Genomic DNA, 144,179 nt, shown 5'->3' on the forward strand with positions numbered 1-144,179 from the left:
CAGTACACGCATGATTGTTTGTAACTACTGCAGTCTGTTTTTGCTTCTGTGACTGCAGGTTTGCAGATTTTGAGTTTGACCCACTGCCACCATTCATGGCTGGGTTTTGATTATCAGGTAAAGAAACAAGACCTAGAATTTGAACTCTGCTTTTTTTAATGCTGTGCAGAAGTACAAAATCTCCCGGGCTTCTGTTACTGAGAAGGTTTACCTGGAAGCAGTCTGAGTCGGAGTGCAAACACAACAAGGTTCGTTTAGCTGAGTGAATATACTATAGTGTCATTAGCCTCGATTAATAAAGTGTGTTACGTTGTGTGGGTGCTGACCATGTCAGCACTACACCATCACAAAAACTGACCCTTTGTGTAAATCCAAGCTAATTATGGTTCATGCTGGAGTCTGGCCTGACACCTGCATACTGCTAAATACAAGGTAGACAGCTAAGCAAGTATTTACTACATGCTGAGCGTTTTAAGAAGAAATATAACATTATGCAAGTTGCATTTTTTTTTCTCTCTCAAAGATACTTGTAGTACTAGGGTGTACCGTGTTAGCCATTATGAATGTAATAATAATACATTTTATTTATTCATAGGTGCCTTTCTAAACACTCAAGGACACGAACAATAGATAAAATACACATTATAAATAAAACTAAAATACAAAATTTAAAATCGGACAGAGCAATTGTAGTCAGAGGAAAAAGCAGTCTTAAACAAATGAGTTTTAAGTTTAGATGTGAAAAGCGAGAATGAATCAATTTTTCTGAGCTCGGAAGGTAATGAACAACTGAATGCTTTGCTCCCCTTAGTGGTAAGATGGACGAAGGGGACACTCAAGTGGATGGAGGAAGAGAATCTAAGGGTGCGAGAGGGAATGACAACATGGAGGAGGTCGGACAGATATGGAGGGGCAAGGTTGTGGATAGCCTTAAATGTTAACAGAAGAATTTTGAACTGAATGCGGAACTTAACTGGAAGCCAGTGAAGCTGCTGCAAGACGCTTGTAGTAATGTAATGTTGATTATATCTTGCCTGAAGAAGGGGCCTGAGTTGCCTTGAAAGCTTGCATTGCATTTGTCATTCCAGCAGATGGTGCATCACAAACATTTGTAGTAAAGCATTTTATTCTGCAGATGTTTGTGATGCACTATCTGTTAAACTGGATACACACGGACTTGTATCCTTTTATTAAGGTGGATTTTGGAGTTTTGAACGATTGGATGTGCAGAACTGTAGTGGCTGCTGGTTTTTATTGTACCCGACTCCTATAATCAAAAGCAAATTCCTTGACTGGTGACATCCTTCATTAAGACAGACTGCTTTCTTTTTGAGGATCAACCTGTGGTCCTCAAGTTTGCATTCACTTGCTCGTTCAGTAGTAGTTTGTTATTTACTGCTGGAAATTCTTATTTTAACTGAAAATTTTTTATTATTTTTTTGAGGACAAAAAGAAACATAATTATGTCTTAGATGTTATAAGTCGCCCTGGCTAAAGGCATCAGGTAAATAATAAGTAAGTAAAAATACAGAGGTGCAAAGCTGAACTCCAGCTGCAAGACTGTTTCGATGTCTCAGTCTGAGCTCAGAGCTGTTTCTTTCAACCAGACTTCTAAAAAGAACACCTATTAGCCTCCAGTTAAGCGACTGGCTGTGATGGAAATTGTACATCCACATTGCTCAGTTAAAAACACATCTCTGTAGACGCACATGCGTGTGTGTAAGTACTCATAAAGCCTTAATAGGGATGTGTTTATTTAGACTAACAGCCAGACAGTGAAACAGTTGTGTTTAATACACTATTTGGTATTAAAGATTAAAATCCAGCAGGCACTGAAATCATTTAAAATAACCTCCATAGTTTAGATGGTGGCTTCTTGAATATTTCCATAGGGCACACCATTTTTGTTTTTTTTTTTGTTCATTATTGACCAGCGTGGCGAGACTGAGCACTAACACAGTATTTGATGAGAAATGATTTAGGGCTCCTTGCATGTCCCCCGTCTTGTAGGCAAGAATGGCGTTTGAAGCCTGGGAAAACACCCAAACAAAAAGGGAACGGTAGCAGTGATGTGCAAGGTTATTCATTACCCTGCTCTTATTTAAAAACAAAGAAAATACGTGTATTTTTACAAAAGCTGCCCATGTTTTGTATGTTTATTACATCATTGTCTAGTCTTTTTAATCATGTCTTACATATTTATTAAATGTCTGCACCTTTCAGTATAAACAGTAGTCATAATGTAAAATGTTGTATCCCTGCTGGTTTGTTCATGGCTGTGTTCTGGTGATTTATGGGTGCCGCCGTTGGCTTTGTGTTTTGCAGCTGTATTTTTTGTTTGTGCATGTCCTTTTTGTTGCCTTAAGGCTGTATCAGTGCTGTTGAGTCACTTTTGCACGAGTGGCAGAGAGACTGTGAAAATAAATAAAATAACTACCAACAAATCCATTTGTGTCTCTTATTTGCCTCTGACACCTACTGCCTCTTACAAAGCTCAGCTTTTGCTATGGTGGTTGATAGATATGCTACAGTAAATCCTTCATACTAAATATTAGATGATTTTAAACAACCTGATCTCTCTAGACCAGGGGTGTCAAACTCCAGTCCTGGGGCCTCATGTATAAACGGTGTGCCCGCACAGAAATGTTGGGTAAGAACTTTTCCACGTTCAAATCGCGATGTATAAAACCTACACTTGGCGTAAAGCCACGCACTTTTCCACGGTACCTCATGCCTTGTCGTACGCAAGTTCTCCGCTCGGTTTTGCAGACTGGCGGCACCCAGCGTCAAAGCAGTGCTACTGTGTGGTTACACCATATTTTCCTGATCCAGCTTTATAAATACACTGAAACTAACCGCATATTGTTTATTAGTGTAACGCATCTGATTGTAATTAACTTGTAACAATATAATGATCCAGGGAATAGCCATAGTATTCCAAATACCATAACTGCTTTAGCGTTGTTAGTCTCACTGCACCTTCTTCTTCTTCTTTCAGCTCCTCCCGTTAGGAGTTGCCACAGCGGATCATCTTTTTCCATATTACTCTCACTGCACCACTCGGAGTATTTATATCACTGTATCTGAGTGTGAATTACAGCAGCAGCTGATCGGAAAGAGAATTATCGGTTTACAGCTTTAAGGACACGCTGTCTCAGCCACGGCAAAACGTTTCAAAGCCTTTCCTGTACGGACCTCGCGGTTCAGAAACAGTTTCATCCCAAGAACTTTAAATGCACTTAATCAATTGCACCTTGTAGAACTGTTTGTACTTATAAGTACAATCACCCCACTGTAAACTTGCACTACAGTTATAATATCGCACAACATGAGCCACTTTATAAAGCGCGTATTTACATATGATGACGATATCATTTTTAAGGTAAAATGCAGCAAAATATGTTTATTATATTATACAGATAAAACTAACTTCATTTAAATAATGTATATTCTTCACTGGGAGTGTCGTGAAGGATAGAATAATTAAACATGTACTACGAAGATATTTCAATGTTCCTTAAACGTTTTGAAGAATCGGCGCTCCCCAATTCTAATTGGGTATTTGGGGAAAGAAAAGCAAGGACTGCAGTGGCGGCTATGCCAATATATATTAAATATAAAACAGAAAGAGAAAATAACACAGCTAAAAACGCAGCGAAAAAATTTCGGCAAAAGTTAAATGCTTGTGTCATGAGCACGAGGCGGCTATGCAGTGTCTGCAATGGACGTGGCCATCCACCGTGCATAAACTACATTACTTACGTTGGTGGGCGAAGGAGCCACCGATTCTTCCTCTGCCCAGTGCCAACACAAGCCTAGAGCCGCCCCCGAGTACTGCTGCAATAAATTATTTCATCGAAGGTCGAACACAATCACTACGGCGTGAAACTCATGTTTAATAACGTGCTTTAACTCCTATCATCATAAAAAAGATATCATGTATACATCTCAGTATTTTAGTTATTCAGAGAGCTGTAATATCACGAATGTAATGGATTCTGTGTCCAGTTGGAGGAAGAGAGCCGGTTTAAGAAGCAAGTAGTGATTCACACACACAGGCACATAGAAGATCAAATACAAAACAAAGCATTTAACGTGCTGCTTTAATTACGATGTCATTTGAGAAACTGGTTAATTAACCGATTTTAAGATGACTTTAGTGACAAAATAAACTACGTGATTAAAGTGGAAATGTCGAAATTGAAATTGACATTTCGTGCTTTTTCCCCACTGTGTGCCTTTTTTTTCTGTACCCTAATAATCCTTCATATGACACTCAGACAGTGGGCTACAACTCGCCTCTTCACGGCGACTTTGATATGTGACTTCTTTTTTATTTCCGGCACTGTGCGATTTTGTGAGCGTGAGCTTTCAAGTTTCTCCAACACGCTATGTCACTCGATCAACTTCCTTTTGTTGATTATACCACGGTTTATTTGAACAAATAGTATGTTTTTCCTTTGCCTCCACTTGGTATTCGCTGAAATTCTTACAATTTCCCCCGTGCTTTTCCCATTGTCTTTTCAAAGAAGGCTGAGCTTAAGGGCGATTTATATTCATTTGCATATTCAAAGAGGCGTAATTCTGGGTGGAGTTGGGGCGTTACATAAAGCGCGTGCACGAGCGTTATTTTTCACGCTGATTGGGATTTATGTAGCGGAAGAACGTGGAAGTTGGAGTACGCACAGATTCCTGCATCTGGATTTTTCTGTGCGTAAGCACATTTCGGCTTTTGTGCTTACGCCATGTTATAGTGCGAGTTCTACGCACGACGTTATACATGAGGCCCCTGGAGGGCCGCAGTGGCTGCAGGTTTTCATTCTAACCATCTTCTTAATTAGTGACCAGTTTTGATGCTAATTACCGTCTTTAGAATTAGCTTGACTCAGGCCCCTTAGTTGTTTTTACCTTAAATAGCAGCTGGACAGTAATGAGACATAAAACAAGCAGGACATGACCAGCTCACCCGTACCCATCAAACAAAATCTGAAAATAAAGATGAACATCCCAGTAAGGCCGATACCTCAGGTTACCAAAACATTTTAGGAGTTCTTTTATATATATAAAAAAAAAAACAGAATATCAACAGCTCTGTAAATGTCTGCTGTGGCAGAAAGATAGCAGCAAAAAGCCATGGAATTGAATAACGGGTTTAATTAACAGCAAGAATCAGCATCTCATTAAGGATCTGGTTGGAGTTTGAAGCCCCAATTTAGCTGGTCATCTGTTGGCTCGTTTCAAGTCTCATTTCTGTTTGGCTGTCATTTAATGAAGAAAAGATTCAATTCAGGGAACTGAATCCTTAAAAACCGAGTTATTAAAATAGAGGGAAAAGAAGTTAATTAGCAGTGAAAACTGGACACGGATTAGGAACAGGGTTAGAATGAAAACCTGCACCTACTGCGGCCCTCCAGGCCTGAAGTTTGACACCCGTGCTCTAGACCCTTTAAATCTGTTAAAGATGAGTAAACTTGGTAAGTGTAAAAGATTAGAAATTGATGGTCATACAAAGTGTTGAATATTGACTATTAAGGATCCATTTTTATATGCAGAGTGATATTCTAAATAGCACAGGCAATAATGACACTTAAGATGAAACACTTGTTTGCTACCTAATTTAGTTTTTAATATCAGTAATATTGTATACTAGATATTGTAAATTCAAGCAGTTCTGAATAAAGATAAACATTTATAAAAAAACTGCATTTACACCTTCTGTTCTAAAGCCGTTATATTTTCATTTTAGTAAACATCACAGTTATTTGATACAGTTGTGTTGCATATTACACTTGAATCTACCAGAGCCGATTGCAGAATGATTCGTGTTATATGTGTAGGTGTTTTATGTTTTAATACACAAGACTTATTACATGAAGAAAATAAATTAAATTCTTTATTTTTTTTTCTTTTGAAAAAATTGTAAATTCTCAGGATTACATGTCAGTCATTAATAGTAAAACACTGCAGTTGAGAGTTACAGACCTTCCTGAGAACGTATCAGTAATTCACAGTTGCAGCACAGTTCATGTCTACATGGCATATTGACTCCTGAAGAATGCATTGTGGCTTATGGGTTAGTAAGTATATCACATTGACAAAAACAAATTCCTTGGTTAACACTTTCTTTGTCGTTCTGGACGCAACAAGCTGCCTCTTTCTATCAGGACGGCAAATCAGTGCCACTACATGGGCTGTCCATTTATTCCAGATATGCGTTACCAAGCTTAAACTCACTGTCGCTTTTCCCACACTAGACCAGATGATTTATCCCAAGCACTGCTTTTTTTCTGTTGCTTAAGTCACACAAAGGTAGAATGGAGTGAGACAAACTGCACTTGGTTGGTTCTAATATTTGAGTTTGGAATTCTGAAAGAAATCCTCTGTCAGCCCGATGGGTGCTTTATTGGACAATTCCACTCTTTGTAACTGAAAGTGGTAGAAGTGAAGACACGGTGTTTTGTGTTAATTTGCAGTAAAACTAAATCAATACTACCACCTGCATTATGTGCCATCGGTTTTGTTATATCTAATGATGATCCTTGTGTTCCAGAGGCCACATGACTTCAGCAATTGGACTTCTATCGAGTGGGCTTCCTGGAGCAAAAGCCAATGAAAACCAAAGGTAAAATGCTACACTGCACACTGAAATAGCTGCATAAAAATTATAAATAAAATTAACAAAAATGTCCTTAAGCAGTTAAATGTACAAAATAGAAGATATTTTGCATATAAAAATAAAAGTGCAAATGTTTTTATGGAGAGAGTTATGGATCTGGACTGTTTCTTATTAAAAATATAAACCTCTGTGTGCTCACCCAAATTTCTGCGAGGCGGACGACTTAATGATACAGGGGACTCCCGGCCGCCAAAGCTGTAAGGTACAGTTTGCAAGAAATCTTTGAATTCCCATAGAATCGAAAAATGGGCACTCACACTGTGCCCAACTCTGGCATTTGAACTTCTGTCATGGAGAATTTGCAGTAAAGTTTTGTAAAAGTCATTAAGTTCTATACAGGAATCCACATATTGAAGTTGCACAGTTTGGTTTTAAAGTAGTAGCTGTAGATGTCCATTGCACAAACTTCGGGTAATAGAAGCAGATGTTCATCATGCATTACTGGCAATCTGTATGCTCCAGGGTAAGCCTAATGATTAGCTGAATTTTTTATTTATTTATTTTTTTTAACCAACCTGTATAACAAAGCAAGTTTATAATACTTACCTTTGCTATGAAAACGGGTTCATGAAACAAGATTTTAATATGCTAGAGATGCCTCTTGTGCACCTAACACAAAAGGAGGCTGCTATTGTTGAACCCAGAGACTTTAAACAGCACACCATCTTTACGATTGAATTTGAGCGCCTTGAAACTGTCCCCGGCGAATATGCTATTATGGATTGTGAATGGTTCATTCTTCTAAATGAAATGGCTATATGTATCATATATTTGTTATGCAGTCAAATAAAAAATGTAAAATCTCTGATGCCACCTTCCAGTGCAGTTACACCTCCCATTTGTGGTATTGCCATGCTTGTTTTGTTTGTTAAAGATATGCATTGGCGCACTTCCCTTTATTGAAGCCTAGTTTGTTGTTGTCAGTTGGGTAGAAAGATGATGGTAAATTTGTGGTGGTGGTCATTATGTCAGACAGTAGGTCACTTTGGTCCAGAAAGTTCCGATTGTCCCAGTGGGTTGCATAAAGGGTCATTGGGGCCCCTTGCCTGCTCAGAAAAGCCTCGACATTTGGTATTGTGGTGATAGGCGGATTTCCAAGGTCAGAGCTCCTGTCTCGCCACTCTTCTTGCTGCCTGTGAATCTTCATGTGGGCATTGCGACTCTTTATTTTGTAAAACATTCTATAAAAGAACAGTAGAAAATCACCAATAATCTCGCACCAATCATGGCTGATCTCAGTTAAATACATGTGTATGTGGAGATTCATAAATTTGACAGTACAATTCCTAACAAATTTAAACAACATTCCTGCATTCTCCTTAGAACTGAAGCTGCTCATTTACAGAACATTTATTTGAAAAGAACTCCTAATGTTTTAAAGACAAGTGTGAACAGTGCTGCACTTTTCTTGGTGGCAGTAAACACAAAGGCTGCTTTCATCTGTGGCTGTCCACTTCTGTTTACAAAGAAACAAACAAGCAGTCTCAAAAAAAGAAATGGAATACTCTCTACTGATGTTAAAAAGCAGAGAGGGAAACACATTTGTGCACATATGTCTTAAACATTACTCCTTGAGTAGGAAAGGAATTGATTCTTCACTGTGGAAGTTGTGCTGTTACACTCCATGAGACCCCTGATGCCAAATTATTGTGCTACTAAAGTGATACCATGTTGTAATACACTGGGAATATTAAGTCACTGCAGCATTTTCATGCCATTACGAAGATTTTTGCACAGTTCATCCCTTTCAGTTTTAAATTTTGCTACTTACTTTCCACACTGTTTACAGGGAAAACTGCCCGTCACAGATGGACTGGCAGGCACTCCTTCCACTGCAGGCTGAGAATCGGTTTTCTGAGAGCAGGATAAGACCTGAAAACATATTTTTAAGGATTAGTTACAAAGTGTTCAGTATTAAGAAACCTGCAATGTCACCACACATTGGTAATTATTATAACTTATTTGTGTGTGCGTGTAAAGGTGGAGTACATTAGACTGATAGAAATTGTCCAGCAACTAAAAAGCCAATAAATATTTCAAAGGAGTGTGTACTCTCAGTTGTGAACGGACTTCATGGCTGCTTGTTTTATTACTGCACACCCTGAGGGAGATCAGCTGGAGGTGAATGCGAGACGGTGGCTGTGTAATGGAGTAGAGCACTGACACAGTATTTTCCTTGAGCAGTCAGCATTTGAGCCTTAGGAGACAGGGCCTGTTCCCCAATTTGTTTCTCCTCAATTTAATTTTGGGGGAAAAAATCATACTTTATAGATCTTTTATTTGTTTCTTTTGGTATAACTGCAGTTGCTGGCATGATATTTGGCCAGCATATTACTAATTGTATTCATATGAAAGAACTCATTTTAACTTAATATTACTCCCTTGTTATTTAATAAATGTTAAGGCCACAAAAATCATGTTAAAATGTTTTGCTATGCTTACGCAGTTCATAAAAATACCAGCAGTAAGACTTGACTCAAGGCGCGAGGTACAGGCGACTTACCGGACTGTAGGGTATGTCCTGCTTTAGGCCATGTCCTGTTCTCTCCATCTCTCTCTCTAAGGCAGCACGTTGCTTTTTCTGCTGCTGTAAAATCTTCTTGGAAAGATAATAAAACTCCACACACTGAGATACACGCTTTGTCTTCACCTAAAATTAATTCAGAATGAATGTTTTTATTTTGTTTTTTTTTTCCTCACTCATTCATATACAGGTGTATATATACTAGTTCATCCAGTATATGTGAGTATATTTCATTTCTCAGTGCCTTCAAGCTCCAGAGTCCTGGGCTCGGACGACAACCTTGGTGCTGCTTGTGTGGAGTTTGCATGTTCTCCCTGTCTTTACTTGGGTTTTCCTCCCCAATCCCAAAGATGTGTGTTAGATGAACTCAAAATTCTAAGTTGACCCCATATGAGTGAGTATGGGAAACTGATGACTGGATTTCATTTCTCTGATGCTAAGTACACCTAATCACATACTGTGTTTTGCTTAACAGGCTTTACAATGGAACAAAACCAAATGTTTTAATTCCATAAACTCATGTCTGTTTAGCTTGTATCAAAGGTACAATATATACATTTGTAATTTTTAATGGAACATATATATTTTTTGCCTTTCTTTTCTCCTGTTAGTCAGTACCATTCCTACCAGTAGGGATTTTTTCCTTCATTTGCTAATTATGGGAAGACCCCCATCTATCTATGCAGTTCACATCAAGTAATTTTATTCCAACCCAGTTTCTGTGTTAAACATTATCCAGTTCTATGGCTTTCATTCTGAAATATTAAGTCATTCTTTTATTTTGTCAATTCTTTACTGATAATGTTATTCAAATGATTTCTGGACCCACAGCAGATTAATAATTTTGAGTCTTTAGTTTTTTTTTTTTTGTGTTCTTTTCCACTCTTCACAAGTTTAGCTATGGTTGAGATGCTGGTTTTTCTGTCATTTGCATCTCATTGTTCATTTGGAGCTGGCTAAGAAAACAAGAATTTTTATTTTTCAAATTTTTGTAGGTAAATAAGACTAATAATTAATAATTACTATTGTCATTGCAAAATTTGATATGTGTGGTTTTTTCACCTGTTAATCCACCTATCAACAGCTAGATGAGAGTCATTCTGTTTATTCTGAAACTCTGACAGTAACCATAAGAAGCCTTATATGAATTATTTAATAAAGTAATTTGTTTGACAATTACTGAAGTAGGCAGGTGAAAACACTTACTGTATATGGCACTAAAGGAAATTGATATTGCTGGATCTTGAAATTGTTGCCTTAGGTAAAATGCAGTGATTGTCATATATTTGAATGTTGTATTTTTTAAATAAAACATTTAGCTATAAAATCCCTTCATTCCAACACACAATGGTGATTATCCTGACATAAAGCAAGACCTATGAATGGAATGCCAGTCCCCTCTTGGGCAAACTCACCAGAATACCCATAATAGACCAATGCAGAGACATTAGTTAACTTATATCACACACAGACACTTTTCTTTGGGATGTGAGGACGACTCGGAACCTCTCAGAGAAAACCCACATGTAAGGAAAATGCTAATTCTTCACTAACAGTGGCCAGACTGGGGTGGGAACCCAGGTCCCTTTAAATATGAGGCAGCAGTCACAAAATAAAATAGTAATATACATTATCTTTATTTTATATTTTCATATTGTACTATTAGACTGGAAATCATCTATGAGAATTTACAGAGTACCACTTACAGTTTTTTGAATCATGCAAAAGTTCTTCTTATGCAATGCATAGGCTTTGTTGAAGAGCTTCCGTTCATTTGCTGTCCAAACATCACTACCTGGTAAGTACAAATTGTTCTTAGATGATTAAATCACATGGGGCACCATATAAAACATGCTTGATACATTTGTAAAAACATCTAAAGTGAGTGAATGTGCAACATTAACAATCTCTTCCAATTTTCTAGAGATTTTTATCCAAGAACCTGAAAGCAGTTCACCCAAATTGCCCACCATTACACTTAGGCTACAGCATGGTGATGCTCACCTAATCCAAAATAAGTCATCTGTACCCTGATGAACTAAGCAGTAACCTTAGATAAGACAGAATAGCATCTCAAAAGGAGTTTAGCATAAATTGAGAGTAAATGCTATACTGTGTATTAGATAGGATCCTGTTGAACTTTGTGATTGAGAGGTCACCTGGTTCATGTTCACAGCATAAAGATGTAGCAGATGTGTGGTTCACTCATTCCCATGACCTGCTGTCTCCTCTATAAAACATTAGTTTCAGCACTGGACATGGTTCTGTTGTGAAGGATAATACTGTACATCTCCCATTTTATTCTGAATAGTTTTCTTCTAAGCTCTACTGGCTGGAGTAATGAAATTTGATAAAATGCTTGGTATTTTTTAAAAATCTGAAAGTCAGCACTAGCACAACAGGGTTATAACTACTACACATACAGAGTAGATTTAAAATGAGACAGAAATAAGTTGATCACATATGATAAGACAATGGGTCATAATAAAAAAATCTAAAAAAATAGTCAAAAAATGCTTCAAGCTTGTGTAAAGTAAGGAAATTATTAGGGCTTCAAACAGTTAGGTTAGGTGCATTGGGAATCCTAAAATTGTCCCCAGTTGTGCTTGGTATGTGGGTGTGTGTTTGTGTGGGTGGGCTGGCACCCTGCCCAGGATTTGTTCCTGCCTTGCGCCCTGTGTGGGCTGGAATTGGCTCCAGCAGACCCCCGTGACCCTGTGTTAGGATATAGTGGGTTGGAGAATGACTGACTGACATTTAATGTGAGACAACCCTGTTTGTAGCCACTCATGGGAGGGATTGCGGTGAGTGTGTCAAACAGAAACACAGGACATTCATCCATTTCAATAACAGGGTTGTAGGAGAGGGCAGTCTATTCCACTGCCTCATGTGCCAGGCAGTTAGCAGTTCTGGAGGGATGGCAGTACAGAACGCCCACACTTTCACATGTGGAAACAGTTTAGATGTGCCAGTTAGTCTAATACTCTTTAAAAAAAATAAAACCAATATGAACACAAGGTGAGCAGGTGAGGAATTGAACCTAAGAAACAGGAACTGTGAAGCAGCGCCGATCACTGCACAATAATCTCACTCTAAATTGAAGGAATGATCTGGAAATATCAGAGTAGCTGGTTATTGTTGAATAATTGGAAGCATCTTACCAGTGTAGTGGTAACCAGACATTTTGTGTGTTTCATCTTTATAAGGTGAGCCAAAAAGCAACATTTCCAAAGCACCCTGGGAGGATGATAAAAAAACAAGTCTAACCAACTGATTCATCCAGTCTAAGAAAATTTCCATTTGTCCATTTAATAAAAATAATTTAACTGATTATATCTAGTGAACATAATCACATACTATGAACATTTTGTGATGCAGCAGAAAATCACTATATCGACGAACATTGCTCTTTAAGCCTGTGACATTTTCTTTCTTTGTGCTTTAGAGTGAATAGTTAACATAGCTATAAATTATAGACAATAAAATGGGTTTTGCCTCACCAGCACATTTCCATGGGCCTTAAACAGACAATGCAGAGCCAATTCTTGGTTGGTTCCACCTCCAGGAACAGCACTGCAGCTAGCTAGGTCCAGGAGGTTCTCCACTATGACAGAAAAGTAAAGTTTTTATGTTAAAAAATAAGGACCAAGTCCAAATCTCGTCCACCTACTTGACATGTCACTCGTTTATGGCAGTATATCCCATATTGTGTGGCACACCTGAATCATGAAAATGACTATGCCACAGTATTGCTCATAGGCCAATGCTTTTAATACAGTTGTACCATCAAAGCAGATCACCATTCTCCTAAAACTGGGACTTAGTACAACCCCCTGCAACTGGATTTTAGACTTCCTAATTTCTAAATTCCAACATATGTAGATTGGAAACATCAACTCCTGCTGGCATCCCAAAAGTCAGTGTGTGTTGTGCCGCCATCCATACACCTTGTTCACCTATTGCCATGTTTAAAATACAGCTCCAACTCCAACATTAAATTTGTCGATGACACCACAATCATAGGCCTGCTCACTAACATTGATGACGCGGCTTACAGAGAAGATGTCTGCCTTCTCACATAGTGGTACCAGGACAACAATCTCTCTCTTGATATCAGCAAAACCAAGGACTGGACCATAGATTTCAGGAAGCAGCAGGAAAAACACACTTTCATCTACATTGGATATCCACAAATGTTGGAATGCCTTTCACTGGTAACCTGAAGTGGGTACAATGCATCTCCCCTACCATCAAGAAGGCTCACCAATTCTTTTACTTCCTCAGGTGTCTGAAGAAAAAAAAAACAGATGTGTCCATATATGTTCATGAACTTCTAGAGCTGCATTAGATCCTTACATGGCACTTGTTTAACTCAGAACTGAGCAAGACCATGAGATCTTGCTGTTGCAGCTTGAACAGCTGGTTGGGCTTAAAGGGGCTGCTCTCAGCTTTGCAGTCATATCTTACTGTGGTCTTTCAATTCCTCTTTCTCATCTACTTCTCCTGTTAAATGTGGTGTTCCTCAGGGATCCATTTTGGGTCCTATTTTACTTCTGTATATCTTATTTTCAGGAATTTAAATATTTCTTTTCAGTGTTATTCTGATGATTCACAGGTTTATATTCCTATTTGTAACTCTGAAATTAATCGGCTGCACAATTGTCTTTTTCAACTAAGATCCTGGATGGCTGACAATTTTGTTGATTTCAATCAAAATAAAACAGAAGTGCTGATAGCTGGTCCCCCTGCCAAAGCTCAATTTGGTTTTGAACTTCTCGGCTCTTTTGCTGACTTTTGCAAACCTCAAGTCGTAATCTTGGTATCATTTTTGACAGTAACCTCTCTTTTGAGAAACAGATTAACTCTATAGTCAAGAGTTGCTATTTCTAGCTTCGTCTTTTAGTTTTAAATCGCTGAGGGATCTTGAGAAAGCTAATTGTGTGTTTCACACCAGCCGTCCAGAGAGCTTAGATCTACCGGTCAGGTGTCTCTATTGGTTCCTTGCACTAAGTGTAAAACTAAGGGGGACAGGGCTTTTGCAGCTGCAGCACCTCGTCTGTGGAACTCTCTACCTCGTTACATTAAGGGGTCACCTTCAATTGAATGAGACTGAAGACTCATTTCTGTTCTCTAGCTTTCAGTGACCTTCACTGATACTGATGGCTTCTCTACTCTTAGTCATCTTTTTTCCTCTTCTGTAACTCACTGCTGGCTGTATTTTGTTTTTATTGTACTTTACTTCTATTTATTTTATGTTTTAATGTAAAGCACTTTTGCTACAGCTTTACTGATATTGTTTTAAATGTGCTCTATAAATACATTGACAGAACTGCAAAGCACAAATGCAGAGGGTAGTAAAATTGGTGATGGGCACGATGGGCACAGAGCCTCCTCCTGTTCAGGACATATAGAGCACATGCTAACTTGCAAAGACAAACTTTATTATTAAAACCTTGGCCATGCTGTACTTCACCTTCTCTCCCTGCTCCATTCCAGCAAACATTACATGACCAACATCATTCACAGCACCATATTCAGGGGCAGTTTTTATCCATTGATGATAAGGGTTGTGATAAGACAGCCCCCAGGCACAGACAGACAGATGCTGGATGGCCAAAAACACACACTATTTATTTACAAAAATGTCCTGCACACAACACAGTGCTCCAATCCGCCCAAACTCATTCCCCTCTTTCCTTCAGTCTTCATATTCCTTCCGCCTTTACTCCTCTCCTCCCAAGCTTTGTCTTCCTCCTCCCGAGTGGAGAAAGGCGGCCTCTTTTATAAGCACCCGGATAGATTCCAGGTGCTCCTTAACGATATTCCGGCGGCACTTCCTGGTGTGGTGGAAGTGCCACATGAGCACCCGGAAGCACTCCGGGTGTCCCTGGAATTCCTTGTACCCTCGGAAGTGCTGACATCCAGAGCTCCACAATCATGCGGAGCCCCCCCTGTGGTGACCACAAGCCCCAATAGGGTTGAGCTTTTATGCTCCGTTCCCGTGGCCCATGGGAGCTGCCCTCTTGTGGCCCAGGGGAGGTATAGTCCCTCTCCGGGTCCTTCCAGCCATCCGCCAGAGGGTACTGAATAACTGTAAATACTGTACTTAATGCTGCATGAGTGCTGCTTGTAAATGTCCTCTGCTGCTGTATTTAATGTAAGTACCAGCTGCCTGTCTTTGTATTCACTGTCCATTTTTGATGTAGGCTGTGGGAGACATACATGTAAGAAGTTCATTGTACTGCACAAAGGAAATGGCAGTGGATTTAATGAAATTCTGGCTAAGGCATACCAGAACACTGACAAGGAAACTGCTGGATGACCGACAGACCAAACATAAACTGCTGCCTGGTGGCTAGGTGTACACCAGGACGGACTTAACCAGCTAATCAACACATCCCAATCACAAACAGTCTGTAGCGTTTGTGTCTGAATGCCTTAGTCCTTAGTAGGACCCGCTAAAATAGGAATTAAGGTGCATCTGTTCTGTGTCAAGGCAAAAAGCCTTATTTTCCAGATCTGCAGATTACATTTTAGTGAATCTTACACTAGATAACGTTTGCAACTCTGCCTTTAACTCAGTTCTGTTCTATGCTGTATAGGGGGAACATTTTAATAAGGTATATATTGTATTTGGAAATGAACCCAATCTATTTTCTGAGACAACTGGCCTCCAAAAGCCCCGAATGTAAGGCAGAAACCAATTCTGGGTGGGACTCTGTTGCGTTGCAGTGCACAGTCATTTACAGAACTTGCAAACATACACAGTCATCGTGCATTTCCAAGTAACCATCAGAATGCACATCTTTCTTATGCAAGAGGAAACTGGAATACTAAAAGAAAGCCAGGGAAAATGTGCAAATTCCACAGTCAGTGACTTTGCCAGATTTTGAACAGGGAACTCTGCAGTAGTGAGGCAGCATTGTGCTACTCTCACGCTCAGTTTTTGATATTTGCTCTTCTATTTAATTTTACATGCAATAAAAGACTTATTATCTCTATCACAATAATATAAATTATTCAGATTTAGTAGACTGTTGCAGAAGTGGTCATTTAGATAAAGCATTGCTGGCACTGTACAGGAAATGCAGAAAAATGGCTGTCACTTCTAAACGGCTCATACGATGTTTTTGGAAAACCCCTTAAATTAAAGCTGAATGTCTACGCTTCAATCACATAATGATTGTTTTATTTCAAATCCCTTGTTGTGCTCAGAGCCAAATTGACAAATTTTGTGTCACTGTCCAACTACTCATGGACCTAACTGTAAATATCAGTGGACAACAGTGTGGGTAAACATGATGATGGCTTTGAGGAAAATGTTCATCTGTATACAGTGCATGCCATATTATAAGGGTAAAACATAAAAGGCACATTCTACAGTACACAGTGAATCTTACCAGGACACAAAAATCAACTTTTTATTTCAAGAAAAATGAATTGGCTAATGCTTACAAATAAGACCTGTGAATGTAGTAATGAATGTTTTCAAAAGCAGTAGTAAAATGTTAAGTTTTGATTTGAATGCATTAAACACACAACCATGTTGTCCACTTTCCAGGTTTTGTTCTCGAGAATTTCTTACATTCTTATTCTATCCAAACTCAAAAATACTGTTTTGACATTTTAAAACATATGATGTCGTCTTAAAGGAGGCTTTAATCATGTTATTAACAGGTCAGGATTGCACTGCTCACCTAAGCATATGCTGAATTTTCTATATATCCTGACTATGTGTTACCTTGCTGTTGTGTGTCAGTGTTGTCCTGTAGATCTGCCCATGGCTGCCACACCAGGTCAGCACATTCAGGTTCATGCTTTGCATGGTCGTGGTCCTCCAGGTCAGGGATAAAGGCTTGGTACTCAGGGCCAATGTTTATCTGACTAAGGGATTAAAAAGTCATGTTAGGCACACAAGTAAAAGCTACCATGAAATGCTATTCTTCTTATAGATATTCTGCATTTATGATGGAAAATTAGATGCCTTAGAGGTTAATCCATTTTTACAGATCCATTACTAAGTTTAAGAAAGTAAACATTTCTTAAACTTTCCAATCGAACACCTCTGGAAAAAAATGAATATAGCTGTCCACTGACAATTTCCACTCAGCCTAACAACAGTTTGACAGGATCTGCACAGAAGAAAGGCAGAAAATCCCAAAGTCTTGGTGTGCAAAGCTTGTTGTGTTATACCTAAGAAGATTCCAGGCCTTAATCGCCGCCAAATGTACTTAAACTAAGTACTGAGAAGATTATCTGAATATTTGTGTCAATGTGTTAACACATTCAGAGAAATTTCTAAAATCCAATTTTACCTTGTCATTTTGAGTATTGATTGTTGCTTGATGAGATTAAAATTAATTTAAATAATTTTAGCAGAAGGCTGCATCACGGCAAAATGTGTAAAAAGCGAAGGGGTCCGAATACTTTTTGAAGGTACGGTGTATTCAGCATTATTCTTAGCTTCACACATTAATATATACTACATAAACATGAGCTAAACTGTTCAATAAAGTATTACCACCTGTCATACACAGGACTGCACTAAATGACCCAGAACACCATGGTAATGCTGAAGTGTGTCTTTTTTATCATATAAATATACAAGTGTTTGGATCATTGGCTATTGTGAAATGGGATCTGGCTGGCAAGTGGTTCCTCACTGTACTCTGTACTTGTGACAGACAATACTATTTCTAGGATCACAAAAGGATTATTATTATTATTATTATACAAGTAGAGGAAATGAGTGACATCAAAATTAACAGTGGTGTGCAAAGGGCCAGAGGCTAGAGAACCCCATTAGAGGCAGACTAGATAAGTAGGGTCAGTAAGCAGACATCAAGAGTTCTCTTGTGTAAAACAGTGAACACGGGGGAAAAAGTAAAAGCCCGTTGGATCTTTATCACCTAGTTCAGACAGCATTGCCACTGCGGTGCTTAAAAAACGTCGAAGGTAGGAGCACAACCACATTTAAGGGCTCTCTCTCAGGGGTGTATATGTTCCATGAACTGTTACATGGTACTCTTACCTGGTCACTGGAGTGTACAGGTGGGTCAGTGCAAGTGCACTGAATGGCAGTGAGATAGCAGTCATATGTGATAAAAGAAAAGCAGAAAGAAAGAACAAGAGAGAATGCAGGGGTCACAGGTAGATATGAATATTTTTGAGCCTTTCCACCAGATAGACATTGGGTACAATCTGTGCCCACTGAGGCAGCAGACCCTGTCATGCTCAAAGCATTGTCTCTTTTGCTATTGTCTTGTGTTGCTACTTTGTGTTCTTCTTATATTCATTCCAAATCTGTATTTCAACTAATAAACTCTCAATTTATGACATACTTTCTTTTTTGAGTTTTTGTTTCGGTCAGGCTGGTCCCTTACCCATCACAGTATTAAAGTTTATTTAGGTTTACTCACGGAGAGGATAAATAAGTTGCACTTTGTTGACAGAGTTCTGTGAGTAAGTAGTCCTGGGTTCCTGCAAACATACATAAGCAGCCTTACAGTCTTGCACATCAAATTCAGAGTAAATATCACCATGCAACACAGTGTAAAAGTAAAACATTTCAAATAAAGGGAGATTCAATGTGTGTCTGTAATTTTTTAATGTAAGTGGTTAGTGGCAAAATGATTCAATTATTACTGATTCCTTTTCTGGCATTTTTGGTAATCAGCTAAATAATGCACTTTGACAATGTCGTTTTTCAAGACAATTCTAAATCTTATTACGATACACTATATGTAAGAATACTGTTGCCGAATGTTTAGCATTTGTGAAAAAAAAACAATAATTACCAACAAAACCTTGCATTCCGACTTCACAGATGTTGATATTAACAAACAGCCCTGTTCCTTTGCGCAGAGGGTTTAGCATTGGTGGTGGAGTGTAGTGAAACATCCCTGGAGGAAAATGCTCTTCCAGAGTTTCAGGCTTTCCAGCACATTTCATGAAACGCAGAAGGCTTTTAAAAGGAATTCCATTGTAAATTGGGGCAGCTGGACCCTGAAATGAGGAATACAAGAAATATGTGGGTATTTATACAAAGCTCCTACATTGAAGTAGAGAAGTATAGGGAATTTTACAAAAATATTGGCCGATGGTAGAATGACAGTATGCAAAATTCCCCTGGGGATTAATAAAGTATCTATCTATCTATCTATCTATCTATCTATCTTAGAAAAAGTAAACTTCATCAAGCGGTCATGCTCCAAATTACATTTGTAACAGCTCAATTCATAATTGTTTTAAAAAGTTAACTCTGGATGTTCACTATAGACAAATATTTTTTTGCAAAAAAAGAAACAAAAATTTGAGGTTTAAAATAAGATCATCAGGCAAGATGTTTACTAACCCACATATCTGGCATATATAGTGAGATGAAAATTGACAAAGTGCAGAACTTTGAACAGCATGCTTGTACCCTTTCAGGCTTATTGCTAAGACAAGATATGGGAGCAGACATGCTGGACATTTCTAAATATAGACTTAACCTTCTCCATGAATAAAGAAGAAGAGGGTGACTTGTTGGTGAGGAGTGTCCAGAAGTTCTGCATATAAGGATTTTTAAAAGTTCTCTCTTCTGTTTTCTGGCAGTTGCACAACAGCATGAACAATATTGGTCAAGCCTGTATGGGCTAAAAAGATATGACACACCACAGAATGGTAACGAAGAGAAAAAGAAATCTGTAAACTGTATCCCCGATATAAGGCAATGCTGGCAAGCCATCGACCAATTCAAAAACCAACATGACATAATATGTGCATTCTTAAAGTATATTTGAAAAAGACAACAGACACGTTACCTCCAGGTCCTGCTTATAATCCAGTTCAGGAATTTCTTGGCTGAATTCAAAACTCTGGTAACTGCTCTCGCCCTCTACCCCTGGTCTGCCCGTGGGAAACACAAAAGGCTCAGTGATTGTGCTGAAGGCATTTTGACGGACATAGGAGACAATGCCACTTTTACTGCCAACTGCCTGGTCAGATAAGAAGAAAGGAAAAGTTGAAGGTGTCAAAATAAATGGGTCTAAAATATAGTGACATTCAGTTTGGCTATGTTCAGTGCATGGCATTTCAATGGAGTTTACAGCATCTAGCTTTATGGATTTCTAACTTGATGCCTGGTATAGTGAGAGAGCATAAAAAAAGATTAAACACGGAGTCATTTGGCTGTCAACCTGGGGTATAGTGAATACCAATCTGTGTTTGCTAGGCTGGTTCTGTGACAAATATCCATTATGACAAGTGCTGCCAGCTTAAGTGACATCAAATTTCATCACTGGTAGATCTTAACTGGGCGATATGTGTCCATAAAATATATTGATATGTGTCAGTCATGGAGAATCCACTGCATCCACTGAACAGGATCATCTCCAGACAGAGGAGCAGCTTCAGCGACGGACTGCTGTCACCATCCTGCTCCACTGACAGACTGAGGAGATTGTTCCTCCCCCACACTATTCGACTCTTCAATTCCACCCTGGGGGGTAAACGTTAACATTATACAAAGTTATTGTCTGTTATACCTGTATTTTTATCACTCTTTAATGTAATATTGTTTTTATCAGTATGCTACTGCTGGATTATGTGAATTTCCCCTTGGGATTAATAAAGTATCTATCTATCTATCTATCTATCTATCTATCTATCTATCTATCTATCTATCTATCTATCTATCTATATCATTCCCAAAGCAAAGTATTTCTCAGATTCATGATTGGATAAAAAGCATAAAGCAAATATCAGCTTTTTCCAAGCTCTTATTATTACAGTTCATTATGCAACATATTTTCTTTAGAAATATTGATGCCTGACAAAGGTACAAGTGAATGAATAATAATGCAGATGGTAGTACAGGCTCAATTTCTACAGCTTCCTATAATCTAACACAACTTTAGATAAGAAAACATTCTTCAGGGTGATGGGGGTCAGGACCTATCTTGGCAACACTGGACACGTTGCAGGAAACAACCCTGGATATGGCATCAATGAATCCCTAGGCCTCTCATGCTCACAAACACACCCATATTCATATAGGGGCCAAATCTGAATCATTATATGTCTACCATGTGTATCTTTTGGAATGTGGGAAAAGACACACAAACACAGGGAGAATGCGCAAACTCCACATAAATAATAACCATTCCTACATGAAATTCATTGTCCTTTGCACCTGTATCAGCTTTCTTGTTAAAGATTCCATTATTTTTAATTGCTAACATTAAACTGAATTATTAACACAATGTAACCTGAGTCATATAAAAAATGGGATGATGCTGGTTAGAATCCAATATTTTCACTGATGTCTTGTGCAGGAGTTTATATAAAAATCAATAATTCTTATAACACCTTGACAGCTGATGGCCCAGTACTCTTACCTCTTGCCAGCACAGATCCTGGCTGCACTGTTCTTCACTTGTCTTGATATTAAGTGGTAATAAAGAGTCATGGGGATCTGAGCAGGGGTCACAAAAATCAGCACAATCATTATGGAGATCACAGGGCTGGGGCTCTTCTTCACATTTGAATGAGGATTCTTGATCTCCACTAAAGGCCTCAGAATACTGGACAGAGGGACGATTGCAGTTTGTATGAAGAGCATGTTGATCTGAAAAGAGAACAAAATTGATAACATGATAAAAGATTTTTTTTACCATGCACAAACTTATTTTTAAAAATATCTGTCTTTATACATGCCAGCCTTGAAGATAGTACCAGATAGCCATACAGTTTGAAACATTTTACTGTAGGCCACAAAATGATGTGGTAATCACATTGAGCATTTTTTGTGTTTGGGTAAACATTAAACTGTTAGGTTTTCACAGTAAGAAAGGAAAGACACAATGAAATAGCCAAGAAACATGAAGTAGTTAATAAAAAGGTTAATTTTCCATAGAAAATCCATCCATCTATCTTTACTATAGGGTTGCAGGGAGTGGAGCTAGAGCCTGTCCAAATAGCATCAATTAAAAGGAAAAAAAGAAAATATCCATCCCAGCCCGTTTTCAGCAAAATACTGCGTACAAAAAGAAAGCTCTGCATTTTGTTTGACTTGCACTCAGTTTAATGAAAGTGGTTGTCCATTATATTGTAAACCTCCTGTACTTAGAGTGAAAAAGCCTCTTCCAAGTAGAGCTGCTAACCAAGAAAGCAGAATATTACTGATAATGCAACACCTCAAAAAGAAACTTCTCAATGTATAATGTTTCAATTCAATTTATTTTTAATATAGCACACATCTCTCTCATTTAAAAATCCATGTATTTATTTTTGATCACGGTTCATCCACATAAGAGCTATAGAGAGCTTGACATTACAGCATGTATGCACAGAAACACTCAGAGCAAAAATAAAGGTGATGCTCTGCACTTTACTCTATGCCAGTGAAAGGCAACCTTTTGCTACGCACTAAGTCCAAAAATTTTCTTTCACGGCGCACCTGAGGGACTGCCCATAAATAAAGTCGTGACGACACAATCTATGGACAATCACCAATAAAAACAGTTAATTTTTTCAAGTTTGAAAGATATTTTATTAACAAAGGAATCAAAGGATAAATCTTAAATTTAATTAATGTGAACGTTGAGATTGTTTTTCAGCACATATGAGATTGATGCAAGGATCAATTTTCGAAAGACAGACGCGCATTTCCTTGTCGATCATTTGAAGTCTCTCACGTTTCTTAGACTTCATTTCCGGAAGTGTTCCGTTATCTGTTTTTCCAACATAAAATATTTTTTTTAAACATTATCTTTTTAATCAACCAAAAGTTCAAAAACACTAGCCATTTTAAATTTTTTACAAAAGTTTTCGCGCCGCCCCTAGAAAATTCCACGGTGCGCACCAGTTGCCCGACAATGCCTGCATACAGTATATAGGGAAGCGTGGTGTCACACTAGCTAGCACTGCTAATTGAAAACTCAGGTTCAAAGTCCTCTCTTATGTAAGTGTGCATTTTTTATTTTTTGTATACTATTGTATGCATTATTCTTGTTTCTAGTGTTAATTTGTATGTCTTTGCATGTAACTACGTCTTTGACTTAATGTAAAGTTTTCTAAGCTACATCATTTGTATAAAAATCTGTTATAGAAATAAATGTTGTTGTTGTCTTAATTGTCCGTCATGTGAAGAATCTCCTAACTTCTGTGTTGGGCTTTTTTGGGTATTCCTGTTTCCCTTTGAACATCTTAAAGATTATTTAATTTTCGGCCCCAGGTGTGATTAAATCTCTTGGCACAAAGTCTCGTCTCTCAGGATGTGAAAGTGTCTCTCTGAAAAAGTCTTGTCCCAAGATTTTTTTATATAATAGCGAGATGTGCATGTTGAATAGTAACTTTACATTATATCCCTAGAACAATTCGATCCATCCATCCATCCATCCATCCATTGTCTAACCCGCTGAATCCGAATACAGGGTCACGGGGGCCTGCTGGAGCCAATCCCAGCCAACACAGGGCACAAGGCAGGAACCAATCCTGGGCAGGGTGCCAACCCACCACAGGACACACACAAACACACCCACACACCAAGCACACACTAGGGCCAATTTAGAATCGCCAATCCACCTAACCTGCATGTCTTTGGATTGTGGGAGGAAACCGGAGCGCCCGGAGGAAACCCACGCAGACACGGGGAGAACATGCAAACTCCACGCAGGGAGGACCCGGGAAGCGAACCCAGGTCTCCTAACTGCGAGGCAGCAGCGCTACCACTGCGCCACCGTGCCGCCCACAATTCGATCCCATTCAGCCAAACATGCTCACCTAATTTCTCCAAAATAACATTAAGTTGAGCTTCGAAGGTCGCTAAAGACCCGCTCCCTACCACAGTGCTTGGTAATTCCTTCCATGTGCTCTTGGTTCACTATGTGAAGAAAAACGTGTAAAGGGTTGTGCAAAATTTACCCTTAACAAGTCCATCTGTATCCCCATGTTTTTCTGTAAAAACTAATTTTAAAATAACAGCTTGGATCCACTTTACTAATTCCGTTTTTAATTTCAAACACTTCAGTCACATGTGTTTAAAGGTCTACATAATGAAAAGTATAAAGAATAAGGTTACCCTATGACTGTCACAACAAAACAATTAATATATACTCATTTTATAATTTACTTACATTTTTTGTCACTTTCTAATCATTTGTTTTCTTAAACTGCAAAGGTTTACCTCATTCAGTCTTTCCTCATAGCCCAGACTTTGCAGTCCTGGAATCAGCGTAGTTGTTCTTCTCTGGCCTTTCACTAGCACTGCTATGTCTTATTTTTTAAATGGAGACCAAAACGGAAAACACATTCCTCTAGGTGAGGTCTCACTAGTGCATTACAAAGCTTAACTTACAAGCTTTACTTGTACTCTACAGATTGTGCTACTTAACATAACCTCCTATTAGCCTTCTTAATCACTTCTGTATGCTGTCTGGATATAGGAAGTGAAGAGTCTACAGTGACTCCTAGCATTGTTTCATAGGAGTACTTTCAAGTTTCAGACATCTCATTGTGTGTTCAAATCTAACATGTTTCTCTCCAAGTATAATAAATTGCATTTACTTAAATTAAATATCACCTGCCACAGATCTGTCTAACTCTGAATTCTGTCCTGGTCCTTCTGTAATGATTTGGATAAATTTAGATCTGCCATTCTTCCTAGTCTGGCATCATCTGCAAACCTGGCCAGCTTGTTATTTATATTCTTATCCAGATTGTCTATATATACAGTTAATTCAGAAAATATTCAGACTTCTTCACGTTTTGTTATGCTATAGCTTTATGCTAAAATCATTTAGATTATTTTTTTTATTAAGCAACACTCAATACCCCAGAATGACAAAGCTGAATATAAAATCTGCACAGATATTCAGTCCCTTTAAACAGTACTGTGCTGAAGTACTTTTGTGGTGATTATAGCCTGGAGTCTTCTTGGGTATGATGTGATAAGTTTTGAACACTTGAATTGGGTTTTTTGTCTGCCATTCTTCTCTGCAGAGCCTTTCAAGTTCTGTCAAGGTGAATGGAGACCATCATGGATAGCTATTTTCAGTGATCTCCAGAGGTGTTTAATTGCATTCGAGTCTGGGCTCTGGGTGGACAAGTTGTCCCTAAGCCACTCCTGTCTTGTCTTTGTTTTCTTGATAGGGCCATTTTTGTGTTGGAATGTGAACTTTCAACCCATTCTGTGGTTCATTGCACTTTGGAGCAGGTTTTCATTAAAGTCATCTCTGTACTTTGCTTGGTTCAGCCTGTACTTGACTCTAACTAGTCTACCAGTTCCTGCTGCTGCAAAACAACCCTACAGCAAGCACAGCATGTTGTTGTTTGATTTCGGGCAAAGTACTTCCCTGATATTCCCTGCTATTATTGGGAGGTTATCAACTTCTTCACATGTGTAAATATCAGAAGAATGCACATCTTAAGCATTTGCTGTTTCACTTTATGTAGTTCACCCTTTACTTTTTATAATGCACTTCACCTCATCCTTGACATTTCTTTTACTACTAAAATACTCAAAGAATCTCTTTGGGTCACCTTTCACTTTTTCTGCAATATTTCTGTCTTTTAGCTTTACTAATATCCTTTTTAACCATTGCCCTCATGCTCTCACAAGCCCTGCAGACAGAGTTCGATTTATTTGCATTTTCTTATTTATCTAATTTCCCACTGCTTTTACATTTATAATGAACTTGTCCCATGTTGTATATAAAACAATTTTTAAATTTGCTCCACATCTCTTCAACAGTCTCCTTACTTAAAAACCTCTCCTTTTATCCCATTTTTGGACTTGGCCACATCTGTTTAACTATTGCTTTGATAAAACTAAACTTAACAGTTTGGGTAATCGACTATACAAGGGTGCAGGACAATCTATAAGCCATCCCCTAGGAAAGGACAAGTACATCTGTTTTATTGATCATTGGAATTGAGTTGTGGCTCTTTAAGATTGGTCATTGAATAAGGAGGGACACTGTACCATGACACACCATTGTTTTGTGACATGTGACAGGAATTGGTATAAGTTGGGTCTCTCTGCCATTTTCCATCATGAAGAGAGCAGACCAGATTATGACCTAAAAGAGAGCTGATCAGAAAGAGTCAAGTGTAACCACAAGTTTACGTGCCACATGAAACATCTAGCACTATCAGGTTTCATTAGTTTCTAACCAACACTCATTGTACTCTACTTCCTTATTATTATGGGCATATTATTTATAATACATAATTAAATGTGTAATTCTTCCTACTTACTGTTCTTTATCTCTAAAAGGAAGGTGAGAAGTTCTGAACTACAGTATCTGACAGTGTGGCAAGAGTATTGTATTTGACATTTTTTTATAGTCTACATAATAAAGAGGAGAATGAGGTCACTCAATTACTCAATCATGACAAAAGAATATATACTGATTTTACAATTTACATACATAATTGTGACTCAGCTTGGCAAGATCTCCATTAGGTGGTTTTCATATTTAAAAGGTACAGTGCATGCTAGTGCAATGCATCAGCTTGAATTATTGCTGGAGTTTAATGTAATTTCAGTTTTTGCTCATGCTGCATACTTTGTATATGGCTGTGTGCACCACTACCCTGATGTTTGTAACTGAGCATCATATCACCAGATAAAATGAACTAAAAACAACATTGGTGGTCAACTTTAGCTATCATGCAGATACAAAATTTAGCTTAAATAGTCACCTGGCTTACCCTCTAGGAGTCTGAAAGACTCCTCTGATTCTGGCTTGTGACCAAGGAGGATAAAGGGCAACTAGCTAAAATCAGGCCCTGAGAATGGATCTCTTCTGGGGAATTAGGCCATAAAGATGCATTATTTCATTAAGATAGACAGGCGAGGAAACTGTCATGAACTAGAAGCCCCAAAGCACATAAGTTCCAAAAGCACTTCCAAAACAGGCCACTAGAGGGGGAAATTCCATTAAAAACCCGAGTAGACACAAAAGGACCTCGTAGAACCTTTATAAAATAAAAGACTTATTCTGGTGAAAAAGTGTTTTGCAATTACAACAAAGTTCTGTGAAGCACAACGGCAAACTGGAATTTGCCAAATCAAACAAGTACCAATATACTTGATTTCAATAGCAAAGTCAAAACACAGAACACAAAGTCAAAATCCTGAGATCCATTAAATCACAGAAGAATGATAAATACAGGTACAATAGGCCACTATGGGGACCAACGATGAACAAACTACAAACAGTATCAAAATGTCAATGAAAAAAAATCTAAGCTTACTTGTATCGCAGAATGTATGCACCTGATATCCAGTTGTACACTCACAACCTCCCAAATGAAATATTGTTAAATAAACCACTTCATCAAAATCCTCTCATGAGCGGCTGAGGGACGTGCTCAAAAGAAAATTGCCTTTTGAATCAAAGACCCGCCCCCACCCTCATGCATTGGTCAGGAGTCCTGTACAGTAATATCTTTATTCATTTGAAAAAAAAAAAAAACACGTGAAAACATTACCAGGTGTAAAGCAGAAGATCAATTCTACTGTGCAGTTTCACAAACCGCTTTTAAGAAATGCAGAAATATGGCACTATAGCTTAATGACCAATGAATGAGGGGAGAGGTGGGCTTTCAATTCAAAAGCTCAATCTCCATTTGAGCACAGCCTTTCGCAAAAGAATGTTCCAGAACATTAGCAAAACTACATGTGTTTTGGACATTGTGAGCATACAACTGGATGGCTCTCATATGAATTATGCGTTTTGATATTGTTTGCTGTTTGTTTAGCATTGGTTGCCATAAAAACCTATTGTATCTGGAACTTTTTTCCTCCATTTTGATAAAAAAAAAAAGTCTCTGCCATAACTGCAAACAAAACAGGGTAGGTAAAAGGTGAAAAATATAATTTTTGACTAGAGTATTCCTTTAGTATTGCCATAAATGTATTCATGTTTAATTTCAAGGAGTGCTAAAAAAAACAGAGTCCATCAACAGTCTTCAGAGTTGTATTTATATTTTCAGCTTCTAGACAGGTACTTAATCAACTCTGTAAGTGTAAAGCGGATAGCAAGGGGAAAGAGGAAGGACCAGGAGGAGGATTGCAGAAAGCATATTCAATAAACAGCCAAGGGCCAGGACCAGAGAGTCAAAACAAAACAGAGAACCAAAACCAATGAGACCCAAGAATCAAAAATTAAAAAAGCAGGATGTTCAGTTATGTCAGGGCAAGGCAGAATTAAAGCACTTAGTTAATTTTTGTACCAAAAGCTTGAATAGTGCATTGTGCCAGTCAGGGGGTTTATATACCATCGCAGATAATAACATCAGAGGTTGTAACCTCTCAAAACAACCCTTTGCAACCCACTGTCACGTCCTGTCCTAAAATAGCAGTGTGTATCCAAAAACAAGATGGCATCACAGAAAAACCCAAAATAATAAAACAATTACATAAACCTTTAGAGGAACAAAGTAATATGTCAATTGAAAGTAAAATAGATAGAATAGACAGTCCAGAGATTAAGGAAAAAACACTTTCTTTGTAATAAAAATGCGCTAACCAAGAAAAGAATTTATAATTGATTCTCAACTTCATGACAGTGGACAGTAGAAAACTACAGAAAATTGTTTCAGCAATCTTTAGAAGACAACAGTTGGGTTTGTCCAAGGTCAAAACATAAAATGTCACAGATTAATGAACTACATAATTGTGGCATATTACATACTATTTGAATCCACCATGATACCAGGAAAGAAAGCCACAAAATGATTGGCAGACCTCCAGAAGTAAGCAATCCTTTGTGCAGCCTAATTTGACAAGTGTACTTTAAACAAAGGAAAAATAGAACTTTTGAATGAAAAAATAATGCATCTCATATGATATAAACAACTATTTCAGATAAGCAGCTCTTGCACAATGTCAGACTTCTGTATAGGGTGGTCCAGATCTAATTATGCAATTTTCATTATGTTATTACTTATTAAGTTTATTACAAAGAGAATTCACAAAAAATTCTTTTTGTTGCCGATAGATGACAGCACCTGTTCTGCATTCCAAAATGGCAGGAGACAGTTGTCAGTCGAACAGCGTGTGCGATGTGTTCGCCTTTTCATAATTGCATAATTAGATGTGGACCACCCTGTAGAATGCTTAAGGGTAAACAGTAGACCTGTCCTGGTGAGTAATTACGCGGATCACTGCAATAATACACCCCTTAGTCATGTACAATTTGACTTATCGGCAGTATTTATTTATATTGTATGGATAGTAAAATTTAAGCAATCACACCAACCTACATTTTTAAAACGTGTTCAAGCAGTAGGCACTAAAATGTTAATTTCTAAATTGAGCAGGGTGATAAAGATTACATTTGTAATCAGCATTACAACACTAAACCATCCAAAGGCATCACAGACACTATCTGAATGGACCAGTTAGGACCAATGAAGTTTTGTCCAGGCTCCACAGCTTTCCAAAGCTCTGAATGTTGTTTCATTGATTAACATTTTTTTAAGAAGTGATTAGACACTTTCTGCCCATAGTCACAGTTAAAGGTTATTTAGAACAACTGCCTTGAAAAAAGGTGCTGACCTGTCAGTAATATTACTTCTAGCCCTAAACAAACTGCTGCTGTGTTTACTTGCTTCAGTTTGAATCCAAATGATAAAGAACAGCCATAAAATATAAAAGACTAGCCAACCTGCAGCGTAGTATACACCGCATAATTACTTATTGATGGGTGAACACTTCCTGAAAGACACAGTTGTCCAAATGGGGCGGGTTTGAGGATACGGCTGTGAGTGAATGAAAAGATGGAACTCTGGAGAGAGCAACAAACAATTGTCCGTGACTGAAAACTGGTTTTGGCAGATACACGCATATCTTTTTTAAAGTTTGGCCCTGTGCCTTATTAATTGTCATTGCAAATGCCAATTTAACAGGAAATTGTCTGCGTGTAAAAGTAAAAGGCAAATTTGAATCTGATGGGGTCAGGGAAATCCGGGGAATAAGGACAGTTTGTGAGGTAGCAGCTCCGATAGTTTTACACTCCAGTACATTGCGGTGAATGCTGGTAACAGAAAGTCTAGTGCCATTACAGAGACCTTTTGTGGTATGAGGTTTCTGAGAAGCATGACGACTGAACCAATTTTAATTTTGAGTTTATTCGGAGGCATGCCAGTGGGAGTAAGACTGTTAAGAAATTCTTCGGGGAATGAAAGTTGATCTGCAGGATCGTCTGTGATGATGGAGTCAATGCTGGTGAAAGTTACTTCATCGGTTGGGATAAGTCCTCAAGAGTGAGGGTGGACGCAAGAGGAGGGTTAGAGTTGGCGGGAGGGGCTCTGTCGTGTGTTCCCCATGACGCGGGAGGAGGGTTAAAGTGGGCGGGCGGGGCTCTGTCATGCGTACCCCATGGTCGGGTGACTTGGTCGATTATATATATAGAAAAGCAGCCGGAACCGAAAAGAACAATGAAAAGTCAACGTATCTCAAAGGTGCATGTGGACTGTAGCAGAGACGAAAGCGACTGAGGCTGTGTTTGGTGAGGTGTTGCATGCGGGCACATGAGCAGGCAGTGCACATGCCTCGAGAGCGAGGGTGGACGCGAGAGGAGGGTTAGAGTTGGCAGGCGGGGCTTTGTCGTGCGTATCCCATGACACAGGAGGAGGGTTCGAGTTGGTGGGCGGAGCTCTGTCGTGCATATCCCATGGTCTTAAAGTTGGTGGGCGGGGCTCTGTGAGTTGGCAGGCGTGGCTCTGTCGTGCATATCCCATGGTCTCTGTCGTGCATACCCCATGGACAGATGACTTAGTCAATTATATATATAGATACTATTCGCTCGCACACACAACCAGAAGCAATTTGCAGACACACTTAAAGCACAATCACTCCAATGCTTTTGCACAGTTGTTGTCCTGGAAGTCATCATCATCAGCCTCACCTTCCACTTCTAGAGAACAACATTTATGATTCTCTTGTACAAGGATTTACAACCAATTTTTGAATATTTTACATATTCTACACCTCTGTGATGATCAGTGCAATTTTCAATTCTGTGTTATGCTGTGCCAGTAACATCACTTCAAGGGAGGTCCACTGAATAATTAAGCTAATTAAAAAGGCAGGCTCAGGTACAGGAGGCGCTTTCAAACTTCTGGTGGTGCTAGAAGAGGAGAAGAAGAAAACAAAACTGATGGCCAGTATGAATAGTGTTGTACATCTTTTCTCTGACACACTAAAACTGAGGACTTTCAGGCAATAGGAAGTATGTCAGACAAATCTATCTCCTTTTATTTATTTTTATTGATAGACTCCCTTTGCAATGATGTATTTGTTTAAATATAAACTTGCATAATTTGTCTAAATAGAAAATCCAAGTGTTATTTAAATGAGAAAGATGCCTTCTACATGTTCTGTAAGCTACTGTTGATAGTAATGCCATTTGCGCTGATGTAATTAAAACATACACACACATTTAAATTAGTTGTTAAAATGAAAAATATTTGACTCCAACTGCACCTTGTCCAATGTCAAGATTACTGTATTACTGTCAGACTCTGGACCACTCCCTATGACCCCTCTTTTGTTTGCATTTTCTTCTTTGCCCCTCTCAGTAGTACCAATTGCGTGGAACAGATGGGATGGGCAAGTGAAATAACAGAAGAATCCTGGCTGAAGTGCTTCATTCTACCATTGGACATTTTGCCTTTATTAAGGCCTTTAGTTGAGTTTTTCTCCCAAGTTTTTATGTCAATGTTTTTGAACTGCACTTGGCTTAGAATTTTGCCAGACTTCCTGTTGTTTTTGGCTATTTATACTTAGCTGTCTTTTTATGTTCTTGACCATTGCTTACCTTTTCTACCCTGTTTTTCTATTTCAACTTTCAAATATCATATACTTTTATTTCATGGTCATATGGAATTTGCATTTTCTCCCCATGTTATTATGAGTTTTCCTTCCACATCCTCAAAGATGTGCAGGTTGGACTCTCTACATTGGCCCTGTGTGAGTAGGTGTGCCTTAGAAAGGACTGGTGTTTAAAGCTGTGATAGCTTTTGACAATGGAGACCCAGAACTTGATTAAAGATTCAGTCAAGGAACCCAATATAAGAGGTAAGAGCTCAAGTAAATGTGTGTAAGAATTAGATATCACTTTGTATAGTTGACTTTTTACAGTTCTGTTTGATATTGTCTGATAATGTGTTAAGAAAATGTACATCTCCAAGAAATAATTGACTCATTGATGAAATCACCAATATTCATGCATAGTGTGACTCCAGTAACGCACACTCATATTTGTTGTGAAATTAATGCATCCCTATGTACTGGAAATGTACCTACTCAGCAGCCCCCTCTGGAAAACTCCTGGTGAAACCACAAACCCTAATAAAACAGAAAAGCAACTCATCGTGATCTTTGGAAATTTGATTGGTTGAGGTTCAATCACTTCAAGTACTGCAGTCAGCTATATATTATTAATTTCTACTTCTTTGTACAGCCAGCAGCTACCCATTGTCCCTTAAGTGTTTCTGTGTTAGGTGAGGCTTACTTGTAATTTACATCAAAATACAATACTGTCTTCCTTAAATATAAATTCAATGTATGTAAAATCACTGCTGGTGAATTGATCTTGTAATGTTTGACAAGTAATTTACAACTCTTTGCAATATTAGTTCAATAACTTAAACAGATGAAAATGCACTTAGAAGCATTTTAAATACTACCTGCATTCTTGTACTCCTCTGGCTGCCTTATATTGATGTGATGTTGGTTAAAATTGGTTTCATCTGTGAAGGGACTTCCTGAGCTAGTTGCATTGGACTGCAGATAGAAGCTCAAGCCAGATTTTCCATGAGTCTGCAGGTACACCGTCCGAGGGACATTCTCCATTCCTTGCAAGTGTGCTTGTGGAGATACACTTGCTGCATGGCTCTGCACATGTGTGCCATATATGGTTGGAGATGGTGTTCGACTGCACAAATGTGGCCACTCAAATTGCGTTCCTGGCTGGAATTTTTGCTCTGTAGAAGACTGATATTGCAGTTGGTCCTGCTGCATCTGGTAATGACCCATTGTCTGCAGACCTGCATGAAACTGTGGTCTCATCTGTTGCTGTAGAACATGAGATGCCTGTAAGAACTGGCTCGTCCTTTGGTAAGGATATTGTATTGATGGTGCCTGGTGTTGTGTGCTTGAGTATTCTGACTGTTGTTGAGCTCTGGGATGGGTTTTCTTTGGGACTGAAGTAGAGCAGTTCTGATTCTCTACAGAAACTTCACTATCACTAGTTCCTGTGGGCACATTCAAACGGCTTGGCAATGATATGAACCGTCTGGTGGCAAATGCCTCAGAGAAAGAGTCTAGTTTTTGCAGGGGCAGTCCTTTTTCTAAAGTGTTAACAAAGTGCTGCTCATAATTATGTTCTCCATTCATTTCAAATGTACCATTCTGGGCGGGCACTGACTTTGTATCTTCTTTAGAATGCACAGGGCTTGAGCTGCCATTGGTGCAGTTTCCAACTATTGATGGAGTTTGGTCCCAGCTGTAAGTTCTTCCACATACATTCCCCACCTCTTTAACTGTAGCAAGGCTGGTAGTCTTTCTGTTTTCAACAGGGTAAAGAGTAGACATTGAATCATTGGACACATGATCTGGTTGAATGCCCATTCCAAGAACACTGTAGGCAGTGTGCGTCAGACCTAGCGATACTCCTCCCTGATGGTAGTACAGCACATCTGGTGATGTCTGTGCAATTCCTGAGTCTTGCCTGCTTACAATGGCCTGGTCACCCATTGCCAATTTGCCACCAAACTGCAGTGGCCTGTACTAAGGCCCACGATCCTGAGGCATTGGATGTCTGAGCTGAGAAAGATATAAAAGAAAATGTTAGTCCATGTTATCCAGTATAACTAAACTGTGAATTCTAGTACAAAGATTTTCTGTAGAGCATATAATTCCCCAGGCAAAACATTTTTGGCATTCAAATTCTTGAGCTCTATGCATTTATAAAATGTACCTTCAATACTATAAAGTGCCATCATATACTTTGCAAAATCCATCCCCTTTCAAACTAAATCCCACTAAGAATATTATTGGGGACCATCAGATTAATCCACACATTTAAATTGATTTTTAATCCTTTGATATTGTATATTTGGGTGGCCGAGACAGATATTTCTTGGACACTAAAAATATTTGCACTAACAGAAAAAAAAAATAATGATCATTAATCTAGAAAATTCCTCAGGACCATGCGCGTGCTAATGTACTGTACTATATAATGGACACAGCCTCCAGTTCTAAGCCTGGCTATGATCTTCTGAACCTCATATTCAGATGAGCCTGCAATCATAAGGAGATAGATATGAAACATGAGGTGAGAAAACACAGGAAACCACTAGTTTTAAATGGGAAACAAGAAAAGATTGGGTGCCCTGAATTGCATTAGTAAAACCAGCCTACACATAACTGTTTGGATATGGTCCCCACTTTTTATATGGACCAATACATTTTAGGGCTAGTTTCCCAGTAGGTAACTTAAGCATCTGATCTTTCATAGAATGTCAGGGTATCTAGCCAACTTGAAAATAAAAATGTCTGTGAAGTTTAAGGACTGCAGAATGTTAATAAAAGGCAGTTATTTTTCAAACAAATGTGATCTGTAGCCCTTGTCTTCCAAAGGTTGCATACAAAATGAAGAAACTTGGATCAACTGTTAAACTAGAAGATAAGGATAAGATTACTAAACACTGAGTAACTCATATGGTCCATCCATTCACCTTAGTAATACCTTGAAGTCAAAATTATCTTTATACCTCTCAGAAGAATGACCAAATAGAAACAATGGAAGCTTTAAACCTACAGATTTGTGATGTAGAAAAGGTAGGTTCCCATCTACATTTACCACCACTTCAAATCCATAAAATAAGAATCAGGTGTTTAAGATTAGGTGGCAATGATAAGAACCTTATCATTACTATTATTCTCCTTATTAGGGAGAATGCAGGAGGAACTGCAAATATGGAGGGTCTTTGCTATTGATGTATGTGGTGTCATCATGCCAAGATCAAAGGAACTCTCCACTGCCTTCAGAAAGAAGGTTGTGGATGCCAATGTGTCTGGCAAGGGATTTAAAAAGATTGGCAAATTATTTTAAAACAGTCATTCCACCAAAAAGAGAATATTCTACAAGCTTTATAGATTTCAAGTGACTGCTGATTTGTCCAGGATTGGCTGACCCAACAAATTCAGCCCAAGAGCTGACTGTTTGATACTAAAAGAACTCTCCCAAAATTTGCAGGTAACTCTTTTAAAAGTGCAAGCATCTGCGATCAGAAAGAGATTATATAGATTTTACCTGCGTGCGAGGTATGCCAATAAAAATCCTTTGCTGTTTAAAAAGAACATTAGAGTAAGACTACAGTTTGCCATTGAACATATAGGCCAAAGGTACTCAACTCCACTCATGGAGGTCTGCAGCGGGAACAGGTTTCGTAATCAGAAGCCGGGGCTAGCAGATAATGAATCTTGGTATTTAATTATATGTCTTGTTAGGGCTTTCATTCTTCCAAGACAAATGTTTATCATAATGTAGGTTATTTGTTTTCTAAGAACATTATTCATATGTTTTGCATCCTGCAACAGATTTGTACCTCTAAGTCCTTCCTTTCTGTCTCATTTATTTTAAAACATTTTATTAACACAAAGGCTTCATGCTGCATATACACTTGTTTAAATTGAAGCATGTTAGCTGGAAAGCTGGTAGCTCCTTTGCAATTAGCACCTCATTATTAATTCAAGAAAACAGGCAACAATTAAAACCTAAATGCAGGTATATGAAACTAAAATAGGCAATTAAGGATAATAATACATTTTATTTATATAGCGCCTTTCCCATGCTCAAGGCACTTACAGAATATAAGAAAGAACGGCAGGGTATAAAGTATATAGCATAGTACAAACCAAATAAGTAAATAAAGAAGATTAAGACAGTAAATTCAGAAAAAGCCTAACAGACAACATAACTGATGGTTTAGCACACACATACAGGTTACATGAGCATCTTGACAGAGAGGTAAACTGAGAGAAGGGTAATAAAGTCAGGTACAGCTGAAAGCCTTCCTGAACAGATAAGTTTTGAGTTGTTTTTTAAAAGAATTCATGGAGTCAGCTGATCTAGTAGAGTCTGGACGCTATACAGCTGAAGGCCCTGTCACCCATGGAGTGTAGATTAGTGTGGGGCACAACAAGATTACCAGAATCAGAGGACCTTAGTGGGCAGGCAGGCACATAATGATGGAGAAGGTCACTGATGTAGTTTGGCGCGAGGTTATTTAAGGATCCTGAATTGAAAGAAAAGAGTGAACTAAAACTAAGTCCAGAGAGGAAAAAATTATACTGTATATAGCTTTAATAGTAAATACATTTTTGGAACATTAATTCGTCTGCTCAGAGTAAAAAGATATTAATCAATCAGTCAATCGATCAATATTTTAACTTACAAAGCCAATTTAAATACAACAAATGCTGACCAAAGTGCTGTACATAAACAGTGAATAAAAACAACTTCAGAATAAAATCAATAAATATATTAAACATATAAAAATGTTAAAATAAACAGATAAATAAATAAAACAAAAACATAAATAATACCAAAACATTAAAAGGCTGTAATAAAAATGACACTACTATCTTTAAGCATCTCCATATGCCAAAGACAACAGAAAAGACTTCAACTAAGATTTGAAAATATCAATAGTGTTTAAAGACCAAAGGTAAAAGTATACACTGTTCCACAGAACAGGGGCAGACCCAGAAAAATCACGATCACCCTTAAGCTTCAACCAAGATAATAGGATGAACAGAAGTTTTTGATCAGATGATCTCAAAAGCCTAGAGGTCAATAAGGGGTGAAGGAGGTCTGAGATGTAATGTGGTGCCAAACAATTGAATGCTTTAAAAACAAAAATGAAACTCTAAACTGTATTCTGTATTTAACTGGAAGCCACTGAACAGAGGCCAGCACTGTAGAAATATGTTTTGCCATCTTTGTTCAAGTCAGGATTCAGAAGATGAAGTGCTGCATTTTGGACCAGATACAAATGGGATAGGGAAGTTTGACTAATGCCCAAATAGATATACAGAGTTTGACTACAGTAACAGTAGAAATGTTTGATTTCCTTCATAAATCAAGTGATTTTGGTCAAGAAGTTAGTTTTGTGATGACCTACATATCCCTTCTAAAATGTAGGCAGATGTACAGTACATCCTTTCAGGCACTCAGATATTAAAACAGATTCCAGTACAATTGCATCACAAGTTTATAGACCACCAGAGCCATATTTATTGTTCATGACTAAATTTGTCAGCTTTTAGTAATATAGTGTTAATGTGGATTATTTATTAATAATAATACAATAATAATTAATAATATTAATATTTAATTATAGACATGTAAACTGACACTTTTAGCAACTGTTTTACTCATTTGTTAAACACAGTGGGGTTTTGCCAGATTGTCAATGGCATGACTCATTGTCTTAATCACACATTAGATCTAATTGTTACTTAGAGTTGGGATTCAAAATGTAAATATTACATCATGTAACTACCTAAGAAATTAAGTTTATTTTTAAAAGCTACATTTAATTTGTTTTTGCACTTACCTATGCAATCACTGATTAAAACAAAGACAGTGCAATATGTGGATTGTAAACTCAAACATTTCTGCAAGTACCTGATATAGAAACATCATCGAAAACAGTCTAGATCAGCTGATATCTAATTATAATGTGACATTGACAAAGCCCTTAGATACAGTAACTCCCCTTACTTTGAAAGCGATTAAAGCACATAGAAACTCACCCTGGTTTAAATAAGAACACTCTCACTCTTAAATTAGGATGCTGATACTTGAGCATTGGTGGACTGCAACAAAGCTTTCTAAAAGTTTTCTAAAGTTCTTTTTACTTTTTTTTCTAAACAAAGTTTTCTAAACTTACAGAGTGCATGGACACACTGTTAAAAATATAAAAAAGGTCCTTTTATGTTCTGTTCTGACTACTTTTCTAGCTTAATAGATGACAACACAAATGTTCCTTATGTACTGTTTAAAACTGTTGCTGGTCTAACTACCTCCACTGAGTCGGGCCTTTAACATGGTGGAATGGTTTGTGTGATTCAATGATCCTTCTCCCCTACCAGTAGACGTGTACTCTTGGTAGGATCACCCATGGTGGCAAGGTCAGAGGTGAGGTCTTGACTACCCACACCAGATCCCACCAATACTCCATCCAAAGTGGTGCAAATTCTTGTTGTACCTCACCATCTCATCATCTTGCAACTGGCTTGCCATGTGGATTCTTGACAGGAAGTGAAGCAGTGTGATTGAGGACTGTGCACTCTCACTACCACCGATATCAACAACTCATTTTAACAGGCTCTTCTTTCCATCCATCTTCCTCATTCTTTTCTCCTGCATAAAAGTCCTACAGCAGTTTTTGTTCTTAATATGCAACCCACACATATGGCAACGTTGGTGTGATGGCCGTTCAGAGGCGCACCCAGGACAAGTGCCTTGTCCGTGTTGGTGTGACTAGGCAGCCTTTTTCAAGGATAGTACTGCCTACCCCTGATGGGGAAGAGACAATAACGGGTGTCCTAAACAAAGTTTGTTCTATCTGTAGGGATAGGGGCGCTTCATCCCTTTACATGCAGTCGAAAAACTACAAAATCTATTATCCTAGTTGGAATGTCAGGCACGTTCATGGAATCAACAACTACCAACCAACCACCTCAGAGAACAGACCTTGTAGCCTCAGAGCTCCAACGCTACAAGGTGGACATCTGTGCCCTCAATGAGACTCATCTCACTGATGAAGGATCCATCACTGAAACCACAGCTGGATATACATTCTTCTGGAAAGGCTGACCAAAGTCAAAAACTGGCACCTTCTCGACTATATTATTGTCTGTCAGCGTGATCTCCAGGATGTCTTGATCATACAAGTGATGTGAGGAGCAGAATGCTGAGCAGACCATAGACATGTGTGGTCCATCCTTTGCACTGTATTTAGACCACCTACTAGAAAACAATCCCTCAAGCCGAGCCGCAATGTTGCATCCCTTGCAACCAATGACACCAGAAGCAGACTGGCAAGTCATCTTCACAAGCAGCTTGAACACATCTAGATACCAACCAAGGATGGTGACATCATGACCAGCAATCCTAATGCTGTTGAACTGTGGACCTCGCTGCTCACAGCCCTGAAGTCCTCCAAGAAAGCCCTTGGATTCTCCAAGAGGAAGAGCCCAGACTTGTTTCAGGAGGCCACAGACAAGATTCTCCCCCTCCTGGAGACCAAGAATGTAGCTTTCCAAGCTCATCTTGTAAATCTATCATCTGTTTCTCTCCAGCAGGAGAGGAAAAAACTAGATCAATTACACAATGCAGACTCTGTGAAATCCAGAACAACTGGAGGGTTAGCAAGGCCAGTGAAATCCAATGCTACATGGATGAAAACAAGACCAATGAGTTCTACAATGCTATAAAAGAAATTATGGTCCTTTTCAATGTAATGTAGCTCCAGTCCGACTGCAGATGGTGTGACACTCCTCAAAAAAAAGCAACAGATCTTGGATCACTGGGCAGAGCACTTTCAAGAATTGTTGAACCAAATGAACCCAATGAGTCCTTGAGAAGATTCCCACACTCCCCCAGGTCCCTCAACTAGAGGAGTGTTCATCTTTCCACGTAGTCCAAACTGCCATCCAAGCCTTTAAGCACAAGAAAGCTGCTGGTGAAGACAATATATCTGCTGAAATATATAAATATGGGGAACTTAATCTTCTTGTCAAATTGACCGATTTCTTCAAACTCTGCTGGAAGCTTGCTACCATTGTCGCCATTTACAAGAAAAAGGGGGGCCGATATGAATGTGGCAACAGCCATGGTATTTAACTGCGGGATGTTGCTCAGAAAATCCTTGGCTGTGTCATGCGTGTCCAGTTACTTCATTACATTGTAGACAGAGTATTTTTGGAGTCACAAGCCACTTTTGTCCCAAACGCAGCACAACTGACATGATCTTCATCATCTACTAACTCCTACAGAAGACTTGGGAACACCAGAGAGAAATCCGCTTTGCCTTCATTGACCTGAGGAAAGCATTTGACACCGTCAACCGTAAGATGCTTTGCAAAGTACTCTGTAAGTATGGATGTCCCCCAATATTCCACACTATGCTCCATCTCTTCCATGACGGAATAAGGGCAAAGGTCCTTGTTGGCAGTGGAAACATCTACTCCCTTTGAAATCACTGTTGGTGTCAAGCAAGCCTGTGTCCTGGCTCTGGTGCCTTTCAACATTTACCTTGTCACCATCACTCTTCTCTCCAGAAGTGTGGATCTGGTACTGACTACATGGCAATTTGATCAACCTCCAAAGACTGTGAGCACTCTCGAAAACCTCCTTGACAATAATTTATGAGCTATGAGTAACTCAAGTTACACTTTTCTTTTAGACCAAATTATGCATCTCCAATAATGTTCTTAAATAATGTTTGTGATTTAAAGCTATAGATATAAGATAACTACTTATTTCTGTTTTTTCTGTAGTAAGAGACATTATTTATTTGGGGAAAATTACAGACTGCATATTCTGTCACATTTCACTTCAGTTTGTAAATAATAGTTTTACTGAATTAGCATGCATCTTATGGCACAATCTTTGACACCAGTAGCTCATTTAAAACAGACATTATAAAGATGACTAAAGCCTGTTAATCTATCTTAAGAAACTGGAAAATTAAGATGGCCTGTAAATATAGAGGATACAGAGAAATTTATTCACACATTGACTAATGCAATGCATTTTTTACTGGCCGTTCAAATCATTCTACAGTATATGTAGCTTTCACTTAATTAAAAATGCTGCAGCAAGAATTATTTTAAGAATTCATAAAGTTCAACCATATAATTTCTGTACTTAAGTATTTACACTGACTTCAAGTAAAGCTTAGGGCTGATTTAAAATCCTCCTTCTTACATATACGTACAGCTGTATATGGCCAAGGCCTTGCTTACCTATCTGATCTTATCATTACTTACAAACCAGAGTGCATGTTAAGATCTCAAGATGTCGGCCTACTAAAGATGTCAAGGATTAACCAAATAACAGTGAGAGGTCAATCTTTTAGTTACAGGGCCCCGAAGCTGTAGAATGATTTACCAGCTTAGATAAATTCTTTAAATTCAGGCTTAAGAATCACTACTTTAGTCTAGCATACCCTGATTAGAACTGCTGATTAGATGTATCTCTACTTGTTAGTCATTTGTACAAAAATATAAGTATTACAATAATTGTGAACTGCTATTAACTCTCCTCTATTCTCCTTATATTCTTGATGTCTTGCTGTAGCACTTGATGCCACTGCTCTACTGCCAATCTTACTGTCCAAAATCTTACTGCTCTACTGCCAATCTTACTGTCTAAAATTTCTGAAGCTTTGAATTAAATGCATAGAAAGATTTTCTTGTCATATTAGGCAGCCAGCACAGACCTACTGCAGAATGCCCCAGAGGGGGAGGGTTAGCAAGTTGGCCATTGACTCCAGGACTGTGACTGTATCTGATATTGGATGATATTACTTTCTGAGTAATCACCCATGGGTTCTTCAGGGATGCCGCTAACTGAAGATTTGTTTTCCTCTCTTCCATTGTCAACTGGCCATACGATAATGCTAATGGACACAAATTGCTAGGTTAGATTTGTGTTAATCAGTTTGGAACTATTTTATTTTACTGTGTATTTTAAACAAATCTGAATTAAATTTAAATCTTAAGAGTTTGTTTAATGTAATAAACTCATTTGAAGACACTAACTTCCCAGAGGTCTTACTATCTTTAGATGCAGAGAAAGCCTTTGAAAGAGTTGAATGGGATGTCTGTTTACCTCACCATGTAGATTTGAGATTGACACTAATATATCTGCACAGATTTGATTACTATACACCAGCCCTGAGTCCTTAGTCAGACAGTATCTGACAGATGCATGATATACTCAGTTAAGACCATGTAAAGGGAACATAATCATAAAATATATGATCTAGCAAAGCCTGTGATCGATCATATCACTCACAGTTCATATCACTCCAATACCTGACATATTTTGTACAAATGTTTTCCTTAAAATAGTTTATGATGAAAAAAAAAGATGAATTATGCTTTCTTTTGCACAGAGTGATGAAATGTATACTGTGTATTATAAAGGACTGAAATCCATTCCTTTTTTAAAATGCTGATTGAGAAGTCCCCTTTCCCATCATTAGAAGTATTTAGTGGGATTTGGTTGATGAAGCCTAGAAATACTACAGTTATTCTCCTCATTTGTGCCTAACTTACATTCAATCATAGATACTGATGGAAGACTGGGGAAGTTGGGTATGTTCCTTTTGACAAAGTTCCTATATTGCAAATAGAAAAAATAGCATATTGCAGGAATTCCACATTTTAAATGTACTTATTTAAAGGATGCATGTACATTGTCAGAACAGAGGTCTCTGAATATTGAGATACATAATTAAAACCATGAATTAAATGCTGTAGGTTAAAGAGACATGAACTATACAAGTATTGTGCAGAAGAGCAGCACATAACATCATGTCTGCTTTTAAGTGCCTTCTATATTGCTTTTATTTTTTGTGTGTGTCATAACCTGACTGCTAATGAATTGACAATAATTATTGGTGACTGGACAACAAAGCAAAACATTTAAAAAGAAATGTGAGCAGTGTCTCAGTTAAAGTTGTCTTACCTTCTGATTCGTTCTACAGTCTCAGAATACAAATATTTGCAAACCGATAATAAAACTGGAAGTTGGGTTATACCATGCTGCCATTTACATTAAATCTTTGCAATACTGTCTCTTTTTAATGTTGTGTTCCAGATTAAGAAAGCTTCACATGAACCTAAGTTTTTAAAATAGGATATAATAATATACATGTGCTATGATAATTGCTTTCTTTCATTTTGGAAAAACTCAATTTAAATGGATTTTTGAACTTCATAGTTACTGTAACACCAAGACATCTAAACCAAAATAATTAACGTGTTTCCTTGGTTAACTGAAAAAAGTATGCTATTAGTACAATTTGAGTTTTCGCTTTAGGATAGAGGAAAATATGGCAAAGCTTGAAATACATGATGAATGAATTAGTCCATGTATAATTTGTCCTTAATATAAACAGAATAGTTATATTAAAGAAATATATTTGGCTTACACAGTATTTACTTCATATATCGTAAAGTACAATTTTCCAAAATATCAATTATTGGACTTTAAATATGAATTATGCTATTAAGCAAGAGCCTCATTAAGTGGTTTTTTGGATTGCTCTAAATTAGGATCATTTGGGGGGGAAAAATTCACTTATGTGTCAGGTATTGTCAGACAATAATTCCTGTTGCTTTAATGACACCGGACAGGATTAAATTATGTAATGACAAATTCACTCTAATTGCTTACACTACATTATTTATGTGTTGGTTTATTTTGCCCACCTTCCATAATTCAGTAGGCAAATGATACTGTATACTATGTAAAATTTAAAAAAAAATTAAGAAGGTTTTACAGAATTTTTGTAAAATGTGTCAATGTTGTTCTGAAATAAACCTGCTAGACTTTTGCTTCTGCTCAATTTTCCTTTTGATATTTTAATATATGCAAGGATTTTTGTATTGGCCTTGGTTCACTTACCTCACTGAAAAGGGTTGGGGCTCTAATTTGTTGATTTTAACTTTGCAAATTTAAACTCTCTTCTTTTAAATGTATTGATTGTATTGTTGTATAGTGCTTCATCTGTTGTAATGTGATATATTATGTGTACCACACATTTTATATATTATATATATATACATATATATATATATATATACACACACACATATACCTACACACACACTCATATATACATATATGAATAACTAGTATAAACACTAAGATTAGACCAAAGCATTGTCTTTCAAACTTTATTTATCTGATAATGCTATAAAATATTTAGTCTCCAACAGACCTATGGATTTGTTTTACATTTAAGAATATGTTAATACTTGATATTTATCACTTACGATTTTGAAAAAAAAAAACAACTAGAACATTCAGTTTGCTTCATCTTAGTCACAGTAACAATTAGCTATTCAGCAGTTTAATTTCTGAGGCCTGTAACTGCCAATTGTTTTGTTTAGTAGTTAATATAGGAGTCGGGATGACAGGCCTGGTCTTTCACTAGGGCCCAACAAATCAGCTCATACAATTTAATTCCTAGACCTCAGTGGTGTTATATTTGGGTGGAAAAAATACATTTCCTAGAAATTAAACAGAATCTTTATTAAGTCAAGATGGAGTTAAATACTTAGAGACGTAGGTATGTCATAATAAAATGAAAAAGAAACAAATGCTTACATTCAACACCTCTCAGACTCAATACTAAACTTTTTTCAACTAGTCACTATCCAAATTAAATGATTTTCACCTTTCTTTAAAGTACAACAAAAATGGTTTACACAAAGATGCTGCATGACATCCTTGGCACATTGCATAATGGAACCTGCATGCTTATAACATGAGCCACCAGTAAAATCATTAGAAGGTAACATTTACAACAAAAATGTAACGAAACAAGTGCACTAAAAGCATACATAACTCCAAAGAACAGAAAAATGTACAAACACAGCAAAAATGATGTTTAATGGCACAAGATTTAATAAAAACAACATATAAATCCATCAACATTAACTGTATTAAACAACGGATAAAACCTGATTTCTACATGTGCCTTAAATTAATCTTTAATAAGTGGTTCCTAAAAATGGACGGTTATTGAACAAACTCTGCTTAGAAAGTAAATTGTAGCAATCACTAAAAAAAGGGTCACACATAATAATTTAATTGAAGAAACTTGCAAAAAATATACTTGCTCTCTAATGATAATTATCCACTGACACAATGTTATTCTATACTGTATGCATAAAGAAGTCGTTCTATCATCTATTTGTCTGAATTAGTTTGATACTGTATATTACAGGGTCATCCCAAAATACTTGAGTGCAAGACAGTTTATCACTGGCATATTCACACACACATCCATATTTATTTGTCCAGAAGAAATATGCAAATGTCCGTGCAATTAACCAGCACATCTTTAGTATGTGGGGGGATTCCATAGGAGAAGATGAGGTCATTCTGAACATGGTGAAAGTCTGTGCAAGATACCCTCAGACAATAAAGACGTATTTTTATAAAACAGAAGTTTTTCCTTTCAGAAATACACCTGCTTGTTGCTTAAGAGAGATAAAGCAAGAAAATTCTATAGAGCCATTAAACAGAAATTAAATTCTTTAAAATCCTGCCCTAAAGGGTATTTTTAAGGATTTTTTTTTTTTTTTAAAGTTCCATATAGATATCCATTTTGGTTGTGAACTTATGTAGTCCTGTTAAGACAAACCAGCCATTATTGTCGGAGGATGACAGAAGAAGGCGAAAGCATTTGTACAACATGGTACTAAATTCAGACGATAAAAGATTTTGCCGATAAATGAGAAGTCTTTCATCCAAGCAGTGCACAAAAGGGCAATGAAATGCCCTCTTGCATTAAACACTTTTCTGAATTGAATTGCTTTTATTTTAGCATTTCTTGCTAAAGTTCCTTCAATTTAATTTGTACCCTTATACCTCCCCTTAATTAAGCCAATACAAAGTTTCTATTCACAGCTGCATTAAATAAGTAACCTACTAAAGAATAAGATGAAAATTAAAGTACAATTTATCAATACCTGCTGCTGTTTGCCTTACATGACTTCCTGCACCAATTCATTTCTGTGCCAGTTCATCTGGAAAGCAGGATTACTAAAGAAGTAAGCAAGTGCAGTGAAGTTTCTTCTGCTTATTTCTTTAGCATATAAAGCCATGCCTCAACAAAATCCATGTGTCAGACATATAGTACTTCAGTTGCTAGGTGTAGACTATGAAAAACTAGTTTTATGGATGTTTACCCACTATCAAAAAGCAGTCCGTTCACACACTTTTTAGATAGCAGTTTAAATTTCTTCAGTTGACTGTTTCAGTAATTGTCAACCCAGGAAGAGTTATGTCATTTTCATGAGTATTTTCTGACTTTGATGTTTCTAAACCAACAGCGCTTTTTTTTTTTCTCAGTAACTGTGTGATACGAGATGCATGTTAACCATTTGCTCCCTGGACAGGAACAACTCTAGCTGTTTTGTTTCAAAAATTGAACATTGTTTCATAATACTATACTACCAACAAGTATAATTTTGTTAAATATGGAAGACAGAGGATGACTACAACACAACATTTAAATATATATAATGTATATATAATATAATAAGATGTATGCTGCCTGGCTCCTTGACTTCATTATTTTTAATATGAAATATTTAATCACAAATCTATTTGTTAATTCAATAATAAACATTAAATGATTCTTTACCTGATAGAAATATACTTTATATTTCACCATTAGGGCAGCTATGTGGAACTCTGGCTAATGCAATCTTTTTTTGTGGGATTTATACATTTTCAACATTTCTATGTATTTTCACTAAATGGACTCTAGGGCCGGATCCTATATAATGCCTCATGCTACTCAAATGGGATTCACCCTATTACCCTGTATTAAAATAAGCGGGATCGGAGAATTAAGAATGAATCATTGAATGCATGAGTGTAGATATGCTCGCTAGTATGCCAACATCCTGACTAGTGTTGGTTCCTGCCTCATACTTACTCAGTCAGGACTGGCAACATCTTTCAGTGTCCCTGAAATGGAAAAAAGCACGGTAGACAGATTTCAAAATGATGACGCCTAAAATGATAGTAAGATCTGATGTAGTTCTTTCAGGCATTACTTTTTTATTTCTTCACTGGAAATAGATTAATTTCGGAGTGCTCAATTACATTCTTTTAATTTTGAAGATTGCTAATACTACATTATTTCCTGATGATGACAGGTGCACTACTGTGCTCCACACTGCATTGACAGTTTACTAAAACAGCATACTTTGTTACTGAAAAGAAATCAGCTAATATTATACCTGTTTTTTTAAGCAAAAGAAATATTCATTAGTATAAGAACTAAAATGTGATGAATGCAGTGAAAATACAATGTTTAAATGGGATGCAGTCTTTAGTTACAAGTATTTCCTACCATTAGGGTTACTCCAGTTCAATGGCTAATTGTGGACAAATATATGGATATAAGCAGTAGAAATGTCTGGTCACTTATGTGAGGCACCTTGAGAACTACAGCAGTTTTACAGGAATTCTAAAAAAACGGATTAATCTTTAATTCACATGTTCGATTTCATAAAGAATGGGAATGGCAAAAAACCTTCAGACTTGGGCATGTTGGCAACAAAAAAGTATATATGGTGTCCCAGAGCTGAAATTCAAATCAGCCCTCAGAATGTCCTATGATCAATGTATGTTTATGTTTGCAAAATATGTGGAAGTGGATAACAGGGACTATATAATCAGTAAGCAATATGATTCTAATAGCAAACGTTCCTTTTTTAATTTTAAAAGTCTACAGCTCACTTAAGGAGCCTGAAGGTTAAAAGATGGCAAATGAAAATCAAGCCAACACCAAACAACACCATAAAATCTGTATATATATATATATACATAAGTAATGTAGCTGTACGTGAGAAAACCCTGCAGAGAACAACATGTCCAAGCAAAATGGACCCTGGCAATATACCTGTTTTATGAAGATAATGTAAAACTTAAATTGAAATCACTCGAATTACTGTACATGGCCTCCTGATTATTTGTTACACAGAATGAATATAATCTAATTGAACCACCAGAGCCAGTACCTTTTCTTATTTATTATTAAGCCATCATAATGAAAATCTCTAAACGAAATCTCTAAATTAGCCTGGTATGTGTGATTGTGACCTTTGATGGTATGACATTTCACTCAGGACTGGATCCTACCTCACAATCAGTGTTGCTGGTTAACTGCCACCTCTCTGTATACCTGTAGTTGAAAATAAGAAGTCACTGAATGGATGAATGAGGGAGAAAAAAAGTAATGCCTCAGTGCAGATATCATACTTGAATGGCTCAACAAATTGGTGAGATCAAACCCTACACTGAAATTGAATCTAATGTGTACAACTGCAAGGATACATACAGTATTTAGGTATGTTTCATCATTTAGGTAAAATAAAACACAATGTGATGGTGCCTAGCATGAAACACTGTGTAGATTTATGTTATTTCCATATAGTAAAATATTTTAAAGGTATTAAGATGTACATTTCTGTATGTCTCAGTCACTGCCAGTACTATCCTGATCACAGCCTCAGTCAGGGCTATTTTTCTTGGTATTCACCTCCCACATTATTCTGTTGTCACTTAACCCGTGTGCCTTGTGCTATTTCTCACTTTCTCCCAACTTTCCATTACATATTCCGCACAGATGACAGGTCTTATGCAATATGTAAAATAACAATACCCGTTTACTGATGTGGCCTTTGAGCATAGTGTCTATTGTTAGTTCTTTAAGGTACCTCATTGCAAAGTCACAGTCGTAACGAGTCTCAAGCTGAAATCGTAACAACCATGCAATACCATCAACTCTGATTTAAGCAATCATTTTAACACTATTCAAAGTAAACGCAAAAAAGAAAGATATTTTCTTGACCTTGTTTCATTATGCTTCACATGTTCAGTGTAAATGAAACCAGGTTCTGAGCTAACACCTGCTTCTTAGGGCGGAGGGGTTGTGAATCTGTTATCTTACATTGTTTCAGTAAACCACGGGTTCAAAGACTATGCCATCTGACGACACTTTTTTTGATAAGCTGTTATGAATACCATCTCCTTTTCTCTTTTCTTTTCTTAACAAAAGATGTTTTCTTTCATTGCAAGAACTTTCCTGATGCAATCTAAACTTCTTTAATTGCAACCATACATGGTAATATAATCAGTCCAGTTTAATAACACGCACTTTGCTAAAACAGACGCACATATTAAAATTAATTATATTCTTACAGCAGACTACTTTAGATGTGCTGTATTAGTTTGCTGAATGATAACACACTTGAGTTGTTTGTGTCACTTAAAAAAAGGCCACAAAAACCTACCAGGAACAGTGAAACTGAATTAAAACTAAATCTACTTATTATAAATGTACTTATATGTACTTTGTAACAAAAGATAAAATATTGAGTAAGAAGTAAAACAAATATATATTCTCTTCTCAACAGTAATTAATAGAAGCAAAGAAAAGACCAAATGTTAAATTCAATCCAAATGGTTAGCTCTAGACTATTCTATGTTAACTTTACCTTAAAAAACATAAAATAACTGATTTTATAAGCATTTGCCCTATTAGTAATTCACAGAAAATGTCTCCACCAGCTTTACAAAGCAGGGCACTGGAACATTCACGCTTTATAATTTACAGACTACCTCTATACCTAACACACAATCTCAGTTAGATTGTGTTGCAGCCTTTGACCAGGCACTTCAAAATGTCATCTTTTTAGTTTTTGAACCACTTAGTTTGGCTGCATGTCTGATTCATTTTCACCCAGGTCTCAGGCATTATGGATTTCTGGGCAGTTTGCTGTATCCTTTTCAACTTTGTCTTCATAAGCATTCCAGGCTGCGACAACAAGACATCCTACAGCATAATGTTATTACCATGTTACCACCACGGCTCATAGTATGATATTCTCCTCAGGATAATGGGCAACACCACACTGGAAGCAAATACCTGTATAATGCTTACTATTTAGGCTAAAAAGTCAATGTTATATCTTATAAGATGTAATCACCTTCTTGCAGTTGATCTTGCATTGTACTATATATGATTTTCGTCAGCTTTAAGTTACAATATATTTGTCATGTCACTTAGTTATCACATATGGATTGACCAGCAAGCCCATTGTTTTAAAGTACATTTCCTTCTACTCTTTACTTGATTGGTGCTTTTCAATACTGCATTACACTTCCTATTTGAACGATCCTTTGAATTCATGGTATAGTTTTTGTGACCATACTGCCAAAGTATTGGATCACTCAAAGATTGGGGTACTTAATTTAAATTCACATGAAATAAATTAATTATATACAGACAGGCTCCATTAGCACCTGAGCTTGTAAAGGGGTAAATATTTGCTACATTGATCGTTGCTTTAATAATCAGTTTAGGAGTATTTATAAAGTTTAGATTCTGATATGTTCTGGATAGTGATAAATTCGCATTTTTTTGATGCAGTGTACTCTACAGCTCTATACACCAACTGATGTAACTGTCATCTGTGCATCTATCCACCCTTTCTTTTTCCTTTTATGTGGCCACAGGAAAATTTTTGAAGTTTGAGCTGTGAGTGTGTTTGAATTTATGCCTGTAAATAAAGTTAAAATGGACCTTCTTTATACAGCGTTTTGGAAAAGAAGACACGGTTAAGTTAAGGTCAGTGTTTGACATGAATAACAAGACATAGCAATCACGTACCTGCACCTATCCATATCAGTCATGTGGATGAGTATCAAAATGATCTCTGTCAGGCAAGGACACAATTAGGTCAAGATGGGGCAGCGAGGGGGAAACATAACATCATATCCTTAGCATCTTCTACAGCTCTATGATGGCCAGTGGGATTTTCTACATGGTGATGTGCTGGGGTGGTAAAATCCCTTACAAAGAGACCCACTAAATCAACAGCCTAATTTAAAGGACATGGTTAGTTATGGGATGCACTCTGGACCCCCTGGAGAGAGCAACAAAAGAGGGAATTAAAACAAAACAGAGTGGCATTATGAAAAATGTTGTACATCCCCCCTCTGACACACTAACACTCCTGGAAATGGCACTGGGGCTCCATTATGCCAACAGCAATACTTCTGCACGATGCCTTATTGGTACTGTGACTGCCAAGTGAGGAATTTTCTTACTTTTTAGTTTTCTTCCTTTTTAGTTATTCTGGTGTGTGTTCAGACTGTAGTGTGTGTGTATATGTATTTATCGATCTATTTATGCATTTATTTATTTAAAGAGCTTCTGCAAAAAGCCAAATGTTCCCCTGGGGACAAATAAAGCTATGTCAAACTATAATGGTCAAGTACCTAGTGTCAGTAAGTTGTTAGCTGCAAGTAAAATCGAGTAACAGAAATAATAGGGGAACAAAATTGCAAATTTTTAGCGTCTTTAAGAGCTCTATAGAGAAGATGTAGGATGTATCCTTTTGTTTCTCGTGGAAACCTATTATGTGTAAATAATGAACTTATGCCAAATCTTATTAAACACTATCTATATTGTGTACATAACACTGGCTTAGTGTTACAGTATATCGTTTTCTGTACTCACCATACTGGTATATATATATATATATATATATATATATATATATATATATATATATATATATATATATAATATACTGCTCAAAAGAATTAAAGGAACACTTTTTAATCAGAGTATAGCATAAAGTCAATGAAACTTATGGGATATTAATCTGGTCAGTTAAGTAGCAGAGGGGTTGTTAATCAGTTTCAGCTGCTGTGGTGTTAATGAAATTAACAACAGATGCACTAGAGGGGCAACAATGAGATGACCCCCAAAACAGGAATGGTTTAACAGGTGGAGGCCACTGACATTTTTCCCTCCTCATCTTTTCTGACTGTTTCTTCACTAGTTTTGCATTTGGCTACAGTCAGTGTCACTACTGGTAGCATGAGGCGATACCTGGACCCTACAGAGGTTGCACAGGTAGTCCAACTTCTCCAGGATGGCACATCAATACGTGTCATTGCCAGAAGGTTTGCTGTGTCTCCCTGCACAGTCTCAAGGGCATGGAGGAGATTCTAGGAGACAAGCAGTTACTCTAGGAGAGCTGGAGAGGGCCATAGAAGGTCCATAACCCATCAGCAGGACCAGTATCTGCTCCTTTGGGCAAGGAGGAACAGGATGAGCACTGCCAGAGCCCTACAAAATGACCTCCAGCAGGCCACTGGTGTGAATGTCTCTGACCAAACAACCAGAAAGACTTCATGAGGGTGACCCAAGGGCCCCATGTCCTCTAATGGGCCCTGAGCTCACTGCCCAGCAGCATGCAGCTCGATTGGCATTCGCCATAGAATACCAGAATTGGCAGATGCACCACTGGTGCCCTGTGCTTTTTACAGATGAGAGCAGGTTCACCCTGAGCACATGACAGAAGTGAAAGGGTCTGAAGAAGCCATGGAGAACATTATGCTGCCTGTAACATCATTCAGAATGATCAGTTTGCTGGTGGGTTAATGATTGTCTGGGGAGGCATATCCATGGAGGGTCACACAGACCGCTACAGCCTTGAAAAAGGCACCTTGGCTGCCATTAGGTATCAGGATGAAATCCTTGGACCCATTGTCAGACCCTATGCTGGTACAGTGGCTCCTGGTGCACGGCAATTCCTGGCCTCATGTGGTGAGAGTATGCAGGCAGTTCCTGGAGGATGAAGGAATTGATACCATTGACTGGCCACCACACTTTCCTGACCTAAATCCAATAGAACACCTCTGGGACATTATGTTTTGGTCCATCCAATGCCACCAGGTTGCACCTCAGACTGTCCAGGAGCTCAGTGATGCCCTGGTCCAGATCTGGGAGGAGATCCCCCACAACACCATCTGTCATCTCATTAGAAGCATGCACCGATGTTGTCAGGCATGTATACAAGAACACAGGGGCCATACAAAGTGCTGCGTACAATTTTGAGTTGCTGCAATTCAATTTTGGCAAAATGGACTAGCCTGCCACATAATTTTTTACTCTGATTTTTGGGGCGTCTTTGATTTCAGGGCTCTGTAGGTTGATCATTTTCATTTCCATCAAACGATGTGGCATCCTTTCGTTCCTAACACATTACCCAGTCTATATCAGTATAGATATCCAGGAGGATTTCTTTTTCCCATTGAGATCTGATGTGTTTTCAAAGTGTTCCTTTAATTTTTGAGCAGTTTATATATATATATATATATATATATATATATATATATATATATATATATATATATATATATATATATATATATATATATATATATATATACTTTTTTCTTTTTTTTTTGCTTACTGTGCTTAGAGGAGGTCCCAAGTAAGTCCTGCTCACATCCTCTGCTGATGATAGCTACATTAAGCTCTTGCATCAACCACTGTTCAGATGCTGCAACTTTTGTTATTGTGACCTCACTGAATTCTATTTGCTCTCTGTGGAAGTTTTTTATACAGATGAATGTTAAAAAATTAGTTGGGTATAAGCTATTTAAGCCATGGAAGCTTCCCATTTGATGAGTATGGATTTATTTAAATGCCTTAGCTTTACAAAAAAAATAAATACTTGACTTTCTGTGAAAATGGTTGTGCTGTGCAGCCACGGAAGACTTAAAGAAAATAGCTAACACAAAACATTTACATTGGTTACATTTAAATTAATGCAATTCTGGGAACCTGGCAAAATCAAATAAAAGTGTTATGTATTGTGAGTGTATGTACTATCTTTTTAAATGCACCTCTTTTCCTTGTTCTTTGTGGGTGAAACTCCAGGAGGCAGTGGCACCCTGACATCACCACTCCTGAGCTACCATTCTGGCTATTTACTGTAAGTCAGTGGAGAAGGCTCAGGAGCAGGAGATCATTTTGTTCATTGTGAAATTCCTTTAGTACTGCTATTTCTATTTGCATTTACTAGTTTCTGTGAAATTCTTGCCTGTTTTTCTTGGATTCCTACGGTTTATGTATTGAACCTGTTTGCTGTAGATTGCCTTTTAGGTAAGTCCTTTAGCCTTTTTTATTGCTTTTTGTTTTAATGTATGTTTTAATATTTTATTGTTGTTTTGTTAGTCTTGAGTTATGTTTCTCGTCTTATTTTGTTGATTTTATATATGATTTTGCTGGTATAGATTCTAATTTCCTGTAACCTTGAACAAGAGAATTGAATCCTCCTATAAGTCATATTTTTTCATTTTTTCCATTATACATTTGCAGAGTCATAATCGGTCTTGTGTAAGGCAGGAAAAAATACCTGAGAGCAATATAAACAAAAATACATATCAAATGGAATTTAGACATTCTGATGGCTTTAGTAGATACTGGTATAATGTATTTAAATATACTTTTCAGTTATTCACTCTTGAATCGATTGAAGCACAGATTCATTCTCACTCACATTACTGCTGCCACCACCAAGCAAACACCAGGAAAACAAGGCTTTTTCCTGCCCTATCTTCCTGTTTGCATTGACTTGCCAATCAAGTTGAACCACACATTACTATGGGTAACATTCATAACAGCCTATTTATTACACTTAGTTCACGTGCAAGTCCATACACACATCTATACTAATAAAAGGCAAAGCCCTCACTCACTCACTCACTCACTCATCACTAATTCTCCAACTTCCCGTGTGGGTGGAAGGCTGAAATTTGGCAGGTTCATTCCTTACAGCTTCCTTACAAAAGTTGGGCAGGTTTCATTTCGAAATTCTACACGTAATGGTCATAACTGGAAGCTGTTTTTCTCCATTTACTGTAATGGAGATGAGCTTGAACGCCGTGGGGGCGGAGTTTCGTGTGACATCATCACGCCTCCCTCGTAATCACGCAGTACATAGAAAATCAGGAAGACCTCCAAAAAGCGCTGAAGAAAACATGCATTATATAATTGAGAAGGCAGCGAAACAATAAGAAGCGAGCGAGTGACATATACAACCATATTGATGAGTTCTGCTACTTCGGAAACAAAGCACGATGTAAACCTACACTTTAAATTAAGTTCATAGACAGGCTGCCGCTGGCGTTTGTAATTTAGTGCCTGCCCATATAAGGCCGTCGTCAGCGGCAATCCAATAGCAAACTCCCACTAAATATTCACGGGTTAAGGACTGTGCTTATGCAGAGGAAGATGAGATGGTCAGTGTGGTGTTTGGCACAAACTCAGCGAAACTGTGAGAGAAAGTTTTAAGTGCCAGTACTAAGGTAACATTAAATACAGCCATGGACATAGCACGACATGGCACCAGCATAGCTGAGAACCTTTGATGCATGTACACCGAGCGCTCACGTGAACTGACGCGTGCACAGATAAAAGCAACAGTTCCAAAGAGCTGAACAAAACCGAATTACACAATTGAAAAGGCAGCAAAAAATATGAAGCGTCTGATACATACAAGCATATTCATAAATGCTGCTACTGTGGAAACAAAGCACACGTTGGAAAAAGTCAATGTCCCGCTAAAGGAAGACAGTGTAAAAAAACCCGTGCATGCAGTGTGTCAGGTCTCGGATAAAGAAGAAGACGAGCTGTTTATTGATGCAGTAAGAAACGAATCGATGAATGAAACCTGTCATCTTTACAACGATTGACAAACACGGAATGTAACTTGAACACAACACATCCTACAAATACAAACCTGATTGAAAGAAATAATGATAATCAAATCATTGATGACAGCAACACTCACAAAACAAATACTGTATATTGACAGTCATGTTACGTTATTTTTAAAATGTTCCCTTTTCTTTTCTAGCTTTTTAACACACTACTTCTCCGCTGCGATACGCGGGTATATATATATATATGTATATATATATCCCGATCTACATACTCGAATAATGGATACTTTATTCGCCATCAATGATTGTTTTGGTAAAGCCATACTCAGTGTATTCATTAGATGAACGGTAAAAAAGTAAGAGCGAGGGGAGGATGACTTATTGAGGCATGCAGGCTGTAGTGCGTCAACTCTATCTGAATTGCGATCACATTTGAAAAATATATCTTTTCAAGTTCTATTTAGTCCATATGTGTCAAACTCAAGGCCCGCGGGCCACATCCAGCCCGGCGTGTAATTATATCCAGCCTGTGAGATCATTTTATATACTGTATTATTGTTATTAATGGCCCGGGTATATGAAGCGCTGGTAACACAATAAACTACAGATCCCATAATGCAGCGCTTCAGCTGCCTTGCCGAACACTTACCGCGTTAATCAAGTCTAGCTTATGATGCTGCAAGTTATTGCGAAGCTAGCTCACACGATGCTGAAGAGAAAAGTTGATTCTGAAAATAGAGCCTTTAAAAACCGATGGGAGGCTGAGTATATGTTTACTGAACCCGTGTGTCTCATTTGTGGAGCTAATGTGGCTGTAATTACAGAATTTAATCTAAGACGGCACTATGAGACAAAACATCAGGGAGTTCTGTGTTGTGGAGATTCTCAGGATGGATTGCAGGTGCTCATCAGTGAGGCTGAAAGACCTGAATGCAATGCAGAAGATACAGAAAGCAGAAGAATTAAATAAGAATCTGACACCAGCGGACGTTTTACCCGTGCACAATCACAAAGTGATTTCAAGTGAAGTTGCTTTTATGGGAGACACAAATGCACCAGTGCAACTTTCCCTGTTGCCAAGTAATGTTAAACCAAGTCGTCACTACGGTGTTCCCAAATACGCACTTTGCTGATAAACCAAGCGCACTGAGTTTGCACGGCGCTTTGGTGACTTTGAAGAACAAAAAAAGTCCATCTACATGCGGCTCGAACCTTGTGCATGTTTGGTAGCACATATCTGTGTGAGAAGCTCTTCTCAGTGATAAAGACTAACAAAACAGCACACAGGAGTCGCCTCACTGATGAGCACCTGCAATCCATCCTGAGAATCTCCACAACACAGAACCTCACACCAAACATAAACGAACCTGTTGCCAAAAAAAGATGCCAGGCGTCCAGCTCTAAAATGACATATGAGCAAAGACAACTTAATGATTTGATTTGTTATTGCTGAAAGGAACACATTTTATTTATATTTCCAGGTTTTGTTATGCAGCATGTTCATATTTGAATTTGTATAATTTTGAAAGGATGTATTTTTATGGAGAGCAAAATCTTTTGGGATATTTAAAATCTAAGTTTATTTTTTATATAAATTTACATAAGAGTAAAGAAATTTGAATGTTTGTTCTTTTAAGTTATTTAAGGTTTGAGTTGATTTATTCACGAATAATATTCCTGTCTGTTTTTACCATTCCTACCAAAGATATTTCTGTCGACTAAATAAAAATTCCTTCTATTTAAAATTTAAATAGAACTTGAACAAATACGATAGTTCATAATATCCACGCAGACTTGCACGTAAGAGCGGAGTTATCCGTTTTAACAAGCAGCGTATTGCACTGATACGAAATAGCTGTGTGTGTATATATGTAGATATGTATGTATATGTATATATATCTTTATATATGTGTGTGTGTATGTATGTATATATGTATAGATATGTATATATATATGTTTATGTATATATGTGTATGTGTATATATGTGTATATGTATAGATATGTATATATATATGTTTATGTGTGTGTGTGTGTAAATATATATATATATATATATGACAGCAACACTCATCACTCACAACAGTGACAAAACAATTACATTGACAATCATGTTACGTTATTTTCAAAATGTTTCCTTTTCTTTTTCATTGCTTCTTCAACACACTACTTCTCCGCTGCGAAGCGCGGGTATTTTGCTAGTATTATATATATATATTACCTTTAAGATACCAATATACTGTTTCGGTGATTGGTTTTGTTAATGTCTGCATATATATTATGTGCAAGGTGTGCTAAGATGGATCAGTAATACTGTAGTATGGACTTGCTTAATATTGGATTACGATGCTATTTGAACATTACAAGCAGTTACCAGCAGATTCACAACATACTGCAGAATATAGCGAGGTCTCTCTGGGCTCATTGGATTGTTATCGGGCCTGAGAGGCGGTGCAGATGAGGACGGAAGCACAAGCAGAAGCATGGATGACAGACGGGCCTTCTGGTTAGACAAAGGAAGCAGCCACGTAAACCCCCGATACCAAGCGTCTTCCTCACAAACACCAGATCCATCATCCACAAATTAGACTATCTGGAATTACTGATGGATGCAAACTTCTGTGTTTGCGAATGCTGTGTGATGGTCATTATGGAAACCTGGCTGCATACGCTTATTGTGGACACTGTAGGGTAGCTGGCAGGCCGTACAATCTATCGCTTAGACAGGAACAGAGTCTCCAGCACGAAAAAAGGTGGGGGTAACATTAGCTTTGCTCTTGTCTGCCTACAAGATGTGATTAACAAGCAGCAACAGGTTAATCCCGATAGTGTACACATTGTGGTTTGTGATTTTAATTAAGCATGCCTAAAGACTATTCCCCAAATTTGTGCAATATGTACAGTGCTCCAGCAGGGGGAAGAACACGCCAGACCGTGTTTATTCCAACCTAAAGCATGATTACAGAGCCCTACCTCCCCTACATCTGGGCTTCTCTCATTGCTCATCATCCCAGCATACAGTCCCCTCTGGAGGAAAAATAAACTAACCATAAAAACTATCAAAACCTGGCCTGAGAGAGGCCTCTTGCAGCTACAGGACTGTTTTGAAAACACAGAATGGCCCATTTTTGTGCAATTAGACTTAGAGGAGCATACAGAAACCGTACTAGGCTATATTAAGTTCTACACTGGTGTGGTTACAGTGGATAAACACATATGCGTCTACACTAACCAAAAACCATGGATGATGAGTGAGGTTCAGTCTCTGTTGAGAACCCGAGACAGGGCCCTGTATAGTGCAGCAAGAGCAAATCTGAGGGGAGGTATCAAAACTGCCAAAATGGCCTACAAGAGCAAGGTAGAGGTCCACCTAATAATAATAATAATAATAATAATAATAATAATACATTTATATAGCACCTTTCCCAAGGCACTTACAGAATATAAGAAAGAATGGCAGGGTATACAGTATATAGCATAGTACAAACCAAATAAATAAAGAAGATTAAGACAGTAAATTCAGAGAAAAGCCTAACAGACAACACAATTGATGGTCTAGCACACACATACAGGTTACATGAGCATCTTGACAAAGAGGTAAACTGAGAGAAGGGTAATAAAGTCAAGTAGAGCTAAAAGCCTTCCTGAACAGATGAGTTTTGAGTTGTTTTTTAAAAGAAACACCTGACAAATAATAACCCATGGCAGGTATGGCTGGGAATACAACAAATAACCATGTACAAAAGCAATACACATGCGCCAATCTGTGCTGATACCTCATTGGCGAAATCTTTTCTTTGCCTGCCTTGAGGCACAGTGGTCTCACACTGACACTCTGCCCCTGCCGACTCCCCGCTGTGACATACTCACTTTTCAGGAACTTCAGGTGAGATTGGTACTCAAGACAATGAATCAGAAATAAGCTGCTGGACCAGATAACATACTTGGCATGGTACTTAAATCTTGTGCCAACCAGTTTGGGAGGAGTTTTAACTAAGTTATTTAACCTGTCACTGACACAGACCACCATTCTCCCCTGTCTTAAGTTGGCTGCCTTATCCCTGTCCATAAAAGTCAGTCATCAATAACCTTAATGACTACAGACCAATTGTGCCTAGATAAAGGATTTCCTCACTGGCCGCCCACAAGCAGTTAGAACTGACTATCACAGCTCACTCAAACCCTCACACTTAGCACCAGCTCCCCTCAGGGCTGTGTACTGAGCCCACTTCTCTATGCCCTGTACTCTTATGACTGTATATCTAATTGCTCCAGCAACACTATCATCAAGTTTGCTGTTGACTCCACAGTGGTAGGTCTTGTAACTAGTGACAATAAGTCAGCATACAGGAGGAGGTACTGAAGCTGTCAGTGTAGTGCTCCAGGAACAATCTCTCACTCAACACCCACAAAACTAAAGAGACGGTCATTGACTTCAAGAGGCATACAGCAGAGCCAACTCTCTATACATCAATGGGGACCTGGTGGAGAGGGTCACCTCCTTTAACTTCCTAGGAACTTACATTTCTGAGATTTATCAGGAAACTGGAAATGAAGGAAAAGCTGCTATTGACCTCCTACTGCTCAACTATTGAGAGTTTTTTAGCATACTGTATTTCAACATGGTATGCTGGATGTACAGCAGCAGACAGGAGAGCTTTGCAGAGGGTAATATCCACGTCAGATAAAAATCACTGGCTTTTCTCTGCCCTCCCTGGAAGATATCTCCAGTGCCCAATCCCTCTGAAGAGCCAGAAATATCATTAAACACTCTGGAAAGCATATTATCTTTGGATGCAGGAAAAGCATTTGATATGGTTAAATGGGATTACCTGTTCAACACTTTGCATAAATTTGGGTTTGGCCCGAACATATGTGCATGAATCAAACTACTAGATCAGAAGCTTAAGGTTGTACTTTATTAACAACATTATTTCAGACTATTTCAAACTAGAACATAGTAGTAGATAAGGATGCCCCTTGTCACCACTGCTTTTTGCAATTGCCATTAAGCCATTGGCTGTTTCCTTCAAAATGCATCGAAATAAATGGGACTTTCAGAGAACAGAAATATCACTATATGCAGATGATATGGTACTGCATATATCAGACCCCAAAAATTCTGTGCCTACAGCCCTAATAGCACTAGCAGAATTTCAAAAGATATCTGGACTTAAAATTATTTTAAACAAAAGTGTGCTCTTTCCAGTGACTTCTGTAGGAAACAATATTAAATTGAACACCTTCCCTTTTATCATTGCAGATCAGTTTAAATACCTAGGAGTCAACATCACAAGTAAATATAAAGCTCTTTTTCAGCAAAATTTTGCTTTTTGTATGGATAAAATTAAACAAGATGTACATAGATGATCTACCCTCCATCTTACTTTAGCAGAAGGAATTAATATTGTGAAGATGAGAATCCTCCCTAAGCTTCTGTTCCTAATTCAAAACATCCCCATATACATTAACAAAATCATTTTTTAAGAATTTAGATTCAATCATAACCTCATTTATTTGAAATTCGAAAAATCTACACATTCAAAAGGTTTTTGCTAAACAATGACCTAAATCAGAAGGTGGCATGGCTCTACGTAATTTTCATTTATTACTGGGTGGTAAACATACAAGCTATGCAAACCTGGACATTGGCACAAATAGATAAACACACACTAGCTTGGTCTGCAATAGAAATGAAATCCTGCAGCACTTCTTTACATTCCTTGCTTTGTACACCAGTAAATACAAGGTATCATCAATATAGTAACAACCCATTTGTCCTTCATTCATTCAGAATATGGAACCAACGTAGAGAGCACTTTATGTTAGAGAATATTTTATCTGTGGCACCTCTACATGATAACCACCTACATACAGTTACATACACCTACATACAGTTTTTAATGTTTGGAAAATGTATGGGATTAAATCATTTAAAGATTTGTATATAAATAATGTATTTGAATTCTATGAACGATTATATTCCAAATGTAATCTCCCATCAACATTTTTTCCACTATCTTCAAATCAGAAACTTTGCTAAATGAAATCTGCCCAGTTTTCCTCACCCCCACCTATTTCTATTCCAGAATAGATATTGATCAGTCTTGCGGCCTCAGACAGCATTTTTATAATATATAAAAACATTTTAAAGTCCCTTTCTTTTAAAGATCCCAGAGCGCAGTGGGAAAAGGATCTGTTACTCAACATTACAGAAATGAAGTGGAATGTAGCCACGCACAGAATTTGCACAGAATGTGCAAAATAAAAACTTAAAATCTTTTATCGAGCACATCTATCAGTATTGAAATTTTCCAAGATGTTTCCAGGGCAAGATGCAACCTACAAACATTGCAGTTGAGCCCCAGCTTCACTGGGCCACATGTTTTGGGTGTGTACCAAATTAATATCATTCTGGATGAAAATTTTTAAATCCCTGTTAGACAGCCTTATTGTCATAATCCCTCTTAATGCATTAATAGCTGTGTTTGGTGTACTCCCAGATGGTCTTAAAGTGAAGAAGGACAAACAAACTGTAATTGCCTTTACTTCACTACTAGCACGTTGGCTTATCTTGCTCAACTTGAAGAATCCTAGCCCACCTCTTTTAAGTCAGTGGGTAACTGATGTTATATACTATTTGAAATTGGAAAAGGGAGGATCTGTACAAAACTTTTTAAAAACCTGGCAGGACCAAATCAATAACATTTTAGAATAAGCATTTATACTGGGGGAAAAAACTTTCTCTCTTTACTAATCTTAACAGTTTTGTTCTGGTTGTTGGTCTTCCTCTCTTTCTCATGGGTGGGGATTGATTTGAATTTAGTTTTTTTAAGTTTGACTTGATTGTATGGAATGTTATATGCTTTTAATAAATTCAATTAAAAAATAATAATAATTTTAAATTTTAAATAAATTTTAGGAACTCCTAGAACTGTTTTTTTTTTTTTTTTACGTATGACAATTACTTTAGTGAATAATAATTTCCTGTCACTTATTTATGTATTGTATTTATTTGTCATAGGATTTGAGCTTTTTATATTATTTATTCTTTGTTGTTTGATGTACTTGTACCATTTACAATTGTAATTTTTACAATTTCTACTGTGGGCTGGCACCCTGCCTGGGGATTTATTCCTGCTTTGCGCCCTGTGCTGGCTGGGATTGGCTCCAGCAGACCCCTGTGACCCTGTGTTAGGATATAGCAGGTTGGAAAATGACTGACTGACTGACTTTTACAATTTAATTTCATTGGTATATTGACAATAATGGCTTCCTTCCTACTAACAGAAAATCATATTTCCCAGTTTTTCCATACACAAAACTTGCAAGTTTTCTGCTAATTTTTAGCATATCAGTGAAACAGTTTTTCTAAATTTACGCCACAAGAAGAATCTAATCTATATACTAGATTAATCTGCTTATTGTCCACCCTTACTTGACATGATGTTCAGAGTGCCTGGAGAAGATTCATACATACACAGAAAGAACATGCAAACTCCATAGACAATGAATGCAAGGCTGTGGATTACTATATTTCTTTAAAAAAAGTGTTGAAACAAAGAATCATGAAGTAATTTAATTAAATAAGGTCAATTAAAATAAAATGTACACTTTGTGAAAAAGATCAGCTGAACAGAGTTGGCATGATATTTTCCCATACTTGAGTTTGAGAAGCACTGTGTGTGTCGATGGTCCAAGAGCTAATGAGTTCAAGTTTATGTGATACACAGGTGGTATCTGGGCCATTTTTGGGAGGTCTGAATGATCTTCTTGCATTTTTGTGCATTTCATCCTGCTGATAGTTGTCCCTCATTTTGCTGAGCTGGTTTAAACATTATTTTGAATTCACACAGTTAATGGAGAGGAACTGAGACTGATACTGCATAAGAGTAATACAGAGGCCAGTCTTGCCAATTGGAGAATAGTGAGGATAACAGTGTGGTGCAGTGGTCAGAGCTTCTGCCTTAAAACATCAGGAGATTTAGTTCAGATCTTGGAAACTATCCATGTGGAATTTTCAGTCTCAGTGTCGTCATTGGATTTCACTAGACACTATACTCAGTTTTCCTTTCAAGTCCTAATTTGGTGGCTACAAATTGGTTTTGTATGACTGACTGTGGGTGTAGCGCGACTGTGCTCTATGAAGAATCGTCATCCTATTTGAATTTGGTTCCTGCCTTGGTATGAAATGATATATAAATCAATGTTACTCACATTAACTGCAGCTTGTTGTGCACAACAGCTGTATGTTTAATATGCTGAATGACAATATCTGCTCGGGATAATAATAATACATTTTATTTATATAACGCCTTACCCATGCTCAAAGCACTTCACAGAGTTTAAGAAAGAATGGCAGGATATACAGTATATAGCATTGTACTAAACCAGATAAATAAATAAAGAAGAGTAAGATTGTAAATTCAGAGAAAAAAAATGCACATTACCTGACAAAATTATAGCATTTAGTTCAGTTCCATAGCCACGAAGTAGCACTGTCTGCACACCGACTAGTACTTTAACACATGAACCTAGTCACGATGTAGTTAAAGTATGTGTTAAAGTCACAGTCTAACACCAAGTCAGTAAAGCTTCAAGGATATCACTCTGTCCAGTTTTAGGAAACATAAACGATTGTGAAGCAATATCACCTGCTCTGGTGCAAATGATAGTAACAACAGGTGCACTGGAGAGGCAACAGCAAGGCAACCCCCAAAAAGGGAATCATTTTGCAGGTGCTGGCCACAGACAATTGTTCTCTCCTTATCCTTTCTGACTGATTCTTCTCTATTTTTGTGTTTTGCTATTGTCTTTGTCACTACTGGTTGTATGAGTACCTGGTGCAGGCATATTATTGGAGGGTCGCCCAGACCTCCACATACTAGGCAAAGGTACCCTGACTGCTTTTAGGTATGGGGATGGAAATATCTGTGCCATTGTCAGTCCTTGCGCTGATGCATTAGGCCCTGGCTTCTTCCTGGTGAAGGACAATGCCCAGCCTAATGTGGCCAGAGTGTGTAGACAGTTTCTGGATGATGAAGGCATTGATGCTATTGACTGACCCACACATACCCCAGACCTGAATCCAGATGAGAACTACTGGGCCGTTATGTATCGGTACATCTGACACCACCAAGCAGTGCTACAGACTGTCCATGAGATGATTAATGCAAAGATCCAGATCTGGGAGGAGATTCCCCTGGACACCATCTGCCGTCTCATCACGCGCATGCCCACACATTGTCGTGACTTCATACAGGCACGAGGGGGCCATATATACTACTGACTCACATTATGACTTGTTGTGATGTAATTCACACAAGGTGGATCAGCCTGTGATTTCAATTTCTGACTTTGATTTTCAGTGTAATGTTAAATCTAGCCCTGAATGGGTTGGTGATTTGGATTTCCATTGACCGTTGTTACATCATTTTCTTCTCAATAAATTACACAGTAATGATTTTCCACTTGAATATTTAAGATTTAAGTGTTCCCCTATTTTTTGAGCAGTGTACTTAAGAACTCTATTTACTGTATATGAATATTCTTGACTCATAAGAGGCATCCCATTATATTCTTTAAACAATTTTATTGTGTGATTCTAAAAATATATTAATCATTTCATAACTTATAGCAGCTATTCATTAGAATTATTGAATCTAGCCTTTTCAGTTTACTTAAATAAAAATCAAACAGCTCACTAAGCAGTAGATCTCAGATAATGTCTCTGTACAAGTTATTCTTTATCTGTAATTCTATTGCATGCCTGAAAAGAACAAAAGCTTAATGTTACAATTATAATTTCCAACATGCATGTTATATACTGTGAAAGGAAAAGCCTCCTTCGTCAACCAGCTGCCCCCAGAATAAATCGCAAGGAGGCCAAATGAATCAGAAAAGTACACAGGGAAAGAAGAACAAAGAGATACCACAACAGTGCAAATAAACAAATGAAAAGCAACAACTCTACTTCCTCTCTTTAATACATATAAGTATCTGCATTAATAAATTACATATGGAAGGGAACATACTATTCTGAAAAGTGACAAACTATGCAGACTATTTAAAGCTCTTCATTCTGTATGAACACTCAGGCCATCGGGGCAACAGTGGCTCACTCTTAGAGGAAGAATGTACTCCCTGTGTGCATGTGTATTTTATCCTGCAACTGTCTGGTTATCATTATTGTGCCAAGACAGATTTTTATTGTAACTTGTTTGCAAAGACTCATTCGTGAATTTGCCTTTAATGTTGAACTCCTGGTTAAATTACTTTTTTTTGCCAAAAAACATTTAAAAAATAAGCTTTGTTCACAGACTTTGATTGAGCCATTTTGTTTTAAATTCAAAATTGTATAGACATTATTTGTTAAATAATTGTTATTAGTTAACATGTCCAAAAGTAGGAAGACATGAAGAGAAGCAGCCTATTTTTGTGCAACTACACCACGGTCTGTTAATCTAGCCTTTAAGAGAAATACAGAATGAAAATACTAAGCTTACAGTAAGATTGAAAAGGCACTCTTGTGTACCAATATACTATAATGTTAAAATTTTGCTTTGCACTAAAGTTCATTTCTGTATCCATAGGCTAAATAATATCAGCATTGCAGTGAGCTCCAGATTTATTTTCTAAAGTCTTGCCTCTGAATATTATATACTGTCTTACATTCAGGATACAGAAAAACTGACACAGCACAACATTTAACACTAATGACAAGACATTCATTCAAGTCTTTCACAAGCTTAGCTAAATACAATATTTTTTTCTTAAAATGGAGCAAGACTGTTTGCCATCAAAACTATGGTTATTACCATTATTGTTGTTTTTTGCTAATGTAAAGACTGAGCCAACACAAATCACGTCATACTTTTTTTTCATCATTAAGAACATCCAACAATATTTAAATTAAAAAAAATTGATGATTTAAAAAAATAATTAAAACTTGGAATACCTTGGTTGTACGATTTTTTTCACATTGTTTCTAATATGGGGTTAAACTATAGTAATTTACTCTGACCTGACATCATTTGAAGTGATTCTGAGATTTTCTTAAATAAAATCAATGGTTGCTGTAGGATTTCCTTCATGTTTTCTTGGTTGCACAGTGCAGAAACGACAATGGTTCATAAGGATCTAACAAAATGCCTTACTGTTCAGAGCTTTAATTCACAAGAGGGGTATAATGGGATTTGAAAGACATTATATATAAATCATGGAACACTAAGAAAACAGCGATTAAAAAGTTAAAAATTGCTAATACAGGTAACCTGGCAAAAGAGAAAGCTCATTAGGGACTCTACCAAATAGTCGGCTTTGAAGGAGATGAAGGAAATTATAGGAAGTAACTAGCTATTCACTGCATATTATAACGATTTTTCTTTCTCCTCAAGTCTGAGCCGTGGGCAAGCTGCAAAATATGTCACACAAAACAAAAGAACATTGAAATCCACATAAATTTTGATATATTCAGTCTCCCAAAACATGACACCAGTATAAAATTTTTTGCATTTGAATCCATAAGACTGTTTTATCATTTAATCAACATCCAAATAACATAGTATCTATTTTAATCTATGGTGATGTCAATATTATGTTATGGGGATGCCAGATGCTCTGGTCATGATAGAGGGCAAATATGTGCTGCCCTCTGCCAGAAAGCTGAAGTTAAAGAAGAATTTCATATTTCAAAAGAACAATGTTTATAAGCACACCATCAACTTCACAATAGAACTGACTAAAAAAGGAAGTTTAATATGTCTGGCCGGACGTAATTTCTATAAAATCCACGCACTCGTCTAAAAGAAGGCAGTGCACAGAAAATTGCCAGTTTGACTGAGCTTGAACTCTTCTGCAAAGAAGACTTTGATAAAATGGCAAAATCCAAGGGTTCTAAGAAGATAGAGAACTATCCAAACACACTTACAGCTGCAATCAAAATAAGAGTTTTATTCACTAAGTATTAGTTAAAGGGTATGCACCCTTATTCTGTTGGGGAATTCAGTTTTTTTTAATTATTATTCCTAACAAAATATTAATTTGTTTTTTACTTAATCATAATCAAATCATAATTAGTAATACTGAAGATGAAAAGAGATTATTTAAATTAAAATTGATTTCAACTTTGTTCTCCTTAATTTTCTACTACTTTTTATACTTACAGTATTTAACCTCTCTTAAGTGTGTCTTTAGACAGTGAGTGTGGCATTACTACTTTGTTTGCATTTACTCATCCTGTACAAATGTATCCCTGTAGATATTTGTGTTTTCTGTAAAAGCCACAATATACAATAAGGATTTTCTGTTTTTTCTTTTCTATATACTATACAACAGTCTTAATTTAAATAATAAGGTAAAAAGTCTACCTGCTGGTTTACAAAGTGGAAGTTTTTTAAAAGAATGTTGGGGTACACAATGAAAGCACTAAATAAAATAAACACTGTTTTATTTGCCTTTTATACTATACAAGCACTCTATTGGTAGAAACAATATATACATTTGAATTGGAATAAGACAGAAGTGAATCTTTGCTGAAGTGAAAGCTTTATTGCAAGATCAGGGTTTTCTCATTAAAATGGGTGTCGAAACACAAGCGTTCCACATTTTTGTTTGACTTTCGTTGATGTAAAGACTGAAATCAAGACACATTATATTATTTTAGAATATAACCAACATTTTTGTCATTTTCTTAAATTAATCAGCTTGAACTGTTTACGTCTATTACTCATTTGCTAAAGACTTAGAAATACCAGAACTGAAGCAAAGTCTGAGCTAAAAGAGTGTAAGTGTTCTGAAGCATAAGAAGATAATGTCTGTAGAATTGATGGGTGCTTCTAAAATGGCTTGTTGTGGTTAGGTGCGATGGATACGTTTTTCTTCCAGTACCGGTGTCTACATTCAAGCTGGTTGATTAATCATGGCTTGAATTATCTGAAATTCATGCTGCTATACAAACCACTTGGAGTGTCATACTATAAACAAATACAGTAACCATCCTGCCAACACTGATTGGACAGCATAGTTTGGAATAATAATAAACATTTTCATGGAATCTCTGGCATTATAAATCTCAACAAATTAAATACAAGAAAGAAACCAAAAGAATAGGAGTTTATTAGCATCTTAGTTTTAACTGAATCATATACTGGCCGCTTATAAAATCATGACAGCCTTTTTAAAGTCAGATTTGGGCTCTTGACAGGATGCCATTGTGGGGCACATTTACCCACACAGCTCTTGACAGGATGCCATTTCGGAGCACATTTACCTACACAGTCTCACTGTACACTTTTAAATTATGGGAGGAAAGTGGAGTCCAAAAAGAAAATCCACATAAATGGATGTCAGAACAGCCAAAATTAAATAGAGATACAGATATTAACATTAAGCCATTCAATTTTACTTGAGAATTTGTTTAGATGGGTTTATTCACATTGTCCCCAAATGTTATTTGGCCCACTTTCTGCCAAGTTTATGCATTGCCCTAAAAATTAGGCATTCTCTAGTTAGGCTTCATCTTCATTTGTGGCAAGAGAACATTAAGTGTCACATTATTATATGCGCATACAACTTCCTTCTGATCCCCACCCCTGGAAAAGGCTGCTACCACCTCCAGCCTCTGCTTTCATCTGTGCACAGCCCACTTCATATCACCTGCTCCTTGTAATTGTCCATTAAGAACATGTGCACCTCAGAGTTAAGGAGCACTTAAAACTGGTATTATTAAGAGTGTTTCATATACTGAACATGTCTACTACTACCTGCTCATTAGGCTTCTTGTGTAATAACAATAACATCCAGCACCACTTCTCTTTTATATTAAATTACATTATTGTTCTCTTTGCCACTCATGGTGCACTTGTATGGCATGCACATTTTATCCACCTGTGTATTTACTTAATATAACCACTCTTGAATTGGCATGTAGAATTTTCCCAGCGGGCAATTATGACACAAACTACCATATATCAATTAATAATTTAATTTTTTAATTGATTTCAAAAAATAGTAAGAGGATAACAAGATTTAAAAAAAATCCTCAAATATATATATTTGAACCTCCTCCCCACACTTGTGCCCACCCCAAATAATCTGACTTTATTATTTAGGCTGCCTCATAGATCTACCATCTTGAATCCGTATCTCACGCCAATTGTCACCCATGTCTACATGCTCTCCTCGTTTCTGGATTGTTTTTTCTGTAGGTAATTCAGATTTACTGCCACATCCTGAACAAAGTGCTGGTTCGGGTGACTGGCCCGGTATGAGGATAGGTGTGAGTTTAAGCTCTATGATAGTCCTGGGCTATTTTCCCCCTTGAACTCAATGCTGATGGGATGAGGTATGGTTCCCTGAAACACTAAACAAGTGGATTTTAGTAATGTTATACATACATTTATTCTTTACTTAGCACTTACTCATCTTCAAAACTATGCCCACTTGATTTATTTTTAACATGTTTGTTATGTTATATCATTCTTAAATGCTTTGGTATAGTCTATGTTTCAATAAAGAAACAAATAAAATTTTATTCAGTTTAAATTGGTACTAAACCTTAATAGCCAACTGCCTCTGGACATTTCATATATCAAGGCAGAGATATTAGCAAGGAAATGCTTACTGGTACAAATAAAATACAGCACACACAAAATGCAGATTTATCATATGATAGCTAATGTGAACAGAAATTAAGGATGGAAGACAGGAAAAACAAAAAATCCAGTTAGGTATAAAAGAAGTTGAGGGAGAGATATGGTGACAAAGCCAATCTAACTTCCTCTTCTGCAAACCAAAATGAAAAAAAACAAAGAGTGAAAAGTCCCAGTTCAAAAGCTAGGTGGCAACTGTGTTTGAACTTACCATTGGTTAATTGAGTCCTTATTTATGACATTGAAAAAATAAAGGTGAACCAACTTGGGAAACAATAAACTGAAATATAATCCATCCATCCATCCATTATCCAACCCGCTACATCCTAACTACAAGGTCACGGGGGTCTGCTGGAGCCAATCCCAGCCAACACAGGGTGCAAGGCAGGCAACAAATCCTGTGCAGTGCGCCATCCCACCGCAGGGTGTGCACACACACACACACACACTAGGGACAGTTTAGGATCGCCAGTGCACCTAACCTGCATGTCTTTGGACTGTGGGAGGGACTGTGGGAGGACACAGGGAGAACATGCAAACTGCACACAGGCGGTACATTGACTGAAATTTCATTCCAGATCCCTGGAGCCTTGAGACAACACACAGAGATAGTACTAAGAGTTAGTCATCAAGCCGATCCAAACTAAGATACCTGGAGGTATAAGACAGCAGTAATAACCACTGAACTTGGACTAATTGGTGGTTGTACTTTTTAAATTTAGTCTCAGACAGAAAAATCCTAGTTCATTAAAAAATACAATGTTCCCAAGTTCAAAACTCTCCTTGTTTGCCTTCCTTGTTTTAACTATAAGATGAAGGCTTAACAAAAATGACAATGGCAAAACACAGAGTCTCATTTTGATCGACTTACTTGTGAAATGTTCTGTTTGTCACTAAACTTCACTATGCTTATTTTGGTGCTGGGGGTAGAATGGAGAGTGAAGACTTGGCTCAGCCTTTATTACAGTGCTCTCCTGAAAAAGCAAACATGGGACAGGAGGCAATCCTAACAGGTCAGCTGTTCCCAAACGTTGTATTAATGTAAAAACAGAAGAAAATTCCACCTACAAACTTGCTGTCCAGTATGTTGGCAGGGGCTACAGAAGTGGTTCAGAAAGTTCCTCTGCATGCGTGGGTAAAGTGACACAGAGCATTTGTGATTACTGACAAGGTTTGTGTGGTTTTATTGTTTACGAGAGCAAGCGAGCGCCTTGCTACTTCCTGTTCAGCAGTGAGAGCCGCTGTGCCTCCTGTGTCGGAAATGAAGCCTGGCCTCCCCGAAGCCTCATCGGTGGAGGCTGCCCCACTGCCTGTAAGATTGGCAGGGGAACCTCCAGTGCACATGATGCCTTCCCCAATTTAGCATAACAGATCTAACAAATACGGATAGGCTAAAACAGCTGTCAGGCACTCCAAACAAATGGGCCGATATTGTCTAATATGAACATGAGTTAAGAGAAAACCAAATTACATAACTGTTGAAAATGACCAGATAAAAACAAAACAACCAAAACACAGGAATGCACCAACTGCACTAATATCAAGTTGTAAACATTTATTTGCTTAAAACCTTTTCTTTTATTTCTGGAAATATGCTTCCTTAAATGGGAAATAGCTATGTTTGTCATTATGTAGGTTATGAAAAGGTTAATCTGTATGATTTGTCGTTTCCTGGAAACACATTGTTACGTACATTCAGTGTACTGTATATAGCAGTTCATTTCATGTTGGTCTGATTGCTGATTTTGGCAAGCTGACAGATAAAGCCACAGCCTATGCGAACAAGTGTGCATGATACTTGACTGAAACCAAAGGGAAGGTAGATGCATATCAGATAAGTCTTGAGATGACAAGATTCTCACTAACGACTCTTTAAATGTCTGGTTCCCCCACCCCTTCCCCATCTTCTCCCGGCCCTCTTTCTCTCTTGCACACATTTTGATCATGTTTTGTTGCCATTAGTATATTGTCTTCTTCACCATCCCACCAGAAACATTTCTGGTGCTTTTAAATCAGTTTTGCATTTTTATCCTTTAACTTGTTTTCTTTTTATCACATCACTGTCCTTCTTGGACAGAAGATACAAAAAATTAGCACATCATTATTATTTTCTCTAAATTGTAGCCAGGGTACGTGCAGTTTCTAAAATTTTTCAGGAGTTCAGACTTTACTGAAAAAGTCACTAGATTGTGGTCTTGTAGAATACATCCAGTGTGCCATTATCAGTTTCAGTCATTTTACTAACTGCTACAGGAAAGACATGAAAGTGGAATTCCCAGATAATTAAATAAAATAAAGCAAAATGCATAATCAGTATCATGGAGGGTGCAGAAAAACTGCCAAGTGTCAATATGAAAGGTCCACCCACAAACCATTTCCCATTATAGGGATTATAGGGTTGTAGAAAGCCCCAAAAGAGACACAAAAGGAGGAATCAGGTATAAATGGGACAACTGTCCATCATAGGGAACACACTAACACTGTGAAAATGTGCAATTCATCTGACATACACATCTCTGAGATCTAAGAGCAAACAACCTTGAATGATGACTGCAGAAAGTGTATGGTGAATTTTGTTATTGTTCTGGCACTTCATTGAGCCATTGAAGATCCGGATGAACAAGCTTTATTAACTGGAATTTCTGACCAGTGGTGTCTGTGGGAAATGTTTTGCATGTCTAATCACGGTCACACTAAAAATAAGGATGGGCAGCCTAAAACATATTTTCCTTTGGTATCATCCTCAATTACTTTTTTGTTATGTAACTTGCTCCACTCATGCAGAAAATCACTTCTGTATACTTTAAGTTCAAAATTAATTGTGTTGTAATATGTGCAGACTACACTGAAATTCTAAACAGCATGCAACACTGTCACTCATTGGCCCCATGATAAGCAAGTATTACTAGCCCAGCAAGGGCCTTACCTTATTTCCTCAGAAGTCTTCCTTTCCCAAATACATATATGATTTGTGAATTTGAGTTGATGAGTGCTTCTTGTAATTTATTTGGTTTGGGTAATATTTATTAACCAAACTATATTTCCTTGCCAACAGCTTAAAGAAACAAAAAAACTATTTTTGGTTTGAACTGTGCTGATACAGTATATTCCAAGAGTGTTTGTTTGGGTGCTTCACACGTGTGAAGAAAAAAATAACGATGCTTCTTTTGGCTTCTCTGTAACTTCAAGGATTTTAGGGGTGACAACCTTTAGTTTGATATTAAAAAAGCTAAAGCAATTGTCAAGTTTTTGGTTGTGTTAAGGAAAGCAAATTTAAGGAATCGTGTATTCTTTAATAAGCAATTATTTCAGCAATTACATATTATTCAGTGCACTGCTTGACATGTAGTGCAGGATACTAACTGCCGCCACCAAATTGTGACCACGGCAACAGCCTAGCTGAGGGTTTGTGACTTGCAGAAGTAAATTAAAGCTGCCACAATGCACCGTTAGAAGGGACACAGACAACTCTGGAAAAAGATCTTATTCTTCAATGTGGAGAATCTTTCACATTGTTACATACAGTATCTATTAAGCTCTGCCATTCAGATTGGCCTAGTCTCTTTCGAATTTATTATTATAGTATATAAGTTTTTATACAGACATTGTAATAGACACCAGGTATGGGCAGGCGTTCCATCTAGGATGGCTCAAGGTTTCATACCTGGTCGGGAGGCCAGTTTAACAGAAATACAGGAGGAGACTAATCGCATTAACTATTTGCTCCCTGGATACAATAGGTGGCAGTCTTCCTGGACTACGCTGCCTGCATGGATATCTGCAGGGCAGTATGGGAATTGCAGTCCCATAAGACAGCCCCATTGTGGTCCATGGATGCTGCCAGGGGGAGCTAAAAGAACAGACTGTTCCCACTTTAAAGAACTTCCTCCTGACCCAGAAGCGCTTCCTGAGTGCATTGTGGCAGCATCAGTAGTACTCCCGGGTCTGGCATGAAAGAAACTGAGTGTCCTGTATGGGATATCAGAGTCAGATGAGAGTGGATGAGACTATGTTTGCAATGTGATGCAAACAATTCCTACAGATGTAACAACTTTCTTTGATTATTTATACAACCTCTGTCTGTATAAAAACAGTATTGGAACAAACTGTGTTGCTACACCTTTTGAAGTATTAATTGGACAATTTTGCACTGTATACTGCTATTATAATATCAAGGAACGGGCTATTAACAAAGGAAGACAAGACAGACCATTATGACCCTTAAAAAAAGGTTTAAGTCTTTCCTTTAGAGAAATTGCAAAGAAAGCTTAGGTGAGTACAGTTTCCTACACCATCACAGTGAACTTGGAAACTGGAGAAAACACTGTCAGGAACAGGTCTAACAGACCCAAAGCCACAACAGAAAATCAGAAGACTAGTTTTTGAGAGTGGACACCTTTTATGATAGGCACCTTAAAGAACAACAGCTTCAACCAAACTTAATATTAAAGTATGCAAAATTAAACTGTGTTTTAATTTTAGAATATATTTAGATATTAAATTTGAATAAATTAGGGTATTCTAAACTTTTGGCTATTTAGCAATGGCCTTTTTCTGTCACTCAACCTTTCAAAACTGCAGCTCGAAATCTTCTTTTCACAGCTGAATTTAAAAAAACCAAATGAAAACAAAAACTAGAAAATTCGAAAAATCTAACACTAAGTAAAAACTAAAAAGTAGAATGAAAGTTAAATTAAGCCCAAAACTAAAAAAAATCTTAAAACTACAAAAACATTGCGTCTAGGGTTCTTTCCCTTTTTGTGTCCACTGCTGTCATGAGAGGCTTCTCCTGCGATCCCAAAATGAAATAAGTGAATTTAGAAAAATGAATGAATGTACATTACCAGTCAAATGTTTAGACAAACCCACACATTTTCATGTTTTTGATAAAAATTTATACTTTTTTTTATCAAGATACAATTAAATTGACTTAAAAAAAATACAGCCAATACATTACTAGTGTTGCTAATGGTTATTAATGCTTGAAGTTACTCATTTTTTATTTATTGTTCACATTAGAACAGTCTAGATGAAAACAGGCCATTCAATTCCAACAACATTTTGCCAGTCCTACCCACTTAATTCTTCCAAAAGGAAATCAAGTCTAGTTTTGAAAGTTCCTAAAGTCCTACTATCTACCACACTACTTTGTAACTTATTCCATGTGTCTATGGTTCTTTGTGTGAAGAAAACCTTCCTAATCTTTGTGTAAAATTTACCCTTAACAAGTTTCCAGCAAGTTTATAGTAACAGTCTCGATCCACTGTACTAATTCCCTTGATAATTTTAAACACTTCAATCATGTCTCCTCATAATCTCATTTTGCTTACATTGAAAAGGCTCAGCTCCTTTACTCTTTCCTCATAACCCATCCCCTGCAGTCCTGGAATCAATCTAATTGCTCTTCTCTGGACTTTTTCTAGCGCTTCTATGTAGTTTTTATAGCCTAGATATCAAAACTGCACACGATACTATTTGCTCTCTGTGTGTACCCCACATATGATTCCAAAGGCCCATTTTCAGCAGCCATTCCTTCAGTGTCAGAACAGTCTACTCTCTTAGCTTATCCATAATTAACCACGTACAAATGTAATTACATCAGCACTTCTGAAATCTGTTATTCTGTGCCAAGAAACTGAAGACTCCATACAAAGGTGTTTATTACTGTCATGAGAGAAGAGGGCAAACTGTATCTAACCAGGATAGAAAAAGAAGGGAAGGCCCAAATGCACAACTGCATAAAAGGATAAATTCATCAGAGTCTGTACATAGAGAAATAAACACCTTACAGGTCCTCGGTTTGCTTCTTCCATAAATACAGTACATACCAAATACCAGTGTTATTTGCAGCAGAGAAAACACTACTCCGGGATGTTGACTTAGCAGGTTGATATTTATATGAAAACCCCACAAACAGAGATCTGTAAATGCATGGGTGCCTAGATACATTGTGGTACTGTATATGGTTTCGTTATTCAAACAAAGTTTCTGATATTGATATAAAAAGCGGACAAAAACCTCAAGAAAGCACCTGATAATCGCATCAGTAGTGCTGATATTACAGAGGTAATTACTTTTCCGTTAATATCAGAAACCAGATAAACCTAAGTGCATGCCTTCAGGTGTTTTTAGAATCAAGTCATCAAAAGGAGGTATTTAATTCATTCACTCTCAAATCCTTATAATCCAGTTTGGAGTTACAAACCTAATCCAGCAAAATTTAGGTTACTTTTCTATTATGGTGACGCAAATCGTATTATCGTGACGCAAATCGTATTATTGTGACGCAAATCGGTGGGGCCTCCCTCCTCACCCGACATGTTAGACAAACTTTCATCAATTTCGACTCATAGTCCCTCGCCTCCAATTTGTGTCCCCTCGTGATGACTGACATCCCACGTGCAAACTTCCCACATATAGTTGTTTCAGTCAACTATTGTTACCATCGCCATGTCTAATTGGTTTTCGCACCATTTCACTGACGTTAGCTTCTCACACAACGAATAAATGAACCGAACCACAGTCCTGAAAGGTAATCGGAAATTCTCCAGCCAGTTCCCTTGTTGGATGGTGACACTTGTGCGGCAACTTCTTCCTGGAGCACCTCCTCCACTTTACCCAGTTGGAGAAATATAATTTCATAGGGTGGTTTCGGGGATACTGCCTCTCTATAGGAAGAATACCTGTGTCCTGAAGAAAAGACATGGATGTCTCCTCGCTAGTTGGTAGTTCCCAATTTTTCATTGTTCCGGGGTACACTACACTATCAAAGAGATAACGCGAAAAGATTAGTGGCAAGGAATTAACTGTTAACATGGCATGTTGCGCATGTATGACTTGCACTGGAAGACTGTGGGGGTGGTGGTCCCATCAATTTGTGTCACGATAATAGAAAAGTACAAGGCAGGAGCTAACCTGGCACAGGGCACATTAGAGCATACAGCAACACAATTTGCAGTTAATGATTAAACTAACAGCTTGGATACTTGCATACTTACTCAAATAGGAGGCTAAGAAAACTTGACAGAGATGCTGTGGTTTCTTATGCACTTATCAGAGGATTTTTGTAACACCATTTTGTTTCTCTAGACGTTATGTTCTGCTAGTGTCTTTAATATTTGATTTACACACCTCGGTTTCCAACTCCAAGTCGCGTTTAGCAGTCAAAAAGGGCACCAGAGTATTTGGTCCAGTACAGACAGCCTTCCATTTAGTTTATGAGGAAGCATTTCACAGAAAAGAGGAATCCAAACACAACTGGTAGTGTAAAGTGCACATCGATCTAAACTTTTATGTCCAAGCGGTTAATCGGCTTGTCAACAAAGGCTGAAATCAATCGGTGATCGTGACGTTACCATCAGCATGCTTTGTTTCGGGAACTTTCGCATAAAACATATCAGGAAACAAAAAATATGCTTATGCTTGGTTGCTATTGTTTTTTAAAAACGCCATTGATGTTTAATATCTACAATAGCGAGCTCTTTTCCAGCAACATATGCGTTTCAAAACTCACTGCGCATTTTTCACTTTGGGGTAAACGCCATGTCCGTATGAATGAACGTGCGCATGACCACGTGATACTTCTGGTTTTCCTCTGTTGCGGTTCGCAGTGACAGCCCGCCAAGGTTAATTAGTTTGTTGACACTGCGCGCATCTTTATTAATGTAAGTAGTCACATTTTATTATGTTATTACACAGCTGAAATACTAAAATTCTGACAATAACTTGAATACCTGCAATATGGTTGCTATCCCCGTGCCCCCTGCTTTAATGTTTAAAAATCTTTAACCATGCGTGATCACTGTAAACATTAATAGCCAATATTAAATGTGCAATGATGCTGTTTTGCTTGGTTAACTGATAAACATGTGGGATTCCTTTAGAAACCAGGAAGGCGTTAAAAGACTTGCTATTCCCGAAGCCATCAAAACTAGGGGATGTTGTAAAGATACATATCTGTGCAGGCGCACTAAGGTGTAGTTTCATCGTGTTAGCGTATGATATCTTCATAACAGGGGACCTGAGCAGATGCATTTCAGATGTTTTTTGCGTGTTTCCTTGCGTTATAATGACCTGCTGCGTAACAATCAGGTCTTTTTACATCATTCTGGCACCCACATGTCCAACTATCTTTAGATTCACCGTTTTGGTTTCTTGCGCTGCGTACTGAGAAAAATTTCGGTTCAAAACCACCGCTCGTGACTGTGTGTCTCCAAATATGATGTCATAGACGCGTCGACTATAAACTTGGCTTAAGCGTTACGTACCAGCATAAACGTGAATCTTATCGTAGAACGGTAGGATCTGAGGTCATTAAACTCCCATTCAATGAGAAACAAAACCTTGGAGCTTCCGTACAATCGTTTAAATTAATCTGATGTTCGTAGCAAAGTGACAAAAGTTTAAATGCTATACTGTACTGTTAATTGAAAAACGACAAGAAGTAATAATCTAGCACATTTAAGTATTACACCATTCATACACATTGACTTTCTTGTCAGCGAGAAACAAACGGAAATGACGTAGTAACAATAATAAAAAAAGTTCCACATTAAAATCATCAGTTTTTAAAACAGTATCACTTTTAAGTTAGTAAACCTGTAAAACTACAGTAGATCAGAGATGTGTAATGAACAAGAATGATGTGGTTCAATTGTCGCATACTATGTAGAGCTTTAAAAACAGAAGCACAAATAAGGATTAGAAAGAAAGCCCTCTGTCATGACAGTATTTGTAAGTACATTTTAAAAATAATAAAGTGTAACATATTGATATTAAATTACTTTCCTCAATAATTAAATGCATTTGACTTCATTATTATTTTTATCAGTCCATATTGCTTTTCCCCACCACTAGTAAAATATTAAAAACGCTAAATAGTCTGTAATTGAGGCCATACCAGAAAAACAGAAACACTCATTATAAAATTTGTCATCTGGTCTGGTCTTTGTGCTGATGATTTTCATACAGCTGTTTGTGGTTACATTTAATTCATAAAAAGTCATCCATGGCATGTCTATTCCTTGAAAAAATCATCCATTGCATGTCTATTCCTTGAGGGTTAAATGAATGTGGGAGCTCAGTTTGTCAGTTAACACATAGTTAAAGAACAGAATAGACTCCATGGCATTTTCTGACAGCTATAGAATTGCGAGAAAAACTTTATATATAGTTAGTTGAAGGCATATACTTTAAAATCAACTTGCCTCAGCAAATGCCCGACCAGTCTGCAAACTGTTGGCATCAATTTGACCTTTTTTTTGGTAAGTGAAAGTCTGTAAAATGCTTTTATCCAAGCTATATCAATATCGCTGTTTTACGAAAATTAAACTAAACATTTCCAAGCTGCCCCGTAATACACTATCCACTGAATTCATTTCAAAGTTGGAGAGACTCAACCTGTAGATTTTAAACCCTCCTCTGTGCTTTTTGAGCCCTGTTTGATGTTTTTGATGATCTGTTGTTTGGGCTGGTTAAATCTTATGAGTGAATGCGTTATCATGGATTGTTAAAGCCAATTTTTGACTCAACAAGAAACACTTTGGGTTAAGTAGAACTGGCTGAGCCTCAATTGGAAAGCAAGGTATATTCAAGTGAGGTTTACTGAGCTAGGTCTCAATTTCATAAGTGCACTTTGTGGAATACCCCCTTGATCTGGGCCTGTATTTATCAAGTGTATCAGAATAGGAAAACAATCTTAATTAGCTCAAAAATCTCAGAGTGATGCAAATTTGATCCTATTTTTAGGAGTAGGATTAAAAATATTTTATAATTTTTCCTAATTTAGGAAACTAACCTCACCAGGAGGTCTGTTCAGAAAGAATGATTAGATAATCATGGATCTCATAATAAATTCTGACTTGCACTACTGCGATTTGGCACCATCAAATTAGCTGGTTCCAGAACACCTGATTTCAATCGGCTCATGCTCACAGCAGAATTAACGGCTCTTGTTCAGAAAGCGGATGCCACTTGGTTGTTTCATATGGAAGCCACTTGGTTGTTTCACAATAATTAAGATTAGGTATATAAATAGGTTTCACATTTCTGTTATCATTTTAGCCCTAAAATAGTGACTTAACATCAGGGACTTGTTTTATTGGGTGAGGGGAAGGCCGTCTCAAGTGGTGTCCGCTTTCTGAACAAGACCCAAATTTACAAGCACACAAAACATTGTGTTGCATTGTGCAAAATGTACCCCTGACGGTATTATTCTACTTGAAATGTTACTGTATGTGCCCTCAATTAAGCATTGCATTCAGTTTTTGCAATTTTAATATCAATAAAGTGTAAGACCCATGACAGCAAGTGTTCAGCATACAGTATATAGAGGCATTCTAGTCATTACTTTGAGAGATATTGAATGTTATCCTGCCTGCACAGTATCCTGTATTGTCCAGTAGTTACATGACGAAAGAAGGCAAATATTAATTAGTGTCATGCACATATTTGTAACAGAAGACTAATAGTGTCCACTTTATTTTATTATATTTTTATTAATTTTATTGCAGTCCATACAAATCAATCAAGTTTTTACAAAAAGAAAAATTGAGTTAAGGACAAATCAAACTCCCCCCTGAGAGAGAGAGCAAGGCAAATGGCGTGAAATTTAAGGCTTGTAAACATACCTAAATTAATACATTCTCTGTGTTTTATGAGCTTATTTTAAAATATTACTGATTAGATCCTGCCATGTTTTGAAAAAAAGTCTGTATGGATCCTCTAACTGAGTATTTGATTTTTTCCAATTTCAAATAGTATAACACATCAGTTTCCCACTGACTTTTGGGAGAGTTTGGGTTCTTCCAGTTTATCAGAATAAGTCTGCGTGCCAATAGTGTAGTGAATGCAATCACAATTTGTTTGTCTTTCTCCACTTTAAGCCCCTCTGGAAGAACACCAAACACAGCTGTTAATGGGTTAGCAGGGATTGTGACACCAAGGCTGTCTGAAAGGTAATTAAAAAATTTTGTCCAGAATAATGTTAGTATGGTGCAGGCCCTGAACATGTGACCCAGTGAGGCTGGGACTTGATTGCAGCGTTCGCAGGTTGGATCATGCCCTGGAAACATTTTGGACGAGACAGATGTGCTTGGTAGTGTCCACTTTTTGAATAGTTGCTTTGTTCAAACCTGAAACCTTGGATATTTGGCCTCAGTATTTGTACAGTAAGTATGTGCATGGCATCTCATGTTTTTTAGGAATGGATAAGAGGACACATTGATATTTGTCGGGAGCATTTGACATACATACTTGTGCTTAATTCCTAAAAGCCATAAGCCAAATGAATTACAATACAATGCAGAAGTTATATTGTTGCCTCATTCAATTACAAATCCTGGAATTGAAACTACATTAATAAGCATATTGGATATGGATACTCATGAAGGAGGAGAGTCTTCAGTGGCTTTTCTTTAAAGGGCAAGGGACTCTAAACAAGGTCTAAATGTGGGCAGCGTGTTCCACCAGTGGGTCTATTATTAGTTATTATTGCTCAAAAGTGTGTGTGTGTGTTTGTGTGAGAAAGACAGAATACGACACTTCAAAGCTAGGCACACTTTTGCAATTGCTTTTCTGATGTGTGTGGCATCTCCAGTGTAGTGAGCAAAACTGCCTGTTGCAAAAAAAAAGACAAAAAATGTCCACAATATGCATCAATGTCAGGTAAGAGCCACGATGTGTGACACTGTATATGTCATGTTTTAGAAGGTTGTTCAGATATATTAAAGCCCTGGATGTAAAATGGTAATGTTCATTCAGACACTTCTCTGGGGATGCCAGAATGTCTGATAGGGATCTGAATATTCCGACAGGCCTTTTATAGACTCTGATCTTATGGCTGGATGACCTGCTTCTTAATTATTGTCACCTTAAAGCATTAATCCTTCACGTTAGACTTGCTATTTTCTGGTTATTTTCAGAGCATTAACTGAGCTGGATTACGTCAGATGTTTCTTTCTGGGACAGGCATATACTGAGCATATTAAAAAAACAAGATTATCGAGTTATCTGGATCTTTAGCCTCAAGGGTAACATAATTGGCTTAAAGCATGTTTGGTTAAATCCAGTTTTTCAGGAACAGAATTAACGTGATTTCCATGAACCCCAATTTATTTTAACCAGAGTTCACAATGATTCTGCTTACTGGAGCAGACCCCATGATTTAAGAGAACTCGTGATCTGTCCTAACTCACTAGGAACTGCCAGAAGAAGACGTTCAGGCAGTGATCAGCACAGGAAAGGCTGTTTTGGAAATGCTGAACAATGATTAACTTGCAAAAAGATACTAATTTGACAGAAATCTAATAGTGTTTGTAACAAATCTCGTAATATAATTGCTCCAGCTAAACCATATGTGGTCACCCAAAATTCGACTCAATACAGATTATTTTTATATAGTGTTTTTCACTGAGTGCAGGTTCAGAGTGCTGTGACAAGTTCTCAGTTAAAATGCAAGTACTATATAGATATTGCAAAATAGTAAATTCATAATTAATAATAATTAATGAAATGTCACACATTTACACTAAATTTTGCATTCCTTGAACCTTTGGAATATTTGCGTTATAGATTGCCAGGTCATTGGATAAATAGAACCCTCACAGTGAATAAGAAGTTGTCAGAAAGAGGGACGCGGCATGCAAATCTGGAAGATGATTGGGAGTACTGGAAGAATGAATGCGAGTTCATAAACAGTGTAAGCTTCAGTTAGTTTCAGTAACTATTAGTTTACAAGGTGTTTCCCATGACCATAGCAATGGGAAGGTGATTCTTCTGAAAGTATGGCTGTGGATCATAAATTTTTAAACAAACGTCACCATTATGGAATTTACTTTCATTTGATGTGTGTGCCTTGGTCTTTCTATCTTGGTGCTTACAGTATTACTCTTTTTGTTTTTGCAAAGTGGCCATAATTTCATACAGTTTAGCTTAGTATCTCCTACCTTATTATGTTTGTTTCTTCTTTTACTGCTACTTTGAGTATTATTGTAAGAGCCAATCATGGAAAGTTAAAGCTTTAAGTTAAACTTATGTTAGTGTTTGCTTAAGTTGAATAGAATACAATTTTCTTTTATAGCTACAGAATATGGTATAGCCTTTACCCCTTGTAGTCAATATGCGATAGAACTTTCTTAGCTATATCTGTAATACAGTGTGTTAATTAAGTCAGTGTGTTTTGGAACAGGCTCATTGCTAGCATTGACTAAAAGACCCATTTGCAGTATGTAAATCAGATAGGCATACAGTTTTCTGGCTGTTTAGAAATGGTTCAACTGCATGAGCAAACTTAAAGAATGGAACAAGATACAGAACTTGTTTAAACAGAACTTTTCTTAAACAACAACTTTTCTTTTCTTTGCTATATCAATCTTTTCTCTATTTTTGCATGATCTGTTTTACTTTGAATTTTTACTAAAGCTTTTAAAAACAAAGATATGTTGTCTGTGGAATCATTTCAACATGTCATATTTTTGCCAGAATCCCAGGAAGCATACTAAAGCTGCAGAACTTTGGTAATTTTTGGTAAACACAGCTACAATTATTATTATTAGTAGTAGTTGTGGCAAAGCTTTAGCATTAGTATCTGAGAACTACAAAGCCTCATCCACATTTCCAAAGAAGCTACAAAACACCTTTATGAGTGCCAGTTTGTGGCATGAATGTTGTAAAATTATGATGTAATTCATTCTCAAATATAACCTACTCCTAGCTTGGGAGTAAGCATTGGGTGCTTCATAAATTCTTCTCATGTACTACTCTGAGGTAGGACAAATTCTTACCTAGTCAGAGTGCAATTCCTAGGAGTAATTGTAATGTTTAATAAATATGAATACTAGTCGATCCCCTGTACCTGAAGTATGAAGGGTGTGAGGGCCCTAATTTTTAATATTGCCCACACCCAGGATTCTAAAGATTTCATCCCCTATACATAACCAAACTCAGTCTTGCCTACAGCACTAACATTATGTCATTGATGTAAATTGTTAAGTCTTGAAGAAATACATCACAGCCACTTTTTTTCTACATTATTCTGCTAGTCACCACCACTCTTAGATTGACATTTACTGTGTGAAGTACTGTGAGAATGGCCAACCCACCTCCTGAAAGTTCAAAGTGATTGCAGGTTTTTCTTCGACTAATTGTTTTAATTCAAAACCAATTCTTATTAGTGTTGGGAAACATTACTTTTAAAGTTAACTTAGTTACATAACTCATTACTTGCAAAAACGTAAAGGTGTTACTCAGTTATTATAAAATTGAATGCATTACAAATAGGGCTTTACTTTTTCATTACTGTTTCTTTTGTATGAAAATCTGCACATTTCACTGGCCAGCATTTGTTATTGAATCCAAAACCCTTCATGAAAACTGACCAGAAACAGACAAGTTTGATCATTTTCTTGTATGTTATAAATATTTTTATTCTTTCACATGCCAGGAAGTAAATAACATCCGTTAACTTTTTCCATTCAAGCCCCTAAAGATGCCTAATAGGGACAATGGCTGCTGCCCCACACAATCACACAGTTTCAAAATATCTATAGCAAATAGCTGGATTAAAATTAAACTGCACTTTATTAATAGGCTTCTGTTATTTGATTGTATGCCGCACACTCTTTTCTGCTTGGGTGTGTGATTGAGCACTGCAAAGGACTGCCGTATGGCCATACCATACTACCACCTTTACACCTGCAATGATCACTGGCTCCCTGTGATCCTAATCTAAGCAAATGAACCGCTTGTGCACACGCAGGATTAAATGTATACCTATAACTTTTGTTCAGTTCTTTTGATTTGATTACACGCCACACACTAAATGGCCAGAGCATGCACATACATACTATTACACTGACACTAGCAGGCATTGTCTTTACAAAATAATGGCAGTAATAACACAGTACTTTTTTTTTAGAGTGGTGTGATTAAGCTTCCGTGGTAACACAGTAATGCATATATTTGTTTTTTTTTTTAAATAGCGCAGGTATTTTTCAAATATTACATTAGGGTACTCATTACTTTAAAAAGATATCTGACTGCATAACACATTGCCTTTAATGTGTTACCCCCAAACTGCTTATTATTGATGGAAAGTACAATTTAATTAAACATTATAGTCCTTATTTCTGTTGTCATTCTGCTGTTTTAGAAATCAGTGTCAAAAGACTTCCCCCTTCATTCCCTGTATGAGATTTGTTGTTTTTTCCTTGTCTTTGTAGGTGGTGTTTGGCATTTGCATATTTTTCAGGTTTCTGACTTTGCCATCCTAAAACATGCATATTACATTGATTGGTGACTTAAGACTGAGCCATTGTGTGTGCATATCTTCTGGAAACTGCACTGTCTCAGAACAGTTCAGGTATTTGGGAGTTACAGTTACAAGTACAAAGATACTTGAAGATTTCGTGAAGCTCAACATTTGTATGTGGTTCAGGCTCCTCTAGAGGATATGTTTTAGTAGTGTCCTGAATTAAACGCTTTTGGGGTGACAGTGTTTTCTTGCATTGTTTTATAATCATCCCAAATCATCTTACAACAGTGTTTGGAGTTCTATCCCATGGGATTAGACTATCTAGTCATATACTCACTGTGATTTGATTTTGTATATTATATTATGTAACAGGAAGAATCATACTGCTCTTTCCTTTTTTAAAATATGTTGTTTTAATCGGTATTAGTAAGAATAGCATAACAGGCTTTTCATTACTAATTACTGTAACTCTCTGTATTGGGTAAGGGTGGAGCTTTTAGTGTTGTTTGAGATTAACGAATCCTAGCTCTCTCTGTGATTTACTAGACTGATTGTGTTTTTGATTGGACTGACATATTAGTATTCTAGTGTAATCCATATATTTACAAATAAGTAAAATTTCATCATTAAAAAGGAAAATAAAGGTGTAATAAAGCCCCATTTTGATTGGGATCTTAAATTATATTACATTGAAAATGGATAAGTGATTAAATATTTTGTTTATTATAATCCCTTATTCATACACATTTCTCATGTTAAAAATTTAATAAAGAGGGTGGTAGAGTGGGTGGCACCAGGTGGTTACATAAGTGGATTTTTAAGTTTCCCCGGTATCTGCATGGCTTTTCCTTGGGATGCTCCAGTTTTACTCACACATTCCCAAAAAGATGTGAGATAGATTAAAGTGCTATTTCACATTTGCTCTTTATGAAGGTGAGTGTGCACATAAATGGGCTCTGTGATGGATTATATGAGTGTTTTTATACACCATAAATTCAATTCAAATTATTTTTTGTCTTGGCTTTTGGCATGATTGTACAAGGACCACCTTCAGTGTCCTCTTAACACTGCATCTAGTACAACTGATACAGAAAATAGATAATATCTTGAAAGCTGCTTATTTATTAAAATGGGATAAAACAGCTGTTGAACAGGATTTAATTCTTTAGTATCGGACATGAAAACAAATCCTCTGTTATGTAGCATATCATTTGATAAGGTATACTGGCACAACATTGAGCATTTGAGAGCCAAAGTTGCTTAATAGCTTGAAGAGTTACTCAAGTGGCATTGCCACTGATGGAAAACAGACTAATTAAAGCACAGTTTTTGATCTTTAGCAATTTATAGTGATAACCATGAAATTTGACTATACAGTGAAGTGACTAATCAGTATGATACAGTATATTCTTAGGAAGAAAGTGCATTAAAGGATACATCTGTTTTTTGACAAAATTGCTGTATAAATATATTAAATACAGTTTAAGTCATAAGTTTATATACACTTATGGTGAATTCTTTAAAGCTCACTTTATAACCCCTACCCAGATTTTATATTAACAAACTATAAATTTGGCATATCGTTTAAAAGTAATAATTTCCATCAATGTTCACAGGCAGATTATTTTACTTTTTATTGACAATATCACAATTCCAGTGGGTCACAAGTTTACATATACTTTGTTACAAGTGCCTTTAAGCAGCTTGGACAATTCCAGAAAATGATGTCAAGCATTTAGGCAATTAGATAATTAGCTTCTGATTGCCAATTAGCTTAATTGGAGTCAACATGTGGATCTCTGTTAAGGCCTACCATCAAACTCACTGACTCTTTGCTTGACATAATGAGAAAATCAAAAGAAATCAGCCAAGAACTTAGAAAAAAACTGTAGACCTCTATAGATCTGCTTCATCCTTGGGAACTATTTCCAAACACCTAAAGGTTCCACGCTCTGTAAAAGCAATAAATTGCAAATGTAAACACCATGGGACCACACAGCCATCATGCCACTCAAGAAGGAGATGCATTCTGTCTCCTAGAGAAGAATGGACTTGGACAAAAAGTGCAAATCAATCCCAGATCAACGGCATAGGAACTTGTGAGGATGCTGGAGGAATCAGGTAGATGATTTTCTATATCAACAATTAAACAAGTCCTATATCAACATAACCTGAAAAGCTACTCAGCAGGGAAGAGGCCACTGGTCCAAAGCTGCCATAAAAAAGCCAGACTGCAGTTTGCAATGGCATATGCGGACAAAGATCTTACCTTCTAGAGAAATGCCTTCTAGTCTGAGGAATCCAATATCAAACTGTTTGGTCGCAATAACAATTGTTATGTTTGGAAGAAAAAGAGTGAGGCTTGCAAAAGGCCATCCTTGCCAATCAACTATTTTATATTGTGCTCTTCTTTAATGAACTCCATGGTGAAAATGCTTTGCAAATAAAGAAATAAAATATAATTGTTTAAATCAAGAAGCATTTGGTTTGCTATCCAGCTTGGGTCACAGACATGTTTGTGATGGGTTACCACATGACTATGTAGTAAAATTAGCTCGGTTCGTCCAAGTGTGAATTCTGTGGTGAATAATATACTGCCCCCTATTTTGCATACTTTTTATTGGAGTAGTATATAATCTAAGATATATCCTAAAAATAACACCTAAGATGTACTTACATTTTCAGACCTCCCGTTGTGTATTCATATCTAACATTTTACTTCCTACATGTAATGCTTTACATTTATTTACAGAATATTTTATGCTGCAAAAAATTTGAGTAAGTCTATATTCTGTCCAGACTGACTGTTCTGCATTATTTGACATTTTACCTATTTTAATATAATCTGTAAACTTGACCAGCTTGTTATTTATATTTTTATTAAGACCATGTATATATTTGTATATGTTAAAAACAGCAACAGTGCTAACCATAAACCCTGATGGACACCAATTCACTTGTTTTTATGGATTATTTATTTATTGCAGACTTTATGACACATTACACTTTTTTAACACTGTTTTGTTTGTTTTTAAATTTTAATAAAAGCACTTATGCACCTACCTTTTGCTGCTGCATGTTTGTCCTCATTTGCCCTGCTCTTCCCTGGGTTATGTTATCAATGGTGATGGGTTCATGAGTCTCCTGAAGGCTATAAGAGCATGGAGCCTACCCGCACTGTCACAGTGGATGACTGTTCTTATCTTTGAGTGCACTTTTGGCATTTGCTACATGGTCCTTTGTTTCTGGTGTGGTATGCTGCTGCCTTCTTCAACTCACTGTTAGGCTCTTTGCTGTGCCTTTTGGAACTTAGAGTAGATAGTGAAGTTACCTTCTTGAAGTACTGCTGATCTTGAGTCTTTTCAAATTGGGCTTAGTCACTGGCATAGAGATTGACTTGGCAGTGCAGATTTTAGAGCTAGTTTGAGGCATCCAGCTAAAAGGCTATATGGAGGTTAGCTTCCAGGCAAAAGAAAGTTTGTGGGCTTTTCGCTCAGCAGAGAGTGGGTGGCTTCTCACCCCAAAGAGTGTGGCTCATCAGCTTTCAGCTCACAAAAAGCAGAGATTATAAGCCTTCAGCTTTCCCAAAGGGGCAGAAGAGCTGCATACAGCTAGGATAGAAGGAAGGTGTAACCTCTGGTGGTTAGATCAAGGTCACTTGCAGTTACAAAACCAGTGCCTGCTTTTAGGTGCCTTATTTTGCCCATCACCCTGCACTCTGACATCCAAAGGTCATGTGAAATGGGCAATGCCCACTTTGTTCTTTACTTTCCTAATGTCCATCTTTAACTATTGCTATCATTAGCCCTAAAGTTTACATCCTTCCTTCCATTTCCTAAACCTAATTATTCTGTTACAGGGAAATAGGAAGCCACTTCCTATTCCAACAGCTTTACCTGCAAGTTAGGAATCCTTTCCATCTGGTGGATGTCTTACACACATGGCAGCCAGAACAAGTCCCGATTCCCCGTTGTCCTACTTTAGAGAAAGCAGGTTCTGAAAATGATTTTAAAATGACTTTTGTTATTGGCACATCTTGCAATGATTGAATGAAAAGCTTTTTTAGTATCTTGAGAATATGTATAAAGTGGGATACCATAGTAAGTTTAATTTTACAAGATTCAATTTGGTTAGCGATTTTTATCAGGCAGGTATCTCATCTTGGCAATGATTACTGCCATACACCCAGTGCCTCAACTGCTTGTGTCCCTAAACTGGAGGGGCTGAGTGGGGCAGGCAGGCAAGGAATATAATCTTAGCATCATGGAACAAATAGCTCTGTTGGAGAACATAACATACTGTAAGGTATTATTTTGCTGTGGTGGAGATAAAGATGGCAACTATGAATGTTGGAATCTCACCTCAGGGAGAAAAAGCAGAGTGAACTATGTGAAAGATTCCAGTGAACTGCATACATTTAATGTATAAATAGTTCAAAGCTAAAAATCGTTAATTTTTAAAACACCGCTTAAATTATATCTTGAAAGGATGTGGTTGGATTTAAGTGTTTGAGCCATTGAGCTTAAGAGCTTCAATATGGTAGCATATACCCTGTTTAGTAGAGACTAAAGAAGAAAAAGGTGTAAGTAATCCAACAATGAGAGCCTAGTCACAATGAAACTAATGCCGGGTTTTTTGTCATAGCAGTTTCAAAACCATGTGGGTTAAAGAGCAACATTGGTATGGAAAGCTGACTAATTTGTTATATCGCAAGCCAAAGCAATACTGGGGATGGGGGATGGGGGTGGAATCAGAATTCTTTAAGAACAGTTCCTGACCTTATGTTATTGTGTTGAACTCATGTCAGCAGTCTGCGTTGTGGCTTCTTTGTGGCCCATTGCCCATTATGTTTACTGAACTGCTATCTATAATTATTCAGAGTCCTGTAAGTGGCATAGTGGTTATGACTTTGGACTTTACAAGTCAATGTTGTATGTTCTGCTTGTTTACAGAACTATTGCATGATACTGACATATCAAGTAACCTGTCTGTATACCAATAAATAATATTTGTAAACAAGTGCAAAGTACCTTGATTTTGTCAAGGAGTCTGCCAAATAGTATTAACAGTCAGTCAGTCAGTCAGTCATTGTCCAACCTGCTATATTGTAACACAGGGTCACGGGGGTCTGCTGGAGTCAATACCAGCCAGCACAGGGCGCAAGGCAGGAACAAATCCCGGGCAGGGCGCCATCCCACCGCAGAGTAATAACAGTAAATAATATTAGAATGACCAAATTCAGTCTTTATGAATGCTCTATCTATCCATTTTCTGAATGTTTTTTCCTTTTTATCTATCCAGAACATTTTCTGGCAGCACTGGGTACAATGCAGGAACCAACCCTGGACAGTATGTATGTCAGAAAACAGTGCACCTGGAGGAAACAAATGAAAAAACGAAGAAAACATTTAAATTGCATACAAACTGTGGCAGAAATTGAGGTCTCTGGAGTTGTGACAAAGCATGGTCAACCATTCCACAACTACCATTTAAGCTAACATCATGATTTCTGAAATCATTGTCTTTATTACTGTTTCTCAGCAATGCTTCCCCTTTCCTCCAAGAAGCATTGTATTTAACTGGTCGTTTTAAAATTCTGGCACAATTGTTTAGTCCATTCAACCAACCGACATTTATTTAGCAATTATTTCAACTTCAGAATTTTAAATCTTCTGAGCCTATAACCTGCAAGGTCCTCCAACTTACAGGGAAAACTTGGAGGTTCGTGGCAAGATTGGCACTTCAGCCATCATGAAAAACCTTACACTGTTCCAGTGTGGTGTTGAGGTGTCACCTGTTGCTCTCGGGTCCCAATCTATTTTGTTTGCGCTATCAGCATGTGCTCCCAACCCATCTCTCTTGAGCAGAGACACAGTCTAGTCTTTATTACTCATGTAGCCTTTGAATGTCTTGAATTCACCCCCCTCTTTTTTTCTTGAAATTCTGCCCAACTCCATCAGCTATTAAAACTCCTTGACCTCTATGTCAACAGCTTGATTTTTAACTCCATCATTATTTCGTCTTACCATTATGATTTTGGTACCTTCACATGCCATAGAGGATTATGGAGCTACCATTAGTAACATCACATCTTCCCAAACCACTTTGTTTACATGCATTTCTGGCCAGGAGCTTGGTAGAAATGGAAGTTCCTTATTGACTATCTTATCCTTTTAGTATTACACAGGGACAAACTACTAATTAAAACACAGGTATATATTTTGAAAACAGAAGAAAAGGGCATATTGATCAATGTAGAGATCAGGGTTTAGTTTTTATCTTCATTCTTCCTGATTTCATTGATGTGGGGAACACTCTGTAAGTAAACTAGGCATAGTTTACAAAGCATCACTTTTGAAAAGTAGTTCTTTGTGTTGGAAAGTAAAACATATCATTTGGGCACTTAAGCACATAGCTGCATAGCCTCATTTTAGAAAATAATTTACAGACGGTGCTTGTCACACCCATCAACACTTTGGTATGACCTCATTTTCAGTATGGTGAGCTGTTGTGGTCTCTGAGCTTCAGAAAACCTACAGCTGTACTAAAATCTGAGAAGAAAAAAATAGGTATATTTTTAGAATAAAGAGTATTTCCTCCTCACACAGCTTATGGGAGCACCTTTTCTTGAGGAGACATTGTGAGGATGTAATCCTTCCATTCAATTTAGAGTTGCTTCTTGATTTAATGGCATGTATTTGGATTATGGGAGGAAATCCACATAAAGACAAGGTGAAAATGGTGAACCACAGTCAAGAAACAAACTGTTCAGCCAAAAATGCATTACACCTAAACCATTCACAATCAAATATAATATTGGCACTGTGAACTGTAAAGCTATGTTCAAGATGAGCAACTTTTCACACAACAGTTAGTAAGAATTATCGCTGTTTTTAAGAAGGAACCAAGTAGAACAGGCAGCCTCATCATTACCTGAACAAACACAACCTTTTTACTTTTTAACATTCTTGGTGGGATATGTAAATCCTGTTAAACTCACTAGCTTATTCATGTTGTTGGCTTTTTGAAAATAGTCTGCTGTCTTATTGAAAAAAAAAACAATTGTTTACTTTCTAACTCTCTTCCCCTAATACCAGGAACTAGAACCAGACAGTTCCCACTTTTTTAACTTCTTGCAAGCAATAATGCTAAAGTATGTTACTTATTAAACATAAGGAACAGATATGTGAGTGAAATATGCATAAAGAAGACATGGATAAAGTTATAGCAGTCATTTTTTTGCCCCTTTTTGTACTCTGTGTATTGCTGTGTATTGTTCTGTGCTGTTCATCCCACTTGAGACTACTGTTTTCACAAAACCAAACTAATCCAAACAGCTACTTTGAATCTTTAAATCAACATCCTGAGCAACAACATATCAGTTCCAGTATTGTCATTATCAAAATGACGCAGGCTAAAACTACTCTTATAGAAGAGCACCTTGGCCTTTTTGAAGGCGCCAAGTGAACAGTAAAATTTTCATGGGTGGTTTCAGATGCCTTTGGACAAATGGTGAAATACAAAAAAAAAAAAGATATTATTTGCTTTAATTTAAGTCCATGACCTATTTGATGTCTAGAATCACTGCAATAAATCTTCTTCCTCAGCACTGAAATATGGTTGACTGCTGGATTAAATTGACTCAAGTTTCTCATGCTGCCAAATGACACAAATAACTTGGAACTCACTGTCTTGCTAAATTTTACTAAACCACAGACCTATACAGTGGTGTGAAAAACTATTTGCCCCCTTCCTGATTTCTTATTCTTTTGCATGTTTGTCACACAAAATGTTTCTGATCATCAAACACATTTAACCATTAGTCAAATATAACACAAGTAAACACAAAATGCAGTTTTTAAATGATGGTTTTTATTATTTAGGGAGAAAAAAATCCAAACCTACATGTCCCTGTGTGAAAAAGTAATTGCCCCCTGAACCTAATAACTGGTTGGGCCACCCTTAGCAGCAATAACTGCAATCAAGCATTTGCGATAACTTGCAATGAGTCTTTTACAGCGCTCTGGAGGAATTTTGGCCCACTCATCTTTGCAGAATTGTTGTAATTCAGCTTTATTTGAGGGTTTTCTAGCATGAACCGCCTTTTTAAGGTCATGCCATAGCATCTCAATTGGATTCAGGTCAAGACTTTGACTAGGCCACTCCAAAGTCTTCATTTTGTTTTTCTTCAGCCATTCAGAGGTGGATTTGCTGGTGTGTTTTGGGTCATTGTCCTGTTGCAGCACCCAAGATCGCTTCAGCTTGAGTTGACAAACAGACGGCCAGACATTCTCCTTCAGGATTTTTTGGTAGACAGTAGAATTCATGGTTCCATCTATCACAGCAAGCCTTCCAGGTCCTGAAGCAGCAAAACAACCCCAGACCATCACACTACCACCACCATATTTTACTGTTGGTATGATGTTCTTTTTCTGAAATCCTGTGTTCCTTTTACGCCAGATGTAACGGGACATTTGCCTTCCAAAAAGTTCAACTTTTCTCCCATCAGTCCACAAGGTATTTTCCTAAAAGTCTTGGCAATCATTGATATGTTCCTTAGCAAAATTGAGACGAGCCCTACTGTTCTTTTTGCTTAACAGTGGTTTGCGTCTTGGAAATCTGCCATGCAGGCCGTTTTTGCCCAGTCTCTTTCTTATGGTGGAGTCGTGAACACTGACCTTAATTGAGGCAAGTGAGGCCTGCAGTTCTTTAGACGTTGTCCTGGGGTCTTTTGTGACCTCTTGGATGAGTCGTCTCTGCGCTCTTGGGGTAATTTTGGTCGGCCGGCCACTCCTGGGAAGGTTCACCACTGTTCCATGTTTTTGCCATTTGTGGATAATGGCTCTCACTGTGGTTCGCTGGAGTCCCAAAGCTTTAGAAATGGCTTTATAACCTTTACCAGACTGATAGATCTCAATTACTTCTGTTCTCATTTGTTCCTGAATTTCTTTGGATCTCGGCATGATGTCTAGCTTTTGAGGTGCTTTTGGTCTACTTCTCTGTGTCAGGCAGCTCCTATTTAAGTGATTTCTTGTTTGAAACAGGTGTGGCAGTAATCAGGCCTGGGGGTGGCTACAGAAATTGAACTCAGGTGTGATACACCACAGTTAGGTTATTTTTAAAAAGGGGGCAATTACTTTTTCACACAGGGCCATGTAGGTTTGGATTTTTTTTCTCCCTAAATAATAAAAACCATCATTTAAAAACTGCATTTTGTGTTTACTTGTGTTATATTTGACTAATGGTTAAATGTGTTTGATGATCAGAAACATTTTGTGTGACAAACATGCAAAAGAATAAGAAATCAGGAAGGGGGCAAATAGTTTTTCACACCACTGTAAATACCTGGCAGGATCTATCTATCTATCTATCTATCTATCTATCTATCTATCTATCTATCTATCTATCTATCTCTTTGAGAATCAGTTGAATCAATTGAACCTACTTCACTTAGTCACTTAATCCTGGCACCTTCCTCTATTTTACCAGTCTACTACTAGTGCCACATGAACCAACTGCCTTCTTCAGGGTGACAATGTCGTCATCACCATGTATCACTTGAAACTACTGATTTATTTAGTATATTTACCTGACATCTTCAAAAGTAATTTTAATTTACCACCTTTCTACCCAGGTTCAATATGATAATTTCCATTTAATTCTTTGAATTGCTTAATCTCAACAATTTTTCAAGCACCAGTTTGACATTTTGTTTTTTGATGTGGATGCATACTCTTATATTTATAGCTACAAGATTAGAGTAGATTGCTACATCTCTTGCATGGCAGTGGATTTTCAGTTCATCATAATGTGAACAGATGAACAAGACTCGGTTTAAAGGTCAAAATCACATTTTCTGCTTATTTGATCTGTTTGGAATCCACAATAGAATGAGCATCGTCAATTCCTTTAAACCAGTAAGCACATTCTGAATGAGCCTATTTGCAGGGGTAGGGTTATAGTCAGTAATGTAATGACTGGTAACAGTGCACTTGCACATTAACAGTAAGTAAAAATTTACAGAAGTATGAACAACATCATTGTAATTTTGTGTGCAAACTATAATGGAAAATTTGTATTTCTGTGATTGGTTTCATTGATTGCAAAGTTTTGGGGCAAAAGGAAAAAAGGGTTGGTGCATGGTTGGGTCTGTTTGTAAGGGAAATCTACATTGATGACTAAAGAGTTGTTCATAGTACTAGTGTTGGGAGGAAATGACTGCTGGGGACAGTTTGCCTCACTTGTTACTCTTTGGTCTTTGGTATGCTTTCTTCCAATTTAGGGTGGTACACATACATGGCTGTATTATCATAGTGTTTCCCTCTACTTACCCTTTACCAGTTTTCTCAAGGGTAAATGTTCTCGTCAAGTTCGTTATCGGGTTGGTCTACTGTTGCACTTTAAGATGAACACACACACATAGATAAACATACACACACAGACCCTAACCACAACAATTCCCTATGAATGATAGACACACACTGATTAACCCTTAGCACTTAAAACCGCGCAAGCGCTATAGGAATGACAGCCTGTCATTTAGCACTTCAATAGACTTACTTATTTTCGGCACGAACAACATACGATGTTTTAGTGATATCTCAAACCCAAATATTACTTTTGGTCTACAAGAATACATTTAAACATACAAAGACTCAGCACTCTTGACTATAGGCCATTTATCAGCCAAGAAAACCTTCTTTATCATATTGTTCCTAACTATTGAGTAGCGCTCTCAATCTCAGCCTTATAAACCTTGCAGAACAGAAATAATGGCAAAAATCTGGCTGTCACCAGGTGCTCAAAGAAATGTAACTTATTACTTCAATCACTCAAGACATTAAGACAAAGCATAGAAAGTTAAAAGCAGCATGGTATTTATTACAAGAATAATAATAATACCACTAGAACAAAGAATACTAGAAAATGGGTACTGATAGGAAAGTCTGAATATATAGTCTTTAGAAAAAGCTTACGAAAAAGTTACAGATGACAAGGATGAATGTCCTAGGGAGGCGTTTGATTTAGCAATTGATGTTCATGATGCCTTTCTGACAACCAGTGCCGTCTTCGTCCGTTCCTCTTCTTCTTCTTGTCCTTCTTCTTCTTTGCTTTCTCTCTCAAACCAAGACATATTTATTATAAAATGTCATGCCTTGGTTTCACAACACATGCACCTGATTGGCTGGCTGTCAAAATGATTGATGAATTAATTCAATGTCCGTTTTCCAAAACAATAAAACCTTTGATGTACTCTGAGGTGTCAGTAGTTCTTCCTGTCCCAGGCTGTAAGCCAAACTGTTGTTCCAGATGTCCATCCATAAAGTAATACTAAGCTATGAACAAGTGTTATAAAAGTAAGGTGTAAGGAAAGAAAACCTGCTTTAATTTGTCTTAGTTCATCTGTTGTCTTGTCTCAAACAAAATATAATGGAAACCAAAATGTACAGATTTTATACACCATAACAATGGCCATGGTCATTGTCCATAAAAAAAACTGTGACTCAAATTTATGCCTAATCAGTCTTGAAGGTCAGTTTCATTTAAGAAAAATACATTTCTGGGAAGCCTATTACTTTTATGACTTTAGCATAGAGCTGCTGCTTAATATCATTATAAGACTGTGTCATTGCATATGAGCAGTTCACGTACATACATTATTTCCAGGTATTCCATTTTACTTCCATACTTCAGAGCCTGTTTGGCTCTTAATAATCTCTTTCTGTGTTTTAGTGTGCTTTGGGACATACTGGCATGCTTTCCATGTTTCATTTTACCTAAATCCTAGTGCTGTCCTGATGGACTCTAAATGTCTATGACACTGCAATGAGAAAAGTATACTTGAGTAAGTTAGAAAATTTAACAGGTGCATTCAGAAACTTAGTTAACTGATTAAATACTGGAGTATTTTTAAATGTTTTTAGTTACTTTATCAAAGAGTCAGCCATTCCATTTTTGTTTATTAAATATGTTTATAACCATGAGTCATATTAAAAATAACAACGATAACACAATGCACTTAAATGCGTTAGTAGAATACATTAAATATATAACACTTTACAGTATTATACTTAAAAATGAAGGACAAATGGGCTTGTGGTAGCTTAATAGTAGATTCCAATTCAAGGAATGTACAATGTGACATACATGTAGTTCAGATTTATTAAACATGACACTAATGAAAGAAGTACCCAATGGAGAGTTAAAATCTCTGTTGAAGCGTTATACTGGTTGAAGATGCTGATCCAGACCCAAAGATCTGGGTTTAGATTCTGTGTCAGTCATTGTCATTGTTGAGTGGGTATGTTTTGTCTCAGATATTTGGCTTTGTCCCTCATCTCAAGGACATGCTTTTTAAGTTGATTGGTGTTGTTCCCTCAATGGTTCCTGTTTGATTTAGTATGAATATGCATGTGGTCTGCAGTTTGTCATTACATTAGGTGTTAGTTCTTGCCTTGTACTAGAAGGTGCCTGGATAGGCCCCAACACCCTGTTAACTTGTTTTGGGGAACGCCTGTTTCTAAATTGACAGTCACTGATTCATGTGCCTTTAGTGTTTGAGTGCTTCATCATGTGTACACTGTAACAATCGATTTCTTGATTCTGATGCATATGGGCATTGTTGTTACATAATAAATTTATGAAAGAGTAGTTCCTAAACTATCCCCCTGGCTCATATGAAAGCTGAGAACATTTATCTAATAGATTATGAGCTGATTGTGCGTAATTGTACACACTAAAATCAGATGTGTTGGCAAAAAAAAAAAAAACAACTCTTACTTGAACTTCTACACATTTATTACAGTTATAGTCTGGAATCTTATTTTATTTGGTGTACTTAGTTTTTCAACACACAGAAAAACCCTATGATGTCAAAATGAAATAAAAAAATACCATACAGAATTTTAAAAATTTAAAAATAAAACAATAACTGCATAATAATTACTGCTATGATGCAAGTCATGGATACATATTATAATCAATGTATTTTAATTATTTATAGTCACAAATGTAAGTGGTGGCCATCCAGCCATATTCTGGTTAAATTACCTTTTGTAATCAAAGATATTTTTTAATTGTCTGATATTTTATTTGGGGAGATGACAGATATGCAATCTTCAACTCTAAAAATTAGTTTTAAACAAAGAATGAAGCCACCACCAAATCAGTGTTTAAAAAGAGTAGACATTTTTAAAAAAATCTAATTTGGTATCATTTAGTACCACACTAAATTTAGTATCATGAAATAGCTGAAATCCCCTTAAATCAAGCTCCCTTCCTGCTGCCACCCCAGTGCTAAAACAGCAGACCACAAATGTAGGCAAAGAAGGTGTAGCATTTGCATATTTTTGTCAGGTTTATTTTTTATCCCATATTCAATCAGAGAATGTGCATTATTCTTTATTGTATACAGAAAAAAAAAACCTGTATGGACCTTCAGTGAGAAGCAGTTTTTCTGTTCTGTCTCGAGTCGAGACAGATGATTGAAAACCAAACCACCTACTTCCCACCTCCTCCACATGTCTCCCTGCCTCTTAGTCAGCTCAAAAGTCAACACTGTTACTTATATTTGAATGCTAACCTTGGTATTTTTGCTGGGAATAAATAAAAAGTTACACCTAGAAAAATTAGAGAGAAAAATATGTTGCAGTTCAGTTTAACCAGTAAGAGTTTTTGGAAAAAAATCTCGCAATATTCCCAGAAGGGTGCATTTACATTTTATTGGTGTATTGCACAGGCTTACTTCTCTAATTCCTCTACACCACAGTGGAATTTCTGGTACTGTTTTCTGCATCTACAGTAGTTATCTCTGAAGGAGCTCCAAATTCTAAGACTCTGAGGGTGTGATGTGATGTGGTAATACATGAACAAAAGATGGAAAAACTGTCTCAAAGGTTATGGCAACAGCTATAAAAATGTATCAGATCTCACACATGGTCAGACATCCAAATCACATTACAAGACTCTAGCCACCTTAACAAAAACTTCCCTTATCTCTGTGGTCAGTCAGACAGCACCGCAGTATCAAAGCTTCCACCAACCGGTTCAAAAACAGTTTGTGCCTTAAAGCAGCATGTGTCTTGACAGTTCAAAACCCAGATTATTTCACTTTAATCCTTCATAACTGTGAATACTGCCTCATGCATGGTTGGATGTTGCTTTGGTTTTTTATTTGTTGTTTGTCACATTTTATGTTGTATGATGTCAATTTCCCTTTTATTATGTTATTTATAGTCATATTCTTTAGTTTTGTTACTGTGGGAACAAGTACAAACAACAATTCCATAGTAACAGTTATATATGACAAAGTTAAGTTTGAACTTGAGAAATTCTTAAATCCAATTTTGCATTTTTTAAGTCCACAGTTTCCTTGGCAGGGTTGTAACAAGCCTTAAGTCAGTTCTTTAAGTTGCAGACACAATATAGGAACCAACTGTGAAGAGACTTGACACCTATACTCACTCATACCATGCCAATTAAACTATGATGGACATTTTTGGGATATGGGCAGATATCAAAGAAAATTCACATGGTCATGGAGCAGACTTCATACCAAAATCAGATGCAAGTCCCTAGAATGATTCTAATATGATGCTGTGTAAGTTTTTTGGTTTAGCTAATATAATATTTTGTCAAACCCACTGAATCCAGTTGAGGATTTGGAACTCTGCAACCAGTTTGATGATATCAAGAGTAAGGCAGGAGGCAGCCCAAGTTCTAAACACATATCCACAGCCACATGAGGCAAATTTGGAGTCACCAGTTAATCATTTATTTTTGTGATTTGAAAGGAGAACGCAGGGCCTGTATGTTTTATTAAATAAGAAAAAATTAACTAAAAATATCAAAATCAAAATAGGTGTATAAACAAACATGTGGTTAACACAATACATTCCTGATCAATTTTATTTAGCATGATTAATGATGAACACTATTCCAACACATCACACATGTTCAGCACAGTCAGTTGACAGGTGAATTAGGTGACTTGCTAGATAACGTAGTCAACCAATGACCCTTTAATGGCCTATGCAACCTTAAAGTTTCAAATTCAGAAACACAACCATACGTACATACTGTTAAACCAGTTTAAACTAAATGCTTTTTATACTGCAATACCATAAAGCACTACACTTATTTTAATCACAACTTTTGCAAGAGCATCTAAATGTTTGTTTTTGAAAGACATCTTCACACACTGAAAATAGACAATGAATGGCCAAAAACACAAGTTATAGAAGAACACATTTATTCACAATGTGTTTTTATAGGAATGTATGTGTTTATTTAAGATGCAAACCAAAATATTGACTTTAATTCTTCTTTATTACCTCGTGTTTTCCTCATTACATTTTTATTTTCCTGATAACAGAATATCTATCATGCTATCTGTTTTCAGAGCCTATCCTTCAAGCATCTCTCTGTTTTCTGAACTTACTTGTTGTGTTACAGTATCTAAAGGTATAGGCGTCCACCCTAGAACTATCAAGTCACAAAATAACCATGGATAGAACACCAGAGACAATATTGAATTATCATTTACCCTTCTCTACATGCCTTTATCATGTGGGAGGATGATAGAGTATCTGGAAGTTATGTTTTGTTTAAATTTTATTGTATATCAGTTAGTGTTTCTCATATACTGAGTGCTCCACAGTATTAGTTACCCAATCTTTTGTGATACTATGTTTTAGAATTCTGGTCATTTGTGTTAATGGTTATGGATATGTATACAGGTTATATGAACATGGAGCTTAGGTAATTTATTTTGGCTAGCAAAGGACAGAGTAGCATTATACAGCAGTTGAAGGGATGTCATAGAATAGTGGAACCATTTTAGTAAGATGTGAGCACTCAGAAAATCCCAAACTCTTCGAGACTGGCTGGAGGCAGTCATTTTAAATATGTCTTGCACTTTTAATTTGTTTGTGCTTATGGGAATATAAAGGGTGTAGGTAGTTGGTGCAGCGCTGCAGTGTAGATCATCCTCAGGTAAATTTAGGGTAAACCAAGTTTATTCAGTTCCACTAACAAGTGCTGCATGGTCTACACTATTGCATATACAACGTAATTAAATATAAAACTGTGCATTCAATGTAAGCCATAATGGCGAACACACAATGAGACTCTGACCAGTTGTTCATGACCACGGCACACTATATATACCGTGTACTCCCACCCAATTCTCCCACCCTTCATAACATAGAATAAAATCATCCCATTCTTGTCCCGAACCTATTATTTTAATTTCAACATTTCAAACCAGTGCCACAGGCGGTCCTGTCTCTTCACCTCACAAGAGGTGGGAAACATTTTTTATATTTTCATGAAACAGAAACAAAACCTCTCTGTGTTTCATCAGTGGCATTGTTTCACAAAATGTACTACTGCAATAAATAGATCAAATAGCAGATTTCATCATATGACATAGAATTCACACATGGATGAGTCTCGGCAAATTTACCAAACAATCATGTGGTGACCCATTACAGACATGTCTGTGGCTCAGTTTGAGTCACGACCCATAATTCATGAAACACTGCATTAGAAGGCCACGAAGTGTCTGATCCTGTCCTGACACCATGTGTGCATAATTAGCAAAAACATACTGTATTATAGATTTGTATGAATTTACTTATAAAAAGATTTTTGATATTTGTCATATGCTCAGCAAAAGCAAATGAAATAATTATTTTCAGATTGGACTAAATTTGTTAGAATAGTATGGTCAAGTAAAACTTGCTGTAGACCATTTATGTTACTGATAAAGTGCCTTTTGAATTATATACAGGGAAATCTAAAAGTTTAGTTTAATAGAAATGCTTTGAAATCCAAAAATGTATATTTTGCAGCTCCAATGAAGTGACTCACCTGATACTTGTATCTACAAGAAATTATATTCTACTTGCACACATATTTATTCAAAATACTTAAAAAAATGTCTACCTATGTATTTATGGATGCATGAGAAGTTTTTTGTCTCCGGCAAACAATTCATCATGAGCATGACGGGGGCTCACTCTGTCTGACTGTTCATCAACACTAGTACACATTACAGTGAAAAGCACAATATGCTTGTGCTTTTCTCCAGGTTGTTGAGTGGTCATGGCCCATACTGTGGATACAATACCCCATCTGAAAAAAAACCTACATGAGAATCTCAGTCCCCACATCCTTGTTACCAGCTACTACAATAACAAATTTAGCCTAGTAATGTCTTTGTTGTAAATACTTCTGTCTCTGGTGCAGACACCTACCATCTGCTGTTTCCGGGAAACATTAATATTTTTAAAGGAATACAAACTGAAAAAGAGCGAGATGTGTTTCAGGTTTGAAAGCATTGTCATTGTTACAAATGTAATGAGCAGTTTAAAAGTATGGCCACCATATGCTTCTCTATATGTCTGTTACTTTTTAAGTTTCATGTGGTTTCGTATAGTGTTTAATTTTTTCTTTCTACATCTTCACTTCCTCTTTATTTGCTTTTACTCAGCTCAAATGGAGATGTCACCTAAAACTCACATGCCATTTGTTTGTCTTTTGCTCCAGTTCAAGGTCGTTAGTGCTGGAGTCCATCCCAACAGCTTCAAGCAAAGCAGCCAGAGAAAATACACCCTGATGCACAGACTGTGTAAATGACAGGACAAAACTAAAGATAAAAATATTACATAACCATGAATAGTGTATGCAAAGAGGTAGCAGAAGTGTAATGGAGGTTTAAAGATGACCCGAACATGCTTTCAGGGTATTTAGAAATTTAATTATCATGGGGATTAAAAAATAAAAGGAAGACAAATGATCATCTTGTACCATACAAGCAATGAAGTAAAAAAGTGTTCACCTCTAGAAAAAATGAGGAAGCTATCTGATAGAAACTTTTTCAGAGCTGAATCCACTAGTTGATTGATCAGTGTACTTTTTAAATTAGTTTTCAGGATTGCCAGCACACAGTGGTAATGATCATACTAAATATTATTGTAGTGAGGGGTATCTTATATACATAAGAGATATTATGATAATCTATCTCAGTATAGCTTGACGTGATCAAAAACAAATAGAAAAAGCTGGATTACAGCATTTCAGTAACCAAATGTCCCACAACAATGCAGAGCATCTGCCAATATGTTCTACTCAAAATACATTCATCCATTTTCTGAATGTTTATTGTCCATTAAATGGTTGCAGGGAGCAAAAGATTATCCAAGCACAAGGTATCAATAGACCCTAGGCTGGACATCAGGCCAGGGTATTGCACATGCTGTTTCATAAGCCTTCACCGAATGATTTTGGCCCATTTCTAAAGGCACCAGTACAAATATTCAAGTATAAACCCTAGCCCAGGAATCGTTTATGGCCACAGAGAGTCAGGACCTCAGTTTTATGTCTTATTTGAAGGACAGTGCCACCTCTTCCAGCAGCAACCCAAGCTTTTCCTAAATGGCCTCCTATCCAAGTACTGTCTGAGTCCAAATATGCTTAGGTTCAGGGTGAGTGCATGTTCTGAAGTGAATGTTGTCTGCCTGCTGGCAAAGGGACATTGCAGCATCACTGTTTGACTAAAACTATAATGTAAAGATTTAACTTCACAGGTGTCAACAACACATAATACTCTTCATATGTTATAAGCAATTCAAGATGTTAGTATTTATAAACTTTAAATAGACAACATAACAGTATAGAAGCTTTACAATATTCTGTGTTAAAATTGTGAATAATAACAGGTATAACAGGTGAATTTGTTCACATTTTCAATAACAGATGCTTTTCTGCTATTCAAAACTCAATTAATTAGTGCTGATAGTGTTGCTGAAGTGAGATCTCACTTTGTTACAGGTTAATTAATTGATTTTCAGATTGTTATCAAGAAAGAAAGTAGTCATGCATGGTTTGCTTGTAAAAGGCTGTAGCCGGTACAGGATAAATACAGTATTAAAAATAATTATAATAAGAGGATGTAAATCAAGAAATAAAATGGGCATTTTCATCTATGCTGTCTTTGAAGTCTAAACATGTGTCAGTAAAAAATAAATTAATATAGTATTTTTACTGCAGCAATACAGGAAAGCAGGTCAATGGTGTAGTGAGTGAGTTTGATCTCTCCCTTTGAATTTTCCTAGGTAATGTTCTTACACTGCATCTTTGAGGTTATATGAGTATTTTAAAGACTTTTCAGGTATAAGTTTACTGCATTTAGCATAACTGTGAATGCGCCTTCCATGGTGAATACTGCCTACTTAATATTGTGACTGCTCAGGGCTGTGAGCAAGTCTAAAAACTAAATAAATGGCTTTACCTACAAGATACTTTTGCTTTCTAGGTTTAAATGTGTCACTTTGTTTCACTTTAACCTGAATTCTGGGTTATATTGGTTAACTTAATATAATTTCATGTGAAATAGGGTACCCTCTTAAGCCATCCCTAAGCAAAATAAATTCCAAAGTGATCAAATGTACAAAGCATTTGTCTTTATTGGCAAAAATAGACTTCATAAGAAAGGAAATTAAGATAAGTAGTAATGGAGTACACGACAAACAGAGGAAAGCAAAACTCTTATGTCTGGGTCTTGAACCCTTGTCTATTATGTGGGTGGTCTTGTCCACATACTCATCTATATTCCAATCTCCCACCATCCATACCTCTCTATTTAGCTAGATCCTCTGGCTTCTTCTCCACCCTCCAGTAGATAAATGGGCCCTTTAAGCTGTAGCAAGGGGTTACATCTTGGGGTTATGTCCATAATCCCACTGTCAGCCCAAGGTGTTCCTGCAGTCCTCAGCTATCAAATGTACCCAAAGTATTAGGTAATCTCTCCAGGTAACCTCACCACTTTAACACATATCAGGTCAGCCGTAATATGCTGCATCTCCTTTCCTCCAACTGTCAGACTGAGGATCTTAAGTGTAAAAATTAAAAATGTCACAGTTTAATATCTCTGTCTCTGTGCTGCTGATGTATTTACTGCCTAGGCACTTTTCACAAACTTAAGAGCTAAAGCTTCTGGTACAGCTGCATCTTTTGCCTGTGTCAGAGCTAACTATCTCATTCTTGTCATGATCCACTGTTACAGCAAATCTGTTGCCTGCAGTGCTAGTCCTTACATTCCAATATACAGCCTGAAACTGTGTGGGTATGCCTTGTAAAGACTGGAAGAGCAACTGATTACATCTGGAGTGGACAAAATGTTTAATGAGGAACCAAGAGCTATTAAGACCATTTGTTTAATGAATTTACTCCTCTCTCTGTTACGACTGTTTCAGTCATCACCTGGGTGACTGACCCAATGTGTTGCATGGTCTCATCCTTGTCACCAGTTTAACCCTCTCACTGCTAAGTGTATATACTGTAAAGTAAAATCACTTTCAAATCCCAAATACTCATTTGTTTACTCTTTCCATCATCCAAAACAGATAGTTGAGACGTCCCAAATATCACGTTTGATCTCACAGACAGAGAGTTGAATGCTGAAATGCAAACAATCTTCTGTGGAAAGTCTCTTTTCATCTTTTAATTAATAATCATCTAATTTATCCATAATCAATGTACTTAATATATTTGTGTGACGTCAAGGCCTGCAGTCATCTGAAACCTCCATTCCTCTTCCATAAACTGAATAAGATATTTCTGTGAAAAGGTTAACATCATTGTCACACTAGAAAACAGGAGAGTGCATTTGATATCACAGTATCATGAGTTAGTGAGGAGATGTGTCAATGTGCAAAAGGAAAATGTTATTTCCATGCTGAAAAATGAAAAAGAAAGTGCCTTAGTTGTTAAGCCTGCATCAGGTGTCTGTAGACGACTAAACCTGAAGAAGGGTAAAAAATTAAACATTGTCTCTAGTTTTCTGTATACATTTTTTAGTGAGAGCCTTTACCTATTTTTCCAATTTCGTGAGTGCATTCAAGAATACTGAAGCCACTTTTCTCCATCTCTTTTGATTTCTACCACCTAGGTCCTAATAGGACTAAAGTCTTAAGTCTGAACTCAGGCAGGTTAGGCCACTTGATGACTGTAACTGAGAGTATCCTATACAATAGGCTAGCATATAATTTACAGTTGGTCTCTGCCATGCGCCTGGGATAGACTTTGGCTCTCTGTGACCCTGGAAAACTAAAAATGATCTCTATCAGATATCTGGACATTCTGGTATATAGCTGACAAAGCAAGTTCAATTGACTGTATAGTTTTCATTTGTCAAATAAAATGCATGAATTTGTTCAAAGAATTACATCTTCTCTGAAATCAAATTTAATTAATTAATTATTCAGATTTAATTATTTTTAAATCATATTCCTTAGCCATCTTCAAATGCAAGTCTGTAAAATTAAACCCTCTAGAAAACTGACCTTTACTGCCTTGTACAGTGTCAATCAGTACTTTCAGATAACGTAAAAGACTGGGGGAAGAATTTCATATTCAATCGAGTGTTTTGCTTCTTTTCTGCTTATGTGATTTTATATGATTTGGAAACATTTTAAAGTTGTGTTTACTGGGTCAAAGCTCTATTAAATTAATATTGACAAGGTTACATGTTGTTGATTTTTTAAATCACCTTCAGAGTTAATTTTCCCTAACCTGTAGGTAATGTTGTGCATTGGCTAAAGAGCCACACTCTATGGTAGATATATAAACATTCCAGTCCTTACAACTGACTTACTTATTGTTAGGGAGTATCAGTGAATTAGTTGTTTTATATAGTGCCATCCCAGCAAGCTCTATCATAAAGTGCTATACAAACAACTAAAACCAAAGTAAAACAAGACAGTATTTTCAATCTTTGCAGAATTACTAATTAGTGCAGTAATTCAGACAGAAAGTAAATGGTGGGAAAAAGAAAATGTATGGAAAGAACCTGCAGATGTTCTGGTATCACATTAGAATATGATCAAGGGTACATGGAAGTTGACTGACAGAAATAATCTATTGTAAAAATGTCTGTTAAAAGAGTTTTGAGATACTTAAGGCTTTAATTAAACTAAACCAAGCTATATACATAATGATATATTTTGTACTTTTCTTCAGGCCATTAAATGATATTTGCTTAATCCAATACAGTGTCATTGGGTGACTGATCGTTTTCCCAGACGTTTCAGGTTGATGGAACCAACAGTAAGTGGTGCGTGAAAACATCACATAGTGCATTCCATGCACCATTTTATGTATTCATGTTTTCATTAAATTGATAACCTGGGTAAACCCAGAAAATGTCTATTAAACCAGTGATGATGGTCATGATGATTAATTTTTTTTAACCAAAATCAAAAGAAAAAGTATAATTATTTCAGATTTAAGAATAAAGAAATCAAAGAGAGCCCAGTCCCACAAATATTGTTCCCTAGCCCTTCATTCCTATTCAAACCCTATGAAAAAACGTGATGAAAGGGAATTGCCACTGCCAGAACAGCCACAGGAGATGGTGGCAAAATCATTTTATTATTTATTGGTTTTTGATATATTTTTTCAAATAGCTGAACAATATTAATGATTAATGTATGCATTCATTGAAAAGCTTCAATCATTCTGCTTCATATTAAAAAATCAGTGTTCCATGTACCAGAAATAAACCCTATAGTAGATCTAAGTCTATATAAACATTTCACTGTTTTTTTATGTCCTAAACAGATTGCTCTGTATGATATTTATTTGATATTTATTTATTTGATGGGTTACTTGATTCTTGTTCGTGTATTAAGTAAATTTTATTCCCTTTTTCTATAATTGTCAGTAAACAGTTTTGTTACACACTCCATAATATATTGCTCTTAATATAAAAGATGTTATGTTTAATATTTCTTATTACAGTGCTTCTCAAAGTCAATCTTCGGGACCCCATATGGCCGCAGGTGTTTGTTTCAGCCAGCTTCACAAATTTATTTAGCTGATATTTTTTCTCTTGTCTTTTTTTACATTCAGTGTGATTTGCACATTTATATGACTTTTAGAGTTATTTATATTTTTGCCACAGTTTTAAATGCTTAATGCTCTGCTTTTTTGTTGTTTTTGTATTAATTTGTCTCGTAGTTTGCTCCCTTCAAATTCTCCCAGTAAAGACAAATCATTTGCAGACACCCGGACAAACAACACATAAAGCTAACATGCTGCATTGTAGAAACCAAGTTAAAGGAATTATCACCAAAATTATCATACAAAAAGTCTTGGTACATTCTAATAAAACTTAGTTTTTTAATTTCTATATTGACCCCAAAACAAAGAAACAGAGATATAACAGTTTACTAAATTAGGCTAAGAGTCCAATTAAAAAGAGTTATTTTTGAGAAGCAATGCCTTGGTATAATACATGCTCATGTCAGTTCAGTGCATTGTTTTATGTATGGTACCATTTTCCACTTCTGAAGCTTTTTTCCCTTCTGCCTTTTTAAATTGTTATTCTGCTTATGGCTTTGGAGCTATGGACTTGAAACTTTCCAGTTAATTAGGTTAATCAATTGGCTCTTAAAATTAGAAAATCATTTTATCCAGCTATCATTTTCCATTTAAATGTTGAATGATAATTGAAATCTATAGTTTTAATTCTTTATTTGTGTGTTTTTTTTTATCTTTTTGTAGCATTCAGACTTCAAAAGTATCCAATGATTCTTAGTGTAATTGATAAAAACATTTTCAGTATAACACCAAGTGCAAATAATTCCATGAACTGATATTTATTTATTTCTGAGCTGTAAGTGAACTGGTTTCACTGGCCATGGCTTCACTTTTTAACTAAGAACTAAGCTTCTTCTAGTTCAAAAAAGCTTATAAACGTTTTGTATTTTGGAACATACTGGATTAAAATAATAGAAACTATAAATAGTCACTGTGGGCTTTGGCTGTGTGAAAGAGCAAGATTAAACTTATCAACTCTGTTATACTGTGACCTGAAAGGTATCATTTTTGTCAAAATTTCTAAGCTAATTAGGTATGCCATTAGCAGCTCAGATATGTGTATCATTAGATCTTTCATAAATCCTTCATTAAGAAAGTGTTAAAGCAAATACAGTAACCCCTAACGCTTCTGTGTTAAATTATTATAGTCTCCAAAATATCTAAGGGAATATTTGCACTTTTGACTGCTAGCTTTCTTTTCAGTCAGTTTCCTCAGCTAATTGCCTCATATAATTATACATTCCAGAGAAGATGCACATCTCCTTAGGCAATTAGCCATTTTTTTAATTTTTTTGGTTTTATATGATTTATTTTGTATAGACTCTTAGAAATTATTTAAAACTGCATTGTCCCTGGACAAAGAAACTTGCAGTATTCTAGCTCTTTTTGTGGTAGAAATTGAACAATAGTGGAAAATGAAAAGACATATTTAACATTTGTTTATTCATTTTTATGTTCAGTGGTTTGCTTTATTGTTTTTATTTTATTCCCTTTTAGTTTGCATAGTTACACAAATGTTTTTTAGCTTTAAAGGCATGACATAAACATAGATTTCACATTATAACAATGTATTTTGCAGTTTTAAACAAGATTCATAATGTACAAGATAATTATGTGTCCAGTTACAAGCTTAACAACATGTACCTTTTTTGGGCTGTGCATTCATTTAAACAAGTTTACCCACATACTAAACATGAAGGTTAAATTTTCATATTTTTTTAACTTTTTTTTTTTTTATGTATTTGTTTATTTTTTTTAGAAATTTTATCTGAACACTTGCATCAGTCCAAAAAATACTGGCTAAATTACGCAGAGCACAAAATCACCATGGTCTCATGCAATCCCAGAACGTATGAGCGTTTTCTAAAAACAGAGGGGTAAATTCTTATTGACAGGAAATTTGTTTGATATTTTGTGTTTATTCAATTGTGTTTTAGCTTTGCACCCATTTGTGCAGGGATGGAATAGTTTTGTGGGTGAAGTGATATACAATAGGGAGTGTATACACCTGACAATGATGGAAAAAACCTGAAGCTTTCACTTTACATAAAATTTTCTTTCTTTTGAATTTTTTTGCTTTATATTTATTCCAGTGTGTGTTCAAACCAAAGTGTGTGTGTGCATTTATTTATTTATTTAATAAATTACTTATCTACCTATTTATGTATTTATTTATAAAGCTTCTGTAAAAAGCCAAAATTCCCCCAGAGGACAAAATATGGTTTTATCTAGAAATACAGTGTAGCTAAACCTCTTGTTGCACTACATCAATCTATAACATGTTTGCATTATAGCTCTGTCTCAGTTTAGAGCCCAATGTTGTTTCATATAGTGTTAACATATATGGGTTACTTTAAAAAGTGTAACCTCACCTGATATGCTGTAACAAAAAGTGGCTGCAAGCTGATTCTTATTAATGCGAAGTCATATAAACAACATGAATGCATCTGGCACTTTTTGGTTTGTCTTTGATGCACCGAACATAGCACATTGGCAAATTAATGAAGACACCTGGTACCATAGGTGTCGGCAATGTTTTCCATTGGTTTCTACCTGAAGTGTTGTTTTGTAATCGACCAAGCAACTCCCTTAAGAACTGGCATTGTGCCTGTGATATTTCAATAAGGAGTAGAAAGATATGAGTGAGTCCTGCACCTCAATGTAGCACATTCACCTCATGTCTGTATGAGTTTTCCTCTGACGTTCCCAAGACATTTATGTTAACTTAACTGGCAATTCCAAAGTAACCCTATGTGACCATATGTGTGTAAGAGTGTGTCCTTCAATGGGCTGGTACCTTATCTAGGGCTGGTTTCTATCTTGTGCCCAAAGCAGCCAGGGTAATCTCCATGCCTCCTATGACCCAAAATTGATTTGATACATTTGAGAAGGTTATGAGTATGTAGCCATTGGCTTAAAGTAAACTAATCATTTTTCATTGCGTAGTTGTTTCTAATGTTAGCAGTCTTATTCTTAAGATTTGGAAAACTGAGTGCTGAGGAAAGATTGTGGTATAAATTAAACCATTGTCCTTCACTCAAGCTCTCATGAATTGTTTCCTTTTCTACTTGCTTCTCCTTTCATTGCCTGAGTGGCTCCCATGCACCAACACTGTACTAGAGAAAGTTTACAAATTTAAGTACTACAATCCTAACACCACACAAAATGATATTAATTTCACCTGTGCTGGTAGGGCTCACCTTGATGTCACAGTCTCTTGCACCTTCACTGAGGTGACTGCTCACTTGCCGTGTTTTTTCCCACTTGTTTGTTCATACAAGTTCGTAGCACTGTCCATTTTCATTAACCAATTTAAATCAGTAAGGTTTGGAGGAATCTGGAGAGTAAAAAAAAAAGCAAGCGCTGGATGCAACGTACGTTTGCACATACTACACTCAGTAAAGAGTAATTAAAGATCTATTAAAGTGAATATTTGTCATTTGAGTGTTGAAGGAAAACAAAGGGTAACAAACAAAAGTTCATCTGCTTTACATTAAGGATGATGTTTCAAAGCTGTTTATCATGGTGCTACTTAAATGACACACAATTGAAGAAGATTAGAGTTTGTTATTTCTTTTTGTATGGATGCTTTTCCGTTTACAACTTTAAACAATCCTCTCTGCTGGGTAATTTATATAAGCTATATGGTGTCTTTCTCACTTATATACCCTACCCATTCCATGATTTTTTATTTTTAAAATATTATTGATATTAATAATATTAACTTTGCACATCCAGATTTGCTAGTCTCAGATGCCTAATGTTTACTTTTTGATTATTCAGATAAATTAAAGCTCTTCTTCAAATGTAGTATTAATGTAATACCAGTTAATCCTGAATAGGGTCTTGGGGGGGAAAAGGTCGGACACTACTAGTGTGTAAATACATGACATTTGTGCATATTTTCAAGTCATCAGCTGTACATGTATCTTTTGCATGTGTGTATACCATTGTTAGTTGATTAACATCTATTTGCTTCAAGCAGTAGAAATGCCATTATAACAGGCTTTATCACACATACAACACTGAAAAAGCCAAAGAAATGAAATAAACAGATACCTGCTTATGTCCTGGCAGCAACTAGTACCCTAATACACTGCAGATGGTAGTCAGTGGTAGGCATATTCAGAAGAGTAGTGCTGCCATCAGTATAGCAGTTTTGAATAGGTCTATTTTAAAAGAATTATGGGGGAGCAGACTTTAAATGGAAGTGAGAGAATATGTAGGATTGTAGACTCAATTATGGTCAACAGATTGACTTTAAGTAAATATACATAAATACTGCCTATATTTCTGTATAAATAGATAAAATGGCACAATAGGTTGTATTCTCCACTAACAGGGTTTCAGCCTCGCTTTCATTTGCGACTGTAGTTCTTTTTACATGTTCTGTATGCTCACACTAAGTATGCACAATGTTCTCAGAATTTAAAAATACACTGTTCATATTCATGTTCTCCAAACTGTCACAGTGTATGTGCTCTGCCACTGACTGGGATCCCATCCAGCACTGATTCCAAACTTTTTCCTAATCCCCCTGGAACAGGCTTTGATTTTGCATGACCATGCCTGTAAGAAAATAGGAATTTAAATTCGATAGGCAAATGGATCTTATACGAGGTGTGGCAGAAAAGTAATGAGACTGATTTTTTATTTACCAAAGTTTTTATTTTTTTCAAACATCAATGTTATCCCCTTCAAAGTAGTTCCCTTGGGCAGCTACACACCGATGGAGACGTTGTTCCCACTGTTGGTAGCATCGCTGGAAGTCTTCAACCGGTATGGTCTTCAGCATGTCCGTTACACTCTTTTGGATGTTTTCTAAAGTCCCGAAATGATGTCCTTTGAGGACATTTTTCAGTTTAGGAAAAAGGAAAAAGTCACACGGACTGAGGTCAGGTGAATAAGGGGGCTGGGGAACCACAGGAATGCCTTTTGAGGTCAAAAATTCTGTTATGGAGAGGGCAGTTTTTCGGCACCATTTTGGCAGACCTTTCGCATGTGCAAATGTTCAGTCAAAATTTGATGAACAGTAAATCTGTTCAAATTTAATTGTTCACTCAACATTCTTAATGTTAAACGACGGTCTGATCTCACAAGAGTGTTCACACGTTCGATGTTTTCATTGGTTTTCGAAGTTGAAGTTGTTGAAGTGTTCCCCATAGGCCTGTTTTAACTTTTCAAACGTCACACTTGCCGTTTAATGGCACAACTTTGCTCCAAATTCCGCTGTTCCATTTTGCGTGACGCACAATCAAAAACACAACTTCGCTAACAGCAGTCACAAAAATCACATAGTTAACGGAAGGAGTTGAAACTCGCACTGAGCTATGGGAGGGTACTGATACACGTGCTCTATCAAGGACAACAGCGCAGCGTTGCCAGATCGCTTGCAGTGTTGCCAGTCTCATTACTTTTCTGCCACACCTCGTATAATGTTATTTTACGTATACACGTTTTGCTGTCACAATAACTTTTTAACTTTTTACAAATGTGCAACTATTGCCTTTCCATTAATGAAGTCATTTTGTGGTGTTCATTATATATTAATCTATACCATATAGGCTGTTGCTGCTACCTCACATATCTGTATTTCTGAGTTTGAATCCTAGCCCGGTCACTGTCTGCCTGAAGTTTGCACATTTTCTCCGTATCTGTGTGTTGTGTCTCCCACATCGTCAAGCCATGCATGTTAGAAAGACTGGCAACTCAAGAATTGCTTGGGGTGACTGAGTCGGGCTGTATGAGTGAGTGTCAAATGTTCTTTTCCTGCATTGCACATAGCATTGTCAGGATGTACTCCAGCCTTCATGATTCAGTGTTTAAATAAGCAGAATTGGAGAGTTTTATTTCTTAATTTTTAGTGCAAAAATAGTTTGACCTATTTAAAAGCATATCAGAATAAGGTGGAAAACTGCTTCAAAGAAATATATTGACATGAGCCTAAGAAACACAACATGAGAGTTTACTGGCTAATTCAAATCTGCAATTATAACTACTTCGGCTTGTTTATCAATCACAAAAATACTGTACATGAAATAGACAAAAATTAAGCAAATAAATGAATACATAAATTAACACTAATTTCAGAAAACATTAAATATGCGCTTCCGTTTCTGAAATAGTTCAGACATCTGAAGAAAATTATTACATTTAAATTTTTAATAAAAAAATTCATTTGCAAAAGTGTGACAGACCTTTGATCTCAAAATGTAATTTATCTGCAGTTATAAAGATGAAAATTAAGTATAACATGCTAATGTTTACCGTGGAAAATATGTTTACATTTTATTTTCAGAAATTAGTAAAGTTAGGCTATAAAGGCCTTCGTATACATAATATGTATTTCCCAAGCACATACAGTACATAGGAAATTACTTGGCCCAACTAACCATTTATTAACCTTCACAAAAGAGTTCAAACTTTAGTAATAAATATTTCATATGACGCCTTTCACAAAAATTATCTAACGAAAGGTATTGAAGATCTTATCAGTTAATGCAGAAATAGTTAAATACAAAATTAATATATAATATTTTATAATCTCATATATAGTAATTGTCATTTGCTTTTTATTGTGTCATATTTTTCGAAACTGAACATAAACAAAGTGGGTAATTTATAAACCAGGAAGTTGTATACTTGGCCACAGTTTTTTTGGTTTAACATACCTTTGGTTATAAAGTATATGTTCAACAGACATGCTGGTAATATAGAAAGTAAAATAAAAAAGTCATAAAAATCCAATCAGGTATTTTGAGTTTCTGTTGTGCACAATATTAATCTTATAAAGTCTCTAAACATATATAAATCATACTGATCTATATAAATGGAGCAGTTGTCTGGGGAATGCACTAGTCACTGTGCTCTAATATCCTGAGTCTTCTCAGCAGAAAAGGGAAAGGATTTAATTTTCGATCATGTAGTAAAAATTATTTATTGTGTTTACTGATATAGAGAATTTGTCTCTTTTTCAACACATTTGTGTATGTACATACAATATACGTGCATATCCTTTCATTTTAAACTCATGTTGTCCAGTTCAGGTTAACAGGTAGCACATGTTTCATATAAATGTACGTAGATATGTACATGTTATTATGTATATATACATACACAAATGTTAATATTATATATAAGTGCATGCATGTTTATTTTTCCAATAAATAAGAAACTTACAATAACATTGTAATGATCAGGCGTAATTTGCATTTATAAGGATTCTTGTGTTTAACATGCTTATAACAGTATTTTTAAAAAATAAGTTAAACCATTATTTAAAATTAATCAATAAAAGGAGCTAACTCTAATGCTTATCAAAGCAGCAACTACATCCAATGCATAGCTGAACCTGTACAAATCAAGGGTTTCACAGTAAATTTTTGCTTTCTTTCAAATTAGTCATAAAATTAGATTTTATATTTATGTACATTTTTAAAGATAGGACATTTAAACTGTAAAATTTGCATATGTTTCATGAATTAAAAACAATGTGAATTTTCGTAGTGCAAAATTAAATGGCAAGCTTCCAGAGAGAGTAATTAACTTCACTTTACATGGAAAAATCAAGAACGCTATCATTTTTCATACAATATTTAATACTCAAAATCTTTTATAGTATTAAGGTGCAAACAAAGCTATATTTTATACACACAAAACATTTAGACACAACTGTTTTATTTTTAAAGTGATAAGTACTAAAGTTATTCTTAATATTATTGGAATACAATTAAGTGGAATTTAAAAGTGTATATTAAGACTTGGGGAAAAAAAGAAATAATAAAATCTAAATTTGCATAATGTTCCAATTAAATGTCATTATTATAGAATTTAACTAATGAGATAGTTCTCTACATTTTACTTTGAAATATTCATGTAATTCTTAAGGTTTTATAAAGTAATTCAGACCAAAAAAAAGACTACCTTAGGCAGGGCATTTTTATGTGATCTGCAAAAATACTTTTAACTGTTTTTTTAAATCTGAAGTATTACTTTTGAAAAGGCCTTTAAAAACCCAGGTTACAACAAAACAGTGCCCTATTTTATTTGTATTTGTCACCATGACATTCTTGAAAAACAAATTTAAAATTTCCATGTCTGGCAATCTAGGCCTACTCGATTACTAGAGTGCTTCCTGGTTTCACCATGAACTAAAGGAAGTAGAAGGCATGCAGTGTTGCCATTTAAAAATATTGTAAAACAACAGCACACATGCTGTACATCACCACTGGATGCTTCAAACAAATCATGTGGGGTTCACTTCAGAATACACTTCGCTTAACAGAGAATTAAGAGGGAAAGGCTGTTCTAGCTGCTTTTTTGGGTGGTACTTCCTAGACTTTAATTATAAACAGTAAATAACATATTATTTATACTTATTTACTTTTCTTATAATTGAAAAATACATTTCATACTAACACACTCATCTATAGTTATTTAAAACAGCGATTTCTTTAGAAAAATATGACCTTGATTAACTTTTAAGATATTGAGCTATGAAACAAGTAGTGCAACTTACTCGTTACGATTTGCAAAGCGATATCATCAAAAATACTATAATGGTTTGCAGTGATTATGTGTCATCGCCCACTGGGATTTTGTTAAGGGAATCGCTGAGGTAGTTTAGACAGGTTTATTCATTGTCATATAGTGTGCAGTACAGATTAAGCTTAAACTTATAAACAACAGCTGTCTTTTGAAAATAAATAAATACATAGTAAACAAACAATATATGATGATCTTCAGTGAGAGTATTTTATCTCATTTCACTTATAAAATAATAATGTAAAAAAGTAAATAAATTCATGTTTCATTTCAGAACTATAGCTAGTTTACAAAAGATTTTTTTTTTACTATTCAGTAACTCGCATGGTAAGCTTTTAAAAGAACTTTGTGTAAAATATCAGCAAATGTGTGGCGCTTCTACTGCTACGCCTTTAAGTTGACACTTGGAAGAGAGCGATACAGGCTGGAAAGGCACCACAGGTAAGAGATAACCTTGGAAAAGGTGTAAATAATGGCTAAGTAGTCCGTCTGGCTAAAACAGATGAGAGACTGGAGCGCATGGTTCACCTTCCCTTTTTAAGATTTGTGAAAGAGCAGAAGGGGCCCTCTAAGCCATGTCTTGTTTTAGTAGAAGGATCACAAAAAATTGCCTGATTTAGCTATTTATGAAATAAAGCAAAGAGCCTACCTTGGAGCAGAGACAGATGGAAGCACCTTCAAAAGCAAGTGTCTGAGTAGGCGAGGGAAAACGTTCTAGTTAAATCCAAATGAGCCAATCAGCTTTGAGGCATGCTGGCCTAGTATGACTGTCTTAAGTAGTGCTGTGTCTTGGTGGCAAGAAGCTGATCAATTCTCTGTTTCTTAACCAAGCTTAATCAAAGGAGAGTGCTAAAGCCTACAACTTTCACTTTTACAAGAACAGTTTTTGGTTCTTTCTTACTGTGCTTCTCAGGTGATAAAGCACTTTATTCTGCCATTGTTTACAGTATATTTTACGATGTGCCCAGAGATATAAGAACAAATATTATTAAAAACTGAATAAACTATCTCTATGAATGGCAGTATGACCAAGTGAGCTCATTTGACCATAATAAAATAAAGCTTGTCATTCTCGTTTTAACTCTGTGCACTGGGCATGATGAAAAATGATCAACTGAAACCTAAATTGCTGAAGTGTAAACGTGTACATTTGGAGTGCTTGTGGTGTTTTTACTCTCAGCTTCTGTAGCTTAATTAAGTAGTCTTACTTTTTCTCTTGGTCTCTGCTGATTTATAAATGGCTCCAGCTTGTGGTTGTTTCCACAATCTTAGTAATAATAAGCACGTTACATCTGTCTTGGTAGACGCTATGAATAATATACAGTGTACTGTACTTACTTTTCATTTCTCTCGTAAAATCTACTATACAGCATAAACACAGCAATATCTTATAGTCTCTAGAGAGCCATTGTCTTATTGCTGCAGTTTCAACAGATCCTTACAGTGTGTCTTATCAAACAATTAAGTCAATCATGGTCCATGTCTAAACATTTGAATATGTTAGAAGTAGCTATCTAAAAATTGTTTTATAAATTAAGTTGTAAAAATGTTTTAAATTTCCTGTTAAATTTATGTAGCATTTTCAATTGTGTGTATTTGCTTTTGATAGTTTTCTCTGGAAATGCAACTCAGAAGACGCATTTCATGTTTTCACCTCTGTGCAAAATAAATGAAACACTAAATTACTGAACTAATTAACTAGATGGGTTTCCTTTTGCAGTTTATCACTAACCTGTTTTTGCATCACTTTTTGATTAAATGCAGATTAGTGGTTAATTTTTTAATATTCTCAATTCAGCCCGGGGCTCTGCTTAAGTCAGTGGCTACAAAAATCTCTAGGGGAAAAACAAATCGAAATAGTGATTTAAAATAATAAAATATGGAAAAAAATTTTGGTTTCTATGTTCTCCTTTTGTTCTCATGGATTTCAATCACAAATTCTTGAGAATGCCTTCAAGTGTTTAGAAAATATATGCTGCATTGCAGCCATGCAGTGAAAGAGTACAAATTTATCAACTAGCTTGTAACTTAATCTTTGCCTTCACTGTTTTTGAAGTGGTGTTTGAAATTGTGTTTAACAAAAGCTTCAGTTTTATTTTGCTAATGTTTGTGAAAATGTTTTGTATAAGTGGCCTTTTATTCTCTAAACACAGTGTTATCCTCCAAAGTACTGTCACATCCTTTAATTCTTTGAAACTTCTGATTAATATATTTTAATTTATTCTTAAATAGCCATCTTTACTGATGAGAACTTTGCTGAGGACTGGACATACAGATGTAACAGAGATGTACATAACCATTGTGGCGGGCGGCTGCGGGCTGTGCCCAGCCGGGACTCCGAGTAGGACCATGAGAGGGACTATGCCTCCCCTCGATCACGAGAGGGCATCTGCCCTGGTTTGTGTGGGGGCCATGGGAATTGAGCATGGAAGCTCAATCCTATAGGGGCCCATGGCCACCGCCAGGGGGTGCCCTGAATACTTTGAAGCCCTGGACGTCAGCATTTCCGCCACACCCGGAGGTGCTGGCAGAAGTATTATTAGGGATCCCTGGAGTGCTCATCGGGGGCACCTGGAGCACGTCCGGGTGGACATAAAAGGGGCCGCCTCCCTCCATTTGTCAGCTGGAGTCGGGTGGAAGAGGACAAAGCTCGGAGGAGAGGAATGTAGGCGGTGAAGACAGGATTGTTGAGAGGCCTGGACTGTGGGTGCTTGGTGCAGGGGCACTGGGTTGTGTGTGGGACTGATTATTGTAAATATTCTGTAAATAAACGTGTGGTGGTGTTTGAACCATTGGTGTCTGCCTGTCTGTGTCAAGGCTGATCTTCCACACCATATAACATTAATAACGTCAGCATGCTTTTTATATTTTTAAATGAATGGGAGAGAGAGATCCATAAACCTTAACAACATATTAAAATCAAACTGGTCTAGTTGGCAGCTAAGGAGAAAACAGCAAAAGTTCCAGTTAACAGCTTCCTATAAAAAATAAGTTTCTGGAATGTCTGTGGTCCATGCAAATAAGCAAAGGCAAACATTGTAATGTTATTTAAGGTCATAATAGGAAAATTAAATGTTGTAGATACGCATTTTGTTTAATTGAAAATTGTAAGCTAGTCTGGTGTGAATGAACATGTCTGTATGCATGTAAATGTGTCAGGTAGTCAAGTGGTTTTCCATCCAGAGTTGGTTTCACGATTTCTCTATATATGGCCATGTACTCAAAAGAATAGCTGTTGAACAAAATATATGCAAGATGCAATGCCACTGAAATGCATTTTTCATATTTTAGCAAATCTATCTAAAGAAAATCACATTTTTATTTTAATAAACTTTTGCTTGAATTCGAACAATTAGTTAATCAATCCACATGTAACTATCTTAATTTTGTATCAGTTCCTTTACTTATGGTTAGTTTCATTTAAGATGGTAAAAATTTTAGAAGAAGGAGTAGAAACCCACACCTTCCATCATGCAGCTCAGGTGGTCTTGGGGCAATGTACCCCAAATCATAAACTGAAGTTGCTTAGTTCAGAAGGGTAACTTTTAAAAATAAAAAGTAACTACCTGCAACTGTTCTTTGTAATTACAGTTCTGGTGCTGTGACTACTGAGTGTGAAAATTTTGAACTCTGAAATCTCAAAGTGAAGCTTTGGATTAAACTGAAATTTTACAGATGCCTTTTTTCAAAGTCCTACATCTGAAATTTTGTGAACTTCGATCGATTTGACTATTGCTTGTATCAGTTTTAAAAAACTTTAAACTTTAAAACCTTGAAGTGGAATAGTTGGAATTCACCCAAGACCTAATCAGCTCTTAGGTCTAACAAGTGCAAGCTGTCAATAAAATTTCATTAAGAAGTTGTTCTTGTGTCCATGTATCCGCAATATTTTTGTCACACACATATGTTTCTATAAAGGCCAAAAACCCCAAGACAATTTTTTTTATGAGAACAATATTTCCTCCATGTATGAAGAAAGTACAAAGACATGACAGTACTGGAATCTATGAAGAGGAAAGCAACCAAGTGAAAGGATATGTCCTACTCTGACAGGCTTCGAGAATTAAACCTCTTCAGTTTTCACAATTTTCAAAAGCATTGATAAAGTTGGTCCAGAAAAATTCTTTCAGTTGAACAGAGAATCATATACTCAAGGACACCGTAAGAAATTATGAGGTAGTTTAAGACTGAAGCCAGGAAACAGTTCTTTACAGAATGAGTTGTGGGAAATAAACTGGTGAGTCGTGTAGGTAAACAAGAAACCTTGACGAATTTTGACATGTATCTGTGCAACATATTGGGTTAGTCATCAAGTAGCCTGAGAGAATGAGTGGTCTCCTGTTGTTTGACAACCTTCCTATGTTCTAATGTAATTTCACACACCATTGTCAGAGACATTGGTTGAGCCTATAATAGTCTACTGCTGAATGAGCAAAAATCCTTTGGGATAAATTAAATAATCCACCCATGTTTCTCTACACTTCTAAATGCAATTTTGATTATACAGTATAACCTAATAGCTAATCTGTCATTTATTAGTGTGTTCTCATTCAGCATATTTTGTCTACTTTAATTTTGTGACCACCCATTCCATTGTTAGTTCATATTGCTACACTGACCAGAATATTATTAGGCACATTGGAAAATGAATACTGTACAGCCAAATACCACATGAATCACATGAGCCAATACTACTACTACTACGTCTATCTGACTAATGTAGCGATTGATTTGGACAATTATGTGGAAGTGTTATTATAATTGTGTGAAAATGATTGTTTACTATTTATGGCATACAAGCTTAAAGTGAACAATTCTATTAATGATAGTCAAGAATAATGAAACTTCATTTTTTTGTACATTGTGGATGCTAAAGTAGAACAGAAACACCATCTCAAAACCAATGTGCTTTTGTATATATATGTCCATTTAAGGGTGAATGCGTGTTTATTGTTTTGTGCATGGTATTGAATCAGTCTGTGTCCCATATATTTAAACAGAGAAATGCAAGAACAAATGTACCGATACTAGCTAAATTAAGTTGGAGGATGCTTTCTGTAAAGCACACAGTAACATAGTTTGCTGACATTTTTAAGATCCAATATACCGGAGTTTTTTTGACATGGACTTCTCTAACAGTATGTATTACAGGAAAATCATAGAAGATATAATATCATTCTAAACACTTTAAACATATAGTGCTACAGTACAACATAAAATAAGAATAGAGTGAACAATAGGTGAAAGTAGAGACTGCAGGGCACACAGAATGAGAAATAACTGAAAGAATTGCATTTAACATTAATAAAATATACAGAAGGGTGTAGGATAACAATTAATGATAAAATAAAACAAAATGTAGATTGTGTCTGAGATCCAGTCCTGAATGGCTCTTTATTTTATCCACATTCTAGTTGTACATAACATTATTTTGTGGAAATATCATTGCTTTAATGGTTTATAATGTGTTTTAATAGTCACTGAGAAATTCACTGTACAATATACAGTATAATAAAGAATAGGAACCAGTTAGTCACATGGCTCTTACAAACAAATACTCATGTGTAGGGTCTGAAGACTTATGCATGCAGTGTATTTCAGCTTTTGATTTTGTTCAAGCTGTTTGCTAAAAAATGTGTGTACATTTGTTTTCTGATATCTACTTTATCCATCCATCCATTATCCAACCCGCTATATCCTAACTACAGGGTCGCGGGGGTCTGCTGGAGCCAATCCTAGCCAACACTGGGTGCAAGGCAGGAAACAAACCCTGGGCAGGGCACAAACCTATCTACTTTATATATATGTTAATTTCCTAAGCCTAAAAATGCAACAATTTTTTGTGATGGTTTTATTTCACGTTTTTTGTCACGCTTTAAATCTCGCTTATTTTAAATCCTACATATATATGTTTGGTATCATTCTTTTCAGAATTTATTGAACTTTAATGTGATGTTATTAGATTTTCAGATTCTTATTCTGTTTTTAAATTATAAACTTAAAAAATCAAGAACTCATGTCCTGCGAGACAAGACTTTGTGCCAAGAGATTTAACCATGCTCGGGGCCGGAAATAAAAGACAAAAGAGTAGGACAGCTGTTGTACATGCTTTTAAATGTTTGATGTGCTGCGTGAGATGCAGATCACGTGGAACGGGGGCGGTGACGGCAGCAGCAGCAAGCCAGCAGCTGATCGAGCAAAGAGGAGGTAAAAAAAATGGATTTATTTCCCATTGTATCACCATTTAAGAGGGGGTTTTGAAGGAGCGAGCACGTCTCCTTGCAGTGCGTTCAGCCCCCCTCTTCACAACACAAGTGGCAGAGACATGAAGAGGCTGGCACAAAGCACAGGCTGGGGGGTTGGTGAGCGAAGCGAGAAGGGAGCGAACCCCCAAGTTATTTATAAACATTTTAAGTGTCTGAATACAATATTTCTATGTTCTGTGACTCATAATCTCACCCTTTATATTTATGATTCTGTTTTATATTCACCTAAATCGCTTTTTGATGGTTTTGCTGAATTCTGTTGAATTTATTGTAATACCATTATTATTATCCCAACCTCTCTCTCTCTGCTTACATGTGTAAGTACATCATTGTTCAAATTTTCCTACTATTATTTATAATAGCAAAATACCCGCGCTTCGCAGCGGCAAAGTACTGCCTTAAAACTTTTATTAAGAAGAAAATTAAACCTTTTTAAACTGAGGGAAAATATACCAATAATTATTTGTTAAGGATCTCTTAGTGTACCACATTGTCAGTTCGGCCCTCCGGTTGTAATATGACCAAGCTGTGCGCTGAGCTCACTCTTTAAAATACAACATACAGTTGGCCATGTGAAAAGTAATCTTGTCTCAAATCTCACAGCTTGGATTGCTGCTGTCATAATCGGTTTGAGTTTCATGGTTTGTTTCAATTACGACAGAATTTGTAGGACTTGTGTTGAAGTGACATTCGGCATCTGTCAAGCGTTGTAAGCATACTGTACAACCGGTTTCATCAATAACTTCACATCCAGCTTTTGAGAGTTTAAACATTCATAAACATCAAAGTGTCCACTACTGAAATCGTCACCTGTGAATCTAAGATGTTTAAGAGGCATTGGCGGTTGTCGAAAAGTGTAAAATATTTTGCCATTTCGGTACACTTTAAAGCAACAACTGAACAATTCAGCGGCAGCCATCAACTCACATGCAGAACCATAGGTGAAGGGCTTTAGCATTTCACTCGTATAGTGCTCCTGTGTAATATAATTATCTCCTGTATTGTCATCAGTCCACACCTTGAACCTGTCCCAGTCATTCAATACATAAGACACAATGTTCCTCCGGATATCAAGAGTGAGCCTGATATGGCTGTGCAATATGTAACAAAGAGAATGGAAAAGGCAGGTGCCATCTCCGGGCATGGAAACCACTCGGTAAGTGACAGTTCTTTGATCGATGGTGATCACCTCGATAGATGTGTTAATGGGGGTAAGGTTGGAATGATATAGGAAATGGGTACCTGAATTTAAAGTAAGTCTAAAATACCTACACAATAACTATAATCATAATAAATGAACAATAAAACAGCGGAGAAGCCGTGGATTAAATAAAAAGGCTGTAGTTATCAGCAGGGAGACATGAATTCCGTAGCGAAGTAAGGAAGGGAATGTAGATACTGGAGCAATGGACAGTGTTATATAGGCAGGCAGCCAACAACGTGGGAGGCGTTGGGATGGGGGACCCAACGCCGCCTCACACGGTGATCGAGCTGCAGGCTATGGACGGATATATGTATGTAAGTAGGATTCAGTTAGCGTTTGGAACCCGTATACCAAATTCCTCGAACATGGGCCCATAAATAACAAAGACCATTGGAAAGTTCAACATTGTGGCCGACACTGGCATCATACCACCGAAATAAGTACGTACATTGATTTTGGTTAGCGCAGGGAAGCCGCCTACCAAATTTAGTGAAAATGGGGCCATAAATAAGAAAGTTTAACATGGCGGACGTTGTTGACTGTTATGACTGTTATGCATAGAATTTCGAAATGAAACCTGCTTAACTTGTGTAAGTAAGCTGTAAGGAATGAGCCTGCCAAATTTCAGCCTTCTACCTACACGGGAAGTTGGAGAATTAGTGACGTTGGAAAGTTCAATATGGCGGCCGACAGTGGCGTCATACCACCGAAATAAGTATGTACATCGGTTTCGGTTAGCGCAGGGAAGCCTCCTACCAAATTTTGTGAAGATGGGGCCATAAATAAGAAAGTTCAACATGGCGGACGTTGTCGACCGTTATGACCATTACGTGTAGAATTTCGCAATGAAACCTACTTATGTTTTGTAAGTAAGTTGTAAGGAATGAGCCTGCCAAATTTCAGCCTTCTACCTACACGGGAAGTTGGAGAATTAGTGATGAGTGAGTGAGTGAGTGAGTGAGTGAGTGAGTGAGTGAGTGATTCAGTCAGTGAGGGCTTTGCCCTTTATTAGTATGGATACCTTAATGGCTTTTTTTAACCAGCAATAGTTTGCAACACATTTTCATTTTTTAGGTGAAGTAAAATATTCATTTGTAGAATTTTCAGGAGCACACTGTATAATTAAATAATACAGTTCACTTACAGGGACAAATTTGTTTTTAGAAAAGAATTCCACCACAGTGATGCTCCATGAACCAAATTGTGGATCACCACTTGTTTCTAGCACCCTAATCAGTGGAACAGAAGAATCTGCCAAAAACTTACATAAGCATAAAATAAAGTCATATCTGGAGAAGCATATAAAATTAAATTATTAAATGTAAATCATTTAGAATACAGTAGAACTGTTTATACTTAATTCTGCTTGTTCATAGGAAGACAGAAGAGTCACAATATAAAAGACATATAGATAAATCAATCTAAATAAATAAATGCATGCAAATTCGCCGTGGCTTTGTGGTTTTTTTCCTCCACGTCCTCCAATTTTTTCCTTATATTCAATCGACTTGCATGTTAGGTTGATTAACAGCACTTAATTAGCTCAATATAGGTTTGTCCTTGAATCTACCCTGTAGAGGACAGCCCTGGGATTGTTCTTGCCCTGCGGACAATACTACTAGAATAGGCTCCAATGTCCTATGATCCATAATTTGATTGAGTGGGTTAGATGAATGATCTGACCTATAGGGGGCATCCCAATGCCCCAAACACACACAACCACACAGTTACTTCTTCGTAGGCAGTATCACACAGTCCATCCATTATATCTTGTCCCTGAATAGGAAAGTGAATCAAAACTATTCTGACCAGTGTAATCCATTCACACCACCCTACCTTAACAGCCTCCTGGCTGAGTAAGAGACCAGTCTCCATTCTGTTCGGAATGCCAGTCCATTCATTACCACTACCACAATGGATAAATCAATACAACTATAAGGCTGCATTTATAATGGACATGAGTCAGAGTACAGGAAGATTGTGGAGGAGTTTGTCTTGTGGTGCAGGGACAACCACCTAGTGTACAATTCAACATCAGCAAGACAAAAGAGCTAGTGGTGGACTTCTGACATGCCAAGAAGCCTCTGAGTCCAGTCACCATTCAGACGGAGGATATGGAAGTGCAGAGCTACAGGTACCTGGGAAGTCACATAAACAACAAACCAGACTTGTCTGACAACACAGTGGCGCTGTTCAGGAAGGGCCAGAGCAGAATGTGCTTCCTAAGGAGACTCAGGTCTTTTGTTGTGTGCAGCAAGCTGCTGGAAATATTCTATCAGTGCACAGTGGCCAGATTGACTGTATTATTTGCTCTTGTGAGTCTGTATACATGTTTGTTATGTTTCTGCTGCTCTGTACATCTGAATTTCACCATGGGATTAATATAATCAATGTAATTGAATCTATCCACGGCAAGAATGGAAGATTAATCATTTCTTTCAAACATATCAATTGCTAACTGAATAACTGCTGGTGGCAAAGTTTAGTGCATCTACTTTACAGCTGTAAGACATTGATTGCTACTTAAAAAAGATAATGAAATTGACTTTAGTCTTGTGCTGTCCTGAATTAGAATGAGCACAATAAATACATTAGATGGATGAATAAAATTGTTGCAAAGTTTTATTTACATGCCTGTCAGAGATTCACTATTTTATACTGCCTATCTTACAGCAGGCTGCATACTTCTACACTACCATTTTCAACTTTCTTCTTCCCAGCTCAACTCCTAAACACATATTAATTACAAAAAAGTATAACATTTTCAGTGGACCACTAGTTTGGTTTGAGTTTCACAATAACAAGCACTTTGATCTGATTACAACACAAGCTTAAAGCATTTATGGAAAGGTTTATTTTTGCTATGAGCATAAACTTCTTAACTGTGTACCTTGAATACTGTTTCCTCTTCCTTGTAATAAATACAAAACAACAAAGAAGCAGGACCAAATCCTTTATCCATTCCATTATTTTCACACATTAAGTTTTATGCATTTTGACACAGTATGCAGAGCTGTATAAAATAAACATAAATAAATAGGAAAATTTGTGTTTTTATGTAAACTGAAACATTTAAAAAAGTGTAAATGAAAACAAAGCCATAACCTGTCAACGACTCTAAGAGAAGGGGAGTTTTTTTTGGTAATTTTCAAAATGAGAATGTCAGGAGATGAACGATCAGTTTGACAAATGCTCAAAGTATGACTGATTCCTGTCTCAAGGTGGGTAGTGAGGTGGGAGGCTGAGGAGAGAGGTGGCTTGATTTTCATAGGTGATGAAGGAAATGAAAGAGAAAAGAGCCACTCATGTTAAACACCAGAGAGAGACAAGGGAGAAAAAACAGTAGGTTGTAGTTTCAGTTTAAGTACAAGTCTTCTCTTGACTGAAAAAATGAAACCAGTACACTTGGAGGATAAAACATAACTGCTCTCTGAGTGCGCACTGTACCGAAACCTGCTGTATCAGATCTGTAATGGTATCTGTAAATCGTTTACGTGTTACGATCATATCGAAACTTCACCCTCGACCCTTAAAGTGGTTAAGCCAGCGCTGTAATATTCTGAATCAAGCCATCTCGTTCTAAGAAAACATGCTAGTTGTAGGCTTACGTGAGCTTTAAATGCTCTACATCTTGTTTGTGTTAATGTGAAGTTCACTGTTTATTTTCAGGAGATAAAATGGATCATTAATGTCTTTGCCTATGCTTTTTGTCTTTTACGACATACCATAGATTTTTAAAAAATTTGTGCCTTCTCGATTCTGTGGGTATGTATTGTAAGTAATGTGTTTTTAAACCATTAGTAATGTTAAAGATTTAAGTAGACTGCAGCTAAATAATTCACTGTGTATTTAAGCATTGAAAAATGGTTTCAAAACAGCACAGACAAGGGAAACCATATTAGGTTTCCTTTGTCATTTCTAATACTGTGGGGTCAAAGTGCAAGACTTCACAGTTTCAGTTATAGGACTTCTCATTAATCTTATATTTTATACTTATATTTAGTATTTATGTTAGCACAAATTACATTTATGATTAACTACTTTTGATAATAGGAAATGTTTTTTGTTGAATATACAGTATGGAATGATTGTGTATAAAGTATAATTATACCTATTTTCTAAATATATATAGTATAGTACTATGCGATGAATATGTATTTGTGTGTATACTTTGTACATGTATTTGTATGTATATGTGTTTTACTTTTTTACTGTGCATGTAACACAGTGTATTTGTGTAATTTGGAAGTTTTTTTAATCTACAACCCTTCAATTTCTTTTAGGCTACTTTTTCTGTCTTACCTGACAAAGCTTCTTCTATTTCTTCTTCAGTTTTATAGATGCTGTATATCCATCCAAATATTTCACAGGGCCTTTTATATTCATGATATAGCACCTTCCACTTCTGTATCCATTTATTCATACATCTTACCTTTGTAGCTATCCGAACGAGCGTCTGTTTGTATTTACCACATACCCTATATAAGTTAAAGTAAAATTGCAAGCAACGCACTTGCCAATGAGTTCTCTACACTGCTGTATTTTTGCTGATAAGCAGTGAAATATATATTACAGGAAAAATGTTTTTTTCAGCATTGAAAATAATACCATAAGATGAAATAAAAATGTGACAAAAATTAATTCAGCCATTTTTCAAATACATACAGCCACAAAAATACTGCATCAGCAGTTAGCAATTTACCAATCAATCTTACCAAATGGTCTGGATTATAAAACATATTCCAGAATTTAAGAATACAGTCAAGGCAAAGATTCTAATCAGATAACTTTTCGTATACATCATAAATGCCAAAACATTTGCTTAAAATGAATGGTTGTTTTATACTTCACATTCTGTATGTATTAAATAGAATTACAGTAAGTGCACTTACATATATACTCATGACACATATGTTTACACCCACATACAAACTATCTTCTCTTCTCAGTGTGAACATTTGAAACAGGCTTAATAAAGTAACTTGCAAAATGAAGATATTTAATGTAATGCTAAGGATATACAACTAATTTGAAATAGCATATTCATTCTCTTTTTATTATATAATAGTTGTAAAATTCAAAGTACAGCATTCATTGGTCTGTATGGGAAAATATCTCAAAATGATACATCATGTCTAAATCTATCTGTCTGTCTATTATTATTGAATTTGTCTGACTGTCTGGCTACAGGTTAAGGCATAAAGTTTTGGCTAACATATAAGATTATCTATTATTTTGAAGTATATTTAAATGTAAGCGTGTATGTTTCAGTTTGCCTTCTAACGTTGGTGTAGGGTTTCATTGACATTTCATTCTCATTCCTAAATAATTTATGTTTATAAATGCTGTTTGTTTCTCCTTCTAACAGTCACTCGGACAGGAATATAGAAAGAACATTTACAGAAATGTATATAGTGAATTGCTTTAATAAACACCTTTGTAAGGGTATAACTGTTTACATTTTTTTAACAGTTAGAGCACAAACAGATTAAGTTATGCAATGGCAGGGAGATTCAAGGAAGTAATTCATAGTTTAAAGTCTGGAGTCCAAGCTCTTAAGCCACCATGCTATAAGAAATTTTATAAATGAAACGGGGTCATTCAGTCCACAATAACCAAGTTCATACAAATTTTTTTCAGGTTGTCAAACTGCATGATAAGACAAATTGTTTGAAATTCCCAAAACTCCTGATGAAATTAACAGCATTTCTACCCTTCATGTGTGTAAAAAAAAAAAAAGGTGAAAACATAAAGTTAGGTAATAAATTTGAAAGTTTGTCTAAGTTATGAGATTCATTTGCAATATCTTAACAGACCCAAACACAGTCGTACAAATAGATTTTCGTAAAAAAAAAAATAAAGGATAAGTTGTTTTTAATGGATTTTACACAGTTATGTCTTTGTGTATATATATATATATATATATTTACAAGCTTCGCAGTATGGGTGATATGGCTTTTTCATCTGTGGCGGCGAGACTGTGGAACGCCCTCCCTGACTATCTGAGAGCCCCACAGTCAACTGATGTTTTAAAACGGAATCTAAAAACTCATCTTTTTAGAAAGATATTTTGTTAAAGTATAAATAGATTTTCTTGTGTTATTATTTTTTATTTTTTACTCTGTAGCACTCTGAGATTGCTAAAATATAAAGTGCAATATAAATAAAATTTATTATTATTATTATTATTATTATAAATCATGATAATATAAAAGTATATGGTATTTACTGAATTAAGAAAATTAGATTTTTTCTAATCATTTGCTTGTGTAACATGCTTAGTTTATGCCTTAATATAATTAACAAGCGGATAGCCAAAAATGCTTTAATACGAAAAAATGTTTTTAAGTTCTGCTGTGATATTGACTCACTCTTAACTGTTGAGAAATATGCAAGAAATACTGCATTAAGGTAAATAACAATGTGAAGGTTTTTAGACCTATATTTTCAGGTCAAACATACTTTAGATTTTAAAATGCTATTTCTTGTATAGGTGCTCTATTTTCTACACAATCAGTTAAACAATAGCACTAATATATGAATATGTTAGACTGTGTTGGCTATAAAAAATGTAATAAGTCATGAATTTTGTTTTTGAAAAATGACATATAATTGGTCGACTCCAAATTGAACTGCTGTCAAAGAGTTAGCACATACATAAGTGGGCCCTGATATGAACTAGCCTCTCATCTAGTGTGTTGCATGCCTAATGTGTACATTGTTGCTGTGCATTTTTCAGATAAGGAAGGGATGCATTTATTATTAAGGTTTTTTTTATTTTCTTTTTATTGATACTGATTAATGTGAGCCCTGTGGTGGGCTGATGCCCTGCTCAGTTTTTGTTTCCTGCCTTGCGCCCTGTGTTGGCTGGGATTGGCTCCAGCAGACCCCCATGGCCCTGTAGTTAGGATATAGCGGGTTGGATAATGGATGGATGAATGATTAATGTGAATAGAATGATTGGTGTTTACTGTTTTTTTAAATGTTGTGCAGGAATCTTATCAACTGCAGTGATACTACGGTGTGGTTTAAGCTAGTCACAGTTTCATTCAGTGGGGTATGACATCTTTGAATTTCAGAAAAATTCAAAGTACAAGATTTGTAAAAAGTGTTTTAGGTAACTTTTGATTAAATCCAGTTGTAATTTTTGCAAAATCCAAAAAGAAAAGAATAAAGTAATACACTGTATTGCTAAGTGTAATCTTACCATCTATTTCTTCTATTAGCCACACTTTCATTCATCATGAACAGAGTATTCATAACTACAGAAAGGTGCTTTAGATTAAATTTTGTTTTGTTCTAACCAAATTGAAGTATTATTGAGGTCTTTGGTAGCTCAGGAATGCTATGTACCTGGTATGGTTGAAACTTTAATAATAAAGGATTCTGATATACTGTAGATATCACAAATGAAACCACTAGCCATTAAAAAGGAAATCACATGAGGAATAACCTACAGTGAGTAAGAAAATACAGTACTCAGAATGACTCCACCAGATAACTCTCCAATGTAGAGCAACACAGCTGCCAGCCCTCTTAGCAGAGACTTTTACTCTAGGTGAGTAGTGCATGAATAGCGCATTTTAACAACAATCTGCTTAGTAAAGACCATTAAACAGTCCAAAAGCACTGGAAGTTAAAATAGAGGTTGGGTCATGATCTTTATGTTATGAACTTTAATACCCAATTAAATAAGTCACACCACCTGACAAAAGAAGGGAACTGTTTTTTTTTTTCTTCAAATAGAAGCCCAACAAGGCAAATTTTGTGAGGTGTCAAGGAATGGAAGAAAGTGACAGAGAGGAGATGTGGTTCTTTTAGACACTAGCTGGAGAGGATAGTTCAGCTATCCGTAGTGCAGAGGCCAAAGTAAAACAGTGCTTTTATTTATTGGTATTTAGATTCCTAGTTTACAGAAGAAATAAAAAATAACAACGATCACAATGATACCTTTTCTTTTCAGCATTTGCAAAAAGTTAATTTGTAAGGTATAGACTTTCTAAACAATCTGATAGTAAAGGTCCATAACCACACTGAAGAACAAAAAAACAATTCATTAAAGTGCTGTAAATGAATGAAAACTGTAATTAGAAAATCATATATATCCTCGGAACCATGTAAAAAGTTCTTTCAATTTTTTATTATTTTTTTATTTTTTACTAACAACCTGAACCTCAGGTTGGTTTTCGGTTTGTCAGAAAAACCAGTAAGCAGCACTTTGCGTGAGACTGGTGAGAGCCTTTGGATATATGGAAAACTATTGCAGAAATGGGTACATTTAAGGTTGTTATTAGTCATTTTTAATAGTCTGCAGTTATTTCATCTTGAATAATATTTTTAATATTTTTAGGAGATGGTCAGTAACTGGTTTAATAAAAGTACTGTTTTTTTCTAGGCATCTGCCTGTTTATATTCTTGTTGACACTGAAAACTGCACATACTTCAGCTGTCAAAAACATTTATAAATAGTCAAACTATTTATGAATAATTACATGCTGTGTTAGGATGGTTTTTGTTATAGCAAAGCTCTATAGGAAATAAAGGTATGATTGTTTCAGCTGTTATTTAGATATTTATTTGTCTGCCACATTCTATCTGCCTATATATACAGTACTTGTCTATCTTGTTAGTTAATTTATATGATTATTTGTTACTTTCTCATGCTTCATTGAAGCACCATTGATGTTAAGTGGTTTGAATCAGTAGATCGATCGCCATACTTGTTCAATTAAAAGTGAAAATTAGAGTATGCCTAAGTAAAAAAAAAAATTAACTTTAATTAAAAGCTACATTTTAACATTATAGCCTTTACAACAGCCACATATAATGATTACTGGAATCATTTGAATGCAACATTATTGAAAAGTTTATTTTTATGGTGGGCGGTATTTTGTTCTTTTTTAACATATGTGGGAGATGTAGAAATGATATTGTAAGAGCAATAAAAAGAATCGATTCATTTATTTCTATTCAGTTAAAACAGCCTCAAACTGGTTTTTAGAACTTGAAAATGTGTTTTGTATTCTCATAAAAATGTACTTCTTTGTGTATAATTTTACCTGATTATTTTCCTTAAACTATAATAAGAAATTAAGAATCTGCAGCAGTGCTTGGACACTGATTCACTTTGAGTTGGATGCCTTTTAATATACAGAATGCACTATATTCATGTGACAAGTAGTGGCACCATGGTGTATTAGCTGATTATTTTTCAACTCTAGGTAATTGTGTTTGATTATCAGACCAGTCATTGTCTGTGTGGTATTTGCATGTCCACTCTGTGTTACTGTGGGTTTTTTCTGAGTGTGATGGTTTCCTGCTACTTCCCAGAGATGTCTGGTTAGATTAACTGGCAATTACAAATAGATTCAGTTTTTGTTTCACCCAGGATTGTTTTTGCTTTAAATCCAGTTGTATTATGATAGGCACACTATTTTGTAATGGAAAAAGCAGATTACAAAAAAGGATAGATCTGCACATAGATAATAAGGAATGACAATAATAATTTCAATTTGTGAAATACCTTAGCATGTACTAAATACAGCAATGTGGTATTTGTGAGTCTATCAAAGTATGAATCCTCCTCCAATCAACTTTCAACTTGATTGTTGATTTGTGTATATTGTTATATTTGTTCTGCATTCACAAATGTCCAAATTCTTACTGGCATTTTGGAGTAGTTTCTACTATATTTAATTTTAAAGACAAGCAATATTCATTTACAGTTCTAACGAAATTAAACAGTGTATTTGTTTTGAAATTTATTAAGTATTCACAACTCATATTTGGCAGGCAGACCAGGGGCCATATTCATAAACTAGCAGCTGCCAAAACTCCATATGCAATCATAAGTGTTTGCTACAAAGTGCAAATAGACAGGAGTGACAAAAAGGACTTTGTGAGGACAAAAAGCTGAGTTTATTATAGCTAAGTATTGAATCAGTATTGTCCATCCTGGATCTTAAGGTTCAACTATTGAATTAAGCTTGCTCCAGGTATTATGTATAGTCCTTCTTGGTGTGGCTGAGTAGCAGTAGTAGCAGTCATGTGTACTGAGTAAAGACAAGTTTTGATTTTCATGACTGACCCACGTACAATACAGGCTACTCTAGGGTACCATGATCAGCAAGAATGTATTTAAATGTAATATTTTGTTAGTTGCAACATATCCACAGGTGAAAACATCCACCAATTCAATATTGAAGTATCTGCATGTGACTGCTAAAGGGATAATTCCAATGCCCATTTATATAATTCTTCAAGACTGAAATATATTCACTGACCAAATTATAATTTGGTAGTTCTGATCATTGGAGAACTGGAAGCTCTGAGAATATTTTAGAAATTGCTGTCTGAGCACAGTGATGAATTACTCATGTCCATTAGTTACTAATAGGAAACAGGCAGTACATTAAGTATCATCCCTCTAAACACCCTTTATCCCTTGCTAAAATCAGTGTAACACTTTATCTTGGAACCCAGCTGATACTGTAGATAAGCATGCTGTGTCCAGACATAGTTTTTGGAGTAGGGAATATCGAAAAGAAATAGATGTTTCCAGTCCTAAAAGTATTGAAAAGTTACACATATGCTCTTGTTAAGGACATATAGCCTCCTCCTGTAAATCAGATGGAGCAGACATATTTATGAGCCAATTTGTGCAAGTCAAGAACATACAAGTGGCACATTGTCAGATTGATATATGTTGATTGAAAGTTAATCATTGCACAAAGTAAATATTTACAGTATGTCTCCTCTTCTAATTCCATCAAACCAGGAGGAGGTTTTAAAACCACAATGAGCCTGGAAAACTGTAAAATACTGGCAAATGGTTTTACTCAAGGTAGTTCCTGAGCCTGCATCTGATATTTGCTGTTCACATCATGTAAGGTTTCCTCTCTGTGATTTTTCTCTGTGCTTACTGATTTATTTTGAACCAAGCTATTTTTAATTTTTTAACCATTGTCTGTTTTTGTCCCTTTTTATTTTATATTTTTAATGAAAGAAAATATGATACAAAAATATATGGCATCTTCTGCCAAACAATAAAATAGCAGCTTACCTATAGTGAAATTACATTGTGCCTCCAAACAATATTAAAAATGAATGATATAAGACATAACACAACTAATACATCTGACAGCCTAATACATCTTTATTTTATATGTATTGTATGTATATATATAATATATATATATCTATATATATATATATATATATATATATATATATATATATATATATATATCAAACTGTAGGCATCAGTTTCTTTCCATTAAATTCTGTAAACTTTACAAATGAAAAGATAAGACTATGGAAAACCACTTATAATGCAAAACATCAGTAGATGAACATCTAATTTAGTTAATTTTTCTCACATAAGGTCATGGGTGAAAGTTCATGTTGAATATCTCAGGATAGATCATTTTAGTTCCCAATTTAGCTGATAGGGGATGTAGGGGTCACTGTATAACAAGGACTTGCCAGGACCTCACCGAAGCTCAAAATACTCCTGCCAAACAAGAGGAAACTAGTAAGACTCTGCTACATTTTTCCATGAGCTTGGGGTTGCAGAAAAATCTGTGCCTTTCAGATTGTTTATTGGCTTGGTGGATTTAACTATAAGAAACTGGCAGAAGGCATCCTTAAGGTGAGGAATAAATGGTCGCAGTTTTTGGTATGCATTTAACTCCCAGTTAAAAAGAACTGGATAGTAGATCACTGGCAAGGAGGAAGTGCACACCAAATAAGCCCTCACAATATAACAAAGCCTGCTTATAGGTAGGTTAACTAAAATTAATGGTAAGTTTAAGCAGCAGAGTAAATAATATCACAATATAATCTATTTAAGGAAATAAACAAAAATAATTACAAAAATAATATATGTGTGAAAAAGTATATTTTTGGTACAAAACTAAAATGTCCAACGAAGTAAATGTCAATAAATAGTGAATAACAAAAAAAATGAAAAAAAATATTGATGTATTGGAAATAAACAGAAATAAAAAAATGGATTGAAAAAAAACCTAAAAAGAGCAATTATAAACAGAGAACATATATTGAGAGAAATATAAATGATAGATAATATACAGATAGAGCTCTCTCTCTATGTCTATATGCTCCAGCAGACCCCTGTGATCCTGTAGTTAGGATATAGCAGGTTGGATAATGGATGGATGGATATATATATATATATTACAAATTTCACATATTATTCATATGAAGTGTACATGTTCGTGGACTTCATAACAACAAAAATTATAGCTTATAAAAACTTAAAAAAAAAAACCACGAGAATGCATTTACAGTATGAGAGGGGATAAATTATGTATTTTGAAAAAAAAAAAGCAAACTGGTTGCCTTCTCTTCTGATATGGATCCTTTGGTCACCTGTGGTTGGGGTTGTTTAGCCCCCAGTAGTAGTAGTAGCCTGTATATAAACTATTATTTGTTCTGTGCTTATGTATTTTGAATGATTCTCCCATTACCTTTTCCAAAGTAAAAAAAAAAAAAAAAAATTTGTAGTAATTTGTTTCTCTACAGCTGTGTCTGGGTTGAGGAGCAGGATGAACCCACCTCCAGTAAACAGTGTGTTTCATACATATTATCTTTTATAGTAATAACATTTTTCTACATGTTTACACTTTCCACACAAATACGGGGTCGTGGTGAGACAAGATTAAAATCTAACTCAGAAACATGAGTTAACTGGATAATGGATGGATGGATGATATCCAAGTGTACCGGAACTTTAAACCTACTTTCTTGGTTCCTCCTGGAGGATTGACAGACTGTTTATAAGATATTAATGTATGGTTGTCTGAAAACTTTATGAAGGTAAATTGTGATAAATCTCAAGCTCTCATCGTTGCATCATATACAGTACTCAAGAAATGTGTTCACCTACCACAGTCTGTTCCAGGCTTTCTACTAGTCAACACAGGTGAGGTGAAAAATCTTGGTCTTATTCTGGATTCTACTCTTTTTTTTATTCACATATTAAAATGTCACAACTACAGCATTTTTTTAATTTAAAAAAACATACAGTAGCTAGATTATGTCCTTTTCTTAATTGTGGAGCTGCTGAGACCCTCATGCATGCTTTTTGTGACCTAATGACTGGACTACTGCAATGAGCTTCTCTTCGGAGTGTGTAGTCATGCATTAAATAGACTGCTTTGTGTCCAGAATTCAGCAGCAGGGGTTCTTACCGATACTAAATCCTTTAAATCATATTACTCCCATTCTTTAGGACCTGCATTGTCTCCTTTTGCAATATCATATACAGTGTACTGGTATTCAGATCTCTTTGTGATTTGGATCCTCTGTATCTGTATAACCTTTTATGTCCCTACATCTCGAGTGTTGTGGTACTCTGGAGCACAACTTTTTTTGTACCTCCATCCAGGATATGCTCTATGGGTGACAGGGCATTCAGTGTAGCTAGTCCTAGACTATAGAATGCCCTGCCTCTATCCCTGCGGACTTGCACTTCACTTCTAACCTTTAAGAAATTGCTGAAAACTTATCTTTTTACAAGGGCACAACTAAAGGTTTTAAAGGTATGTTGGTTTTTTAATCTTATATTTTATTATTGTAATTTTTTGAATTGTTTGATTTTTTTTAATTGTTGATTTTGATTGGGTGTCATGAAAGGCACTTATAAATAAAATGTATAAATAAATGAGTAAAATAAATTGTCACAAATGGTCTCTGATTTTTGCCTTATTTTTTGTTAAATAAATCATAACGTAGTAAAATATTTTATGGACTGCTGAGAGTACTTACAAGCCATTCCCCAAATCCAAAGCAAAAAAATGGGAGTTATTAAGGAGGAATAATTCATTTTAACAGAGAGAAATGCAAAAATGTAACAAGAATTAAACAATAAAGACCTAAGCCCTTAAGGTCTTTCTAAATGTTGAAGCTGTTGTAGCTCCTAGCTATCCCATATGGTTGCTTACCCATCATATCTTATCATACTGTCTGTTTATCTTCTTCAACAGTACATTCCACCTACATTTCCAGCCATTTCTTCCTCCTGTCAGTTGGCCCCTTTTAAAACTCTGCCTTCCAACAAAAAGTTCAAAGATGTTATGACCTGAAAAAGGTTTTCAAGCCCCAGCAGTGTACTCCTGGATATCCCCTGAAAACGACTTCTGGGATCTCAAACATTAAGACATCCAGTAGCCATACACCCAGAGCTACCTCCAGTAACATCAGGTGTTCCTGTATCCAGTCCACCAAAATCATTGGCTAGTGATCCCCAGATAAGATAGATAAGATCCCAGACCTATGTTAATGGAAAAGTATAAAGACCTTTAGTGGCTTGGTAGAGTAATCAAATTTTAATAGTAGATCCTCATTGATTGTAACACTTCAGGGACCTGTGACCCAACTCCTCTCTGGTAGTGGTAAAAACTGGTATCAGTACCAGCGATTCTGTCAGTGTTATATACAGTATTCTCTGTCACTTAAGATTATGTTTGTCTAATTTGTTACTTCTGTCCTGGCATGTAAAACCATTCATTTGAAAGAGAGTATTATTTTTTCACGTGAAAGTATGACTGCCATTTATTTTACTATAAACCTCTCCCACCTGGACAGAGGCAGTGGTGCAGTAAGAATTATGTTTTTGGACTTCTCTAGCGCCTTCAGCACCATCCAACCTCTGCTCCTTAGGGACAAGCTGACTGAGATGGGAGTAGATTCACACCTGATGGCATGGATTGTGGACTATCTTACAGACAGACCTCAGTATGTTCATCTTGGGAGCTGCAGGTCTGACATTGTGGTCAGCAACACAAGAGCACCGCAGGGGACTGTACTTTCTCCAGTTCTGTTCAGCCTATATACATCAGACTTCCAATACGATTCGGAGTCCTGCCACGTGCAAAGGTTCGCTGACGACACTGCTATTGTGGGCTGCATCAGGAGTGGGCAGGAGGAGGAGTACAGGAAGCTAATCAAAGACTGTTAAATGGTGCGACTCAAACCACTTACACCTGAACACCAGCAAGACCAAGGAGCTGGTGGTGGATTTTAGGAGGCCCAGGCCTCTCCCACACCCTGTGATTATCAGAAGTGACTGTGTGCAGAGGGTACAGACCTATAAATACCTGGGAGTGCAGCTGGATGACAAATTGGACTGGTCTGCTAATACTGATGCTCTGTGTAAGAAAGGTGAGAGCCGACTATACTTCCTTAGAAGGTTGGCGTCCTTCAACATCTGCAATAAGATGGTGGTGGTGTGCTAGGGAGGCAGCATAAAGAAGAAAGACGTCTCACGCCTGGACAAACTTCTTAGGAAGGCAGGCTTTATTGTAGGAATAAAGCTGGACAGTTTAACATCTGTAGCAGAGCGATGGGCACTAAGCAAACTCCTCTCAATCATGGAGAATTCACTGCATCCACTGAACAGTATCATCTCCAGGCAGAGGAGCATCTTCAGCGACAGACTGCTGTCACTGTCCTGCTCCACTGACAGACTGTGAAGATTGTTCCTCCCCCACACTATGCAACTTTTCAATTCCACCCGGGGGAGTAAATGCTAACATTATATTAAGTTATTGTCTATTTTTTACATGCATTTTTATTACTCTTTAATTTAATATTGTTTTTTGTATCAGTATGCTGCTGCTGGATTATGTGAATTTCCCCTTGGGATTAATAAAGTATCTATCTATCTATCTATCTATCTATCTATCTATCTATCTATCTATCTATCTATCTATCTATCTATCTATCTATCTATCTATCTAAAGCAAAAAACACATACTAAATTGAAACAGATTAGCCTTCTTTAACCTAGCCTGATAAACTGAGGAAGCCTGCAAAAGATTTTACAGAGAAATATAAAAAAAAATTTGAAATAGATTTTTTAGTTATGTCGTGTCAGCCAATACAGCCGAACAGTTTCTGCTTTTTAAGAAATGACTTTAGCCACCAACTACTGACATAAATGAGGAAACATGTTATATCTTGAGAGATCAATGGCTGCTGTGTATATGAACTATTAGTAATGTCATATTTAGCTTTAGCATTACATGAAACTCTTAATTTGTCATTTCATTTTTTCAGGTATTTCCATTCAGTTCTTTGCTTATTCATCACATTTCCAGACTGATGACAGAGTTGACACAATAAATGAATCAATTATGACAAAAAAATACACATATGATGAAAGCTGCCCTGCTAACTTTCCAGAATCGCACTGAATGTAGAAATTCTTTAACCTAACATGCTTTTTTATCTCGTGCTGTACAACTACCTTGTCCATTTTGGCATATTTGTTCATCAGTTCACTTGTGCAAACCCTACTTCCAACTAACAATAAATAAACAAAAAAAAGTACTTCTAATAGTATGTGAAAGATTAAACTCCTCAGCCCATCCATTTTTAAAGCTATGGAAAAAAAACTCTTGTATCTTTTTATGTAACCTTTTATTTGTTTACAGTGATTTTTCTGTACACACAGAAATGTAGTAGTTAGCACTGGTGCCATGCAGCACTAGGTAGTTGGGCTCAGTTTCCAGCCCAGTCACTGTCAGTGTGAAGTTTGCGCACTCTTGATGTGTCTGCTTATCTTGTCAGTGGGCCTCCAATTTCCTTCCACATTTCAAAACATGCAGGTTAAGTTAAAAGGCCTCTGTGAACTGACCCAGTGTAAGTATGTAAAATGGTGAGAAAGGAGACAGACCAAACTTTCTGTGTTAGTTCTATCCTTGTAGTATTGGTAAATCAAAGAGTCATTATTATCAAATACAAAGGGTTGCATCATTTAAAACTAACTGTCAAAATACGAAAGAAAAGTATTACTTAAGAGTTCAATACAAAATGATAGTTAAGTATTTAGAGAAATGTAATTAAATCAAAATTCTCACAATGCTGAGGAAAACTAAAAACAAAAATGTGCAATGATACATTAGCAAAAAATATTATATTACACATTAAGAATGTCAGTGTTTCATAGGTTGACCTTATGATGTTAACAAGCTGTGATCGAACACGGGCTTACTGGTTAGCTCTGGTTGCCTGTATGAGTTAAGCACATTGCCACTAAACTTAAAGTAGTGAATTTCGGACAACACACTGGTCTCTGCAGCACACTGTAACACAATGGTTAGACCTGCCATGGGTCCTTGTGTGTTTCTTCTTTAACAATGGTATTCTGCAAATCAATCAGAATGTTGTGTTCTGACTGGAAATGTGTATTGCCTTGACAACACAGGCTGGAGGAATTTTTCAGTTCACCTTTGACAAAGGAAAAGGAAGTGGGGGGATAACATCATTCACCTGTTTAAACTGGGAAACTTTAAATTGAGTCAACAGAAAACAACACAACACTTCGCTCTCAGATATCACAGCGTCAGAACAGGTGGGGTGGGGGGCAAATAAACCACAGAAACCACGCAGGTCGCTACAGTTAGACTCCCTATTTCACTACTCATTTGAATTGGCCTGTTTTCAAATTTTACGCTGTTTTGAAATCACTTTAATGCTTTAACTGCTACTCTCACAATGTGGAAAGAAGAAAAAAAGTGAATCAAGCTCCTATGCCTTGAAAAGAACAAGTCTGAGCGAGAAACATGCAAGCAGCTCACATCTTGGGCTGTATCGTTTGAGAAGGTCTTATTTATCTACATATGTAGAATCAGTGAAAAATTCCTATGAAAATAGACACTAACTAGGAAATTGAAAGATAGTTTGACATTTTCCACACAGCCTAAGGTAACATGAAACATTAGCTTATGTCAGCAAATGTATTATATAATGTTAATGACATATAAAACAGTAGAAATGTGTGTTTAAAGATTTGAAGGCATTAAGTTTGCACTTTTTTCCAATATCTACGTTGTTGTTTTCTATAGGCACAGCGGATTTCTTCCAACATCTTAAATATTAGTTGAAGACTTTCAGTCAAACAGAAAAGAACTGGTGCCCCCTTCCACTTGTTGTTTGCTTTGTGTCCAGTTCTGCTGGGGTAGGTTGTGGCTCTTGAGACTATACAGCATCACCTTTAAACAAAGCAGCATAACAGCAAAAAGACACATTGTCCAAGCTAGATACAGAGACATTCAGTGACAATTGTCGAAATACATGTAGCTTCAGTAACATAAGATATGAAAAAAAATATTTACATTCATACAATCGACAGCATATGCAGAGTTTAGTCAACCCTCACTTACAGCGTAGTGTGTTGCTACATCATTTGAAGCATTATTTGCACTGCATGTTGCTATCATAATGGTGAATAAAAGGAAATTAACAAAGGATGACAGACCATTATAACCCTTAAAAGTGTAGGTCAGAAGGTATAGCAACACAATTTATTCCAACACTGCTCTTATGCAGAAAGAGGGTTTGTAAGTAGTCTTCAGAAGTTGGGACACCTGCAGGAATTGTTTACATCAGTTTTCAAAGCTTAATTAACTTCCACCACTGCAGAAAATCTGTAAGATGATACCCCGTTACTTGTGCCTTTGTGTAGCTCTGAAAATTGTGTTGTTTTCAGTTTTGGTAATCTATGCTTTTTTTAACCTCTGGCAGTTTAACTCCTGCCTTTGTACCTTTTCAAGTTATTCACTAGACTTGAACTGCTTATATTTCAGTAAAAACTGGAAAAATTGGGCATTCTAAAGTCTAAAAAGAAATAGCTGCAAATTCATATTGTATATATTTGTGTGTGTATTTGTGTGATTTTGCTGTCATTATATCATTATGCTGAGGAGACATGTAAGTAAGAATTTTGTTTAACTATGTACACTATGTACTGTGTACACTTGATAATAAACTTATCAGATTTATAAGATTTAAATAAGATTTAAATACAGCAATGGAATAAAAAAAATCAGAATGTGCATTACAAAGGCAATAGACTCACTTTCACAAGTAGCTGTGATGCTTATCATCTTCAGAGCAAAAGAAAAACTGAGACAGCAATTTGGCAACTTGCTCAAATAAATGTAACAGTAACTTCTCAGCATTTCAGGTTAATATTTTAGCTCAGCCTGCCTCCAATACAACTCTAATATCTGCTAAGTGAGTGTGGGTATATTCATGATTGGGCTTTCATTTAGTGCTGGTGTTTGCTTTGCTCCTGATACTGACAGAATGACCTCTGGCTGTTACAACTCTGAAATGGATTAATTTAATAATGCAGTATGGAAACACTGGTATGGAGTAGGCTACATCAGGCATGCTGCTATTGTCTATTTTGATACTTTCCTGTGTATTAGGGATACATGCTTCATGCTGTTTGAACATGTGAATAACAATTTCATTGTACTTTATGCATGCCACTGCTACTACTGTTAACTTTGTATTGCTTATTTGTTCTTCATGGCTTCTGTGAAGTGTATCATGTTATAATAATCAAAACCCTAATAACTCCCAACAACATATAATCGATGGTCATACACATGAACTGCACTCCACAGTAACTTTCAATGGGGCTGTAACTTTGCAGATGACACACCAACAGCATCTGTAATTTCTCTAGTTGTATTTGAAAGGAAATTTTAAAATTCCATAGTACCAAAACTATAAATGAACTGAACAGAAATTAACTAAAAAAGAAAGAACTTACAAAGCCATTAAGGAGCCTTGCATTTATATTTCATGGCACCCTAAAATTCCAAAGTCTGCTAATTCACAAAATTGAAAATCTAATTTCTATTTACCTTAAATGAATGCATTGGTGTCTCATTAAAGAAATAAAAGTTAATCTTTAAATTTTTGATAATATAATATAGTGTTTCCCAATCTTTTTCCTGTGGTGGCACACTTTTTGTAACCAAAAACTTCTCAAGGCACACC

At 36.5% G+C, this 144,179-nt stretch overlaps 1 protein-coding gene across 3 annotated transcripts; it reads right to left on the reverse strand.

The window, feature by feature from the left end:
* Positions 1-5,871: 5,871 nt before the first annotated feature.
* Positions 5,872-117,604, reverse strand: LOC120539227. 3 transcript variants are annotated; one of them, XM_039769104.1, is made up of 14 exons: positions 117,541-117,564; positions 111,548-111,684; positions 32,886-34,023; positions 21,581-21,810; positions 20,006-20,179; positions 18,998-19,205; positions 18,620-18,680; positions 16,942-17,084; positions 12,701-12,804; positions 12,362-12,437; positions 10,907-10,995; positions 9,180-9,326; positions 8,448-8,548; positions 5,872-7,857 (listed from the first exon to the last, which is right to left on the reverse strand). In XM_039769104.1, exons 3-14 carry the CDS (start codon positions 33,952-33,954, stop codon positions 7,545-7,547), a joined length of 2,715 nt encoding a protein of 904 aa, XP_039625038.1. In that variant the 5' UTR covers positions 33,955-34,023; positions 111,548-111,684; positions 117,541-117,564; the 3' UTR covers positions 5,872-7,544. The 3 variants fall into 3 exon arrangements, with proteins under 3 accessions (XP_039625038.1, XP_039625039.1, XP_039625037.1); XM_039769105.1 differs by lacking the exon at positions 111,548-111,684 and having other exon boundaries at positions 117,541-117,604; XM_039769103.1 differs by lacking the exons at positions 111,548-111,684; positions 117,541-117,564 and adding an exon at positions 45,991-46,258.
* Positions 117,605-144,179: the final 26,575 nt, after the last annotated feature.

The sequence above is a fragment of the Polypterus senegalus genome, chromosome 11, assembly GCF_016835505.1.
Source record: "Polypterus senegalus isolate Bchr_013 chromosome 11, ASM1683550v1, whole genome shotgun sequence".
NCBI classification, from domain to species: Eukaryota; Metazoa; Chordata; class Cladistia; order Polypteriformes; family Polypteridae; genus Polypterus; species Polypterus senegalus.

Coding starts and splice junctions, on each gene's coding strand:
- LOC120539227 (XM_039769105.1), bottom strand. CDS start 33,954: ATGGGTGACCAGGCCATTGTAAGCAGGCAAGACTCAGGAATTGCACAG. Junction 19,206..20,005: donor ATTATAAGCAGGACCTGGAG/GTAACGTGTCTG, acceptor TCCTCATTTCAG/GGTCCAGCTGCCCCAATTTA. Junction 18,681..18,997: donor CGGAATGCAAGGTTTTGTTG/GTAATTATTGTT, acceptor GTATGTTTGCAG/GAACCCAGGACTACTTACTC.